We start from the raw sequence: 138,879 nt of genomic DNA on the forward strand, positions 1-138,879 counted from the left end.
TGTCCCTGTGAGGCCTGGCCCTCCTGGGAGTGCGCCCCCTGGTGCTGACACAGGTGTGGCACACAGCTCTGACCACAGCCGAAATCCGGTATTGTGCTGAGACCCCAAACCCCATCAAGACAGGCAGGCAGGGGCCCCTAGGATTTCCCGGCTCCCGCTCGGTTGGGGGGAGTTTCTGGCCTGGTGCTCTTCAGCCAGCGGCTGCTTGGCAGACACTCCACTCTGGGAGGGCAGATGCCACCTCAGCCGGCCCTGCTTCAGGAGCCCAGTCTGAGGATAGCCGGGGCAACAGAAGTGACTAGAAGGGACGGGAAGGGGGCAGCCTGGGGCCTTCTGGTCCAGCCCCGAGCCTGGGGGTGCTGAGGACCCTCAATGAAGGCAGGGGAAGCAGCGAATAGGCAGCCCGGGGCTCCGACTGGGCACAGAGAGGCGGAACCTGGGAGCCAGCCACAGCGGACCCTCGTGGCTCCCGTTTCTTTTGGGTCCCCAGTCCACCCCGAGAGGCTGCACACGCAGGCGTGTTGCACAGTGTTTCTTTAATTGAAAGACAACAACCGACCTCAGAAGCAGCCCCTCCTCAACCTGGGCGTGATCACTTGGAACCCTCACTACCCCAGGGGCTGGAAGGCAACGGGAGGGGAGACCTAGCTGTCGTGGGGGAAAGGGGGGCAGTGAGGAGCGTGCTGGGGACTCTGGCGGGGTGCTGGGTCCCTCCCGGGGGACAGACTCTCAGGGTCTGGCTGAGTCCAATGCTCCCTCTGGGAGCACGTGGCCTGTGCAGCGCGTGGTTGCCGGATCATCCAGGCTTGGGGGCGAGGCCTGGGTGGGGTGGGGGACAGCTGTCCCCCACCGCAGCCCACCTGGGTAGGGGCTGGGCAGAAGCCCAGCGAGACAGAGACCAGACCCAGCCCAAGGATGTGAGAGAGGAGAGGGAAGACGAGGGAGGGACAGACAGAGAGACAGAGAGAGATGGAGAGGACTGATCCAGGGGCCGGTAGAGCAGACAGGCCGGGATGGATGGCCATGAACTCACAGAAGGATGCCAGCAGGCATGGGAGGAGAAGGGTAGCAGGCCAGGCCGAGGAGGGATGTGTGCCCGGCAGGTAGGGTGGGCTCAGCGGGGTCCACTGTCTCCATCCCCGGCCCCCCAGACCCAGGGACCATTTTCCTTGGACTGGAGCCTCAGACAATTTGGTTTTCGGGTGAATGGGAAGAAAGCTTCGTGGGGGCACCTCTGCGTGGTCATGGTGGGGGAGCAGGGGCGGCTCCAAAGCTAAGGGGCGTGTGATGGGGGCCAGGCCTCACGCCTCACCTGCACACTTGGGAGCCAGGGCAAGGAAGTCGGGTGGCGACGAGGGGGGTTGGGGATCAAGGGCGGGGCTGGGTCGGGTGCAGCTGAGCATTGGCTTCGCTCCCTTGCTTTGCTTCCCCCCCTCAGGACATCCGCTGTGCTCCCCAGAGACCCCGCCCAGGCCACCTTGGCGGCTGCCGCCACCTCTACTTTTTGTAGTTGCCGAACTGGATGGCTAGGCGGTCAGTGGCGCAGCGGAAGGTGGCCGGCTGCACCTCCCAGTAGGGCACGGGGTTGCCGAAGAGGCTGATGCCGTTGTAGTAGGCTCGCTTGACCCCGAAGCCCACCGGGCAGAAGTCATTGACGCCCACCTCCGTGATGTTGTTGGTGTGCAGATAGACCACCTGGGGGCGGAGGGGCGTGGCTCAGGCTCAGGGCAGTGGCCCAGTCGCCCCGACCCCCCCTGCCTGCGTCTGTCCTGCCTGGGTAGGCCGAGCGGAGGGCAGAACCCCGAGGGCTGGTGCCCTCCCTCCCGGCTGAGTCCCACCCCACCGCCTCATGGGCCACGTTTCATTGTATTGCATCCACACGGCCCTTTGAGGGCATGGAGGTGATCCTCCCATTGTCTGGAGGAGCAAACTGAGGCTCGGCTATGGTTGTTGGGCGGGTGCCGGCCCGCGTTAAGGCACTGGTGTGTGACTGGGTGCTGGGATGGGGAGCTCGGGGGGGTGGGTGTGAGGTGAGGGGTACGTGGGGCACGAGTGGTGGGGTGGGACTGTCGATGCGGGAAGGATGGCACCTTGGGCTCACATAAAGTCCCTGGCCCTCCCTCTGGGTTCCCTGGGCTCTGGGTCTGCCCCCAGGGAAGCAGCCTCCCAGTCCAGAGCCCCAGGGGCGTGAGAGGAGAAAGAGCCTCCTCCTCCCCCGCTCCCCCAGCTCCCTGAAGCCACATGCTGTGGGACAGGAGGGTCAGGGAGGGAGGACCCAACGACGGCAGGGAGGCGCTCAGACTGCAGCGGCGCCCTCTAGAGGCGGCAAGGACACGGCCGCTAGAGGGCGCGCTCGGCTTGGCCAGGGGGGCGCTGCCGCTGCAGGTGGGCGGTGCCCACGCTGGGCTCAGGCGGGCTCCGGTGTCCTCGGCTCCAACTGGCCAGCCCGCGAGAATGGCGGGTCTCCTGGCACGTGTGAATGGGCTGGAAGCAGCCACTGAGGTCCAGAGCAGGGCCGAGTACGGCCAAGTTCATCCATGTGGCTGACAGCCAAACTGGGGGTAGGGCCCCTGAGAGCGCCCCAGGCCAGGCCCTGTATCCCCTCATCAGCCCACTTCGTGCCCTGGGCTGTCCCTGTCTTGCCACAGATCTGTGTACCCCCGTGCCCAGACTGTTCCCTGACCTCGTGGGCCCGGCCGCACCTTGCAGGTGTTGCATCCACCTGAGAAACCTGCTCTTCCCTCACGACCTCGCTGCCCCGGGCCCGCCCTCTCTGCTGTCCACAGCGGCATCGCCACCCGCCCGTCTTCTCCCTCAGTGCAGGTGATTGGCGCTGAAGGAGGGATCCCTGAGCCTGCTCCTTCGCAGCGAGGTCCCATTCCACTCTGTACCCAGACCCCACCCGTGCTGGGCCTGAGCAAGGAGGGCCATGGGCTGAGGGGCTGCCCACTCCCTGGCTCTCACCTGGAGGAGCTTGAGGTCCGGAAGGCCAGCAGGCACCCTGGACAGCTTGTTATTGTCCAAGTGCAGTTCCCGCAGGGTGGGCAGAAAACTCAGGCTCCCATTCTCAATCATGCGGATCTGGTTGTGGCCCAGGCCCAGCCTGCGAAGGGGCGGATGAGAAAAAGACGGTGTGGTGGGGCCCGCAGGCCGCACGGCACTGTGAGGACTCAGGCCCCCAGCCCCCCCATCCCCCATCCCTCCCAGTCGCCCCAGCGCCCCCAGCCCCCCAGCCCCGCCAGCCCCCCCAGACCCGCAGACCCCCAGCCCCCCCAGCCCACCTGTACAGCTTTGAGTAGCGGAGCAGATCCTCTAGCTCGATTGCCTGGATTTTGTTGTGGTCCAGATGGAGTTCATTCAGGGTCTCGGGGAGGTCTGCCAGGAAAAGAGGATGCTCTGGGCTGAATGCAGGAGGGGAGGCCACGTGTGTGGGCTGATGCTGTGTGTGTGTGTGTGTGTGTGTGTGTGTGTGCACGGTCCCACGCTTGGTGGAGCAGAGACCCTAGCTCTGCCCCAGGTGGGGAGAGGGGCAGCCAAAGCCCTCCCTGAGTTGACTGGGTGCCTCCAGATGGCTCCAGTCCCCCCACCTGTGTCCATGTGTGCTCCGAAGGCCAGGTAGTGTGGGAAGCAAGGGCTGACTTCCTACCTTTGGGGATGCCGGTGAGCTTAGCCTCAGAGATGCGCAGGTAGTTGAGCTTCAGGCCATCGAAAGCTCCAGGTTCAAAGCCACTGTTCTCCAGGGGGTTCCCACCCATCTCTAGGAGAGAGGCCCCCTCAGCCCTGGAGCCAGGGCTGGGCACCTGCCCACATGCCCCCAGAGCCTGTCGGCTGCCTGGCTTGGGCTGGCCTAGTGGGCCCTGCTAATTACCCGCTCCCCCATCTCTCCCTGAAAGCAGTGCCACTAATTTACTAACGCTAATGGACTAAATGCAAACTCCTCGCTGTTCAAGGCCACTAACTCCCAAGGGCACTGGGCCTGGCGTCAGCCTTAGGGGGCAGAGGGAGCATGGAGAAAGGGAGGGGAGACAGGAATCAAGGCCGGGCTCCCCCGCCCGCCCAGCCCCTGGCTGGCTGGCTGGCTGGCTGGCTACACTGGCCCTTTCCCTTCCCCTTCCTTACGGGCCCTGAGTTTCTCTTCACCTTCCCTTGGCAGCTCGGGGGCGTGCTCCTAGACAAGCTTCCAGAAAGTACCGTGAGGCCCAGCCGGCTGGTCCATGGCTGTCCTGGACAGCCCAGCACCCAGCTGCCCTGCCCCCCCCTTTGACCCTCCTCCCCCATCCACTGCCACCGCCGGGGACGGGTGACGACGCCACTGGCGGGATCTCGCTCACCGATGCAGTTCATGTTGCGCAGCCCACTGAACACGCCCTTGGGCACCTTGCGGATGCGGTTGTCATGGATGCGGAGCTCCACCAGGGAGCTGGGCAGGTTGGGAGGGATCTCCACCAGGTGGTTCTTGGAGATGTAGAGCTTCTGCAGTTTCCGCAGGGGGCTGAAGGCCTTCTCATGGATCTTGGAGATCTTGTTGTTCACCAGGACCAGGGCCTGAGGCAGCACGCGTGCTGAGGTGAAGGCCCCGGCCCCCTACCTGCCCGCCTTCTCCTCTCCCCCATCCCCTGCCACCTGAGCTAGCGATTCGCGATTAGCAGTTATCAGGACTTTACAGATGTTTGAGCCCCAGCTCAGCCTCCAGGAGATCCGTCTGTGCTCCTGGGCAGAGTGCAGATCGGGGAGCTGGCGCTCAGGCCCAGCAATACCACTGCGGCTTAGTGCGGCCTGCCGCTTCTCTGCGTCCCAGTTTCCCCACTTGCACCCTGGCTACAATGAAATCTTTTCTCACTGTGTTGCTGGGAGGAGTCAATAAGATGAAAAGTTTTCAGTCAAGAAGGGAATTGGGCTGAGTGATCCTGTCCTGCACTTATGGCTGCTGACACCTGCACATGTGCCCTGTGACCCTGGGCACTCCCACCACAGCCGCCTCCAGACCTCTCTCAGGACTCCCCAGGTCCCCGGTCCCCTCTCGCACTCCACAAGTATGTGCCCACACCCATCTGGACCCAACCCCCCGTGCTGTGGGCCTGCCACCTCCTTGCAGCCCCTTGGAAGGGCCAGGGTGGGCTTACATAGAGATGCTGGAGGCCTTTGAAGTCATCCTTTCGGATCTCGGAGATGTCGTTGTTCTGCAGGTCCAGCAGAGTGGTGTCGGGCGAGATCTCTTTGGGCACAGCCTTCAGACCTGGGGGCCGGCACCACTGTCACCAGTGTGAGCCATGGCCATGACCCCGGAGTGGCGCGGAGCTCAGGGACTCGCGTGCACGCAGGGACTCCGCCGCAAGTGGGCCAGCGCCAGAGTCGGCAGATGGAGGGGCTTCTCGCTCCCTGCTTGCTTGCAAGCAGACCAATGGACACCCTCCCACACTGAAACCAGGATTCCCGAGCTGGCTTGGGGTCACCCCCTACCCACCCTCACGCTTCCATGTCCATCCCACTGGACTGACCCAGGTCGGAGCACTGAACAACCCGCAGGTGGCAGTGGCAGCCGAAAGGGCACATGGCGCTGTAGGTGGGAGGAAGGGAGTCCAGGTCTGGGATGCCCGAGGTCGTGTCGGCGCCTGAAGCCTCCTCGTCGTTCAACATGGGCAGCCCGTCGTCCAGGGTGAAGTCCCAGAAGCCTTTTTGCTCAAAGGGCAGAGCCTGGCTCAGGGCCAGCAGGGCCGCAAGAGGCCACAGGGGCCACATGGTGGGTGTGCCTGCGAGACTGGGGTGAGGAGAGGCCATCAGGAGTGCCCAGCTGGCGCCCACGCCCATCCTCTGGGCCCTTGCCTGGCTACCGTCCCGAGTCCGGGGGGCTGGGGTTCTGCACGTGTTGGCCTCGTGTCCCTCACCCCTCACCCCTCACCGGTGCAGCCAGGCCCTGGGCTGTAGGGGCCGGGAGGGAGGTGTGGGTGGGCAGGAGACTCCGGGCAGGACTTGGCCTCAGTGGGCAGCACTGTGTCTTCCCAGTCGGTGAGTCTGTACCCCTCCAACACGTTCACGCGAGTGCACACACACACTCACGCAAACACACACACACACTCACGCAAGCGCACACACACGCAAACACACACTCACGCAAGCGCACACACACACACGCAAACACAGACTCACGCAAACACACACGCAAGCGCACACACACGCAAGCACACACACACTCACGCAAGCAAACACACACACTCACGCAAACACACACACTCATGCAAGCACACACACAAGCGCACACACACTCACGCAAGTGCACACACACACTCACGCAAGCACGCACTCACGCAAGCACACACACACTCACGCACCAGCCACTGAGTCAGCTGCAGCCTGCCTGGGGGGTCAGTGAGGCTAGTGGAGGAGGCGGAGAGGGAAACCCAGCCATTTGCCGCCCACAGGCTTTGAGGAATTCAGATTTAAAGAAACCACTGTGGCCCGGCCACTCCCACATGCTCAGGGCAGTGTGAGCGCGCTCAGGGCTGACCTAGGTGACCACAAGTCACTTCCTTTCCTGCCTGAGCCCCCCTTGCGGCACACCCACATTTTTCTAAGAGAGTCAAGAGGCCAAGGCACCAGGCTGGGCACGTTGGGTAGAAAGCTGGGCCAGCCCTGGAGGGAAGGTGGAGGAGAGGGGCATTCTCCCAGGCCATGCGTGGAATCCTGGAGATGGAAGGGGTGTCCCTTGCCCCCCCACTGCCTCTGCTCCCCTGGGCTGTGGCTTCCTCCCCTGGCCCATGAGCCTTCCCCTGGCTCGTGAGCCGTCCCCTGGCTCAGCCCGCAGAGCCCCAGGGCTCCCGCCTCTGCTCCCACCCTTCCTTCTGCCCACGGCCCCGGGCCCCTGGAAAGGCCACCAGAGGGGAGCAGGCTGCTGCCAGGGTGGCGGGCAGGTTCAGGCTTGTCCAGAGGCTCCTCTGCTGAAAGACAGTGCCCAGGAGGAGGCTGGAGTCCCTGCCTCTCCTACCACCCCCAACTACCTGCTTTCCTGGGAAAGCCCCAGCCTCATTTTCCCATGTTAAAGAGGAATAAGTCAAAAAAAAAAAAAAAAAAAGAGGAATAAGTGCACCTGCCCTGCTTGTCTCCCGGGTGTGGGGTGTCTGGGGTTGCCCCGGGTGCAGACGTGAAGCAGCCCCACCCCAGGGAGGCCCTCACTTGGGGCCCATCTTGGCCAGGGGAAAGGCTGTTCGGGGCTTGAGTGGGGCTGGGTGAGCCCCCCGAGCCTGATAGCCAGCTGCAAAGGCAGAAGGAGGCCCCCGACAGGCCCGGTTGACCTGGGGCTGGAATGGCTGCCCGGGGTGGGGGGGGGTGGGCACTGCTGACCCGGAGTCCTCCCACCAGCAGGCGGGGGTTGGGAGCTGCGGCCACCTCCAGGCATGGGCGCAGCAGCTCTGCACCTCGGGTTCCCATTGATCCCCATCTTGCCGCCCCTCTCGCACTCCTCAGGCCCCCCACTGAGCTGGGCACGTGGCCTGTCCTGGCTCCCAGCATCCTGAGGACAGAGCTGCAGCGGCCTGCCTGCCCCGGTCACACATCAAAGTGAGCGTCCCTCATGCTGGGGGAGCGCCCAGCCTCCCTGGCTCCTTCAAGCCTTGAGAGCCCATGATGACACTCCAGGTCCCGCCAGCCCCAGGCTGGCCCAGTGGGACCTGGGGAGCCCCTAGAGGGCCTTGGCGAAGAGTTGGGAGAAGGCCCTGGGCTGGCCCCCTGGACCATGAGTCCCTCCTTCTTCCCACGAGGTCGCAAACCCCAGGGCAAAGCAGGGTGGGCCTGGACACCCAGGGCTGCGCGGAGGAGGAGCAGCGGAGAGGACAGGAAGGCGAGGATGATGGCACGAGAGGGAGGGGGCTGCCCCCCGGCCTGGCACTCCTGCCAAAGCCACTGCCTCATGGCGGGGCGGGGGGGGGGGTGTGAGTCAGGGCTGGAACGCCCGGCAGGATCCTTGGGAGGCTCTGGGATCCACCGTCCACCTGGACAAGTGGGGGCAGGGGGCTGGTCTGGCCAGGCCGGGGGGAGGCTTCGGGAGGCGGTGGGCGCAGACAGGGCTCTTCCAGCCTGGTGGGACCGGGAAGGTCTGGGGGCCTCCACGGGGAGCCTCCACCCATATCTGGCCCCTCCACCACGAGGGAGGATGGACAGGCGCTGGGAAGGCCAACCAGGGCAGGACTAGCCACTAGGGCCCCAAGTGGGCTCACGGGACCCTCCGTGGGGGACGGAGGCTCTGGAGGAGGTGAGCCGCTCCGGGCCGCCGTGCCTGATATTCTGATGTTGCTGCATCTGGGGCCCCACAGAGTGGCTGAGAGAGGGGAAGGGCTGGCTCTAGTGCAGGCTCACTCTGGGGGAAGGGAGGCTGAGGACTTGGAGGCCCCACCCCAGGGCCCCGTGACAGCACAGGACAAGGTCTGGCTGGTTTCACCCGGCTCCTGGCTGGGCCCAGGCAGTGGGCAGGCTGGCGCACTTTCCGGCACAGCCCTGCTTTCCCCGCGGAGAGCTGGCAGGAGACTCAGTGGCCAGAACTGTGCAGAGTGGAGGGGGCCGACTGGACACCAAGCCCCCGGGGGCCACAACAGACCCAGAAGGAGCCGGGGGTGATGGAGTTCTCTGGCCAGCCGGCTGAGTGTGGGCAGTGCACAGAGGCTGGGGGAGGAAGCGGAGCTGCAGGGCTGCCTCCCCCCACCTCACACCGGGTCCCTCCCACCGCACACACGTGCAGGAGGGGGGTGGGCCCTCAGCCCCGGAAGCGGGAGCCCCCCACGGACAGGTACTGTGAGACCCATGGCAAGTCCCGCCGGCCCCACCTCCCACACTACCCAGGCCTCTGGGCCTCCTGGGCGTGTCCCCAAGGACTTCAGGCAACCTCGAGCCCCATCAAAGTGCTCTCTGAGCTGGATGGGTCCCTCCTCCTCAGAGCGAAGGAAAGAAGCGGTGATGGCGGTGAGGCCTCACGCCGCGCCCACAGGTTGGAGTGAGGGCCGCCCACCCAATAGGGCTCTCCTTGTCTGGCCCTCTGAAAGCCAGCGCAGTCCTCCAACTGGGACTGCTCCAGGTCACAGCCAAACAAGACACACTGGCAGCCCCTGAGAACACGGAGGGGCCGTGCCAGGCATTCAGGCCAGGCCAAGGGCGGCGGGAGCAGGCCTGAGGTCTGGCAGGCCCTGGGAGCTCGCCTGCAGATGTGCGGCCCGCAGCTGCCAAGTCGCAGATGCCGGACGCCTGACGCTGTTCCGCAGCCTCGGCCCGGGTGTCTGGCCCCTCTGAGCAGCCCGACCTGAACCCGGACGCGCGTGCCGTCTTCCACGCCGCCCCACGGTCCCTGGGACTGCGGGTCGCGCTTCCCCCCTCCCCTCTGTCCGCCAAAGCCTTTGAGGCCCAGCTTCTACTAGCAGGCCAGAGGCAGGGGCGCTGCCCAGAGCTCTGCTCTGCAAGCCGACACCCGGCTGCTCGCCGCCTCCCTCCCGGGCCCCGAGAGAGGAGACGTGCACCATCCGTGGGTCTCCTGAGGCTTACGCGCGTTGGGGTCGTGGCTGCAGGGGTTGGGGTGGGCCCTGAGCCCCGCGCCATCGGTGTCTGCTCGCCAGCCACCCCGAGCCCACTGCCATGGCCTCGGCACGCCTTCCAGCTACGAGGGGAGCAGACATCCAGGCGTGGCTGGCCAGGGCGCTCCTCCCTGCTGGGGTCTTGGCGCTGCTGAGGTGACCGGACAGAGCTGGGTCCTGTGCCCCTGCAGCCTTCAGGGACAGACTTGACTTGGATGTGGGTGTCGGAGGCCAACAGGGAGCCAGCCCGTCTGCTGCAGAGTGCTGGCACCGGGGAAGTGGCTAGGCGGCCGGTGCTGACCAGGCCGGAAGTCTCTCCCCACAGCCTTGAGGACAGCCATCACTTCCACCCCCAGCCTGCTGGGAAACCTCTGGAAGGCCGGCGGTTCCAGTGCCGGCCTTCTGCCGTGCCTGAGTCAGGCGGCAGATGAGCCAGGTCAGCTGGGGGTCCTGGGCTGCTGGGTGCCCTGCCCACCCCGCACCCCCGAAGGCTCGCTGCAGAAACCCTGAGGAAGGGGGAGGGTGTTCTATCCCTTCCCTGGGTGGGACAGGGCACTCAAGGGATTTCTTAGCACAGCCCTCCTGAGGACCAGCAGGAAGTGCCATTTCTACCACTGGATGAATGGGTGAACTGAGGCTCAGAGTCTGCCCGAAACTCTTGCCCAAGGCCACACTGTGAGGAAATGGTAGAGGGGGCACACGTGCCCTGCCCCACCCTCTGCCCCCGCAGACTTTGCTGCAGAGCCCAAAGTCACAGAATCCCAAACTCCCTGGGTTGCACAGGGGGCCGAACCAGCCCCCGGTCCCTGCAGAAGACTCCTTGTATCTCCCCCACTCTGGCTGGGAGGTGACACTGACGAAAAGCAGGGCCCTGCCCTGTGGGTCCTGCGCCCCCTGGCTTGCATCACGAATCCTCTAGAAATGGCGTCTCTCTCTGACTGCCACCATCCATAGCTCCCCTTAGCCCACGGGGCCAGATGCCCCTCCTCGGCCCCAGCGCACCCATCAGGCCAGCCCCAGCCCCTCTGCCTCCGCCTCCAACTGCACAGAAGTGGCCTGGAAAAGCCATCATCCCAGCCTGGCCCGGGAGGTTCCCCCAAGCATTTTAGGTCCCAGCAGGTGCCAGACCCCACAGGGAGATGCTCTCAGCCTGGTTCCCAGAGCCTGAGGTCCTGTCTGCCCTCTGCCCCTCTCCTTCAGGTCCTAGTTTTGTTCCCCAAATCCCTGATCCCATGGCCACTCGGGCCTCTGACTGCCGTGTCCCTCTTGGCCATCTGAGCCACCCAGAGGCAGCTGGTGGGGGAGAAGCAGGGGCCGCTTCAGAGTTGCATGGAGCCTGGGACCACCCCCAGCCCGCTGCCCCTTGTCCTGCAGCTCTGCTCCAGGCTGGGGTTTCTGCCGAGTTTGGCCTTCAGATGCCGTGGATCACGAGAGCTGGCTGTGAGGAGGCCGGGTAGAGCCCCAGTCCCCTAAACCTGAACGATGTGTCACCATAGGGAGGGGCAGTCATGAGTCGTCTGAGTCCCTGGCACCTCCACTGGGCTTGGGAACGTCAGCGATACCAGCCTGCCAATGAGCGCGAGCTGGGCTGCTCTGCGGACTGCTATGGGGGCCGAGCAGCCTCTGGAGGAGCTGAGGCTGGTGGCGTGTGGGCAAGTGGGCAGCTCCCATAGGCACCCAGGAGCTGCCCCACCCCAGAGTAGAGAGGGTGGGGGACAAGCCAAACAGAGTCCCAGAGGGCGTGAAGGAAGGCCTGGGGGACCCTGGGGCTGGGGACTCCAGGTGAGGGGAGGGCTTTCACCCCAGGGGAGTGAACCACAGCCCCAGGGAGCACTGGGAAACTGGTTTTGGAAGCCTGGAGAAGGGCCTGGCTCTAGGGCTACCAGTTAGCCTCTGGCCTGGGGCAGGGCTGAGCAGACTCCCTCTCCGTCCTCCCAGGGCAGGCACCTCTGCCTCTCCCTGCACTGGCTTCCTTGAAGATACGATTCACAGAAAAGGTTTTGTGGGTGATCGGGTGTGGGCCCCAGTATATGAGCAGAGGGGACAGAGGGGGTGGGAGGAGAACTGAGTGCCCCTGGCACCAGCTGACAGGACAAGAGGGGGCAGAGCTGGCAGGGCCCGGGGGTGCCTGCCTCCAGAGGGGGCCCATGTTCACCCCCACCCCATGCTCACAGCAGGGCGCCCCAGGACAGTCACCATCACCCTCTAGCCCCAGGATTTGACCTAAGCCCTTGGGCTGGTGTGTCCCCTCCCACCAGCAGGGCCAACAGGCACAGGGAGGGGTGGGCAGCTCAGGGCAGGGACCAAGCTCTCCAACCCTGGGGAAGAACTTTCTAACAATCCAGGGTGTTGGCAGGGAAGGAGAGGGGCTCCAGACATGCCATTGAAAGGACAAACAGCCCAGTGGCCTAGCAGGTGGGGCTTTGGAGGCCCCGGAGCTGGGACTGGGGCCCTGCCCGGAGGCGAGCCAGACAGCGCCGGGCCCTACTGGGAGTCTGGGAGCTGGGCTGCCGCCCGCAGCTCACGTGCTCCAAGGGTGGTCCTGGGGGCCGGCCACGGCCTCAGGCTGCATCCCCAGGAGGCCAAGGACAAGTGATGGCTGGGACAGGCCTGTCTCCTTGGGGCTTCTCCAGGGAGTGGAGGAGGGGCTGGTGGTGGGTGGGCCTGGGAAGGGGCTCATGACAGATCCCCCCTCTGGGACTCGACGCCGGTGCTGGAAGGGATGCTCTGTGGTCCTGAATGACTAAGGAATGTTGCTAAAGAAAGGAACCGCTTTCTTGTCTTAGGAACACACCCTCTCTTCCGGTCCTTCCCCATTCACGCTCCTCTGATGGGCCAGGGCCACTGATGGGATTGGGGAGAAATTGGGGCCAATGCTTGCATGTCACCCTGCATGACAGTCAGAGGGCCAGCACCCCACATTTCTGGGCCCCTAAAATGAGCTGGTACAGAACTGCCACCAGAACCATTGGTGAAGGGGCTGGGCTGTGGACTCCCCATCGACATAGTGGGGTCCCTGGTCCCTGCTCCAGGGCAGGGCATAAAAGCGGTCAGACGGTTAATGCCCTCTGTGAGCTGGGTCCCGGGACGTGAAGGTGGGCCGGTCGCTGCCTCGCCGTGGGGGCCCTCCCTGCTCCCAGCCTTCTTCCCACCGCCTGGTCTTGGCGGCTCGGAGACAGTGCTATGGCTTCCTTTCGATGCACGCACAGAGAACTGCCCTGAGAGGTTCACCCACGCTGGCCCACGGCAGCCGGACACCGGAAGTTGCACAGAAAGGCGCCTCTGCCGAACCGCCAGCCTTCCCAGGGTGTGGGTGGCGGTGGTGGCCATGCGCTCTCCCTACTCACCATCCCGCAGCCCTGGCTGCGCATTCCTGGGCACCATCTCCAGCCGGTCTCAATCTCAATCAGTCCCTACCTCGTGGAGAGCTGGCCGGCCAGGGAGGGGTGAGTGCACAGAAGCAGGAGCCCCCAGAGGGCAGGACTGGCCACCGAATCGGCAACCTGGGTGGCCCTTACGAAGACTTCAGCTGCGTGAGGACAATCTCCCTGGCCTGAGCGAGGTCTGCCCCGCCCGCCCCACCCAGCACCCTGCCCTGGAGGACCCCGGGCCTTCTGCTGCACTCAGCGGAGCAACTCGGGAAGCTCTCACCACCGGGTGCCCAGGCCCCAGCCCCGCCCCGCCCATGGAGCAGCGAGGTGCTGTTCCCATCCCCCAGCCTTCCAGGATACTCAGTGGCACACCCAGACAGAGGGCTCCGTTCTCCCTTGTTCCTCTCCTGGGTCCCTCGGCACTTCCCTCAGCATGCCAGCCATCTTGAGAGCTTGCGGGACGGGGCCAGTGGGCCTGCCCCCTCTCACTCCAGTCCCCGCGCACTGCACTTGACCATAAGCTATCATCGTCAACATGCAAGTGACTTTGCGGGCTCCCTGGATGCTATGGGGTCAATAGCCTGGATTTGTCAGTCAGGAGCTCTGAGTCCTGGCCCCAGTTCTGCCCCTGACTGGCTGTGCCACTGTGGGCAGGTTCCTGCCCCTCTCTGGGCCTCAGTTGCCCCCTCTGTACAACGGATGGGGTGGGAGCGGGACCAGCAGGGGCCACGGCTCCCCTCCCAAACGGCTCTGGAGGGCAACCTTGTCGCTACACTTTGTTTCAGAACTGGAGTTCTCTCTCCATTCCTGAGATGCCCCCAGGCACCAGTGGGGGGCGGCCTTTGGGGGACAGAGCATCTAGCCTGGGAGCTCTTGAACCTCACCCCTTCCTAAAGGTGCCCATCCTGGGCTGATGGTGTCCTCGCATCTACCCGTGGTCCCCAGAAGCCCTCCGGGGCCACAGGCCAAGCCTGCCTGTGGCTAACACAGCACAGTTGCCTGAGTCTCCTTCTGCACCCCGCTTTGGAACCTCAATCCAAGGGGGCTCTGGGGCAGAGAGGACTGAGCTGTCCAGGCAGCCCCGCCCGGGGACCCCCCAGCCAGGACTCTGTGGACCCACACCTCGCCCGGGAGGAGGTGGAGGCACGGCATTGGCCTGTGGGTAAGCATGGAATATCTGGGCAGGGAGCCTGGGGTGTGCCTGGGAAACCGAGTCTCTGAGCCCACGCCGTGGACTAGCCCCAGGCCGTGGGGACCGCTCCCCAGTGACGAGCTTGGGTGGCCGCCCAGAGGTCCTCCTAACCAGGGCCGAGTGCAAAGTGCACCCGGGACTTGCAGTGAACTAAGGGGGCCATTGGCAGAGTGAGGGTGCCAGCCGCCCAGCCATGCCTGGATGACGCTCTGGGGTAGCGGCCAAGGGGAAGAACCCCGAGGGGGGAGGCAGAGAGGGCAGATGTGGGGCAGAGCTGAGCAAGGTCAGAGGGGTGAACGAAGGGGATGTAGAAGGTGCCTGGAGGACAGCGGGGAGAAGACGCAGAAATGGGACAAGGACCCAGGGGGCCGCAGGGTGGCGACGAAGGGGCGCGGACCAGGAGCCTGCAGCCGTGCAGTGGGAATCCACAAGCAGCCTAGGGGCGGGAGAGGGCGGTGAGGGGGCAGCAGACCCAGGGGTTAGGCAGTGAGAGCAGCTCAGGGCCAGCGTAGGAACAGCGGGGACACTACGGGGCTTGTGGAGGGGGGGACCCTACCTGAGGAGGGGAAGCGGCGGGCACAGGCTGGCTGGTTGGCGGTCTTGAGGGTCGGGCAGTCCGTGCGTCTGTCGGTCCGTCGGGTCGTCGGAGAGCAGCTGCTCACTCCTGGGCAGTTCGTGGAGAGAGGGAGACAGAGGCGGTGGCAGCGGCGGGAGGGAGGCTAAAGGCTGGGCGGGCGGGCCGACGACGGGAGGGGACGGCGGGGAGGGGGCGGGGAGGGAGGAAAGGAGGGAGGGGGCTGGTGGCGTGGAGAGGGAGGGAGAGAGGGAGGGAGGGAGGGAGGGGGCAGGCTTCCCGGCCCCCCTGGCAGCTTCAGAGGGAGTAATTTTCTTGTAGACAGCTGGGCTAGCTGCACCCCTCCCCCTTGCGCCCCCCAGGACTCCCCCCACTCTGCCTGCCCCCCCTCTGCACCCTGGGGCACACAGTGAAGGGACACACAGTCTAACTCACACAAGGACCCTTGGCGGCTCTGGGCAGGCGCAGTCTCAGAGATTCAAACTTTCCACTATCCGGATGGGGCCACTGAGGCCCAGAGAGGGGCGGGAGCTGGCTTGCGGGTGTTAGGGCGGGCGGAAGAGAGGGAGAGGGCAGAAATGGAGGGGAGACCAGGGGCAGGTGGCCTCTGATTGCTAGTCCAGGGACGGGGCCCCGGAATTTGGTCCTGAGCCTTCCTCAGCCTGGAAAGGGATCAGGGTGGCAGCTGTTGTGGATTTCTGGAAGGGCTTGATCTAGGCTCCCGGGCACTCTGGGCACCCCACCTCCCAGCCCACTGCAGCCTCTTTTCCCTAAAAAAGAGGAAGCGGTCCTGTCTGTGTGATCTCAGGATGGGACTCAGCTGGGGGCTGGCAGGACGCAGCACAGATACTGGGGGTCCTCCCCAGCTTGCCTGCCCCGAGCTGAGGCTCAGAGAAGCTGATTCAGAGAGGAGGAGCCAGCGAGTCATCCTTGCTCCATCTGAGCAGGTCCCCTAGGGTGCAGTAACTGTTGGGTGGGGTCCCATTCCTCCCCCGGCCCGTGTACCCAGCCTCGGTCATGGGGAGACTCCTGCAAGAGCAGTTTTGGGGAGACAAACGTGAGGGTTTAGACGGGGCGAGAAACTGAGGCGGGGAGCGACACTGAGATCTGCAAAGGAGAATAGGGAAGAAACGAAGGCAGGCAACATGAGACAGGACAGAACTCCACTGAGAGGAAAAGAAAGATGCATAGAAAGAGAAACAGCTCAACAGGGCAGAGGCCGAGGGCGGGCCAGGGAGAGGGGGGGCCATGAAAGGAAAGCAGGGGTGAGGCCCGAGGGTCCCGCGCACCCGGCCAGCTGTTGTTTAGGCTTTTGGTGCTCAGCTTCAGGCCATCAGGCAGGTAAGGGTCTAGAAAGTTCTGCCAGGGGGAGTGGCTGGGCCCAGACCCCTCTTCTGTTCACCAGCATCAGTTCAGGGACCCCCTGGTCAGACCTGGGACACAATGGTGGCCTGACCAAGCCGCCTGCCTGCAAGAAGCTTCCAGGCTGGGCCACGGCAAAGGGAGAAGTAAGAAAAGCAGGGCCAGGTCGCGAGCTCCGACTCCTTCTTGTTTTCCTGGGTGAGGCAGTTACAGATGGTTGCGAGCAGGAGACTGGAGAGAACACGTGCCCTTCCAGACACGGGGAGTCGGTTTTGCTTGTTTGTTTGTTTTTTACTGTTTATTGGCGACATATTCAAACATCTCTGGGTCGCCCCACTGAGCTTCAGCATCCCCCAACCCACGTATAAAACACTGTGCTCCACGAAAGAAGTTAGTTGAAGACGACCACATATTGCATGATTCTGCATGAAATGTCTAGAACAGGCAAATCTACAGGGACAAAAAGTACATTCGTGGTTTCTTAGGGCCAGGGGGGATGGTGGTGGATAGGGTGGTGACAGCTAAAGGTATGAGTTTTCTTTTGGACGTGATGAAAATGTGCTAAAATCGACTATGATGATGTTGCACCCTCTGTGAATATACTAAATAAAAACCATTGAACTGTACACATTAAATAGGTGAATTGTATGGTATGTAAATTTTATCTCCATAAAGCTGTTTACAAAATTTTCAAATGAAAAGAAATAGGCACAAGGCATGCCCATTGCCCAGGGAGCCAAGTCGCTTACTGAGTAAGGTCCCCTCTGTGAGGAGGGGACTGGGGCACGCCAGGGCCACACACAGCACCAGAGGCTCAGGAAGGCTTCCTGGAGGAGGTGACTTAGAGCAGACAAGTAGGGAAGAGGGACGGTGTTGGTGGAAGGCAGAGCCCAGGGCTAGGTGTGGAGGGCGTGGGGAGCAGGGACGCAGTGAGGTGGGAAGGCCGAGTGGTGGGCCGGCACGTTCCTGGAAGGAGCAACTTGCGGGCGGTGGTGAGGCGACACCCTGCGCCTTGGAGCTCTTTCCCGCAGTTGGGGGGTACGTCTGGGGCAATATGTCTGTAAATACGGTTTTTGTGCCTGGAAGGCTCTTGTGTCTGTGGTTTGCAGTCTGCAATAAGCCATAACTGCACACCCGGCCCAAGGCCTACTGAGTCACTGGGCCTGGCCCTCTAATTTGGGGGCCACTCCCAGACCAGCCGGCCGGCACCTCAGTCCTGGGCCTCCCCCTCCCCCTCCCTCTCCCCAGGCCTCAGCTCTCTCTGTGGCTGCAGTGCGGGAACAACCTGGACCCCAGCTTGAGCGGCACTGAGAACAGCACGTCCCTGCTGGCCAGCGGAGCCGCAGCCTCCTGCCCTCTGGCCTTTCAGGGCTGCGAGGCGGCAGCAGGAGGCAGGGGAGGGCAGGCATGGGGGGCAAGGCAGGAAGGAAGAGCAGGCATTTCCTGAGGCCCCCGGGCTCCTGGAGGAGGCCAGTGCACAGCTGTCTTAGCTCCACAAGAACCAGTGGCAGACAGGGCTGGCCGAGCGATTAGAGGTGGGGCCGGGGGAGGCGGGGGGGGGGGCAGCACCCTCTCCCAGCATGCCCTGCGCCTCTGGGACACTGCTGGACAGGCCCCCAAAGCCCCAGCCTGGACTCTTCCTCCCAGGTACTTCGGAGGGCTGGGTGATCCTGCCGGCACCAGCCCGCTCCTCAGCCCAGAAACCCCAGCAGGCCCCTTGGCAGAAGACCCCTCTGCCAGAAGGAGTGAAGACGCGGCTCTCTTGACCTGAGAAGCAGCCTGGTGGCCGGCTCAGGCTTCCCAGGAAAGCGTCCTGCCCCGGGGCCCCACCCGTGCCCCTGCCCGGGTCCTCAGGCCACACTGCTGTGTCCCGGCGCAGAGCAGCCAGCCCTCACCTAGGCCTTGTTGGGTCATTGCTGCCCCTGCCAACACCCTGGTGCCCAGCCCAGAGCCCCAGAGCCCAGGGCAGGTGCTGAAAGGTAGTGGGGCAGGGGTGCGGGGCAGGCAGAAGCCAGCGGTGGTGGGGAGAGAAACGTGCAGGGCGGAAGGGGGCTGAGAGGAGGGGCGGCAGGGCTGGTGAGCAGCTGTGGGTCCACCCCAGGCAGGGCCATCTAAGCCTGTTGCCGTCCTGTAGGCCTGTGTGTGGAGAAGGACCCGGAGTCAGCTGCAGCCCATCCCCCTGGCTTGCAGCTGTTGGTGCCCTGGCTTCAAAGCGAGAAGGGGAGGCCCAGGACAGAAGCAGGGCACCCAGAGGGCAGGCCTCAAGCCTCTGATCCCCTGTGGGCATGAAACCCTGCCTTTGATGCGGGTCCCTGAAGGGCAGAGCCTGGGAGCCTGGGAGGTGGCCCAGTGGGCAGGGCTTCCAGGGGCTCAGAGGGAGCCCCTATAGAGGTGGCAGCAGCTGACAGAGATCACCCCCAACCCTGGGCTCCAGCCCACCCAGCTGCTCGGCCCATGAGTTTCTGGGCCCGAGAAAGAGCTGCCCGACCCTGACCTTCAGGGGCCCTCTGCCAGACCCCTTCCAGGGTCTTCCTAGCCTCCCTGCCCTGCTATGTCTGGCTGGTGCCCTGCTCGCTCCCCTCTGCCTCTGCTCATCACTCCCCCTGTCTGTCTTGGGCTCCCCACTCCTTTCTCAGGTCTCCCCTCTGCATCGTCTGTCCCTTCCCCGGGCACTGAGCCAATCAGCCTCAACTTCCGCTGGCGCCCTTCACTCTCCTGGAGCACACCGGATGGGGCGCAGGGGGAATTCTGGGAGGCGGCGGCTCTGCAGTGGCGCCCTGGGGCTGCCTTCCGACCCCTCCCTGGAGTGCTCCCACAGGGCTCTTGCGCGGCCAGCCCAGAGCAAGGCGTTGCCCACGGGAGTCCCCTTCCACCTCCAGGACCACTTTCCAGGCAGGGACACATCACACACATACATCAAGGTCACTTCTTGAGCGTGCCACCCTGCCTAGAACTCAGCTGAGATCCTGGAGAGGGCCCTCGAGGCTCCTAGGCGCTGCAGCCCTGGAACCCAAGCTGGCACCCCCGAATTCACGGCCTGCTGGTTTCATCCGCCCCCGATCTCTGCACCCTCAGGGGCTGGGCAGGGGCAGGGCAGGGGCTAGGCCCACAGTCACTAGGGGGCCGCCACTCGCACCTCACTGCTTCCTTGAGGCCAGAGTCATGACACGCTGGAGCCCCAAGAGGCAGCAGGTGTAACGTGTGCTCAGGGGACCCTCTGGATGAGGATACTGCTAACGGGAGCCGAACGGCTGCGGAGCAGGCGAGCCTCCGCTCTCTGGAAGTTTACCAGCGCTGATGGCCGAGGCGTGGCCGGTGAAAGCTGGCACTCTCTATGCCAGAGCTTTTTTTGACCTTCCCCTGAGGACATAATCACACAGCGGCTCTGTATCCCGGGCCGCCAGGGCTGTAATTTCAGGGCTCGAAGGGGGCTCCGTGGAGGCCCGGCCTGTGTCTAGCTATCTTTAGAGAGGCACGCTCTGGGTGTGGCCAGACGAGGGAAGCTGGACCGGGGGCTGTGCCACAGGGAGGCATCTGTGGGCCTCCTGTGAAGCCAGCAAGACGCAGGGACTCTGTGAAGCGCGGGGCCCCGTGGTCTTCCCCTGGGGGAGGCTAGCCCCCAGCAGCAGGGCCAGGAGGCTCTGGTGGGGGCCATGAGGGGGAGCACGTGCAGGGCCGGGGGGCCAGGCGGTTTCTGGACTGGCCCCGCATGCCCGTCATGGTGGCACTGCTCACAGAGAGGGGGCCGGGAGGAGGCCCGGGCCCGGAGTACACCGTGCCTGACACGTCCTTTGCCTCCCTCGCTCTCTTCCGCTCCTCCCTGGGCTTGTTTCTCCTGCAGGCCACGACGTGGGGTATGAGGCGGGAGGAAGGCTTCGAACCGGCTGTGCAGGGAGCCTCTCGAAGGAGTGGGCGGCGGGCCCTTGGGCAGGAGCGCTGGAGGCGAGGAGTAGGCGGGCTGGAGAAGAACTTGGTGGTCAATGGACGGGACTCCGGGATTGTGCCGGGGAGGGGGCCCTCGTTAGCCTCGGTGACCCGCTTCTGGCTCCCACTGTCCCCAGTGTTCTTACCCTCACCCCTACCCCCACGGTCTGAGGACCTCCGTCTCGGTCCAGGGACGGATGAGTGCCTCGCTTTTTGCCACCTGAACCTAGTCACCCCTACCCTGTTGTCACCACCATCACAACTATCACCACAAGGAAGCCTGCAATGCTCAGTGCTTCTGGGTTACTGACTGGGCCGCACCCACCGCTGGACCCTCCGATGGGGCCAGTGCCAGCCCTGAGGAGCACGCCACCACCGCCATGCAGGTACCAGTGGGCAGAGGGGACAGGGTGGGCTTTGTCCCACCACCACGACCAGTCTCGGCTGCGCCGCACCTTCTCCCCTGGCTGGAGGTCTGTCCGGGGATGTCACTGGCTGCACTGCTGACCAGCCCCCCACCCGGGGCATGCTGCCACTGCCACCTCCCCGCTAGGACTGGAGGCGCTGCTGGCACCCCCGGCCCTGACCTCTCGGCCCTCTTGAGGAGTTGTCTGCCCACCTGCCAGCAGCTGCAAGGGCTGAGAGCTCCCCACCTGCAGTGGAATTAACCCAGAGGGCCTGCTCAGTAGGGAAGTGCGAGCGGCGGGGGGTGGGGTCGCCCAGCCTGAGCTTCCTGTGCCTCCCGGTGGGGGCCTGACCCCTGAGTGCAGGGAGGGGGCTGGGGGCTGACTGCCCTGGAGCAGGGGGGGCCCGGGGCCAGGCAGCCATGCTGGGGAGGAGGGGTCGTGGGAGCTGGGAAAGCAGTGGGCCCTCTCCTTCAGGGCCAGTGCCTCAAGGGCTGCTGACCTCTGACCCAGTCCAAACAGGAAGTGCCATATCTGTGGGCCCAGGCCCCGGAGGAGAAGGAATGCAGGGATGAGTCCAAAGCAAACACTCCACCAGCTTCCCAGGCCTCTCCCCGCCCCCTTCCAGAGTCTGGCCTTTTCTCTGCTGAGAACTCACGGAGGGGGGTGGGGGGGGGACTGGCTACAGAATGGGACTGAAGCGAGACTCACGGTTCCCAGGCCCAGACCCCAGCCCAAGGTGCTGGCGGGGCAAGGTCTCGGCAGCGGGCACGTGGGGCCCTGCTTCCTTCACTGCGCCACATCCAGCAGCACTGAAGGCCGGGGCCCATCCTGATCGCCGCATCCTCCACGCCTGTCACTCGGCTGTCTTTCTCACCCCCGTACCACCATCCTTCTCCCTCCCCAGCACTGGGCGCGGTGACAGCTGCCGAGGCTGACACACTGACCACGCCCCGTTCCTGGGGGCCCCTCACACAGGCAGGGCAACTGTTCCAGGGGCCTCAGGGGGCTCCGCAGCTCCTGCGTCCCCACCCAGCACGGTTGATGGGTCCTGTCTTTAGGGCTCAGCAGACAGTCAGCGACTCCAGTCAGGGGGTGGTGACACCCTGTGTGCGTCCACTCCTGGGACAGGGATGCGTCCTGGACAAGAGGGTGGTGACGCTGGGACTTCAGAACCCTGGCCAGGGTGGGTAGGGGTGGGGAGGCTCTCGGAGAAACTTCTAGAACCAGGCCCTCTTAACCCTCTGCTGACAAAGCAGTGTCCAGGATGTGGGCTCTGGGGGCTCCATGCACAACGGAGTGCCAGCGTGCACAGGCGGCTTAGATCCAGGAGGGAGGGAGGCTGGTGGAGGCAAGCGGGCTTGAATGAGATGCATTTATTATGTGCAAGTCCAAACCAGCACCATGCCAGGCTGGGTCATTTACTAAGTTAAGGGGCCTCAGCAGTCAATGGGACATGGGTGCATCTGAAGCAGCAGGGTCTTCTAGATCTTTCTCCCAGTGGTGCAAAGATGCCCCGCCACCCACCCAGTCCCAAAAGAGCAGGGGGTGGGGAAGGCTGGTGGGGCTAGGCGGACTCCCCCTCCCCCTGCTGGGGCTGGAGGACCACGCTGTGGTAGGCCCGGATGCAGGAGAACGTGGTGGGTGGGCTGCGACGCCGGTCTATAAGGTTGTTCTCCAGGTGCGTGGAGATGAGGTTGGAGTCCTGGGCCACGCGTGTGTCACAGATGGAATTCAGGGGCACGTGCCTGTGGAGTGGGGGTAGCAGGGCGGGGCAGAGGAGAAGAGACCCCAGAAAGGAGAGTCAGGCCTCAGGTGAGAGGAGAGAAAGAGGAGCCCGACAGCAAGGGGGTGGTGAGACCAAGGCACAGACACCAGACCCAGGGTGGAGGGTCAGGCGGGTCGCTGCCACCACCTGCCACCTGCCCACTCGGGGCTCGGCCCTTGCTGCTCTGGGCCAGAGCCCTCCCAACCTCCGCCCGCCCACCCCCTGCCCAGATTCTGCTGTCCACCTTGGCTGCCCGGGCCTGCCAGCGGCTACAGCCTCCAGTCACGGCGACCAAGATGGGGAGTTGGGGGCGGTGAAGGATGCCCCCCACAGTCCCGCCCTCAGCCTCTGAGGCCCTTGGGTGACAAGCCCACAGGCCAGAGCACCTGGCCAACCTACCAGGCTGGGCCTCCGGGCCTTAGCCAAGCTTCCTCCTGGGCTGGCGGTAGGGATGCGGGTGGGGTGGGGGGGACAGCAGGATGGCCACAGGCCATCGGCCCTATCTGATCTTGTTGTGGCTCAGGCTCAGCACCTGCAGGGCCCTGAGGCCCAGGAGGCCCTGTGGGACGGCCTGCAGCTGGTTGTGGTCCAGGAGCAGCTCGACCAGGGAGGCTTGCAGGCCCAGGAAGGACACGCCGTGGATGCCGTCCTCACGCGGGCTATTGTGGGAAAGATGCAGGACCTCCAGGCCCGGCTTCATGTGCGCGAACACGTAGCCGGGCGCTCGATGCGGTTGTGGTGCAGTGTCAGGCAGCGGAGGCCCCGGGGCAAGAAGGAGGGCACGTGCACCAGCCGGTTGTACGACAAGTCCAAGGCCTCCAGCTTCCCGCGGGCCCAGGGGTCGGGGTGGGGGTAGCTAGTGGCACCCGGCAGAGACCACAGCCCAAGGGGACAGTGAGGATTTGCCCCCAGATGGCAGCTGCCACCAAGGCTCCCAACAGCTGGCAAGGGCCAGGCCCCGTCTGGCTGCTGTGCTCCCCTCTGTCCGCTGAGGCTGGGAAAAGGGGTCTGAGGGGTCCTACCTAGCTCACCGCAGAAAAATAAGGCTCCGAGGGGTCAGGGCCAGGGAACCCTGAGGGATCGGGGAGGCAGGCAGTGAGCCCAGGTCACTCCCTGGTGGGAAATCAGGAGCAGAGGGTGGTGATGCTTCTAGAACGGGTCCGAGCAAGGAAAGTGACTTCTCTCAGTGATATCCCCCAGCCCCTGTGGGTGGGGTCAGCCCTTTGGCCTTGGGATGGGAGCCATCCTCAGTCCATGGGGGCGGGGGCTCCGGTGCCTCCCAAGCCTGCCGAGCCACCAGCCTGCTCCCCGTCTACCAGCTGGAGAAAAGCTGGGTGGCCGCCAGCCCCCTGCCCAGGCCCCGCGGCGTGAGTGGAACACGGCTGGGCGGCCCCTCCCTAGGCTGTCTGCTTTCCTTTGCCCCCTTGGCAAGAGGCGGAGAGGAAAGAGGAATAATTAAACCCAAACGTCCTGGTAACTTTTTCCTGGAACACGAGGACGCAGGGTGGGAGGCTCCAGTCTCTGGAATGGCAGGTTGGACTGTCAACCCCTGCCTCCCCCCAGTCCCCCACCCCTGCCCTGCCTCGGTGGTCTTCAGATCCCATGGATTGTACTTCCCCAGCCCTTCAGCTGCTCCCGGGGTCACATCCTGACTCCTTAGGCAGTGCCTGTAAGGGCCCTGTCTCCTCCTGGGCCCTTCCTGCCAGCGACCCGACTCAGCAGCCCAAATGAGAACATGGGGACTCATCCTGGACCCTTCTTCCTGTAGTGGGGTGAATAGTGGCCCCCCAAAGATATGTCTACCCAGAACCTGTGAATGTGGCCTTATTTGGCAAAAAGGTCTTTGTAGATGTAAGTGAAGGATCTTGAGATGAAATCATCCTGGTTTAGGACGGGCAATGCAATGATAGGTGTCCTTATAAGAGATGGAAGAGGAGAGACACAGACACAGAGGAGAAGCCACGTGAAGACAAATGCAGAGACTGGAGGGATGTGGCCACAAGCCAAGCGGCACCTGGAGCCCCCAGAAGCTGGAAGAGGCAGGAAGGACCCTCCCCTAGAGCCTGCAGAGGGAGCACGGCCCTGCCACACCTTGATTTTGGACCTCTGACCTCCAGAACTGTGAGACCATAAATCTCTGTTGTTTGAAGCCACCCACTCTGTGGTACTTTGTTATGGCTGCCCTGGGAAACTCACATGCCTTCTTCCCATGGCTGCCATCTCTTCCATGCCCCTTCCTGCCCATGCGACTTCCCACCACCCAGGCTGCCCCTCCATCTGGGCCCACGGCACCTCCAGGCATGGGCAGGGGAGGGGGTTTCTGTGGTCTTGGGGATTCTGTCGGGTGGGAGGGACAGAGGGAAATCTTGGAGGAGCAGGTGTGGCTGAGGGCCCAGGCCACCCTGAGCCCTGGGCAGGGAGGCAGGTGACCCAGGTGACCCACCAGAGACCAGGCCTGAGCAACAGCGCCCTCCCTCAGCCCTCTCGGCCTTCCCTCCTGACTCTCTGCCTCCTTAGGGAGCATCCTCTCTCTCTGGACTCCACAGCTCGGCCCATGGGGGCGGAGCTCGGGCGGTGCCAGGGTGCATGGCAGTGCACTCACGGGAGATCGATCCAAGCACGGGGCGCCAGCCAGTTCAGTGTGCCCTCTGGCACCTCCTCGATGACGTTGGTGCCCAAGTGCAGCTCCTAGGGCCAGGGCTCGGGGTGAGCGCCCCACCCACCACTCGCTGGCAGCCTGGCCGGGTCCCCTGCCCCCTTCCACTGGGTCCCTCCGTCTCTGCCCCTCTCAGGGCCATGGCCAGCTGTGCAAAGGATCCCAGCGACACCCGCAAGCCCTGTCATGACTCTTCAGAGTCCCACAGGACCCAGGCTCAGAGAGTACCGCCAAGCACGGGGGATCATGCGGCCCAGAGAGGCCATGAGCCGTGTGCAGGGACACCCAGCGGGTCCAGGACAGTCCTCGAGGCTCAATTTTGGGCTCCAGGAAGGTCAGGTCAGGTGGAGGAAAGGCCCTTTGGTGCTCAGGCCTTGTGGGTTTATCGTCAAAATTCCCCCCCATGGGCAGCTCTACCCGCCGGCCTGGCTGGCGTGGGCAGACGCTCCAGTCTTTCGGCCACAGCTTTGCCTCTTGTGGCCTCGGGGCTCCCAGCTCACCTGCAGGGAGGCTGGCAGGCCGGGCGGGATGGTCCGCAGCTGGTTCCGGTCCAGCCTCAGGTAGAGCAGGCTGCGTAGGGGTTGGAAGGCCAGGAGGGAGATGTTCCCATCGTGCAGCCGGTTCCCTTCCACCTCCAGTGTGAGCAGCTGGCCGAGCCCTGCGGACGGCGGGTAGAGGGGCAGGTGAGCTGACCGCCGAGCTCAGAAGGCCTGCTGGGAGCTGCCCACCGTAGCTCCAGAGACCCCCCCGGCCCTCGGAGCCGGGGCCGCCTTCCTGGGCTGGCGCTCCCACGTCTGCCCTCCAGCCAGGCTGCCTTGGACAGCCCCTGCCCTTGGCCTCCGTGGCTGCTCAGGCCCAGCCCCTTTGGCCCCTGTCCCCTGGGGCCTGCCGGCACCCCGGAAGCTGCTGCGCTGCAGGCCCTGCAGAAGGTTGTCGTTGAGTTTGATCTTCTGCAGGGAGGCAGGCAAGGCCGGCACCGTGGAGAGTGAGTTCCCATCCAGGTTCAGCCGCTTCAGCAGCGTCAGACTCTAGGGGGTTGGGGGAGAAGAGGGCGCTGGAGACTGGGGTGTTGCTGGCTGGCGCTAGGCCTTCTGGGCATGGCTTTGGGCTCATCCTGCCCAGGGAGCCCCCTATTTGGTTGCACTGTGGCTTCCTGGTTCCCTCTTGGACCAGGCCTGTCTGGGGGTTTCTGGGACTCCCCTAAGATTCTCCCAGGAGTGCTGCTTCCTTGTGGGGCCCAAGGATCTGTGTTGCTCTCCACGCTTATAGCTATGGGCCGCATTACCCCAAATCATCAAAGCCCGCGGCGCTGGGTTTCTGCACAGTTCCCACTCCAGGTAGGGCAGGGGGGGGGCGGGCAGAGGATGCCCAGGGCCTCTTCCCGCGCCACCCCCCAGGACAGCAGGATGAGGGGCTGCCGCGCACCTTGAAGGCATCGGGGTGAAGGCCAAGGGCATCCAGCTTGTTCTTGTCCAAGTCCAGCCACTCCAGGTTGGGCGCTCCCAGGAACGCGTGGGCCGGGATCTCGGCAATTTCATTCTCTGTGCGCACACGGGGCAGCCATTTTCCGGGCCCCTCTGTCCCCCTCCCCTTTGCCACTCTACCTCTCCCACACGGGCCGGAGGCAGCAGTGACACACTCTTTGAAGGAGCTGGCTCTTCTGACTGTCCCAGGTCAGAGGGGAGGTGGGCCGACCCCAGGCGCGGTGGCGTGGCAGCCACAGTGGCCAAGGGACCAAGGTGTATGGCCTTCTCACCCCTGCCACGGGAGTGGGTGCAGGGAAGAGGGGACACCCACCTGCCAGGTAGAGCGTCGTCAGGCTGGGGTCGGACAGGGCAGGGACGTGTTTCATCTTGACGTTGCCACAGGCGATGGCCGCCTGGGCCAGGAGGCAGGAGGCCGGCAGGGAGGGCATGGCCTGCTCCATAGCGCCCAGGTCTGCAAGCCCATGGCCGTGCCCTTGCCTGCTTCCAGGCCTTTTCCGCCCACGACCTGTGGTCTCCGAGTTGCCGCTGCCACCTTGGTCTCGGGTGTGATCTTTCTTTTGACGCCAGCCTCCAGGGCTGGGTTGCTGGGAGGCCCCTGGAGGATGAGAGATGAGGCCCCAGCCTGGCCACATAGAAACAGGGGCCCGCCGAGGGGCAGGGGCTTGCCCGGGGCTCCCTGGACCTGCCGGTGACTTGGCCAGCTGAGCTGGAACAACAGGCCACTGGGCCTCCTTCCCTTGGCACCAAGGGCAAAAGGCCCAGATCGGGGCCCTGAGGCTGGGGGAGGGGACCTGCCCTGGGAGGGTTCCCCAATTGCCCACACACGGGGCCGCTCAGCTTGGGCACGTTGAGAGCGCGGTGGGGTCTCAGTGGCTGGGGACGTTAGTATGATTGGCGGAGGTTGGCTCTTGCCTCGGCCACTTCACCCCCTGCAGGGCCCATATGGGGGCTGCCGGTCCCAGCTGGTCCTCACCTTTGGGGGGCCTCCTAGGCTTTGGGCCCCTTTTCCTGGCTTCCTGGCCCCCTGCCTGCCTGCCCTGGCCCTCCTTGGCAGCCACTGCCCCCTCTTGGGCTCGGGGGGTCCTGGTTGCCTGCAAGGGCCTGAGCTCGGCAGCCTGGGGCCTCGCCGCCCCAGGCCCCGCTGCGGCTGTGGCCTGGAGATGGGACTGCACAGCGCTGGCCCCGTGGTTGTGACCCTGCTCCTGCCCCCAGGCTGCTGGCGGAGTCGCCTTCCTCTGGGCCAGCCTGGGTCTGGCGGGGGCCTTCCAGCGCGAGGCTGGGGGCTGTTTGGGGGCTCTATGGGCTCCCTCCTTGGAGGTGGGCCGCAGCCATGGCCTGTCCAGCTGCCCGTCACTAGGCCTGTCCGGGCCGCCGTTCCCGGGGGTGGGTCGCACTCGACCTGCAGAAGGAGCCGGTGTGGGCTAGGGTGCCTGGACCGCTATGTGGCGGGGAGGCAGCACCTCCTTCCCGAGCGGGGGATCAGCTGTCGGCCGGCCCGCCTCCCTCCTTCTGTCCACCCAGGCCTCACTTCTGCCCTCTTCTTTCCTCAGGGGCTCTCAGCCTTCTGTCACCGACCCCCAAGGCCACCAAGTGTCAGAGATTCCCTGATCTCCTCCCCGATTTTTCATGATCCCAGAGTAGGGGACCCCGAGCGGGAGAGAGGGGGAGCAGAGAGAGCTCAATGTCAAGGGCAGGATGGGTCGCCCTGCCTGCCTCTCAGAACTCCTGGGGACCCTTCAGGCCTGTTGGGACAAGGCAGCGGCAGGTCCTTGACTCATGAGGGTGGGCCCAGGAGAGCTTCAGTAGCCCTAGGCAGAGGGGCTGGGCCTGTTCCTGTGCCCCCACCCCCCGGTTCCCTGTGGGTTCTTCCTGGGCAGGGAGGGGTGGGCAGCCTCTGGGGAGATGAAGGAGTCGCTGGTGGAGGTGACAGCCCCAGTGGCTGCCGCGAGAGCAGGTTGTTAGGGGCCAGGTGAGCCCCGGGGCCACGCTGAGGGGCTTTCAGCCGCTGCAAAGGAGGGGCGGCGGCTCCCCGCCCTGGGCCTCCCCTCCACCGCATGGAGCCCCTCCTTAAGCAGCACTGACCAGGGGCCTGCCGTCTACAGGAGGTGGGGAATTGGGTCCCCCCACCGGCCCCTCCCACCCCACCCCTGGGCGGGGCCCTCACTTCCGGCGCCAGCTGCAGTGGCCCCTCCTAGGGGGCTGTCTCCCCTCCCCCGCCCCCACCCTGGGCAACCAGCGCGAGGGCCTCCCAGAGTCTGCAGTCCCCCCTCGCCCCCCAGGGAGGATTCCCTGAGGCTCATGGGTCCCTCCTGGCCCTGAACCGAACACCCACGGGGGGCACCGCGTGGGCAGCCTCAGGGTGACCCGCTCGCTTTCCCTCTGCCCCCGCCCCGGGGGGTCCCACTAGCGGGGCAGGGTCCCGTCCTGCCAGCCTCCCTGCTGGTGCCCCCTACTCACCGTCGGGGGGCCCAGACGGGCTGGGCAGCAGCGGCCGCAGGGTGGGAAGCCCTGTGGAGGCTGGCTGCAGCACGGGCTCTCTCAGGCCCGGCCCCTGCCTGGTCAGGGCCCCTCCAGGGCAGCAGCCCGCCCAGAGGGCCAGGAAAGGGAGCAGCGCGCTCTGCATGGCCACTGTGCGCAGGCCGCCCGGGCCGGCGGAGGGGATGAAGGGCTGGGAGGGGTGGCAGCGGCGGCCGCGGCAGGATGGGACACCAGGGGGGCGGCAAGTGACAGTCCGGATCCCTGAGCTACAGTGCTGGGAGCCTCCCGGACCCAGCCCGGCCCTTCCCCAGGAAGGCTCCCCCCAACGAACGCCTCCGCAGGCCTGGCCCCCGACTCCCCCCAAGGTCCCCTGCTCCCACCTGAGGAGAAAGAGAGATTGATTTTTTTCTTGGACCCGAGCTCTCTCGCTCCTTTTCTGAGAGGCCTGTGTTCCTTCTCCACTGGCGCCGGCCCAGTGGCCCCCGTGAATGGGGCTTCTGTCTCCACACACAGGGGACCTGTGAGGCCCACCACAGAGCAGGCTGCCCGCCCCAGGCTGCCAGGTCCTTCCTCGGCGGCTGGGAAAGGAGAGGCGCCGGGCCCCGAGAGCAAGCCGCAGGCCCCAGGACCTCCAGGGTCCTCGGGAGAGGGGGCAGGTGCCAGGGCCACCGGGACAATGGCGACTCCGGCCCCTCTGGAGCCGGCCAAGCCTGTGAGCTTCCACCACAGGCACCGGTGCCAAGGCCTTCCAATTCCAGGGGAAACAGAACACGGGGGTAGCAAGCGTAGACCCCAGCCCCTGGGGCCCCAGGGCCCCCCGGCCACAGACCTTGTGCCTCAGACGGGGCTGGAGGACGCAGTTGAGCCCCTGCTCCTTCCACTGGCTCCCTGCCCACCTCTGGGCAGCTTCCCTTCCTCCAGGCGTCCACTTCCTCCTCTGTAAAATGGTGAGCAGGTATACGTCCTGAATGCCACCTCCCATGCTCCCTCCCCCCACAGCGGAGTGTGTGTGGGCCAGGGGCGGCCGGGTTCCTCGGGCACACTTGGCTTGGGGTGGCCTGGCAGTGGCCTGGGTGAGGCCACCTCACCGGTTCCCCCAGACTTCTTGGCTGAGAGTTCCAGGCCTCAGTGTGACGGCTGCCCGAGACGCCCCTATGCCTCATGGGTGCCCTCTCAGGCAGAGGGGTACCTGTGGGTCGGGGTGGGGCCTGAGAACAGGGGCTGTGAGCTGCAGCAAGAGGCAAAGAAGGGGTGTCTGACCGCAGGCCCCCCGGCCCGCCCTCAGAGGGCCCAGCCCCAGGCCCAGCTGTGGGAGCCGAGGGCGGGCGGGGGCTGGCAAAGAGGCCGGGTCTCACCACATGGCTCTTTGGGGCCAGCCTTGAGGAAGCTTTTCCTACAGCTCTGTCCAGCATTGACTTATGTTTGGAAGCGATCTTAAAAAATGAGTTAATTGTGGGCAAGGCTTGGGTGGAGGGGAGAGGGGGAGGGGAGTGAGCAGCAGGGCCAGGAAAGCTCGTGGAGAAAGCGGGTCCCGTGGCCATCTGGGGTTCAAGGCACCGTCAGGGGCCACAGAGGAATGTGTGAGACCCAGGACAGGGCTGGGGGCAGGGCACAGAGTCCCCCGCAAGTGGGTCTTCGTTGGGGTCTTCAGCGTTTGCCCATGTGGGCCCGGGGATCAGCCCGAGTCCCCAGCGCCAGCTGTACTGCGGCCGGGGTGTGGCAGGGACTCACAGGGTCTGCCGGCACCCCCCTCCCCTGTCCTGTCCAGGTCTCTGGTTTCAGGCCTGAATTTGGGGCCGCGCCGCACACAAACCAGAGACAGAGCCCGGCTGGGGATTGTAAGCAAGCACCCTGGGCGCCAGGGATGAAGCCACCGTCTGCCTGCGCGCCCGTGGGTGACACAGGATGTGCTGGACGAGCGAGCACGACCCCCCTCCCCCCTTGCGCAAAAGGAACTGAGGGGGTAGGGCTCGCCCAACTCCGATGCCAGACGCCAGGCCTCCTGCCTCCTGCCTCCTGGTCAGGCATCACTTGAGGAGGTGGTAGGACCCAGCCTGATGCGGGACCCTGTAGATGGACTGTGGCGGGAGCCCTGGCTCTGACCCTCCCCCTGCCTAGGGATGGATTCTGGAATCCTGGCCCCCAACCCATTTCCCCTGTTCGCGCCGCTCCCCAGGCGCTGACTAAACATCCTGCCATCTGGTTCCCATTAGCAGGGCTGGAGGTGGGGGAGGCCTGCTCCCAGGTTTCTCTGGCACAGTGGCCTGGAGGAGGGAGGGACCCCCGCTCCTACCCACCTAGGCAGGAAGGGGCGAGGCCTGGAGCGCTCTCAGTTCCCCAGGTCCTGTGGAGTCCTGTCCTCGCTGCCCTTCCCCCACCAGGGGCCCCGCGGCCACCTGGCCACCTACTCGGTCCAGTGTCAGGGCGCCTGACCATCGTGGGGACCTTGAAAGAACCCGCACAGAGCAAAGCCAGCTTGCAGGGGCTCAGCAGGACCAGAGGTGCCGTCCTGCCCCGCCCCTCCTGCACACAGAGCTTGGTCGTGGACTTGGGCTGAGACAGGCAGGGCCCCTGGCCAACACTAACCCTGAGCTTGGTGTCTGGAGCGCAGGGCGGGAGGGTTGTCAGGATTTTCCAGGAACCAGAGATGCAGCCCGGGTGTTGCTGGAAGGGTTTTGGGCTCCCAGCTCTGCCCTGGACAGCCTGGCCATGTGACGTCAGGAGGAAGCCTCCCTGCTCAGGACCTCAGTTTCCCCATCTCAATGTGGTGGCTATGGGCTGCTTAGAAAGTTCTAGAATCTGAGAACTGGAAGGGGCCTAGAGAAGCTGCATAAGATGATCACGGTTGCTTCTGGCTGCACAATCGCAGGGTTCTGAGGGCTAGGAAGGGACTCCTGCCCCCTCTCCTCCTGTCCTTCCCTTACACGTGGCCCACTGTCCACACACACTTGCCCCCCAAGAACACACATACCCTCACAAGTCAGGACACATTCCCTCACAATTGGCAGCCCGGAGGATGCCAAAGCAACGCCCTTTGTCCCTTAAGCCTCCTGAGAACTGCACAGCGGAAAGCTCCCCTCCTGTCAAGGGAGGATTGGAGAATGGATTCTTTGCTCACAGAACATTCCTGAGCCCCTGTGGTGGGCCAGGCACCGTTCCCCAGCACAGCGTGCAGTACGATGGTGAACTACATGGCCAGCTCCCCTGTGCTCACAGAGCTGGCCGTCTAGTGGGGTGCACGAGGACCCCATCAGAAGGAAACGGCTGGTCAGGGTGACTGCAGGAAGCAACACTTTCGACAGGGGATCAGATGAGGACCGTGAGAAAGTGACATTTGGGTGGAGATGTGAGTGAAAAGGAGATAGCCACGCAAAAAGGGCTCCAGTAAAGAGCCCTCCAAAAAGGAGGGACAGCAGTGCGAAGGCCTTGAGGCAGGCAAGGCTTTGGCCCAGTTTGAGAACCAGCAAAGAGACCAGTGAGGCAGAGCGGGCTAAGTGAGGGGTGAGGGTGGGGAAGGGCAGGAGGGCCAGCTTGATAGGGTATCAAAGGGTGGCGGGTGGACTTTGCCTTTGACCTTGAGGGAAGCAGGGAGCCACTGTGGACTTCTGAGCAGAGGAGTCACACATGATCTGACTCTATAAAAAAATTCGTATTGAAGTCTAGTTGATTTACGATGTTGTGTAAATTTCTGCTGTCCCGCAAAGTGACTCAGATACGTACATATATTCTTTCTTTCTTCAGATTCTTCTCCCTTACGGTTTATCACAGGATATTGAATATAGTTTCCTGTGCTATGCAGTAGGATCGTGTCGTTTATCCATCCTATATGTAATAGTTTGCAGCTGCTAATCCCAAACTCCCAATCCCTCCCTCCCTCCCCTCCCCCCCAGTGGCAACCACAAGTCTGCTCTCTATGTCTGTGAGTCTGTTTCTGTTTCATAGATATGTTCATTTGTGTCGTATTTTAGATTCCACATATAAGTGACATCCTATGGTATTTGTCTTTCTCTGTCTGACTTGCTGCACTTAGTTTGATAACCTCTAGTTACATCCAGGTTACTGCAAATGGCACTATTTCACCCCTTTTTATGGCTGAGTAATATTCCATTGTATATATGTACCACATCTTCTTTATCCATTCCTCTGTCGATGGGCATTTAGGTTGTTTGCATGTCTTGGTTATTGTGAATAGTGCTGCTATGAACATGGGGGTTGCATGTATATTTTCTAATTAGAGTTTTTGTCTTTTCCAGTATATGGCCAGGAGTGGGATTGCTGGATCATATGGTAGTTCTGTTTTTAGTTTTTTAAGGAGCCTCCATACTGTTCTCCATAGTGGCTGCATCAATTTACATTCCCACCAACAGTGTAGGAGGGTTCCCTTTTCTTCACACCCTCTCCAGCATTTACTGTTTGTAGACTTTTTGATGATGGCCATTCTGACTGGTGTGAGGTGGTACCTCATTGCAGTTTTGATTTACTATTCTCTAATAATTAGTGATGATGAGCATCTTTTCATGTGCCTATTGGCAATCTGTATGTCTTCTTTGGAGAACTATCTATTTAGGTCTTCTGCCCATTTTTCGATTGGGTTGTTGGTTTTTTTGGTTATTGAATTATATGAACTGCTTGTATATTTTGGATATTAAGCCCTTGTCGGGCACATCATTTGCAAATATTTTCTCCCAGTCCATAGGTTGTGATCTGACTTATATTGTAAAAGGGTCCCTCGGGCTACAGGGTGGAGCACAGACTTGTTGGGGGCACAAGGGCAGAAAGAGGGAGCCAGTGTGGAGGCAGCTGCACCCTCCACGGGAGAGGTCACCGTGTCTGGCCCAGGGTGGGGCGGGCTGGTGGGAGAAGTGGGTGGAGCCAGAACGCTGTGGGTGGAGTGAGCCTGGGGCAGAAGCTGGGGAGGCCAGCTCCTGACCTCCCAGGTGGGAGGCTGGTGATTAGACAGCCAAGCGGCAACATCTATAAGGCAGTTCCGTGTATGAATCTGGAGCTCAGGGCCAAGGTCTGCGCTGCCAGGCCTGCCCTCCTGCTGTCTGTCATTTGACAAGTTCACTGAGCCCCTCCTATGTACCAGGCCTTCTGCCAGGGCCCAGGGCAGAACAGTGGCTCTGCAGCCAAAGACACACCCTTGGGGTGACCCCCAGAGCAAGGGAACAGGCCTGCTCTTGTGCCTTCCACAATGTGTCCCAGTAACATCAAAGCCTGTGTATGTGTGCGTGTGTGTGTACGGATGTGCAGATGGATGCCAGGTCTACCCACGGGGGGGGGGTATGTGGGAGGGTCCCTCCAGCATGTGTTTGGGCATCTATTGTATATAAATAAAGGTACAGTGGCTTTTTCCCTCTTCAAACTTGGAGAAGAAGAAAGCCAAACTTTCCATGCCCTCTTCCTGTTGCCAGCAGTTGCTTCCTTAGAGAAAACCCATCTTGTTTGAATGTCATTAAAACCTCAGAGGATCTGGTCCCAATTGAACAACTTTTCCTGCAGATGCTTTTGTGAAAACTAAATACATCAGGCGATCCGGACTCATGTGTCATGCTTCCTTGCTTGAGACCTAGCTCTCCTGAGGGAGCAAGCCACGGAGGTGGGGGGCGGGGGGAGACACTGAGGCAGAGACAGAGAAAGAGGGAGGAAAAGGGAACACAGAACCCCAGTGATGGCTGGGGATGCAGTGGTGGGTAGTTAGAAGTCCTGGCGGTCAGCGGAGAGAAGCCGGCACCTTCAGCTGCTGGGCTGTGGGCATCCCTGGGGAGGGTGCCAGTGGAAGGTGGGCCGGAGGAGGTGGAAAGCAGCAAGAGTGGTTTGGGGGCAAAAAGGTCCCAGGTGGCCGATGTGGCTGGGTCGAGGGAGCAGGGCCATGGCTGGGATAGGGGCACGTGAAAGCCACTTTTCCATCCTCCTTCCCGTCTGAAATTCCAGATGGTTCTTGCCAATAACGTGGGCCCTGCTTGACTCCCTGTAGAAGTTGCCTCTGCCCCTCCAGGTGGGCATGGAGGGGCCTCAGACATGGGACAGAGTCTGGGCAGACACTGGGGCTCGAGTGAGGACTGGGGGCGAGGGAGAGGGAAGGCGAGGTCCACCGCCCGCCGCCGGCCCTCCCGAGTGGGCACGTTCACGTTCCAGTCCTGGCGCCCGCGCCTCCAGCTCCAGACGCATGTGACTCAGCCCCGCCGGCCTTGCCAAGCCGTCTAGACCCGAGCGTCTCCCCGTGGAGGGGGCCGTCCCGCCCGCCATTTCCTCCGCCGCCGCCCGGGGGCCGCCGAGCCCCCAGCGCATGTGCAGCCGCGCGTCCCCGCCTCGCCCGCGCCGCGTGCACGCGCCCCGGCTTGTTCACCCTTCGCTGCGCTGGGCGCGTGCGCCTGGATCGCCAGAGACCCTGAGCGCGAGGGCGCGAGCGGGGAGTCCCCAAACCCCCAGAGGCCCAGTCCGCCCCACCCCCCACCCCCCCGCCCCGGTGGCTCACCCCAGGCTCCACCCGGGCCGGGAGCGCCCTGGTGGGGACAGCCTCCCCCACGCAGCCTGGCTGCGTCTGCACCCGCACAAGCGCCTCGGGCCTCCAAGCGGACCCGCAGACCCTCGCAGGCCCTCGGAGTGGGCTGGGATCCGATCCGGGTCCTGGGCATGCGAAACGTGCTCTTGCAGGAGCTTGTGGCCTGGGAGCGGGTGGGGTCCTCTGAGCTCCCAAGGGCCCCTGAGCAGCAGGACATGGGGGTGGGGCCCTAAAGCAGGAGGTCCAGGGTTTGACCTGCTGTGAGGGCAGCCTTGCCTAGGTGTCCCATGGGCAGGGAGCCACCTGCCCCTCCCAAGGGCTGGCTCTTCAGCTGCCCCTACCTTGGGCTGCTGTGGTCCCTGCCCCAGCATAGGGATCAGACGCGACAGGAAGAGGAGGCCAAGGTCCCAGGGCAGCTTCTCCATCCTTTTGTGCTGATAGTCTCTCAATGTGGACACAGGCCTAGAGTGAGAGCGTTCCAGAACTGGCAGTCACCAGGCAGCTCCTAGGTTGACATTCTTATCCACCCAGTGCTAGGACCAGAGACCACTAGACTCCCCCCAAGACTACCCTCGTAGCAGGCCCACGTCTGTCCGGCCCATAGTGGCAGCTCTGGGGCCCTCCAGACTTCTGCCACCCCAGCAGCTTGTGCTTGGCCAGGCCAGTCCCCAGGGCCTCTGGGATGCTGAATGACAGCCACCCGAAGGAAAGTTGGTGTCATTCTTGTTCCTGGAACCCTTTGGGTCTCATTGCTCAGGTCAAAGTTTGGGGTCCCTGCGGCCTTGAGGCTCTTCCCAATCTCGTTTGCAAGCGCCCCCCACTTTCCTGTTCTCTACCCCTCCTCCCATCTGCGTGAAGATGGTTTGTTTTTGAGTGGGCTTCCGGCTGGCACAGATGGCGTGGGCTGGCTGCAAGCCCCAGGCACCTGGGTGGATGGGTGACCAACAGCCCAGCCTGGCGGCTCAGTCTTGAGCAGATGAGAGAGGTTCGGGAAGGGGGAGCGGGGGAGAGCGAGGGGAGAGACAGCCCTCTCACTTTGCCTCTCCTGGAGAACCTTGAACTCAGACCATCCTCAGCCTGGCCTCATTACCCTGTATCATTTCTCCCCCAGATCCAGTGCCAGGCCCTGCCACTTACTTCTCCCATAGAGCTTCTCATCCCATAACTAACAGAATTCTTCCCCTGAAACCTCTCTCCCTCTGTCCCTCTCTCTCTCACACATACGCTCTCCACCTGCCTTTTCTCCAGGAGCCTGCATTTGGTGCTCACCAGAGGATGTGGTGAGGAGTCCTTTAATCTCCTTTTCTTACTGGGGAACCTCAGGGGTGGGGAAAGTGGGGGCTGGAGGGACCCCCCCGTCCCTCAAAAGCTCCCCTTTTTGGGAACAAGGCCTTCAATCCCTGTCAGATGCAGCAGAAGCCAATCCGCCTTCTCTTCCTTGCTGGAGAGGTAACACTTGAACTTCAGCTTTCTTCGACTGGCTGTTGGGGCGTCAGATTCCCCCAGCACCCTGGGGTCTGCTGCTAAAGGCAGCTGGAACGTCGGGGCTGAGATGCTCTAGGGACCCTTCCTCTTGTCCGATGACCTGCGCACCTCTGGCCAACAGCCCACTGCTCCAGGGCAGGGAAGCCATGGGGTGAAGCCACCTGGTTGGCTATACATTCCGGTGCCCGAGGCACAAGGCGAGGTGCGTCACGTGGCTGGCTGCCTCAGCCACCACTGCTTGCTGCCAGCCCATCCCTGACACAGTGAGGCCAGTACCTGTCAACTGGTCTCATTTTCCAACCTGTTTTCCAAGCACTGACACATGGCCAAGTTTCCCCCATGATCAGGAGGTTGGCTCAGTGCTCGGGTCTGCTCAGGGCCCCACAGCCTCTGCTGACATCTGCCCCCCAGCTGCATCCCCTCCCAGGTGGACCTGTCCTTCAGCCCCATTTTCAGCCCCTGGCCGGCCCAGGCCTCCCTCACAGAAGCCAGGGGCTCTGGGCAAGGATGCGCCCTACAGAGCTGTCCACTCCCTGCTCGCCGTAGCAAGCCACCCCACATCCCTCCCTGCCTCCTTGAGCTTGCATACATCCCGAGACAGAGAGCTCCTCCTCTCTTTCCAGGCAGTCAGCTAGTGTTTAGACAGTGCCCTCTGAGAGAAGCACTTCTTTGTATTGAGTTTGAGTCCACATTTCCAGAAGCTTCTACCACTCGGCAGCCCTTTCTTCCCCCTCCTAGAGAGGCCCAGTAGTCTCTGTTCCCATCCCAGCCTCCAGTCTTTCCGGTGGAGGACGCCTGGGAGGCACCACGATTCGGGGCTGGGGAGGCTGCGGCCTGCTGCTGCGCCTTCAGCTGCCATCTCCATGAGCTTAGGGCTGGCCAGCGGGTTCTCCATGCACGGGACGAAGCCCATGACCCTTTAAGATGGTCTTCTCCCGTCAAGGCCCTGACAATCCCTCCACGTCCCACCCTGTGCCATAGACAGAGCTGCTGAGTCGGGGAAGGGCTGTTTAGACTACTGGCTCCGTGGAGCTGGGTGGAGAAGGGGAATTTTCTTCCAGAATACACAGGGGCTGGTTTTTTCCCTATCCTCAGGAGCAGAGGATATGGGGAGGGTGGGGAAGGCCACCACACTGCCATGGTTTCTCCCGCCAAATTCCCTAGTCCTAGGAAAGATCCACAGGAAAACCCACAAGAATTTGAACGTCTGAGCTGGGGCTGTGATGGAAATGAAATTTTTTAAAAAGAAAGAAAAACAAAAACAGAAAAGGGAAAAAAAAAAGATTTAAAAAAACAACCCAAAGACCCCTCCAGCCTTCAGCTGCCAGAAGGGCCCAAGTCAGCAGCCACGTCGGAGCAGACTTGCTTTGTGAGTCTCTGGGTCCCTGGGCCCCTGGGCTGGGGCATCCCTGCAGCTCAAGTCTCTGGGTCCCTGGGCTGGGGCACCCCTGCAGCTCAAGTTCAGAGGCTCTGTGTCCTCAGAATAGCTTGCAATTCCAAACCATTCAGTAGGGAATCAGGCCCTGCCCCGCAAGGCCGGGCTGGGGTCCCTTCCTGTTAGCCCAGACGCCTGCCCATCCCCTTCTCCCAGAACAGGGCTAAGTCCTCTCCTGTCACTCAGAGGACTGCAGTTGCCTCCTGCCAGGTCCCTAGGTCTCCTCGCCTCTAGACCTGCCCCTGATCCCACCCTCCAGGAGATGGCAGGGTGGGGCACAGAGCAGGGACAGACTCTGGAGAGGATCAAGGAGGGCTGGCAGCAGCTGTCTGCTGCTGCTTCCCCACTCCTTGGGCACCAGCCACCCTCCAGCTCCTTCCTACCTCATCTGATCGGCAGGTCCGGGGGATGGGGGCATTCACTGAGCTGGGGGTTTTGGAGGTGTGTGGGGAGGACAGGCTGACAAATGTCATTTCGGACTCATTGAGTTTGAGGGACATGAGAGGTGCAAAGACATTTGTAAGTGGACAGGGCAGGAAGGAGGCACAGAACCTTCCAGAAGGTCGAAGACAGACTGGAGGAAGGGTAGGTGGAAGGGGCAGGGCCCAGCAGAATAATAGTGAACATGTACATAGTGTTTTTTGCATGCCAGGTATTGTTCTAGGTATTTTATAGGAATTATTACCTCATTCCATCCTCATAGCAACCCAAGGAGGTAAGTGGTTTCATTACCCACATTAGGTGAGGGTAAGGAGGCACAGAGAGGTTAGGTAACCCGCCCAAAGTCACACAGCTGGGGCCGGATTCGAACCCATGAAACCTCCCTCTGACTACAGTTGTCAGTGTGGGAAAACGGAGACAGAGCCCCGCGCTGGGAGATGGGGCGCTCAAGTCCCAGTTCTGTCCGGTCACCCAGGCCCCGCTTCGTCCTCCCGCGGAGAAACCGACTAGGGTAGGAGCGCCCTCTCCTGGAAGGCGCTCTCCCGGCCGAGTCCTCCGCCCCGGCCGCGGGCGGGAGGGTGGCGGGAGAGCGGGCTACTGAGCGCCAGCCCCAGCTCCGTCCCCTTCCTTGAGGTCAGCCTCCTGGGCGGAGCCGCGGCCCAGGGGAAAGGCGCAGTGGGGGAGGGGTGGGCCGCTCCCGGCCCCGGTGAAGGCGGGTGGGCGGGAGGAGCACCGGCTGGCGCTTGATTGGCAGCTGGGCCGGCCAGTCAGCCCGGGGCGTGGGGGCGGGGCGCGGCTCCGAGCGCGAAACATGGCCTTGCTGGGTGCTGGCGGCGGCTGCGGAGGCTACGAGGAGGAGGGGGACGACAGCATGTTCGAGGCGGCCGTGGAGGTCTTCGCGAAGCTGAAGGTGCTGCGGGGCCGAGAAGCCGCCCCGGGGCGGCTGGGGCCGGGCGGCGGGGCGGGCAGGGCCTGCTGCGGAAGTCGGCGGCGCCGGGCGCGCCGCCCCAGTCGCCGCTGCAGGCTGCGCCCTGTGTCCTGCTGCGGGGGAAGGCTGGTGGGGCGTCCTTCTCGGCTCCTTGGGCGGCCCCAGGCCTTCATTCTGGTACTGCCTGGTACTTCAGGCAGGCGCCTTGCGCCTACCGCACCTGAGCTTCTGTCGCTGCAAGACCCGGCCGGGCGCGCGGAGTGAGTGCAGGGGCGGGCGGCGGGGATCGGGGGCCACAGGCCCGGCACTCGAGGAGCTCGCGGGGTCCGGGGGAGACAGATGGGCGGGGTCCATGCCTCCCCCTCCGAGTCAGCGGCCAGTGCCCGTGACAGCGGTGGTGAGGAGGCCCGCCCCGCGAGGTCAGGCAGCGGTCCCGGGGCCGCTACCCGCGCGCCCCTCCCCTCTCCCACCCCGTCCCGGCTCTCCCCTCATCCCCTCTCCTCTTCCCCCCGCCCCGCGACACCTCCCTCCCGTCCGCGATCGGCCCCGTCGGCCCTTTCCCTCCCCTTTCCCTTTGCTCCCCCAGCCTGGAGCCGGGATCGGAATCTCTCCGAAGCCCCTAGTTGCTACCACGTCAAACTACCCCTTGCGCTCCGAGGGGGCGTCCGTAAAAGAGGGGGAGTGGCGGACGGCCGGAGCCGCGGACGAGGGGGACTGAACTCTGGGCGCGATCGACAGCGCTGCCAGTGTGCCGGGCGCGCCCGGCGGGGGTGGTGGGGTGTGTGTGACCCGCCTGGTGGGTGCTGGGCGGCCGGGAACGTGCGTGAACGGAGGTGCGCTGAGAGCCTGACTGCAGATGTGCGTTTCAGCCCTTCGCTGATGTTGGCTTTCTAAAGCTTCCTGGCTTTCCCTTTCCTTGCTTAGGACCTCAGCTGCCCCTTCCTCCAGGGTCTTTATATCACAGAACCAAAGACCATTCAGGAACTGCTGTGTAGCCCCTCGAAGTACCGCTTGGAAATCCTGGAGTGGATGTATGCACGGTAACAGCCTGGTTTCTTCCTCCCCCAGCCCTGGGGTACACGGGCACCACTCAACCCGCTGGGGGGAAGATGGGGTTTGTTCTTTGTCTGAGAAGCTGTCCTCCATCCCCCGTCACTGTGAGGGCAGCTGTTTAGATAAGAGGTGAAGCCGTGCTCAGATCTGGGAAGAAAGTGCCCCGCGAAGTGCTTCAGCTCCTGTTTGCCGCCTCACAGAAGCTGAGCTTGGCTTCTGAGCGTTTTTTCTTGCCGTAACTACTAGTTTCAGAGCTGGCAGGGACCTGGGAAATGATGTACTTCAGTCCTTTCATTTTCAGACTGGGAAGCTGAGGGTCAGGCTGGAGTCGGGAACTGTCTCAGGTCTTGCCACCGAGGAGTGGCAGGCAGGGCCAAGACCCCATTTCCAAGTCCTTTGGGTCAAGGTGCAGCTGGGTGTGTGTGCCTGGCACCGTGCAAGGGAAGCAAAGCCTGCCCAGGCGTCTGCATGTCACACATACTCCTATACAGCCTTCAAAGACCCAGCTCACACGTCCTGTCTCCTTTTAAGAAGTCTCCAGTTCCCAGGGCAAAACGTATTCCTCCTTCCTCGGGACACCCACAGCCTTTTGAGTGCACCCCTGCCAGAGCCCTCAGCCTGTTGGCTGGGTCTTGGCCTGCTGTCCTGTCTGGCTCTCCAGAGCACTGGGAGCTGCTGGAGGGCAGGCACCAGGTGGGACCCCCACCCCCGCCATCAGCCCCAGGTCGCAGTGCAGCGTTAAACATATGTAAGACATGCTCCAGGCTGTGGGGTGACAAGTAGGTGCACAGACACATGCTTACCGGGGTTCCATTCCAGGTGCCTCAGACACGGATGGGTGTCCTCAAGGACCTGGGACTTTAGTGGCCACAGAGGCTCAGGCACTGATCCCAGTGTTGGGCGCACCTCTGCAGTCTTGAGTGCTGTGGACCTTGGCAGGGAGGAGGTGGCATTTGATCTGGGAGGGAACGAGACATGGTGGGCACTCGTTTCCACAGGAGCAGGGAGTCAAGGTGTGGGAGGGAGAGCCGGGCGGCAGTGGCCTGAATGGCAGCCCAGGGCAGCTCATGTGGAGCCTTCCAAGCCACGTGAAGGCCTTTGAACTTTACGCTCTGGGCAGGACAGGCACGGGACCAGGGGAGTGACATACTGAAATTGGCATTTTTGGCAGGGTGACTTGGGAGTCCTGTGGTGGATGGATTTGGAGGGGAGAGGCTGGAGGCAGGGAGACCAATAACGGAGGCTGCTGCAAGAGCCCTGGGAAAAGATGGCAGGAGCCTGGCTTGGAATGGCAATGGCTCTCATGACAGGCACTGTTGGCCCTGGAGGTACCAGCGCCTGGTCCAGGGACCTGGGAGGAGAGATAGTAGTGGGGATGGCCTGGGCTAGCTCGGGGGTCTTGAACACGCTTCCAGGAGGAGGGAGGCCAGAGTCAGGTCTTAGAGAGGCTCTCGTGGGAGGCAGCCCAGAGTTGCCTGGCCCATGTGGAAGCTGGGGACTGGGTCCCTCTGCTGGCCATAGGGGGCATGGGTGAGAGCCTCTGGCTGCAGTCCTCAGGTGCTTTCAGTGCTTTTTTAAATACAAGAAACAGAATCCTTTTAAGAAGCAACCAGGGAATGTCCGGTTGCTTTTTTTGATTCCCAAGCCGGCAGAAGTGCCGTAGGCCTTTCGGTGGCCAGAGGATTGCACAGTCCGGTTTCTCCCAGTTTCCTGCTGGCTTCTTTGCACGTGGCTTCACCACTTCAGCCTCCTTTAGGGCCACCTATTCACCCCTGTCTGGGCGGAACCTGGAAACTGCACGCGGCATTGGCTGGGGGGCTGGGCATGGTGGCTCTTGGGGTCCTCTATGCCAAGCTGGCCCTCAGCACAGGCGGGGCAGAGCCGTGGGGCCCCTAGATTGCTGAGGTTAAGGCTCCCGAAGAGCTGTACTTGCGTTCAAGGCTTTGAGCACCGTTAGTTTCTGCCCTGCTCCCTGCTGCTTCAGGAAAATCAACTCTAATGAAAGCCCTTTCTGAGTGAGGTCACTCAGCCTGATGGATCACTGAGCGCTCTCTGCTCTCTGGTGCTCTGTGAGTGGGAAGGTTGCCTAGCAACCAGGCCCAGGGCCAGCCTCCTAGCTTTTCACACAGCGGGGGCTCCTCCTCCCGCCCTTACTCGCCCAGCCCTCTTTGGCAGAAAGGGTGGCTGCCCCGCCCCCTCTTCCCTGCAGTCCTGCAAGGGAGGGGTGGGGGGCGGCTGGTGCCTCAGGTCGGGTCAGGGTGGCTCCACTAGCTTCCAGGGCCCCAGCGTAGTTGGGGCAGGCGTGACCTGGGATGCAGGCGTTTGGAGGCATGGGAAGGAACAGGGAAGACAGGGAAGGAACAGTGAGCCTTTTCCACCGAACACCGACCCTGCCCTCTCCCACCATGACAAGTGAGTCAGCAGGTCCCTGGGGCTGAGGCTTGGTCCCCCGTACTGCCATAGCAGGGCGGGGTCCTGGCCCCAGTCATCCTGGGGCTCCCTGGCAAGCAGCTGGAGCGAAGTTCCCATGGCCTCGGTGCTGTGCCAGGCGTGGAGCTTGGGGCTGGGGACGCGGCGCTCAGACTGCACCCCTCTCATGGAAGAGACCCAGTGGGAGGCCTGTGCTGTGTGTCACTTGTGACGCCTGCCAGTGTATTGCACCCCTTACTGCCTTTGGATGTGCTCTGTGTCTGGAAATGGTCTTGCTCGTCAGCTTGGCATCTTAAGGCAAGATGCTTATAGGTGGCCACCGTCCCGTTTACCTGTGTGGTATCATCAAGGCTGGGGCTCCACCAAGCCAAGGGGGACAGCTGGGATTGCTGTTTCCCCACCTGGGAGGCTGGGACTGTGACCCCAGAGCCCACGCTAGGAGCCCTCGAATGGCTCAAAGCTGTGACCTGGGGTAGCATCATCTCCTGTTAACTTATGTTAGTTTAGAAACATCCCCTCTGTTGAGAGAGCTAAGCATGGGCATTTACTAATGGCAGATTATTCTGTGACATGGGGCTGTGGTCATCCATTCGTTAATGCCCACTGGCCACCATTTCAGTGCTGGCTGCCATGTTAGGGCCTAGAAACACAGAACAGAAAGTCAGCTCCTGGCCTCGGTGAGCCTGAAGTCTGGGCGGTCAGAGCGCAGTGGAAAGACAGCTCCCAGGCCCCGCAGTGATGGAAGGATGCCAAGCTGGCTGCAGGCATGTCCAGCCCGCCCCTGGCTTCCCTGGGGCGGTGATGTCAGCCGTGGGCTTCATGGGATGAGTTGGAGCCAACTCGGTGTGCTTGGCTTGGGCGGGAAGAAAGCGCTGCAGGCGGAGAAGGGCAGACACACACATAGAGGTGCGAGAGGGGGCCCAAGCCAGGCCTGCAAGGACGCCAGAGCAGGGAAGGCCGTTTCGGACATCCTCCAAATAGACCTGCGCCATGATTTCAAGAAAAGCCAGCCCCCGGGTTCCTCCTGATAAAGAGCTCAGTGCTCTGAGGAACTCAGTGTTTTCTCTTGGGCAGTCATTTCACGTCTTTTATTGTGAGATTTTTTTTTTTTTTTTTTTTTTTTTTTTTTTTTTTTGCGGTACGCGGGCCTCTCACTGCTGTGGCCCCTCCCGTTGCGGAGCGCAGGCTCCGGACGCGCAGGCTCAGCGGCCATGGCTCACGGGCCCAGCCGCTCCGCGGCACGTGGGATCGTCCCGGACCGGGGCACGAACCCGCGTCCCCTTCATCGGCAGGCGGACTCTCAACCACTGCGCCACCAGGGAAGCCTTATTGTGAGAATTTTAATTTCGGTATTCACATTCACATTTCTGAGGTAAGCGTTCAGAAATATTTTGGTTTTTTGTTTCTCTGATAATTTACGGAGTTGAGATCACATAAGATTATCCATTTTAAAGTGAGTGTTCCAGTGGTATTTAGCACCTAGGCACAAAGATTCGCTTTTGAGAGCATGTGTAAGGAGGGGTATGAGGGGCCCCTGCAGCCCACTCAGGCCTGACTGGCTTTGCTCTTTCCCTGCAGGGTCTGTCCCTCCTGGCAAGACAGGTTCAGCTCACCTAAGGGGGCCTCAGCCGAGGTGAAGATCCAAGGTGGGTCTCCACTGTGGGAGTCTCGTGTTGAATGGCGGATTCGGGGCCATTCTCACCTGGTGCACGGCCTCCTTAGCAGGTCGCGAATTTCCCATTGGACTGGTGGTTTCTCCTGCATGGTGCGCACTCCGTGGATATTACCAGAGCCTGCTAGGACCCACCCTGCCTTGCACACGTGAAGGAGACCCTGCCAGCCCATCCACGGAGGTGCCGGGGGCAGAGACAGCCATTCTTGCTGACGCCACCAGCGGTCCGTCCACGTTGCACTGGTGTGTGTGTGCACGCGACACGAGGCGTTCCTGGGAGCACGCTGGGCAGCTCTCTGTGGGTCTGTGGGGCCTTATCTTGGAACCGCTTCTTTTTGATCGTTTTTTGGCAGAAACTGTCCTTAACCCAGCAATGAACATTAGGTAAAGGGGAGTGCATTGCAGTCCTCAAGATGGTGGCTGGCTCTTCGCCCACACAACAGTGTTTCCAAAGGTCCATCCTTCCAGGGGCCTGTGTTCCCTCCCCCCACCAGCTCCAGGGTGGGTTAGCTGGACCCCAGATTCCTGACCCGTGCCGCTGCTGGCACTGCCAAATTAGTTATCTGGGGACAGTTGTCCCCGAGGCTGCAGTGGGCCAGAAGAACAGGGGTTGTGTCTTGGAGCCTGCGGGGCTGGCCCGGGGGCCGGCCTGGGCTGCACAGAGGCGCTGCCCTTCTCCCCAGCACTGTCATGTCCAGCACTTTCCTCCTGATGGGACCGTGTCGAGGCCGGGCGAGCCTGGTCATCAGGCCACACCTGAATCCTCTAACACACATGCACACACAGGTGCCAGCCCTGGCCCTTTCCGTTCCCAGTCTCAGTTTCCTCTTCTGTAAAGTGTGGGTGCTCAGCCTTGCCCACCCCGTGGGAGTGCGCTGAGTGGCAGAGCAGGTGGTAGACATGAGTGCTTGTGAAAGAGTATAATTGGGAGAAACCGGGACAGGTAGGGGGATTAGAAGCCACAAATTCACGTGACAGGTGTTTATGGAGCACCCACTGTGCACCCGGCACTGTTTTAGGTGCTGGCGGTGCAGCAGTGAATCGTGCTGCTCTCACGGAGCTCACTTGCTAGCTGGGAGAGACAGCTATGCACAGAAGGCGGCCAAATTCTCAGTGCATCAGATGGTGAGAAGCGCCGTAAACAAGCCAGGTGAAGGCAAGGTGGTGCTCGGGTGGGTTGGGAGGAGGGTGGAGCTGTTGACACAAGGTGGCTGGGGAAGGCCTTTGTTTAAAAAAACAGAGCCATGCAGGAAGGGAGGAAGGGAGCCAGGCAGGTATCAGGAAGGTTAGCGTTCAGGGCAGGAGAACAGCAAGCGCAAGGGGCCTGAGGTAGGCTTGTGTGTGGCTGGCAGCTTGGATGTAGAGTGTAGAGTGAGGACAAGGGGTGGGATGAGGTCAGAGGGGCCGCGGGGCCAGATCAGGCCAGGCCTTGTGGGCCGCGGAAGGATGTTGGCCTTTATTCTGAGGAGGGCTGCAGCCTGCCTTTGGGTCTAACAGGGCACGAGTCTGGCCACGATGAGACTCGGATGTGGGCTAAGTGAGAGGGGGCCAGGGCGTACGCAACGATTTGGGGTGAAGGGATGTGGGCTGAGCGCATGTGCTGGGGGTATAACTGGCATTTGTACCGTGTCTCCAGGATGACTGATGCTTTCACATGGATGCTCTGCTTGCTTCTAGCACCAAACCTTCCAAAGCAGATGTGTGTCCTGCCACTGAGGCATATGAGGGTGGGAGCTGTGAGGGTAAGGGCATTGCTGCAGGGCTGGGGGGAGGGGGTATGGAGCTAGCATTGACCCCAGGCTTTCTGGCTCCAAGTTCTGGCCTTTCTTCGTATACCAGATGGTTACTCAGAAAATGCCCAGGGCTCCCTGGAAGACGTGGCCGAGCATTCCTTGCACCATGCAGGGACTCAGTTTCCCAATCTGTGAGATGAAAGGGTTGCCATCTCCTAGGGTTGCCAGCAAAATGAAGGGACATGCTGGCATGAAAGGTGTGCAGGAGATTGACAAATGTGAGATGGTTCCTTTTGCTTTGGCTTGGCGAGGTCTCTGAAACGGTGACACACAGCATGTTTGGAAGGCTCCCTGGCCTCTGTGGGCTCCTCAGGCAGCCGGCTGGCTTCTGCTAGAAGCAAGAGTTCCCTGTATGGGAGAGCATTGAGTGCAACCTCTTATTTCAGGTGAGGAAACTGGCCCCCAGAAAAGGGCAGTGACTGGGCGTAGGTCACACAGCAAGAGGCAGTCCTGGCACCTGGCGTGTCCTCCACCTGCATCCTTGTATACCTGGGTCTTGCAGGCCCAACCCGGCCTCATGGGCGCTGGGCCTGCTGACGCTACCGCAGGAGCACCCTTACCAGGGAAGCACTCGGCACCCTGCATGGGTGTGTGGTGTCCTTGCCTGTTTGGGTGGGTGTCTGTGGTAACTGGGTCCTTGTGTTCCAACAGAGATGGTGAAACTGGGCCATGAGCTGATGCTGTGTGGGCTGGATGACCACGAGCTCCTGAAGGTAACAGAAGGCCCTCTGTCCCCATGGGCCGGGGGCCTCGGTGACGCTGGGGTGGGCATGGGAGGGCTTTCTTCCCTCAGGCCCAGGAGCTAGCACCCACAGTCCCCGCTCCTTAGCCCCCTGGGGCAGGAACCCATAGGATTCCTTTGGGTAGACCCCAGCCATCCCTAGGGCCGAGAGGGGAGGGTGGCTGAGGAGGCCGAGAAGGATCTTTGGCTTGTGATGACCGAAGGGGCAGAGAGCACATCCTGTCCTTGGTGGATGACTTCATACACACCGACACCGTGGTAAGTACTTTACGTGCCAGTAACTGTCACACCCACACTGGCAGGAGGTACTTGTCTTAGCCCCATCTCATGGGGAAGGTGACAGACAAGTCTCTCAAGGTTACCCAGTGACAGAGCCTGGCCTCAAACCCAGGCTTCTGGCTCCTGAGCCCTTGCACTTTCCCCCATGTGCTGCCCACCCGTGGGCTTCCATGCAGAGGCAGGCCTAATCCACCCCCATAGCAGTCAAAGAAACCCTGCCACCTACCCTTAAAATTTAAAAAGGACATTTGAAAGAATTATTTTCGCATTTTGGCTATTATAAGCAACGCTGTGACTGACTGTTCTTTATACGTTTTTGACAGAAGACGTGTTTTCAGTTCTCTTGGGTATATAGCTAGGAGTGGAATTGTTTTAACTTTTTGAGGAGCCGCCATTTTACAATTGTTTACATCCTCACCAGCAATGTGCGAGGGTTCCAGTTTCTCCGCATCCTCACCAGCACTTGTTCTTGTCCATCTTTTTGACACCAGCCATCCTGGTGGGTGTGAAGGGTTAGCGTTTCCCTGATGACTAATGATGTTGAACATCTTCTCATGTGCTTATTAGCCATTTATATATCTTTTGGAGAAAAGTCTCTATTCGCTTCCGTTGCCCGCTTTTTAATTGGGTTATTTGTCTTTTTATTATTGAGTTGTAAGAATTCTTTATATATCCTGGATATAAGTCACATCAAATATTTGACTTACAAATATTTTCTCCCATTCTGTGGATTGTCTTTTCACTTTCTCGATGTGTCCTTTGGAGCACAAAGGTTTTTAGCATTTGCTGAAATCCAGTTTATCTAGTTTTCTTTGTCGCTTGTGCTTTTGGTTTCATATATAAGACTCTATTGCCAAATCCAGCCATTAAGATTGACACCTGTGTTTTCTTCTAAGAGTTTTATAGTCTTAGCTCTTATATTTAGGTCTTGGACCCATTTTGAGTTAGTTTTATGTGTGGTGTAAGGTATGCATCCAACTTCATTCTTCTGCATGTGGCTATCCAGTTTTCCCAGCACCATTGAAAAGACCTTGGCATCCTTGTGGAAAATCAGTTAACGTAAAAGTGAGGGTTTATTTCTGGATTCTCTATTCTATTCCATTGGTTTATATGTCTGTCCTTATGCCAGTACCACACTGCCTTGATTACTGTAGCTTTGTAGGAAATTGTGACATGTGAATCCTCCAACTTTGCTCTTTTTTAAGGTTGTTTTGGCTGTTAGGGGTCCCTTGAATTTGCATATGAACTTTAGAGTCAGCTTGTCAATTTGTGCAAAAAATCCAGTGGGGATTTTGATGAAGATTGTGTTGAATCTGTGATAACTTTGGCAAGTATTACCATCAACCATATTAACTCTTTCTATCCTTGAGCATGGGCTGTGTTTCCACGTGTTTAGGTTTTCTTTAGTTTTTCTTAGAGATGTTTTGTAGCTTTCAGTGTACAGGCTGTGAGGGGCACTTACCCTTTCCTGGGCTTGGGGGGGGGTCTCCTGGAGCCGGGTCTGTTGAGGAGGGGACGGCACGCAACCCTGGCCACCGGTCAAGGCTTTGTGAGATCCTGAGTGGCACTTGGTCTCATATTTCGGCCCAGGATTTCCTCTTGTCTAGACAGTGTTCCACCTCCCACCTCCTATTCCCAGGCTGCCCCTCAGGTGTATCATTCAGGCTCAGTGCTGTTTGGCCAGGCTGGGAGAATGAGTCAACAAGAGGTAGTGATGAGCAGCTAGTGGCAGGCCGAGGGCAAGGAGATGGAGACGCCAGAAGCTTCCGGAGGCACTGGTCCTGTCAACGTGGCTACACAGCCTAGAGCCAGGCAGCCGCAGCCATGAGACTCGTGAACGGGGAACTGAGCTGCAAACGTGATAGCAGAATGTGGCCCTGTCCCCAGATCTGCTCCCCACACAGGGCTGCCCGGCCTGAGATGCCACCAGGAGCCTCTCAGCCCTCTCCCTCTCAGCCCACTTTATTTATTTATTTATTTTAAACATCTTTATTGGAGTATAATTGCTTTACAATGGTGTGTCAGTTTCTGCTGTATAACAAAGTGAATCAGGTATACGTATACATATATCCCCACATCTCCTCCCTCTTGCGTCTCCCTCCCACCCTCCCCCTCCCACCCCTCTAGGTGGTCACAGAGCACCGAGCTCTCAGCCCACTTTAAATGCAGGTGCTTCTTGGAGGGCTTTATACTGAGTCACCGGTGATGCTGGCTGAGCGCATCATTCTGGTGCGTTCCCCAGAATAGCGGTGTGTCAGGGCAGGCCAGCGAGGAGCTCGAGCGGAAAGCCGGGCCCAACTTACCTCCCAGCATCCTTGCTTATGCAGGGCTCTAGGGAGCAGGCTGGGCCCCTCAGGTTGTATTTACATCATGGGGATCAGCCGTGAGCCTCCTCCCCTTTCTGGAAGGAGGAAGGAGTTGAGCTCCTGGCCGGACAGCTCCCTGCCGGGAGTCCCAGCCGCCTTTGGGGTAGGGGGCTGAGTCAGCTGCCACTTGGGAAGCCTGGCTGTAAGGCCTGGCTGCTTGCCGCCCCTTGGGGACGAGCTCTTGTTCCCCGCAAGGAGTGGGTTCGGCGCAGGCCACAGCCATGGCCTGTCTTGCTGTGCCAGGGGCCCCAGGCCAGTCCACGACGCTGCTGGGTAGGGGCCAGCTGCGGGCTGGGGGCACGTGGCATGCCTGGCCAGTGAGTGCATGTGGCCTTTCCTGCCCAGGGCCGGGCCTGTGCCCAGAAGCAGCTGCGCTTCATGGACCAGCTGCTGGACGTGGTCCGGAGCCTGACTGTTGGAGGCTCCAGCTGTCGCAGGTAAAGGCTCGGGACGGGCCCTCCCTGGAACGGCCGGTGGGCGCCCTTGGTCCTCCGTCTGGAGCTGGAGGGGCTAGGGGCCCAGCCCCGGGCACAGCTCCGGCTGGGGCTCCGCTCCCCGCTCCCGTAGAGGCGGCTGCTCCCTGGCCCAGGAGCTGTGGGCCGCAAGCCTAGGCAGGAAGCCCCACCCCCACCCCGGGGTGCCACCCGAGGTGCCAGGCTGTCGGCATGAAGGTGTGGTGCGGGCCTCGGAGAACACGGGCTGACCCCGGCGGAGGGTGGGCACCCGCGGTGTCTCCGCACGTGGGTGGGCTCTCGGAGACTGGAGGAGATGCCTTCTCCTGGCTTCTCTGCCTGGTCTCATCTGGCCTCTTGGGTCTCTGGCCGGTGATGGCGTGGCCCTGGGGCTGCCTTTGCAGTGTGAAAGAGCACTTCGAGGACACCAGGGAGAAGAATGAGGCGCTGCTGGGGGAGTTCTTCTTGAGCCCCCACCTGCAGATGCTCCTGAGCCCCGAGTGTGATGCGTGGCCCCTGGGTGTGCAGCCACTTCTCGACAAGCAGAGCAATGCCTGGCAGAGGTACACGCCCCGCTCGGTCTGTTACCTGGGACAGAGCCTTCTGTGCGTGGCCCACAGGTGCCCCAGTGCCCGTGATGGCACAGGGCAGAAGTGTCCCCCCTTCTCTCCCTGCAGGGCCAGCCCCTCCATCGAGTCAGGGGACGACAAGGTGGCAGAGCTGGCCCGGCAGCTGCAGGAGAGTGCCTCGAAGCTGCAGTCGCTCAGGGTGGAGGTGAGGCGCCGGCCGTAGGGGCGCAGGGGCCCCACTACGTGTCCTAAGGCGAGGCACGTCGCCCACCCCAGCCTCAGACACCCCGTCTTTACGATGAGTGTGTCGGGAGGCCTAAGCGAGGTGGTGGGTGCCCACCAGTTTCTAGAATGTGATGGGTACTCAGGCTCCGTGAAGGCAGGAGTGGGGAGGCTCTTTGAGGAGTGGACAGGACCGTCCTCGGGTGGGCTTCCGGCGTGTGGCCCTCCCCGCAGCCCTGGACCCAGCCTCATTACTGAGGTCGCGAGGAGGATGTTGAGGCCCATGCAGGCCTCTGGTCTTCTGTCTGTCTCCCAGTTTGGGGAAGCATGGAGTGGGCGGCAGACCCCGCCTCACAAAGTGGGTTAGGGACCTGGTGCCCCGTGACAGGCAGGGCAGCCTCAAGGGACCCTCCGCCTCTGGCTTTGCAGTGCTTTGCGCAGCACAAGCAAGGAGCCGCTGTGGGTGGGGCCGACGCCAGCACCCTAGACCAGAAGCTGCGCCTGGTCATCTCTGACTTCCGGCAGCTCATCGTGGCTTTCCTGCAAGTCTATGACGATGAGCTGGGAGACTGCTGCCAGCGCCCAGGCCCCAACCTCCGCCCGTGCGGCCCCATCATCCAGGCCGTGTACCAGACTCTGACCTCATGCAGCCAAGTAAGCATCACCCTCACCCCTCCCTCTCCCTCCCAGGCGCCACCCTAGCCCCCAGTGAGGGACCTGAGGGCTTGGACAGGCTTGGACTCCCTGCGAGTGGGTGGCGGGTTGGGGCAGGCACTTCTCACGGTGCCATGGAGGGGAGTGCCAACTGAGCCGAGACCCCGGGTGCACGGCCTGCACTGGGTCCTAGCTGAATGTGGGAGACCCTCGTCCCGGCTCCAGCTTCCGTCCCTGTATTGGCCTCACTCTGTCTTCACGAAACACCCAAATGTATCACAGCCTGTTCGTTCTTGTGTGGCCAAGAACTATGCCAGACAGATAGACAGATGTTTGCCTGTCTGTGCCCTTGACCCGGCTCAGACAGATGAGGAAAAGTGGCCTCACGCTGCTGCGCTGACTGCATCAGCATTGACTCAGATCCCCAGAGGCTGGCCTGGAGTGCGAGGCTTGGTTACGATGGCGAGCACGGTTACCATGCGTGGAACTCTGACATGTGCTCAGGGCTTCCATGACGCTGGCCTTGGTTTTTTAACAAAAAAGCTCCTAGACTTCCAAACCTCTGACCAGCTTGTCCTTTGCAGTTCTACCAACAGGCTGAGTTAGGGCACAGTCCTCTCCCGTCAGAAATGCCCTTTTACTTTGGGACAGTGTTTTTCCCACCGTGACCCTGGCTTTGCGTGGCCTCAGTGTGGGATGGGGTCCGTGATAGTGTGGCGTCCCCGCTGGGCCAGGGGGGAGGGAGTTAGGCTGGGGAGCTCTGATGGGTGACTCTCCAGCTGGGAGACCTGCCCTCACCCTGGCCTGGTGGGTGGACGCACATGTTTGGCGTCAACCTGGGTGGGAAGCAGGAGACACCTTCTGTGGGCCAGACCACCAGCATTCAAGCCCACAAGTCCCCTCCCTCCCTCCCTCCCTCCCTTCCTTCCTCCCTCCCTCCCAGCTGTTGAAAGCGGTCGTGGAGGTCACTGACACCTCGGTGAAAGCCGTGCGGATGGCGAAGCAGCAGCAGGGCAAGCAGATCTGTTGGGGCAGCAACAATTCTGTGATGAGTCTAGGTATGTGGTCACCACTTTTCTGTGGCTGTGGCCACCCGTCTGGTGGGCAGGGACAGGGCCTTCACGGTGCACCTCGGCTTAGTGCCTGCCTCCTTCTGTGCTTGACCCGCATTTGGGGACTGGCCCCTCACTTCTCTTCTTCTTTTTCCAATGCTTAAGGTTTTTCTTCCCTTGAAAACTCTTCTGACGGATTATAAAATAAAAACATTAATTGTAGGAAATTGGGATAACGTAAAGACGTGCAGAGGTAAACTAAAAACATTGCGTAATGTGGTGGCCCAGAGATGGTCGGTGTTAATATTTTGGTCTGTTTCCCTCTATTCCGTTTCCTCTCGTCATCTTTTATTTCTTTGTGTAAGGTGAGTAGAATTACAACATGTGTACACTATTGTATCCTTTCCCTTGGATCTCATTTTAAGCGTTTTCCCGTGTTCTTGAAGTCACATTTTAAATCATCAGACACGTCCTTTCAGGCATTTGCTGTAATTTACTTAACATTTTCTACTGCTGACCCTGTAGGTCATTTTTAGTTTTATACCGTTTCACATGATGCTGTCGCAGGATTTACAATAGTGACAAATGGAAACAATCCAAGGTTTTACCCTTGGGTAATGCGTGAGTAAATTCTGGTATATGAATATGGTGGGACGGTATTTGTTGTTTCAAAACTCGATTACAGTGACATGAGCAAATGTGTATCGTGTAATGCTAAAAGGAAAATGCAGGTTAAAAATGAAACATACAGGGGCTTCCCTGGTGGCGCAGCGGTTGGGAGTCCGCCTGCCGATGCAGGGGACACGGGTTCGTGCCCCGGTCCGGGAGGATCCCACGTGCCGCGGAGCGGCTGGGCCCGTGAGCCGTGGCCGTTGAGCCTGCGCGTCCGGAGCCTGTGCTCCGCAACGGGAGAGGCCGCAACAGTGAGAGGCCCGCGTACCGCAAAAAAAAAACACACACAAAAAAGAAATATACAGTATGATTTCACTTATCTAAAGGGAAAAAAATGTAGAAGAATCCCTTCTAGGAGTTCAGCTAGAACATGGACGCTGGTTTGCTCTGTGTTGGAATCAGAGGTGTTTTAGTTCGTTTAGTCTTTCTTTATCCTGCTCTGCAGCCTTCACATATTCCCCAGTGAACATGTATTACACAGAGAATTTCTCCTCTGATTGTCAATGTTTAAAAGAGGTCGCAGTGAACATGTTTTCGACATTTGCGCTTCCATCCCGAGGCGGGGTTCCCGCTGTCTTGTCGGTGAGGCCAGCGGTCTCCATCTTACTGATCCTCGTCAGCGCTGGCTTTGAACCTTCCAACCTTTCTGCTGTTGGATAGGGGCAAAGTTGTATCTGAATTTATAATATATATATGTTGTTCTTTTGTGATAAGAAAAATGGCCTTTTCTCTCTCTGAGTCTTAGAGAGAGAAAAGTGAAAAGTTGGATATTTCCCCTTCAATCCAGTTCCAATGACTTTAAAGCCAGTACTTGTGTAACCACAACCCCGGCTAAGAAATGGAACATGCCTCGCACACTAGAGACTCCCACCACCTCTGCCTGCCCGCGGCCAAGCGCTGTCCCCGCCCGCTGAGAATTCTCTCCCTGCGCGCCCACCGCCCACGTGGGGGTGTGTGATCTGCTGACATTCCTCGGTTCGTAGCTGAGGCCCTTGCACAGTCCCCTCTCTCTCCCGTTCTCCGACCTCTCTTGCCCTTTGGCTTTTGGCGGTCTGATAATAGTGTGTCTTGGTGCGGGTCGCTTTGCGTTTCTCTCATTTGGAGGTTTTTGAGCTCCTTGGGTATATGTAGCTTCGTGTTTCTCATCCACGCTCGGCCAGGTGGCTGACGACTCTTCCTTCCTCCGCACTTCTTGTTGCTCCCACCCTCTTAGAGGCCGAGCAGAGGCACCGGCTCAGGGCCGCCTCAGGTCTCTCCTGGGTGCCCGCACAACCCCGGGCGTGCGCGTGGCCTTCTAGATTCCCAGGACTGTCAGAGCTCTGCAGAGCCCTCGTGGGCACCTCCTTTCCCATCCTCTCCTTCTGCGCCTTCTGGTTGGTCTACTGTTTGCCCCAACTCTTATCCACCGCCTTGGGGGGCTGTCTGCGTGAATTCGCGGGCCTTCTCGCCGCTCTTGGCCTCGTGCACGCACTCACCACATGTATACCTGGGCACCCAGGAGTGTCTCTTTCTGACTGAACTGCAGCAGAAGCCTCCATGTAAACATCCATCCTAACATTTATCCTCATCGCCGCTGTTGCTGTGAGTCTCACCCCTGTGTGTGTAGTCGTTAGAACTGTGCTTGCAGCCCATGCTCTCGTTAGTACATTAGTGACCACGAGTGCTCTCCACGGCGTGCCACCTGCCCCGTGCTCACAGGACAGCGGCAGCCTTCGCCTTTCCCATCTAAGCCGCGTGAACCCCTCCGCTTCCCCCCTGTGTTGTGCCTGCAGAGAAGTGTCTGCTTGCCATGGAATCCAGAGAGTCTAGAGTGCAAGCGCTGCACCAAAGGGGGGAGCGCCCTTTCCCGTTCAGCCCTCCAGCCCAGCAGTGGTCAGTGTCGCTTCCTCGTGTTGTCTGAGACTCGTTCTTGGGCTATAGACACAGCAGAGAAATGACCCCTGGCAACTCCACACCAGGGGCCAGTTGGAAGGGCCTTGGCGTTTCCCTTGTGTCTACCTGAGAGAGTAAGGGCCTTGGTCTCTGCGGCCTCGGGCCCGCCACTGTGGGAGGTCCGTGTGTCTGTGCTACTTCACCTCCCCGTATAAGAAGCTAGGCCACCGATCTGGGTGCCAGTAGCCAGGCTATGTTGGTCGCACGTCCCCACACCTGAAGTGAGGGGCTTGAGTGAGGGGACTGGGTGCGCCTACAGGGCTGGCGCCCAGAGCCGTGGCCTCGAGTTTGTGGGCAGGGCCTTGGCGATGTGGGTGGGCAGCTCGTCCCATCGTCATTCACCCGTCACCGGCTCAACTGGGCGGACCCAAAGCCCCTTCTGCCTCCCAGGCCATCAAAATATCAATGCATTTTGAAAACAAACAGATTTCTGGAAGCAGCAAAATCCATGGAGGCAATTCGATGGATGCAATGGGGGGAAAAAGCTGCAACCAAGAGGACAGCCCCACGGCTGTGTGGCCGGCAGTCCCAGGGAGGGGACAGTGGCAGGTGGGCTGGAAGCAGAGGGCGTAAGCAGAGCAGGTCCGTACAGATTGGCGCTCCCAGGGAGACTAGCCTGCTCTTCTGTGAGGAAAATGATTGACACGCATGGCAAGCTCGGGCTCCTGACACGGCTGGTGGCCAGGTGAAAGCCACCTCTTTCTGGCCTCTGAGGGCCTCCTCTCCCCAGCCTGGACCAACACCACGGAAGGGAGAAGAAAGACCTGGAAAAGTAGGCCTCATGGGTCATTCAGATAACAGAACTTTCCAACCAAGTTGAATTAACATAGTATCTTGTCCAAACATACCTAGGAAACTAGGAAGAACCAACAAGGAGAAGCGCAAGCAGGCAGCCTTAGGAGTTAAGAATGGGGCGGATAAACAAAACGAGGACAAAGAAAAGCAGCACAGAGGCCTGATGCGGAGAAGGGAAGGAAGGAGGAGGGCGGAGGTCGCAGAGCTGAGGGCTGAGTACAGAGCAGGTGGACCCCGAAGACGCATCCCCAGGCCTAGTCTCCTGCAATCTGGAGTAGCAGGGACACAGCAGCAGGGCCCAGGCTTCCAGAGACAACACGACCCAGCCAAGCCCTGAGCCAAGAGAAGGCAAGGCAGGACGAGGGCCCGGAACAAAGGAGAGACGTGTGAGCTGAGGACGCGCCCGGCGTCGGGGGAGCCCCAGGAGCGGAGCGGGGCTGGGGCGTCTAGAGGTTGGGAAAACCTGAGGATTTAGTAAAGGCAAATGACACCCCCAAATCCTATCTGCGGAGAGACGTGACCGTCCCCAGAGGGAGTGTCGATGGTGAGTAGGGAGGGTGGCTGAGGCCCACCGCATGATTCCTGACTTCAGAGTCGCCCTTGGGGTGGGCGCGACCAAATGCCAGTTGCCGACATTGCCGTGTGGGAGGGCAGAGGACGGGTGTGCACCGGTTGCTGGTCTGACTAAAATCCACACAGCATCAAAATCAGAACAGCCCCTTGCTCCTGGGCTCCGGGGACAGGGGTGGGCAGGGACGTGGCCAAGCTAGTGGACCCCGGCCTGGGGCTCGGCTTGGCGCCCACGGGGGCTTCCAGCCGTGCTCACCGGGCCCTGGCTCCCTTCACGGCTCCTGGCTCGGGGGTGGGGGTGGCGGGTGGGGCCTGGGACCTGAGGAAGGCCAGTGGAGAGACGGGCTGGGAAGTGCTGGACTGACTTTGCTGTTTTCTTTTCTCTGCAGCCATCAGAATGGGAGGGGTAACCTGGAAATACAAGGTCTTCAACGATGGCCTGCCCAATGGCCTGCAGTAGCCTGGGAGCAGGGCGCTCTGCCCCGACGAGCCAGGCAGCGGCGAGCCCACGTGCTCCCGGGGCTGCCCTCCACGTGCTCCGTACCTTCAGCGATTGGGGGGGAGGGCGTGACGAGGGCCCGGAGGTGGGGCGGGGCGGTGTGAGCTGGGGACGAAAGAAAGCTCAGGTTCTAAGAAGTTGCCTCCAGCCTACTTTTTTTTTTTTTAAAACATCTTTCTTGAAGTATAATTGCTTTGCGGTGGTGTGTTAGTTCTTGTTGTATCACGAAGTGAATCCTGCCCTCGTCTGTGCGGCCTGGGCTGCTTAGTTGTCTGCCCCATCCTGCCCGTCCCACGAACCACCGCCACTGCCTGTTAAGCTTGGTGATGCCTCGTCACGACCTCTGGCTGAATGCCGCCAGAGCTCCCCGCCCGGCCCCCCGCCCTGTTCCGCTGCCTCCCCTGGGGCCGGCCTTGGGGATGCCCCGTGAGGTCTCCTTGCTGCCCCACGGCCTGGCCGCTGGCGCCTGCTGCGTCTGGGTCGCGGCCAGTGGAGCGTGTGCTTCCTCCTCCTTCCTCCCCAGGTCACCCGGCACTGGCCTGGGGGATTTTTGCCGGTGGCCTGATTGGTTGGCCAGGAAGCTGTTTTCTGTATCTCCCGTGAGCAGGGCGCCGTTCACAGCCACCTCCCTCCCTTCAAGCGCGGGAGCCGGCACCACTGGTGGGGCCCCGCCTCCCTGAGCCCAGCGTCAGGCGGAAGGCCGTGGGGGAGGGGCGTCCCTCGGGCCGCTTGGTCGCCGCCTCGCTTGCGCCCACACTGTCCTGCCCCTGCATCTGCGCCTTCGTTTCCCCAAGGCCCCTGTGGCTGCTGCAGACGAGGAGGCTCCAGGGGCTGGGCGCCGGGCCCCCTCCCACCTGGGCTGCCAGAGCCCCCGGGCCTGGTCCCCTGCCTGCCTGGAGCATACCCTAGATGGCTGCCGTGGGAGGTGGGAGGACGTGCGGGCCCCTGGGCACCACAGTCCAGGTTCACTGACAGCTTTACAGACCAGGGGACTCTGGAGGACCTGCGGCAGGAGACTGGGCCTGTGAGCGCCCACTGCCAAGTGCTGGCATGTCTTGCCCTGGGAGGAGGTCCCGGGGATGAGGTCACCCGCTTCCTGGATCACAGAGGGCCGTCTCATTCCCCTCCTGTTCTGACTGTGCCCTTCACCCTTGCCTGAGCCATTGGGGCTGGGAAGGCCCCGGAGCCTGGGGTCTGGGTGGCTCCGGGCTGCCCCCACCCCCGCTCTCACAGGGCTCGGTGGAGGGCTGCTCCCACCTGCCTCGCTTCCCTTGTTCCTTCCCTGGCAGCCTCTGCTAAAGGCTCCTGAGAAGTTCTGGGTCATTATGTCCGAGAAACAGATACCATCTCCCATTCCTGGTGGAAGATGAGCCACAACAAGGCCTGTCCTTACAGCTCACTTCAGCTTCACGAGGGGCAACTGGCTCACTGGTGACTGGGGGAGCTGTGCCTTGGAGATGCCCCCGTGGGAGATGCCCCAGCCTGGGGCTGGGTGTTGAACCTAAGTCACACTGGGAGGCAGGGTTGAGCGGAGGGCTCGGGCTTCCTCCTCGCGCCTGTGACAACACGTTCCTTTGGCCTGCACTGCGCTGCTCGCTCATCGTTGGGACCCCGCCTGCGGCCCAGGAGCTGGATTTCCGATCTGTAAACACGGGGCATGTGTCCCAGCGGCTGTGGGCGAGCGAGGGGGCTGCGAGCTGGCAGCACAGGTCCTGCAGCCTCAGGCCTCCTGGTTGCCCGACAGGCAGCTGGGGGGAGGGGGGCGCGGCCACAGATTAAAGGCAGCTCGGAGCAGCCTGTGTGGAGACGGGTGCCCAACAGCCCAGGAAGCCAAGCAGTGCCCGCTCCCGGTAAGCCAGCATGGCAGCTGCTGGCGGCCCGGAGACAGGCGGGGGGCCGGGTTGGGGCCAGCACCCGCGTGCCAGGGCACAGGCCAAGCCAGGGAGGCTGGGGATCACCGTGAGGGCTTTCTCAGGTGCCCTCTTGTGTGCGTCCCGGCAGCCGACCCCAGGGGTGTGTACCTGGGGTGCTGTGCTGAGGCTCCTGGCCGCTGTGTGTCAGTGACCATCTTGGGCTGCATCTCCCCAAGTCCCCAGTGACATGGACCTGGCATAGTCTTCCTGTCCGTATACTGGGCCGGGGTCTGGGCACATCAGGCCTTCCTTATGCTGTTTACTAGGTGGTAGAAGTGGGGATGGTCGGGGAGGGACTGAAGGACACAATGGATGGGGTGACAAGCCCCCTAGGACACCTCATCCTGGACAGAAGTAACAGGGCCTGGTCTCTGGGTCCCAGCTTGGGAAGTGGCAGGAAGTGAACCCAGAAGGGTTGGAACCTTGGCCATGGGCACGGCTGTGGGTGGCCAACTCCAGGCATCCCCATCTCTTTGGCCCTCAGGTTTTGTGCCTCTTGTTTGGGCAGCTGTAGGCTTCACTGTCCCTGTGAAAACATCACCATGTCCAAGGGACCCCAGGCTGAGACCTTCGTCTTCTTGGACCTGGAAGCCACCGGGCTCCCCAGTGTGGACCCCAAGATCGCCGAGATCTCCCTGTTTGCCGTCCACCGCTCCTCGCTGGAGAACCCCAAGCGCGGTGAGTCTGACGCCCCGGTGCTGCCCCAGGTCCCGGACGAGCTCACGCTCTGCATGAGCCCGGAGCGCCCGTTCACTGCCAAGGCCAGCGAGATCACCGGCCTGAGCAGCGAGGGCCTGGCCAGGTGCCCGAAGGCCGGCTTTGACGGCGCTGTGGTGCAGACACCTCAGGCCTTCCTGAGCTGCCAGGAGGGCCCCTTGTGCCTCGTGGCGCACAACGGCTTCGATTATGACTTCCCCCTGCTGTGCACGGAGCTGCCTGGGTACTCTGCTGGCGCCGCAGGGCCTGGACCATGCCCACAGCCATGGCACTCGGGCCCAGGGCGGCAAGGGTTACAGCCTGGGCAGCCTCTTCCGCGGCTACGTCCAGGCGGAGCCGAGGGCCACGTGCACACCCGGCTCATGGTTTTTCTGCACCGCGCCGCCGAGCTGCTCGCCTGGGCTGACGAGCATGCCCTTAGCTGGGCCCGTGTCGAGCCCATGTACGTGCCACCCGACGGCCCGAGTCTCAAGGCCTGAGCCAGGGGCTCGGTAACGCTGCTGTCCAGGGTGACGAGGCGCACTCCCTGCAGCAGGGCAGTGCCAGCCTCCGCCGTTCAGCCGGGCCGTGTGGCCTGGAGCTGGACCCGGGCCAGTGCCTTGCTGCCCGTCCTGGCGGGCCTGTGCGCCTGCCAGGCTTTCCCCTGGCCCTGGCCTAACCTGCCCCTCAGCCCTAGAGCCTTCTCCCGGCCCCTCCCCCGGCCCGTGCCCCGGTGGAGGTTGCTGCCGCTGGCGCCCACCCTCCACCTCGTCTTTCAATAAACATTGACAACCGCTCACCAGCTGGCTTTCGCTTGCTCTCCTCCCTACACCCTGCCCGGAGTGGGCCAAGAGGGAGCCAGGCCAGGGGCACGAGCAGAGCACCCCAGGGCTGCCCCCTTGTGGCCTATCTCTGTGGTGAGCCTGGTCGGGGAGCCGTCGGCGTTCGCAGCCTGGTCCAAGGGGCCGACAGGCTGGGGCTGTGGACCTCAAGCCACGGGCCTCTGCCCTGGCTGGTCTCCTACTGTGCCATCGATGATCACCCCTTCCCTGCCTTGTCACCCCAGAGACCTAAGAAATCAGCGAGCAGGACCTAAGGGACATCTGTGTGGCCCGAATCTGTGTCGAGGAGACAGAGGGAAGAGGGAGCTGCAGCCCCGGCCTCCGGGGGCAAAGCCCCACTCCTTCCTTTCCTGGAGACCCTGTCCCAGCTCTGCGAGTGGCAGCGGGTGAAATGATACGGTAGGTCTGGGGGGAGGGCGGAGGTGCTGGGGAAGGGCCTGAAAGGCACACGTCAAGCATGAGGGGTGGGTACCACGGGGGCTCCAGGCTGCCCCGCGCTCCAGGTGACCCAGAGCGTGTAGGAGAGGTGGCTGGCTGGCGCATTGAGGGCGACAGCTTGGAAGGAGCCCGTTCTGGGCCCCGTGTGCCTTGTGGCACAGCCCAAGGAGGGCCGCGAGGCTGCTCTGTGCGAGGTCAGCTTCTCGGCAGCCGCCTCAGCTGGGGAGCCGGCTAACCTGCCTCTGGGGCCCCACCTGTGTCACCAAAGGATGGGGCAAGGCAGGGGCGGGCTGTCCAGGACGCAGAGAGCAGGTGAGAAGGGGCGGGGGTGGGGTGGGACAGCCAAGACCAGGAGTGACTCACACGAGCAAAGCCTTGAGCTTTGAGCCAGCCGGGCTGTTTGGGAACACTGAGTGGGTCAGAATGACTAGAGCCGCTGCAGTGTGGCCAGGACACAGGCTGGCAGGGGTGGGGCGGCTACGCCATAAGGGAAAGAGCCACAGGGAACAGTTTGGGAGTGTGGTTTGTGCACTGCCCCCTGCCCCAGGAGAGCACCCACCCGGGAGAGGGCCAGGGCGGGGCCTTGGTCCAGGAGCCTGTGGCAGGTGGAACCAAGAGAGAGGGGCACCGTGAGGGTGCAGGCGGCCAGGGCCCCTCAGATCCCCTGGTGCCCGGGCAGGGCCCGCTTCCTTTATCTGACCTGGCAGGCTCCCGGCCACCGACTCAATGAGCGGTTGAGGCCAAGAGGGCCTCTCCAGGCCCGAGTGGGCGGGTCGAAGGCCTGATCTGTGGCCACTGCCGCTGTGGTCTCGGGTTTCGTGCCCTCTCACCTTTTGAGGGCCCAGGTGCTACTCCTTCACCAGTCCCCGCTCTCCTGGCCTCAGGTGCCCTCCCCAAGCCCGTGCTCGGACTGGCCAGGCCAAGCCGTGTGCCTTCTGCGCCGAGAAGACAGGCTGGGACCTGCCCCCCTGCTGTCTGAAAGCTGTGATGTGCTGATACATGGTGACAAGTAAACGTAAGCCTATTTATGTGTGTGTGCATGCGTGCGCACGCGTGTGTGGGGTGTATTTATTTCTCTGTCTCTATACACATGTGCACAGATACATCCAGACGTATGTAAGTTTATTATAAACTGTACTGACATAAAGGATGCAAGCACACAGTCTACAAATAAAATCTACAATTTATATAAAATATACAATAAAATATACGATACACTGTTTCTAAATTGCATATGGCCAGTTGAGTCTCACCGAAGCCCCTTCAGTTGACTTGACAAACTGTTGTATTTGTACCTGACCCACGGTTGCAACTGATGGCTGAGTGAGGTTCCCACATGAACACTGGTTGGTATTTTCACTGATCTTACTAAGACAAAACTGAAACAACAAAGGTGTGTGTCAGAACCTCGCATGTTCCTTGGTGACATGAGCAAAATCTCTGCCGAACTGGATAGTAGTTTTTGATATTGGAAGTTTTTCCTTTTTTCTTTTCTTTCTTTCTTTCTTTTCTTTTCTTTTTTTTTTTTTTTGCTATTCACAATGTAGTTACTACAGACTCAAGTCTACACAATCAACTGAACAATAACAGATGAAGCCCTGGTTTGTAGGCTGTGCTGATTCCTGTGGGGTAGATACTCCCACCAGGCCACGTTCAGGCTACTCATGTGACATCATTGAACATGTGGTTGAGAAGAGATTCTGGGTGACGCACTGTGACATGGGTACGAGGGGGGAAATAAGACATGATGAATTTTGAGTTTCTCCTTGGTTTTTTAATACAATTTAAATGAAAGGTTATACAATTTAATTTTTAATCATGGCGGTGTTTAACAATCAACTCTCAAAATTCCCGAACTTTTAACATCTATTGGAATGGCTAAAATACAAAAGACTGGCCATACTGAGTGCTGGTGGGGATGGGAGACGGGACAGACCCTTAAAAGATGTTAAACATGCACCTACCATAATGACCCAATGATTCCACTCCTGGGTATTTATTTACCCAAGAGAAATGAATTCATGCGTCCACACAAAGACTCGTACACCTCTGCTCATGGCAGCTCTAGTCATCGCCACCTTGGGTCCCTGGGCCGGTGAATGGGGGGAGGGACCTCATGTATCCACGCCGCCGAACGTGGCTGTGCAGTAGACTGAGCTCTTGAGACCCAGCGCTTTGAGGGGACTCACAGTGACTACGCTGCACGTCAGGGCCAGACCCAAAGAGTCAACTCCGCTGCTCCAGCTCGCCCTGGCCGGCCACGTGCCCCTCGTCAAGAAGCGTCACTGGCTCACAAGCCACATCCGTGTCTGCCAGTGGGGACGAAGCTGTGATCAGAAGCATACCTGATTGAAAACAGAACTATCCAGGCAGAGGGACAAGGTGACGAGGACAGAATCTGGACCAGGCCATGCAGAAGCCTGGAGCAGCAGCCCGGAGACGTGTTTCCTCGGGGAGCCGCAGGCCGTGAGGCACCGTGCGCGCAGGACTTCAGCTTGTATCTTTATGAATCCCATCTGTGTATCTTCTTTTGGGTCACTTTTGGTTCTTTTTTTCCTAATTTCTTAAGAGAAACACTAACCTCCTTTGTCAGCTTCCATCTTGAATAACTAAGGCACTCAAAGGCTGCAGTTCTGCCCTGAATGAGATTTTCCTGCGTCCCATAGGTTTGCCATTAAATGTTCCTCTTTGCTTTGCATTAGGAGATGCTTTCTAATTTCAGTTTTCATTTCCTCACCCATCTACTGCTTGCATAGTAGAGTTTGTCTTAATTTCCAAGTTGTTGAGACTTTGTGGTCATTTTTATTGTGTATTTCTAATTGTTTTGGATAATGGTCTGAGGGTGTGTTGCTTAAGGTTTTTTGGGGGGGGCTTCATTAGTTTTCTAGGGCAGTTGTAACTAAGTACCACAAATAGGAAAGAAATTTCCCTTTTTTATAAAGGCCCAGTCCTATTGGATTAGGGTCCACCTTACCTCTTCTGTACTTGACCACCTCTGAATCCTGGTCTGCAAAGAAGGTCACATGCTGAGGTCTTGAAAAACAGGGCCAGTAGGACATCTATAGATGTGCGTGTGTGTGTGTGCGTGTGCGTGTGTATGCGCGTGTGTGTGTATGGAATCAGCTTATGCACTTGTGGTCCGAAGGCCACCTGGAGGCAGAATCCCTTCCTCTTTTGTCATAAGGCCTTCAGCTGACTGCACGCAGCCCGCCCACATTACAGAGAGCGATCTGCTTTGTTCAAAGTCTACTGATTTCCCTGTTAATCTCACCTAAAAAAATCCCTTCACAGTGACGTCTAGACGGATGTTTGACTGAACACTGAGAACCGTAGCCTAGCCAGCTTGACACAGAAACCCTCCAGCACAATGACCTCATCCGCGGAGATGGACCCGCACACTTTGCAAAGTGACCGCCCTCCACTGATTCCTTTATCTCCTCTTCTTTCCTGAGGCCTCCGTCCTGTGTGGTGTGCTAGACAGTTTCTGCACCCTCACTCTCTTTTCCCTGCTGGGTGAGTGGCTGTGGCTGGGAACAGGACCCACTGGCTGCAGCGCCCCTGACCTGCACATGTCTCCAGATTCCAGCTTCCAAGTCGTTAACTTGAGATGGCTGGGTTTTGTGATTAGCAGTAATCTTTTGATGTTTGACTGCATGTTTTTTGTTTGTTTGTTTTTTAAAGCAAAACTTCCTGTATATCGTGGCTCCTCCTTTACCTCTTTGGAACAGTTCCTCAGAGCTCTCTGAAGGCCTGTCTCCCGGGCTACAGTCCTCAGTAATGCCCACAAATAAAACATAATTCTCAACTTTTAGGTTGTGGGTTTTTTGTTTTGTTTTTTTTTCAGTCGACAATCCATTTCTGCTGTGGCTGGTTCCTTCTGTTCGGAAGCTTCTAAGAGGTTCTTGTTTTCCTGGGATTTCAGGAATGTTCGCTTGGCAATGCCTGCGCCTCAGGCACCCACTCTGGTTCGGAGCTTGGTGAGCCCACCCACTGTGTAGACGAGGGGTGAGCTGTGACAGTCACCACGGTCCCAGAGAGGCCAGGAGGGGAGGGCGGGGTCCCGCACCTCCGTGGGCCCAGCTCTGCCTGGCGTCGGTCCTTGCCCCAGACCTCAGATCCACATCCTCCCACTTAGGCCCCCTCCCCGTGGACCCTGCCCACCCAGAGTCCTCTCCACGAAAGCGGAAAAGAAAGCAAACAGCTTCACTACTGAATAAGCATTAAACTCAACTGCCTGCCATGCCCATCTCAGGCCGCCGCTCATGAGATCGCAAGGCCAGAAGGAAACCTCAGCCTTTTATCCAGCCAGGCAGTACTTCCTGAGATCGCCCCCTCCTAGCTCAGGGCAAGTTCTCCTGGTAATCAGGGTGGCCCTCAGTGCTGGTGAATTGCCCTTTATCCTCAGGACAATGAAAGCTTTCTCTTGGCCTGGAGGGGAGCTAGGGTACCTTCCTGAAGGTTTGCATTTCAAGGGGGTGGTGCCGGGGCTCTGAAGGAGAGCCTTCCTGGGCTGTAAGGCCAGCAGGAGGCTTATTTAGGTTTACAAAGATTTACATACATCTCAAGTGGTCATTTGAGATGTATGTAAATCATCTCCCTGATTCACAAAGGGGGCGGTGGCTCACCTAAGAGCTCTAAGGAAAGGGAGGTGAGAAAGGTTTCCCCCCAGCAGCTCGGCTGAAGCTTTGCCAGTCTCTCCACTGCCAGTCTCGGCCTGCAGGGCTCCTGCAGCCCTGCGCCGGCCCTCAGGCCCTCGGAGGCCTCCAGCCTGTGGACTCGTTGGGCCGGTGACGGGGGAGCTCCGGCAGAAGGCTGCACAACGTCCCCCCTCGGCCGCCCTGTGGACCCTCAGGTGCTACCCCACCAGACCCGCCTCTCCGGGGACACTGGGGAGTCTGATGAGTTGCGTGGCCTCTCCCTCACAAGGGCAGCTCCCTGCTCGGTGAAGGGCTCGGCGTCCTGAGCACACTCAGCGCGTGGCCTCTCAAAGGCCCACGGTGGATTGTCGCTTCTCACGGTCACCAAGCTTAGCACAACTGGGGCTCTGGGGAAGGGAAGTGCTCTCGGCAAGCCTGCAGTAAGCCTTCCCGGGACGGGATGGGTCGTCTCTAGAAAGGCCTAGCGCGGGGCCGTCACTCAAAGTGGTCAGCGGACCCCATCCGTGTCGGCCGAGGTGTGGGGCGGGGTGGGGGCAGGGCGTGGCTGGTTGTTTTAGCTGCTCCAGGCTGGAAACCACGTGGCGAAGAGCCCGCCTGGAGTGCGGGCACGAGGACCGGGCAGCCCCCGAGGCCCAGACCTGCAGGATGGCTGGTGACGGCGGCTGGGGAGGATGGGCCAGCAGGCCAGGCGGAGGGAGGCAGGAGGAGGCTGGAAAGCTGGAAGCTCTCTGCTCGCTCACTCCTTGACCCTGGCAGCTTGGGTACATGGAGCATCTCACCTGCCCGCCAGGGCACGTCAGGTAGAGAACCTGGAAATCCTGCTCGTGGAGGAAGAGGAGAAAAAGCAAGGAATCAACCTTTCCCCTCACATGTGCCTACCCTGGCCCGGGCCCCACGGTGGTGATGAGAGGGACCCAGCCGTCGGGAGGGAGCCTCGGCTCTTGGTGATGTGAGCAGATTTTGCCGTGGGAGAGCCTGGGTGCTGGGCCCTGCCCCTACCCACCCCGTTCCCCAACTCTGTGACCGGAAGAATTACCTCACAGGTCAACGTCAGTTTCCTCCTCTGTAAAATGGAAACAGTACAGTGGTGCCCGGAGGATGGATCGCACCCAGGGCTGGGCACATAGCAGCTGGGCAGTGAGCGTCAGCTATGATACAGCTCCTGCTACTTGGAACCCCGGCCTAGATGCTTGGCACATCCTCTTCTCGTCATGGCCTCTGACCCTACACGCTGCCCCTGCGCACTGCCCCCCTCCCTCCCCAGCTCCCTGGGCTTCGGAATGTTTCTGTCTCTAAATGGGGGCCTCCATGTCCTAATACCTGGACTCCGTGAATGTGACCTTATTTGGAGAAAGGGTCTCTGCAGACATATGACAAATCTTGAGATGAGGTCCTCCTGGATTAGCTGGGTGGGTCCAAAATCCAATGACAGATATCCTTACAGGAGACAGGAGAGGAGACACAGACACAGAGGAGGAGGCGAAAGATTTGATCGGACACATCGCCCAGGAAGATATGAGTGTGGCTGACAAGGACGCTAAAAGGTGCTCAGCATCATTTGTCATCAGGGAAATGCATGCAAATCAAAACCAACGTGATACCACTTCACGCCCACCAGGAGGCCTAGAATCTAAAAGATGGACAAAAACAAGTGTTGGGGACGACATGGAAAATTGGACCCCTCATACACTGCTGGTGCGAAGGTAGCATGATGCGACTGCTTTGGAAAACAGTTGAACATAGAGTTACCACGTGACCCGGCAATTCCACTCCTAGCCATATACCCAAGAGAAAGGAAAACATCTGTCCACACAAAAACTTGCACACAAATGTTCACAGCAGCTTTATTTGTGAAGGCCAAAACCTGGAAACAACCCAAATGTCCATCAACAGGCATTGTGGTCCATCCACACAATGGAATAGTACTCAGCAATAGAAAACGAAGGATTGATATACACACGACACCCAGGATGAACTTCAAAATCATTATACTAAGAGGCCAGGCAAGAAGAGTGCATAGTGCATGATTCCATTAACACAGAATTCTAGGAAAGGCAAACGAGTGTGTACTGATAGAAAGGGCAGTGGTTGTGGGGACGGGGTTGGGGGGAGGAAGGGGCAGGAAGGAGGGCGCACCCGGGGGACAAGGCAACTCTCCGGGGTGATGGGCGTATGTTTCCCGTCTTCATTGCTGTGATGGTTTTACAGGTGGATACCCGTCAAAACTCATCCAATTGTACAATGTAAATATGTGCAGTTTCTCGTACACCAATTATACGTCTATAAGGCTGTCAAGAAAGATGAAGAAACAGCAACCTTCAAATCCTGGAGGGCCCCTGTGTTGTGAAGTCACGCACACACTGAGGCTAGCGTAAGAGAAAACGATCTAAGTTTTCCAGATATTTCTCATAACTCCCAGGGCAAGTGGGAGTTCCCCAAAGTGCCATTTGAGGCTGCTCATGTCAAAGCATCATGAGTGGTGGGCTGCCGCCATTCATTCCCATGGATGAACACCCAGTGAGCATCAGAGCTGTCTAGGTGACTCTAGTGTGTATACTTGGTGGTCATCCATGTGTAAATTCACACACTCCAGCAGTTACCATCTGCGTCAACTTTTTTCCTCCTTGATCTTAGAATAATTCTTTCATATTAAAAAAAAATGCTCCTCCTCAGGAACCAGCTAGAGACCAAACTTCTTCATCTGGCATCCCTGGCTCTCTGCCCTCCGGTTCTAATGACCTTTTACCCTACGACTGCCCTACAGAAAGCCCTCCGCCCTTCTAGGGTTCCTGAAAGCACCACACGCTCCCTGTGCTTTACTCCAACCCACTGGAAGTCCCTCAACCTCTTCCTGTCCTGAGAGTTCACCTACTACTTAGTCCTACCCTGACCTCCAGAGACGGCGTGTTACCCCTTGCTACCTAACCAGGCGTAGACTTAGCAGCCCCAACTGAAAGCCACTGTGTCCCGCCACTGAGGAAGGGAGTGAAGGGTGGGGGCGGTCCTGGCAGCTTCACAAAGTAGAGCAAGTCTTGCAGGCAATCTAAGCAAAGGTCCTAAGACACCATCCATGCTGTTTCAGGGTGGCTGCCCTTGGCCCCCGTGCAGCTCCACTTCAAGGGGTTCCCACCTTCCCTTTGCAGGGGCCAAGGGGCGCCCAGACATGCTCTCTCGTCTTCCCCCCCACGTCTAGGTCAGCGGCCTTTCCTGAGACCCTTTCACCCAATTGCTAGCCGTTACTTCAAACCACAATAGATGCCGTCTCCACCAGAGGGTGCCGTTCAAGGCCAACACCCAAAGTAAATGAATTCAGGTGGGACAGTTTAACAGTTACGTGAAGATACTGCCACGGCACTTAAACAGCTCTTGAAAAGTGTCCAAAGTTTCAAAGAGCAAATGATGTGCTATGGGCTGGTCCAGCGTCCTGCAAGTTCATCTCTGGAGCGGAAGCCCAGTCCAGAAGTGTGAAGGGGCTGGCATCCAGGGACGTTGTGGTGGTGGTGGTGGTGGGGGCCTGGAAAGCAGACAGGACATCCCCCAAGAGTCTCAGCTTTTATACTCCAGTCGTCGTCAGAAAGCAAGTGTGGGCCACCATCACAGTCCCCCACCCTGCCTGGTGGGAGACCTATTTCAAGGCACTGTAGAGGGAAAAATGCAAGCATCCTCTCCAGACACTCTCTGGCTGATCCCACGCGACACCCGTTCACATCCTGTTGCACATCTGATTGATGACCACATCTAAAAGAAAATGATACTCAGAATTGCATCAGGGGCTTCCCTGGTGGCGCAGTGGTTGAGAGTCCGCCTGCCGATGCAGGGGACACGGGTTCGTGCCCCGGTCTGGGGAGATCCCACATGCCGCGGAGCGGCTGGGCCCGTGAGCCATGGCCGCTGAGCCTGCGTGTCCGGAGCCTGTGCTCCGCAACGGGAGAGGCGGCGGCGGTGAGGGGCCCGCGTACCGCAAAAAACAAAAACAAAACAAACAACAGACCAAAAAAACCAAAAAAAAAACCTGCATCAGAGTAAACATCTAATGATCAGGAGTGAGGTTAGATGCAGAAGGGACAAACCAAAGATGCATTACTATTAGAAATGTCACGTATCCGGGTAAGCATTTGGAGACCTTGGAGCCTTTCAGGGCACTCCGAGACCTGAGTGCAGGTGCCTGGCATCTCTCCCGGCAAGTCCACTTTTTGTTGAAAGCACTGGACATCACGACCCCAGCCCCCAGTATCTAGTCATCTCTGGGTGGGTCCAAGGTGAAACAAAGGCACTCACATTAAAAATCGAGTTAGCTTATCCAGTAGAACCAATGGGATGATGCTATGCTGGGGAGATACAACTCTTGTTTATTAAAAGTTGGTTACTGACTGGCCCATAAGGGCGAAACTGTTCACTTCCTAGAGTGATGGAAATGGGCAGCAGTGCGCACGGATCTATGCTCTTACCGGGGCCTGTCACGTAGCAATTGTTGCCCCTATCCTAAGCAGACCCGGCTGAACAAAAAAGAGACCGGAGCCCAAGCACAAGGCCTCAGGCACCGTCCCCCGCCCTGCGTGGGGGCTGCTTTACTGAAGCCCTGCCGGCTGAGCAAACATTGTGGGCACCTCATATAAACACATGCTTCCCAGCCACCTTACCATGGATTTCAAAGACACCACTCCTAATACTTCTTTTTCTATCGGAAAACCCAAGGTTGCAGATACTTTCCACTGCCGCAAGGTAAGGCTGGAGCCGACTGTGGTCTAGAACCTGAGTTCAATGTGCTAAGGGGGCAACACTCATTTCACAAGTATTTACTAAGTGCCAAGCTCTGGGCTCAAAGAAAACGTGACACGCACAGCACAAGGAGGCTATGAGACAAGAGCAAGTTACAACTCTGGAACTTTCCGTAAGTCACAAGTGTGTACAGTCATTTTAATATATCTATATAAAACTCCTCGATCTCTATCTCTGTCTCTCTCACTTCTGGAGTTGTCCTAGCAGTTGGAGCTCCAAGCAGCATGCGCAGAAGGAGCCCTGTATTTCCAGGCTTTCCCACACCCTCCTGATGGTGTCTGGCCCTCCCCTGTCTGGCAGGGAAAGTGCGCTCTTCGCAAAGGCCCAGTGGGGGGCCTCCATCACATCCACCTGCCCTCGGGCAGCCTGTGGCAGTGGTGAAGGGGGCTGGAAGGAGGCGGCGAGCCAACTGGGATGCTGGGCTGAGAATGGCAAGTGGCAGAGCTCCTGGTCCCAGCTCTGGGGACAGTGTGAGCAGGACAGGGTGGAACCTGCCAGCAGCTGCCCCCCCCCCACCCCCGCCGGCAGCACGAGGTCTCCCTGGAGAGTCTCCCATGGCCTGCAGTAAAGTGCCATTGAAGGGTCCACCGTGTCCCTACGGGGCTAAGGCCGGGGGCGGGGGAGTGAGAAGAGGGGCCTTCTCAGAGAGCTGGGCAGATTCTTATTTAAGGAGTGATTACCTGACACTTCCATATGGCAAAAATCTCTATTTTTGACTTACATTACCCCTGAAGGCAAAAACATTCAAAGCAACCGAACCTCTAATATTTTAAGAAATGTCACATGAAAGAGAGCTGAGGAGAGAGAGCCATCACTGGGCACGCTCTGTGCAAATTCCTAAGCCGGCCGCTTTCCTCCTGATTTGGCGCCAGCCACAAGGGACGGCTGCTGCAGGGGGAGCAGCTAACTTTGGAGCTTTAGGCACTGAGGGTGGAGAGAAGGGGCAGAGAGGCCAGTGCGGCCTCTGCAGGCAGGGTCTGAAGGCAGCAGGTGGGGTGAGCTCCGGGGCTCAGGGTGCGGGGAGGAGACCAAAGGCAGCAGGGCAGCTGGTGGCAGCTGGGAGGGACCAGAGCCAAAGAGCTCCTCTCTTGGGGCGGAGAAGCCGAGAGTCTCCAGGCCTCAGCCTCTCCGCAGGGCCCAGGCCAGCCATCTGGCAGAATCCCCTGAGCTCCCAGAAGATGGGGTCTGGTGCCGCTCCTCCCAGAAGCAAGCTGTCCTGTGCCTTCCTGCAGAGGAGATGCCACTCTCCAGGGGCTGCCGACGCGGGCACGTGCAGTTGCCTGAGTCCTTTTTCAGACCATTTCTTGATGAATTTTAGGTGATGTGATGTCACAGTCCAGCCACAGCCTCGCTGTGGAGCCCACAAATTTTGAATGCCCTCAGGTCCCCCCCACTATTAAGCTATTAAAGGATTAAAGTGCTTTTCGTGTCTTCTACCTGGAAACGCTAACAAGTCTTTGGGTGAAGTGAAGGCCCCCACTCCTCCCTAATTGAAGGCACCCGCTCCCTCCCACCCACAGCACTCAGGCCCCAGGCACGTGGGGCAAGAGCAGTTTCAGCGGCTCCAGGGTGGAATACAAATGTGCGTGCACCTTGGCGGCACACACACGCCCGTGCGCACCGCACAGGAGCTGGCACGGGCACAGGGGCCCGTCTGCCTGCGGCGCACTAGGTGCTTCAATCGCAACATCATCAACGAGCAAAGGGAGGGGGATGAGGTGGGGAACGTGGGCCTCATTTTAAAGCCAGCCCTCCCACGGTGCACCCCGTCAGAAGGAGCTGGGGGCGGTGGCGTGGGCGGAGTCTGGACGGAGTTTCTCGTCTTCGGGGCGGGGCTCCGCAGTGGCTCTCCAGAGGGCCAGGCAGGCCGGCAACTTTTCTGAGTTGCTTCCCTCCGAGAGCTTCCTTCTGCGGTGAGTTTTTGGCTTCCGGCCGAGCTGCGGTTTCCCTTTGGAAGCCTGGCCGCAGTGGCCGCAGGCGCTGGGCCGCAGGCTGCCGTGGGTGCGCCGGTGCTCCAGGAGGACGGAGCCGCTGCGGAACGCCCTCCTGCAGTCTTGACACTTGTAGGGTCTCTCCTCGCTGTGCACCACCTGGTGCTTGAAGAGGTTGGATCGCCGGCTGAAGGTCTTCCCGCACTCGCTGCACTCATAGGGCTTCTCGCCGCTGTGCACCCGCCGGTGCTGGCTGAGGCCCGAGCGCCCCCGGAAGGCCTTCCCACACTCCTTGCACTCGAATGGCTTCTCCCCACTGTGGATGCGCTGGTGGTGAATGAGCTGGGAGATGCCCTTGAAGGCTTTCAGGCACTGGCTGCACGTGTAGGGCTTCTCGCCGCTGTGTGTGCGCTGGTGCTCGATGAGGTTGGAGCTCCTGCTGAAGGCCTTGCTGCACACGCTGCACGTGTAGGGCCGCTCGCCGCTGTGGATGCGCTGGTGCTCCAGGAGCGCGAAGCTGCGCCGGAAGAGTTTCCCGCACTCGCCACACTCGTAGGGCTTCTCACCACTGTGGATGATCTGGTGCTTGATGAGGTTGGAGCTGCGTGTGAAAGTCTTCCCGCACTCGCCGCACACATAGGGCTTCTCACCGCTGTGGATGCGCTGGTGCTCCAGGAGCGCGAAGCTGCGCCGGAAGAGTTTGCCGCACTCGCCGCACTCGTAGGGTTTCTCGCCACTGTGGATGATCCGGTGCTTGATGAGGTTGGAGCTCCGGCTGAAGGATTTTCCACACTGCTGACACAGGAACTGTTTCTCTGCACCTTTGGAACCCTGCTGCCTTAGAACCAAACCCTGTCTACCTCTGCAGCTACTCCTCTGTATCTCTCTTTCCTCACCTGGGGAGCTGCCTTGGCCTTTCTCCCTGGGAGGGTCACCCCTGCTGAAAGCTGCCTGTGGACAATAAGCATGTTTCCGTCTGTGCTCAAGTGTTTCCTCTGACTGCCCGGCTACCTGGCCCTTGTTGCCACCCTGAAGGTCAGCCCCTGCGAGTTCTTCTGAACAATTTTTCTGCTTTGAAATTATCGGTTTGCTCTTCATCCTGTCACCTGTAAAGACAGAGAGCACCAGCCAGTGTCACTCCCTCCCTGGGTCTCCATTTAGGTTAGTTCTTCACCCTCACCCTCACTCCAAGGCTGAGAAGAGCTGAACCAGGAGTTGAGGACAAGGGAGAAGAAGCAAGATAACCGTCAGCAGACAGGAGGGCAAGAGGGGAGGAGATGGCAACGAGCTAGAGATATCAGAGCTGGTGTGAGACAGGGGACTCCATGACAGATTTAAATCTGCCACGAAAGAGAATGTCCCACCCAAAGTGGCCATGCCGCCCTCCATCAGCTGCTGACAAAGTGGCCCTCACCCACCTGCCTGCGTCCCTGTGGTGGTCCCCATCCTGTGGACGTCTGCTACCCAGGGCCCCTCTCCTCGCTCTAGCCGGGCGACCAGGTGAGGCTTGGAGGATGAAAACCCTGTCCATGGAAAGGAAGCAGGTTAGTCACTCCTGGACTCAGTCCAGCATTAATATCTTCAGGAACAGAGAATGAAGAACTCTCTAGAAAGTGCCACTGGGAAGGTCCAGAGAAACGGCAGAGTCCCTCTAAGGAAGCAAGGTGCTCTGAGTGTACAGGGGCCAGGCATGCACGGTGAATCTTAAGTAGGTGGTGATTCAGCCCAAGAGGATAATGATGTTATTATTTGGCCTGCAGGACGGGATGGCCTGCGGGAAATGGGGGATCAGTGTGGAGACCCTGAAGGACAAACAGAGGGTTGGAGCAAGGCCCCAGGGAGTATCAAGAAGCAGACACAGCTGAAGGGCTGCCTGTGTCCCGAAAGCCAAAGCCCCCTGTTTCACCATCAAACACAGCAGATGTCTCTGTTCCTTATGCCAGACTCCACTGAGGAATCCACAGCTTCCCTGGGGAACCCCAGATCTGCCTGATAAGGGTCAAAAACAACCAAGGGGAAGAAGCTAGTCTCCTTCTGTGGGGTTAGACGACTGAGGTGGAATCTGTAGAGTTTAAAAGAAGAAACAGAACAAAAGGATCCCCTGCAACCCCGAAGGCAGGGGCGCAGTGGGGGAGCCTGCCCCAGCTCTTTCCCGATTTCTCCAAGTCCTGGGCCTCTATGTCCTGGGCTCTCTGTGGCTTGATGCAAGGAACAGATGCTTGAAAACCCTAGAACATGAAACGAATGTAAAAGGCAACCTTGGTAAAAATGGAATAAGTATACATTAATGTATATAAATAGTCAAGGCTAATTTGCATCTATCTTTTGGGTAGAAGAGATTTAGTTAACTCGTGATTTTATATCAAAATAAGTTTGACGGGGGCCCACGCATTTACCTGAAACACCTTCAAGCCCAAACCGTTTAGCTAAACACTGTGCTACTGACCTGATGGGGAAATGCATGTATTCTTGGACTCACAGTAACCAACTAGCAAAGAAGCTCAAACATAAACAGTTCAGACACAGGGTGGGAGCCTGGCTGTGTGCGAGGTCCTTACCCAGTGACACCAAGTGGCGGTAGTTCTCCAGCATCACTCGCTTGTAGAGCATCCTTTGTCTGGGATCCAGAAGCTTCCATTCCGTCTTGGTGAAGTACACAGACACGTCCTCAAAAGATACCGGCACCTAAAACAACCCATTGCTGTGGCTTCAGGGGAATTCACCTCCGTGGTCCCCAGGATGAGCTGGTAGCAACTAAACATGGGGTGGGGTGGGGGGGCCCTGGAGAGCTCGGCAATAGCTGTGAGGACGGGACAGGAGGAAGCGGCAGAGAGAGGCTGCTGGGGGAGATGCCGCCCACAGTCAGGGAGCCCCACTCACCTTGCGTCTGGCCATCAGGAGCATGGCTGCCATCGCAGGGGCGCAGAGACACTAATGCGGAGCGAGCCAGGTGTGAGCTGAGCCCATGCGCTGAGTGTGACCTTGTCCAGATAGGGTCCCAATCAGAGCTGCTGGGGGATAGGACTTCAGCATATCTTTTGCGGGGGGAGACACAATTCAATCCATAACACTTTCTCAAACTGAGCTTCTGTCCCCTCTCTTCACCAGACAAGGATTCTGTCTCCTCGTGCTGAGCCTGCCTAGCCAGGCTTTCAAGGGAGTGTGTTTCTTCTTTCCTTCTTCTCATTTCCTTCCTCTCTCAGCCCTCCTCCCACGTGACCAGCACCCCAATCCTGACTTTCTAGCCATCCCTGGAAGCCCCACTGCTGCCCCCTTGCCCCCTGAGGTCAAGGTTCTTAAAGAAAAACTCCAGGGGGAGGGTGATGGTGGTGGGATGAATTGGGAGTTTGGGACTGAGATATATACACTACTGTGTATAGAATAGAGAGCTAATAAGAACCTGTTGTATAAAAAAATTAAATTAAAAAAACAACAAGAAAAACTCCAAACACACATACCTCCTTCATCTGCAAACAGACTTGCTCTCAAGGAAAGAGAAAGACCAAGCTAGTGGGATGCAGGAGGGAGGGCCCCCCCCATCGCTGGGGGAGGGATAGCGTTCAGGCTGAGAGCTGCAGGCTGGGGGTGAATAAAGAGAGTAGCTGGCCAATGGCATGGCCCATACCCGGCCCTGAGAGGGGCCCTAGCTGCGCGGTCATGGTGCTGAAAATTGGAGCGGGGTGAGGGGGTGGGAGGGGCAGAAGGTGAGGCTGCCCGGGGCTCACGCTAAGGCAGGAGGAGCGTGTCACCAACCAAGTGGACAGAACCAGATTTCTCTACACCAGCCCTCAATGCCAGAAGACAGTGGGGCAAAAGAAAGTTTGCTCCAAGGATATGTCCACCCAACCGGCGGCCACAACATGGGAGTCACGGGCGGAGGAGCGGAGGAGACAGGCAGTGGCGGGGGGAGGGCGGAGTGGGCGTCACGGCCTGTTTTTGCCCCAGGAGAGAGGGCAAGGAGATGGGGTCCTCAGAACAAGTTAAATCGCCCCAAATTCCCTTATCACCTGTGATGAGCTGTCAGTTAACACTGGCCCAGAATAAATAAATGAATGCATGTCTGATGGAGAAGTTTATACTAATCAGAGAGAAAGAATCTCTTAAGGTCGAATGGATGCCAAAACCATTAGGCGAAGCCTGAGGGGGAAGGGTCGGCCACATGATGTCTTCCCCGTTTACTGCTGGTCACAAGAGAGGAAGCGAACCTAATGGTGGGACAGAAGTGGGATGTCCCCTTGGTGGGGATGCCCGGGAGGGCTCTTGCCAAAGCTTGACCTGATTCTAATGCAGCCTTGGGACCCAGCATCCAGTTTACAGAGGACCTTGGGGACAGAGAGACCAGTTAAAGGCACCACAAGGGAGGCACCCGATGCAGAAGGTGGGCTGTTCCCTGGCCTCCTCTGCAAATCAGTGTCACGGGGGAAGAGGAGGCTGGGTAGGGAGATCGTTCTGGCTGAAAAGAGAGTTAAGGGGCCAGCAGCCAAGTGCAATGGGAGTCTTTGATGGGACGCTGGCGCGAACAAAAGAGGAGTCAAAGGCATTGCGGATAGCGGAGGGTGAGAGCGGGGCCGCTGCTGCCCGTGTGTTGGATGAATAGTGGCACCAGGTCATGGAAGAAAATGTCCTTTTCAAGAGACACATTCGCACCATTTGGGGAGAAAAGGGCTTGTGAAGTGACTTTAAAGTGCTTCAGCAAATACAAAAGACAGAAGGAAAGAGAGGGAGGGAGGGAGGAAGAGAGAGAGTGAGAGAGCAAAAGAGAGAGAGAGAGAGAGAGAGAGAGAGAGAGAGAAAGGGAGAGAGAGAGAGAGCGCGCGAGGTGGGGGGGACCCAAGCAAATAAGGCAAGCTGGAGCTGGAGGCCACTGCTAACCCTGGGAGGTGGCTACGCGGGCTTGGTTAGACTATTCTCTCTACTCGTCTGTTTGCTTGACAGTGTTCAGAATTAAAAGGGAAAATAGTCTAGTGGTCCTTCAGTAAGTAAACCACTCCCGGGTATGTGCTCAAAAGAATCGAAAACAGTGTTCTCACAAAAATGTCCACCCACGTGAATGAACTGAGGCACAATTCACAATCGCCCAAAGGTGGAAACAACCCAAACGTCCAACAACAGAAGAGTAGATAACAAACCATGGTCTGGACACACGATGGAATACTATTTGGCCCCAAAGAGGGATGAAATACTGATCCACGCTACCATGTGGACGAACCTAGTGTCACGATGCTAAGTGAAAAAAGCCAGACACAGGCACACAAGGCCACATACTGCATGATTCTATTTATATGATGTAATATAATATTTCACAAGGGCTTTCTTGACCTAGTTTTGAAGTTACGACTAGAAACTCTTTCTCCTTGGCCTTCGCAAGCAGCTTGCTGAGCTTGTGAAGTTTCCCACACCACCTACCTCCCGTATCAAAGCCCCTCTCCCTGGGGCCACTAAACCCACGCCCCAAACCCTCCTTATCGGGGTCTCACACTCAGTGGCCAGGTACCAGACAACCAAGGACAGGTCCTACGCACCGGAGCCTGCGAAACCGTTCAAACCGGCCACTGCCCAGGGACCCCAAGGACACTAGCTACCCCTACCCAGGTGCGCCATCCCTCGTGGCAGCCGTCCCTCCTTCTGCCTGTCATCTCTCCAGAGCGCCACTGTCCTGTGGCTCGCTATAAAAAAAACCCTTTAAATCCTATAAAACATATGACATGTCCAGAGAGTCCTAGGTAAATCCAGAGAGTCAGAGAGCAGATCTGAGTGCCAGGGCCTGGGATTGGGTGGGGTGGGGGGGTGACTGCTTCATGAGGACAGGGTTTCTTTTTGGGGTGATACAAATATTTTGGAGGTCGAAGGTGGTGATGGCAGCACAAAGTTGCAAATACACTTAACGTCGCTGTCAAGTGTTCATCCTTTTGTCCGCAGGCCAGACATGTTTCATTGGGACACACCGCCAGTCACAGGGGGACCCGCACCAGCTAAAGGTGTGGGGAGGGAAGAATACTGATAATAGCAAGGGTTTTTAGACTAGCATCAAATTGTTTTGAAACACATCACAAGCTTGTGTTTTCTCTATCACGACTGTACTGCCAGGTCACCATCCATTTTGAAAAATACAGAAAAGCTGAAAAGAAGAGGTGTTATTCTGTAATCCCCCATCCCAAGACACGCTGCCGTGCAAGCCCCCAAGAGAGAAGAAACTTGAGCTGTGACTGCCGAGAGAAACGCCATGGGCAGGGTTCGCCTGTAGACGGAGACCAACGCTCAAGGTCAGCACCACAAGGCGCATCGGTGGCGCCAGCCAGCGAGGTGCTCACACACAGCAGTGTCTATCCTTGAGACCTAACGCCCCAAAGGCAGCGTAATTTCAAATCCTGGAAAGAGACGCGACAAGCCCTGTCCTCACAGACCCTAATGCCCGATCTCCCCCGGGGTGGTAACAGGGAGACACTCCCAAGCAGGAATGGAAGGAAGGAGCTTGTGGAACTGGAGAGTGGCTTCTCCTGAGACCCTTTGACGTCGGTGGGCCTCCAGAGCGGAGGCGAAGCTGAAGGATGATTCTAGGCCCTGACGCTCAGATTTCTCTGAAGTAGGACACCGGGCACGCAGGCGAGGGTCCCTTGCACTTGGGGCAAGAAGCTGGGAAGGCCCCAGGAGCCAGGGTAACTGGGCGCTCCCCCCACGCCGGTCCGCCCCACGGAGGGGAGCAGACTCCCAGGCCGCTCGCTGAGCCTAGCCCAAGTAAAGCCAAGTATACGCGGAGGTGGCGGCGGGAACGGGGAGAGCCTGAAACGACGTGGCCCCCAAAGGGAGAAGCCAGTGGGCTTCAGCGTTGGTGTCTTTGGAAGACCACGAGATGGGGCTATTTCCCCAGAAAAAGAAAACAGAAAACAAACAAACAAACAAACAACAACAGGAAAGGCATCTAGTAATCCCACTGAGGCCGGATCAGGAATTGGGGCCTTCTCGTCTGCGAGGAGGGACAAGCAGGGCCACTAGGGTTGGGCTTCCTCCTTCCTGCTGCAACTTCCTCTGGTGTTTGGTACCTCAAGACCCCAACTGCCTCCTCTCAGCCCCACGCAGCATTCTCTGAGACCTGTGTCACCTGCCACCCACCTGGTGGAAAGGCCGGAGGCCCCAGGCCGTGGGCGGCCCAGCCTCAGCCCGGAGCAGAGATCCAGCCTGGGAGCTGCCCCAGGTCAGCCCAGGGCCATCCCTGCTGCCCGGCCAAGTAAAGCCCTCTGAGGAGCAACTCTGAAACCCGTGTCTCCAGGCCCTGCCCTTCTTGGGGCAGAGGCTGACCCGGACGGAAAGAGGCCACCTGCTACCAGCCCTTCCTGGGGTGTCCATCTCCTGACCTCGCCCTCTTCTGCTCTCCCTGCTCCGGCCACGCACCAGGCCACTCCTGCCTTTGCACTGGCTGTTCCCTCTGCCCAGAATGCTCTCTCACCTCCTTCAAGTTTTTTGGAAATGTTGCCTTCTAACCACACTACTTAAACTCGCAGCCAGACCGCTCACCTCCCTTCCCTTGCTCCATTTTCCCCCCTAACGTACTCTGTAATTCTTAATTTGAAACGTTGACTCTCTTTTTTTTTTGAGGTAAGCGGGCCTCTCACTGTTGTGGCCTCTCCCGTTGCGGAGCACAGGCTCCGGACGCGCAGGCTCAGCGGCCATGGCTCACGGGCCCAGCCGCTCCGCGGCATGTGGGATCTTCCCGGACCGGGGCACGAACCGGTGTCCCCTGCATCGGCAGGCGGACCCTCAACCACTGCGCCACCAGGGAAGCCCCGAAACGTTGACTGTTTATTGCCTGTGTCCTGCCACTAGAATTGGACCCCTGAGCAGGGCTTTGCGGTTTTGCTCCCTGAGGAAGTACCTGCAGTGCCCACAGCCTGGCCCGCAGGCGTGCTTCTCAGCTGTCTGTTGGACGGGAGGGCTGCCACAGCTGGCCCTGCATGGCAGCCCCGCATACTTTCCCGCTCAGCCAGCTCAGCTCTTGCCCTTGCGGTCCTTCCGTCCGGCCCCTGGCTTCCTCTTCTTGTACCTTCCCCTGGCGTGCTCGTCCCCGCCAACACTCCACACCACCAAGGGGCACAAACCCCCAACCCTGAGAGCCGCAGGCGCACGTCCGGGCACCCTCAGGGCCCATGCCTGCGGACGGTTCGCCAGGTGCCCCTGGGCAGGAGTGCTGCGACCTCACGCAGAGGCGCGAAATCCAAACTTACCAGGCAGCCTGGCGTTGGGATGCTCTCCTGCCAGCCCCAGAATCAGCAGCGAACCGCAGTCAGAGGAGAGAAACTGGGAAACACGGGCTGCCCTTCCCCAGCGGGCGAAGGGGGCGGCCCCGAGGGCCGGCCAGCAGCTCTCCGCACTCACGCTCGCCACCTCCTAGGGTGTCCCTCGGCCACCTGCCGAGAGCGGCTCGCGGGCCTCTGGGCTGTCCTTCCTTCCTCCCCCTGCCCCAGCCTCCGGGCAGGCTCGAGGTCAAGGTTGCCACCTCCGAGAAGCCCTCCGGGTCAGCGCCCCCGGGAGGCGGCGGGGCTCCTGGCTGCGTCTCGACCTCGCAGCTGGGCGCCGCTCGGGAGGCGCGTTCTGAGCAGCAGCCCGTCAGTCCAGCGCTGACGAGCGGGGCCGAGGCATGGGCGGGGCCGGGGCGGCGGCGGCGTGGGAACGGGGCGCGGGGGTGGGGTGGGGTGGGGGCACGGAGCATGCGCGGCGTGGCGGGAGGAAGGGACGGCCCCGTGCCGCCCCGGCGCGCCCCGTGGGGGTTCTGGCCTGGCTCACTGCGTACCCCGGGGCACTTCCGCTTTCAGTCTGGGCTGCTTCGAGGGTTCGGGGTCGCAGTGGTCGGTCCACCGCAGTCCCGCAAGGGGACAGGGGAGGGGCAGTGTTGGCTGCGCACCTCCCACGTCTTAGACTCTGGGGCTTTACTTTACGTCCATCTATCCATCCGTCCATCCATCTGGGACCCACGGGATCCCTGCGGGGTAGTCAGCACCATGTGGCCCAGCCATGGCACCCCAATAAGGGACCAGCCCACTTGAGTCAGGAGAGCAAAGATAAGAAAGTGAGGGCAGTGAGAGGGGAGTCGGGGAAGAGCGGTGTGCAGACAGATGGCGAAGGAGTAGTGAAGAGCTACTGGGTGCATTGGTCTTTCCCTTGGTCCCCCCATGTGACCGTCAAACCGGGCCACAGGGTAGGCATTGGGGTCTGCATTTTCCCACAGGACTGGGGTTGAAATCCAGGGCTGACTGTGCACATCCCTACCGTTGACAGTGATGAGTTCCTCCCAAAGTTAGGAATGGGAAAAACACTGTGGACGAAAAGCAGCAAGGAAAAACAGCCGGATGGCGTGTTCTTGTCCGTCCCCGCCCTGGCTGTTGGGAATTGAGCACAAGGTGGGTACCTTTCCTTACACAACCAGAGCTCAGGCATCTTCTTTTCTTCAAATGGGCCCTGACCAGGAGAGCGCAGGCCTGCAGTGAGAATCCCCCCCCCATGCTGATGCTCCCAGGACAGCAGCTGCCCGCCCCTGGCTTATAGCGGAGAAGCTGGGATCCCCACTCAGGGTGCTTCTGGCCTCAGGGAGCAGGGTTCTCAGGGGGCCAAATGCAGCACAGCTTCAGGGGCCCTCCCCTGGAGCAGAGGCAGGGAGGTCCCCTGTGGCCCTTGGTTGTGGGCTCTGATGCCCAATCTTGTCCTCTTGCCAGGAGTCTGGCTAGACAGACCTGGTCCTGGGCTCTAGAGGTATAATGGGGTGAACGATAGCCCCTCAAAAGATACGTGCACGCCCTAACTCCCAGAACCTGTGAATGTGAGTTTTCCGGGAAAAAAACTCTTTGTAGATGTGATGAAATTAAGAATCTCAACATGAGATCATTCTGGATGACCCAGGTGAGCCTTAAATCCAATGACAAGTGTTCTTATAAGAGATAGAAGAGAAGAGACACAGACACAGAGGAGAAGCCACGTGAAGACAAACGCAGAGACTGGAGGGATGTGGCCACAAGCCCAGGGTAAGGCAACTCCTGTGGCTTTGGGCAATTATTAGAGAGCCTTGGCATGCAACCTTCATGGAAGGAGGGAGTGAGGGCCTGAGGCTGGGAGAGGGGGCTCTGGGAGCTCTCCGTGCTACCCTATTTCTGTCCCTAGCCCAAACCTCTCCTCAGAGCCCTTGCCCCTTATATCCAGCTGGCTTCTTGTCATCTCCACTTTGATGTTTCCAACTCATATGTCCAAAATAGAACTCATGATTTTCTATGCTCTTCCTGAGTCCTCAGCCGCAGTGACTGGAGCCCCCACACACCCACGTCACAGGCGCTGCCACTACTGTTGCTCAGGCCGCCATCATCGCTCCCGGGACAACCCCAGCTGCCCCTTGATAGGCTTTCTGCATCCACTCTGTGCCCCGCCCCCCATAATTCTTCCACAAGGAAGCGAGAGAAAACACCTGAAAACACGCGCTCATGTTACACACACACGCACACGAGTGCACTTGCGTCTCTGACTTCAAACTGTTCAGTGTGTTCCTAACTCTTAGGTAAAGACCAACCCCTTCCTGAGGCTCATGAGGCCCACACGGCTCGTTCTCTAGCTTCAGTACGCGGTGTTCTCTCTGTGGCACTCTGTGTGCGTGGCTCTCGCTCTCGCTCTCCCTCCCTCCCTCTCTCTCTCTCTCTCTGCTCCAGCCACACTGGTCTTCTTTCAGTTTGATACTCACTGTGTTCCTTTCAGCCCCAGGACTGAAAATTTACACTCGCGTTTCACTCAGCCGACATCAGTTAGTGTGCCGGCCCCTCTTCTCACTCCCCGCCCCCGGCCTCAGCCCCGTAGGGACACGGTGGACCCTTCAATGGCACTTTACTCAGGCCATGGGAGACTCTCCGGGGAGACCTCGTCCCAGCTGCCATCCTTCAGCTAATTCCCTTTGCACTGCCATTGGCCACAGTGAGGTGTGACGGCTAAAGATTCCAAGTGGTACAAGGGCCTCCCGACGACACGCCTCGAAAGGAGCCCCAGCCCCCAAGCTCCTGCTGGGTGGCTGGGGGCTGGAAGGTCATGGCTAATGCCTGCAGGGCAAGTCTGGGGGAAAGCGGGCGGTCGGGGGGCTTAAGGTGCGGGGCCCTAGGAGAATGGGGTCGGGGGCCAGGTCTTTGCCTCCTGTCTCTTGGAGCTGAGGTGTGAGGGAGAGCCAGTCCGATGGTGAGAGCAGGGCCTGCGGTCTGTGGCCAGAGGCAGGGCACACACCACTGCCCGAGCAGCCCGTCCAGGCCCAGGTGGAGTCGGTGCCTCCTGCCGGCTGGGTGCGCCTGGTCGGCAGCGGAGAGAGGAGCCTGTGAGGAGGGGCGGGGAGGCCCTGGGACCGGGAGTCTCGAGGCACAGCTTCAGTGAGTGTGCGTGTGTGTGTGTGTGTGTGTGTGTGTGGTCCACGTTAATGGTTTATGTGAATATGTGTGAATGTGTGTGTGACTCTGGGGTTTGTGTGAGTGTGTGTGGTTGTATGAACGTGTGAGCGAGCGTGGGAGCACTCAGGCTGAATTACTTTCTCTGACAGGCGTCTGAGACTTCCAGTGGCTTCCCTCTTCCCCATGAACTGGAGGAAGAACACAGCTGACTCCTTCCAACTGAGGGGGCCAAGGAGACTGGTTGGGGGGGCACCCCGTCCCCAGTGTCCTGCCCTGTCTCCATTCCCCAAAGCTTCAGGTGCTGTACTCATGTCCCACATGGAGGGCCAAGAGACGTCTCCACAGGCCTTGACATCCTTTCACATTTCCTTCTCCGTCTCTGGCCCGCAGTCCAAGCCCACGTTGTTCTAGCCCCTCCTGGCCCTGCTGGGACCCGAGGCAGCTGGCGGAGGCCCACAGAGTGGTGCACCCTCCAACCCCTGCCACACCCTTTCCAGCAGACAGGGCTATGTCCATGGCTCTGCAGCCAAGGGATGGCAGCTCACTGTGTGGACGGCTCTCCCTGAAGCCCCAAGCAGACACTGCTGGTGCCCCCTCCAGGCTCCAGTCCCATCTTGGTGCCAGCCCAGTCCCTGTGTGCAGAGGGGGAGGCTGTATTTAGCAAATGGCCGCTGAGATCCCCCCTATGGAGTGGCTGCTTGGGTGGACACCTCGGTGCCTGTCCCTTGGGGGGGCACTGTGGAATTGGCCTTGAGCAGCTCCCCACAGGGGCTTGGTGTGGGAGCTTAAGCCTTGCTCTGCAGACACACTCTACTGGTCACACTGGGCTTTGGGGGACAAGTTCACCAGAGCGGGGCTCCAGGGACTCTGCCGGCAGCCAGGCCCCCCAAGGAGCCAGCAACTTCTGGGTGAGCAGGGATCTGGGCTCAGGTTGGCCTTGAGGGAGCTTGTGAGCCTGCACTCCAGTGGCCGTCTTGCAGACCCCAAAGCCTGGTCTTTTTGAAGACTTTGGGCTGGAGAGGCTGCTTCAATCATTGCCATGTGAGCTGCCAGTCTCTCCATCTGGTGCGTTCCAGACATCTGGTTCATTCCAAGCTCTTGGGGGATCCGAGAACCTTGCCATGGGGGGCTGCATCAGGAACTCGTGCTGGCTGCCAGCACTGCTAAAGGGCGGTGCTGCCCTGCAGGGTCCCCAAGAGGTCAGGCCCCAGAAATTTCCCCTCAGTGATCCTTTCGCCGAGCCCTGCCCTCTGGAGCCCATGGACAAAGGTGCCCTCAGGGCTGGGGGGCTCAGGGACCCAAGGGCGCACGTGTACTTTTAAAGCAGAAGGTGGATGTTTGCAGGTGCACATAGAGGGGCAGCGGGGAGGGGTGGAGGAAGCAGTGAGGCATCCCCAGCTGGGAGACAGCACTTGTCAAGCGTACCGTGTCGCCTGGGGTAAACTGCAACTCATTTTCCCAGAATTCCCTGCTCTTTATGGTCCCAGGTTCGGGTTGACCACAGGCTGCTGGTTCCTTGTTGCCCCTTGCTCCGCTTTGTCCTCCTGGGGTGCCTTGCCGTCCTCATTGCCTTTGCCTTTCAGCAGTAACTTCGGGCCACTTTTTCTTTAACTTCTTCCCAGGGGACTGGGAAGGTCTGCCATCTAATGCCCTGGGTCACGGTTTAAGGAACCACTCAGCCTTGGGATTGCCCAAGACCCCCGACTTTGTCATCAAAGGGCTGGAGCCCACTCGCCACGTCCAGCCATGTTGGGATATCAGACATCTCCTTCTATGCTAGTCTTCAGCTCCCTTGTGAGGCCCCTGAGAGGCAGCCAGCTGAGGGCTGGCTCCCAGCCATGACACATCTCCCAAAGATCTAGTGTGACATGTAACAGACACATTGGATATGACCTCACAAGTATGATGGCTGGCAGAGGGCTGGGCTGGGTGACAGTTCTCACCCATCTTCTTCCGCATAGAGCAGCTCTCAGCTTGGACGGGCTAGGTCTTTCCAGCCTGGGCCCCTCCCCAGTCGACAGCCTGTGAGCTGGCAGAGCTGGGTGCTCTGTGCTCCTGCCTGAATCTTAGCTGCTTGTGAAACATACCGACTTAAGAAAGGAAATTCCTTCAAAGCCTTGGGCTTTCCCCCCCTCCAGTTTAACAGAAAAATGATGGGCTGGCCTGGCTTCAAAGAGGAAATGGCTACAACCCCAGACCACAAATTAGGAAGCTCTCCAACCAAACACTGCTGTGTCTGGACAGGGATAGGGAGCAAGCTGGGCCAGCAATGCATCCTCAGAACTGGAGCAGGAATCAGACTGCCCCAAAGTCCAAGGTTACAGTCCGGAAGATCTGGTTAGATTAATGAAAATTAAAGACACAGAGCACCGGAGCAGCGGAATGTAACTGCGGAGACCCAGGGAGAAGATGTGGACATGTTGGCAAAATCAAGGGCATTCACAGCCCAATATAGGCCCTATACATAAAAGGGAAACAGCAACAATTACAAAAATAATAAGGGGAGGAAAGGAACGGAAGCAAACAGGAAAAGGAAAGCACATCACAAGGGGAATTACATGAATAATACAGGAAGACTCTAGATAAAAACAAAAGAAAACAAATTAAAAAACCCCAAAACTCCATAGATGCAAAAAAGTTTCAGAAAACATGATTGCTCAGAATAAAATTTGAAGAAGAGATGTAGGGATCAAAGAAGAGACTATAGGAAGGCAGAAGGAAATGAAAGGAACGTAGCAGAACTCAGAAAAGAACAAGAAGAGAAAAATAGAAATATTACTGAGATGAAAGCCACACTGAGAGCAATAACGATTCAAGTAAATGTGACCAAGGAGACCTCGTACATAATGGCCACCTGGGGACATAGCAGTTAGGCTTGAAGAAATCACAGAATACAAAATGGGAGAGAGTAGAAGATTGCAGAACAGATGACAATCTGAGAGATAGCAAAGGAGATGCAACACATATATAATTGGTTTCCTAAAAAAGAGAACAATCAAGAGAACAATATCTTCCTGGGAAAAGTCATGCTGGCCTTAGACTTCTCTGAATCAGTTCTCTGTGCCAGAAGCCAGTGGGAAAAGTTTTCCAAACTTCTGAGGAAAAGACAGTTTGTTCCGAGAATGTTCCATTCATCCAACTTGTCCTTCAAGTCTAAAAGCGGAAAGTTAAAATTACCACTGAAAAATAAAGGCTAGCCAAATAAAAGATGAATTGAAGCAAAGAACTTAGGAATGGAAGAACAATCCTGACCACTGAATCCATTTATATGCAGAACTAATATTCCATAACTGTGGAATTATGCATTCATACTTACCCTACTATAGGACAGAACGTAAATCTCAGAAATCTTGACAATGTAAAAGTAATAATCTAACCAAAACCAGAGGTGGAGGACTGAGGGGGCGGCAGGAAGAGTGTGGAATGATTTGTTCATCTGTTAGAGCAGAGAGTCATTGGATACTGTGTTGGAATATATCATTAACATAATACTTCAGGGACTTCCTTGGCGGTCCAGTGGTTAAGACTCTGAGGTCCCAAAGCAGGGGGTATGGGTTTGGTCCCTGGTCAGGGAACTAGGATCCCACGTGCCATGTAAGGCATGACCTAAGACATAAAATAAATAAATAAAGATTAAAGTTTAAAAAAAAACCCAAAACATAATATTTCACTCTTTAACTTTTGTGAGATCTTTTAGGAACTAACACTCCTCGTAAAGAAACATTTAGTACAAGTTCAGGTTTCTTGCAATTTCTTTTTCTTCGTTCCCAATCAAATTAAATGAGTGTAATACAGGCATACATCAGACATGTCTCGGGTTCGGTTCCAGACTACCTCGATAAAGTGAATATTTCAATAAAGCGAGTCCTGCTCAGTTATTTATTTGAGAAGTGTTTACTGTACCCCTCCTGCGTGCATTTGTCAGTCGAGGGAGGACGGGGCCTGGGCTGGAGTCATCGGCAGGGATAATGGAAAGGGGTGGATGGCTGGACCGGGGATCCACCGAGGGGCTGAGAAAACAAGGGTTCGTGATGGACTGGAGAGGGGCATGGGCTTGTGGTTGAGGAAGAAGGAGGAGTCAAGGATGATGGGGAGGTTTTCAGCCTGGGCAACTGGATGGGAGTTACTGGTCAGCAGGTGCGTCCATCAGCGGGCAGGCGACGTGCTCCTAGCCTGGGCTGCTCTCGTGTTGGGAGAGGGAAGGGTACAGGTTGAGGAGGACATCACCCTGCACGCAGCCTCTGCCGGGTCCTCACTCAGTGTGCCCTGCTGGAAACTGCCTCCCCTGCCACGCTGGCATCTGTGCCCACAGGCTGGTAGCATGTATCCTCCAAGGCTTCTTTCTAGGTCAAGGTGGCTTTCATGGCTGGCCTGGGGAGCCAGCTCTGAAAGAAACAGATTCAAGTCCCAACAAGCTACATCTATCGGCCCTTGGCGCAGTGTGTGTGTGTGTGTGTGTGTGTGTGTGTGTGTGTGTGTGTGAGTATGTGGGGGAGCTTCTCATAGATGGAGACAGGCACCCTCTATGGGAAACGGTTGTGTCCCAGAGCCCGGTAGGGGCCTCCCCCAGTGCAACGCCTCCCCAGCTCTGGAGCTGCGTTGGGTGAAAGGGAATGGGCAGGAGGCCAGAAGTATCGAGAAGTATTGCCCCCCTCCCCAGCAGCCTCCCAGTAAGAGATGGGAGAGGGTGCTGCAAGCCCCCTTCACTTCCAAACAGCAGCGGCAGAGGCTTGTCTTGGCTTGAAACTTCCCAGGGTACAGAGGGATGCTAGCGCTACCCCCTTTTCCTTCTGCCTCTGTCTCTCTCCCCACCCCTCTCTCTCCCTCTCTCTGTGTCACACACACAAACACGAAGCCAAGAGGCCCCTGAGGAAAGCCGAGACCTCACTGGGTACAACGTAACCCTGTGCGGCTTCCAGTCAAAGCTAAGAATGATCTAGCCCTTCCTGTTCTCAGAACTGTGCTGTTTCCCAGACAACCAGTTTTGTCTAATCATGGTCAAGGCAACGTACATTTCTGCTCAGAATCAAGGTCACAGTATAATACCAATTCACCACGGCAACAGCAGAGTAGTCATCTGGCACGGGAGATGGGATCTGCAAGGAAAGCCGCGTGCACAGCGCTAGTTCCCTGCCTGCCGAGCTAAGCTTCTTTGTCGCAGGCTCCTGGTTATCCTGCACCGTGAAATAGGCTTCACCCTGGTGGAGTCTGGAACCCATGTCCTTAAGAGGTGCAGAGGCCCTTGTAACTTTGACATAAGCACAACAGGATCGTTCTACCTGACCTGGCTTCAGGGGCTTAGTTCAGTCTGCAAACCCACACGAGTCACCTTGCCCTTTGTAAACAAGCTCCGCGCTGCCCCAAGTCAAGCTCACTGTGGGACCCAGGCAGCCGCCCGCCATTGGTGGGTCTCAGACGGAACAGCTCTGATGAACAGAGGTTCTAGAACAAAACCCTGTAGCTTAAGATTTGATCCTGTTCCTAATTTTTAGGCCCAAGGCCAATTGTCAGTCACCTCCTAGCTCATGGCTCTCATCTCTGGCCCCCTGAAATCAGAGCGAGGAGGCATTGCTCCCTCTGTTTGGGTAAGCGTGGGCCCGGGAGCACCATGCAGTCTGTGAGTCTGAGCTCAGGTCCGGAGCCTTGGAGCCCTGCGGCCCCATGGGCTGAGGTCTTCATGAAGGTGAATGTCACCTCGCACGGTCTGCCCTACCCCCAGCCCCATGGAGGGGACTGGCTGTTGGCCTCGGGGAGAAAAGGGTGGAAAGAGAACACAGGCAGGAAGGAGGGCAAGAGGACCGCCTGGGCATGAGCCTGGCCGTGATCAAGGAGAGCTTGGGAACTGGGGTGGGTGCGCGTATGTGTGGTCCACGTTGGGGGAGCTGGTGTGGGGAGGGGGAGGACTCCACACACTCTTACTGTTGCTGTTGATGTCAGAACTCGGGACAGCAAGTCCGTGTCCCCTCTGCTGTCTATCCCAAGGCGGTGCCAGGTGTTTGAACTGGGGTAATGGGGTCCCACAGCAGTGACATTTTAAAAAAAGGCCACCAGGACAAAAGGAAACATTAGGTGTAACACCAGCTCCCGGGTGGCTTTGCATCCATCCTGGTCAGTGAGAACGCACAGGTAACCATGCTGGGTTAGTGAGTCCTCAAAAATGCACGCTTCTGACAACCCTCGAATGTCATGCGGGCCTCCCCCAACCCTGGTTCAAGTTAGGACGCATGGGCGGGGGCAGCCATTTCTCTGGTGCTGAAAGCAGGACATATTTCTCAAGATGACGTGAAACATACAGGGTGGCAGGCCCGAAGCTGCAGCACCAGGAGAGAGAGACCGTAAGAGGGGCCCCCTCAGCGCTCCTGGGGCCCTGGGTCCTGCCTGAGGCCTTGAAGGCCAGTTTCAAGTCCCCCGCCTAGGTGAGGGCGGGTGATGGGGTCTCTGAGGGGCCCTCGGGAGCAGAGATGTAGTGAGAAGTGCCACTGCCTTCTATTTGTGTCTCTGAGCGCCCCAACCAGAAAGAAGGTGGCACAGAGGAGCCCGCAGGTACATTCTGCTCCTGGCATGCTAGCATCCCTCCCTGGCCGTCCGTGCCCTCTCCTCCCCAGGCAGGGTTGTCTCTCCACATTTGGGACCAGACTCTGAAGCCCGCCCTGCCACAGCACCCTCTCCAGGGGTCTCCTGCCTTGCCTCGGTTACTGCCTGTGACCTCATGGGCCACTTCTGTCTCACCTGCTGGCCTGAGAGCCTCCCTTGGGGACCTCTCAGAGCCCAACTGACCCTCTTCCACCCGAAGGTGCCATTTCCAGAAGCCCCGCCTTGGTGACTTCTCTTTCAGAGCTCTAAGGCCTCGAGGTCGAGAACTGGCCCTCAGTCAGTGAGCACAGCTCCAAGGGCAGGGTCTGGGAGAGTGGCCAGTGCTGACAAGATCTGTCCTCGATCAGCAGCTCAGCTGATGGAAACATGTGTTCTAACTTAGAGAGCTCCATGACTCAGGCCAGGGTCTCCCAGGAAGGGCTGGAGGCACATGAAAGCCCAGAGGACAGACTCAGGGAGGTGGACATTCATGGAAGATCCCACTCCCACATTAGAAAAGAATGGACTGGGAGAAGTGCCCCGAAGTGAACAGACAGGATAGAGGTGAACAGGGGTGGGGTCAGGGAAGGCGATCTGAGCAGGTGACCTCGAATCTGAAACCTGAAGGACAAGCAGTAGGGGGCAGGAGGCTGTTCCATGGAAGTGAGACACACGTGCCAAGGCCTCGTGTGGCACATGTGACCCAAAATGTGGAACACGATGGGAAACTGAGGCTTCCTTTGCCAGAACCATTATGTTATGACCCCACTTCTTTCCTGGCGGGATGACTATTTCCCTTTCATGACCACGAGCTCCGTGAGGGCAGGGAACGTGTGGTTCCCCCAGACACCCCAGCTCCCTGCCCTTTGCCTGCGCACAGCAGGTGTCGTTCTAGGACACTGAAGTTTGTGGAACACCCGCTCTGGCCCGCCTGGGTCAGGAGTTCTGGGCACAGACATGGAACTCAGAGTTTGGTGGGGGAGCGGGACAGCTCCCTGTGGGCCCCACACCCCCACCTAGAGGCCCGAGAGTGGGCCACCAGGGAGCCCCGAGATCCATTTGGAAACCTTGGCTACAGCTGAGCCCACGAGCCTCACCGCCCACTCTTGCTGGTGGGTGCCACGATGCCAGCTCCCTGAGCCTCCTCTCCACCCCCCCGCTCCCTGCACTTCCCTCCACCGTCTCCTCTGTGCCCCTCCCCAGGCCTTCCAGTGTGCCCTCCTCCAGCCCGCACCCCCTCTCCTCCACCTCCTGCTCCAGCTGACTGTGTGTCTCCAGGGGCCACCACCTCACACTCCTCTTGTCTTCCCACCTACAGAGTCACTTCCTGTACCTGCGTTCTTCTGCCTGTGTATACACTCTGGCCCTTCTGGTCAGATGCGTGTCGAGTGTCCCTGTTGCTTGTGCCCCCCTTGGTTCCCTGCTCTGTGGACACACCCTGGGCCTGCCCCCTCCCTGACAGCCGAGCACCTCCTCATTCTGTCCTCCCCCCACTTCTCTCCTCCCCCCTCCCGTGACCTTGATGGGAGACAGCACCAGCCCAGCCCCTTCTGGGCTCCCCTTCTTCACTGCCTGGAATTTCGGGGCTGCCCCTGACCACCTCCTCGGCACCCCTGCCTCCCACGTTGCTGCTCATTCATCCCATTTCTTGAGCACCAACTGTGTGCCTGCCACTCTGCTAGGCACTGAGACAGAGCCGGGAACCCAAATCAGCCAGTTCCCTGCCCTCATGGATGTCACAGTCCAGACACAGGAAAGTCACCTCACAGTTAAAAAACCGCTTACAAATGGTGATAAAGTGCTGTGTAGGAAAACGCCAGGCATCCTGAGAGCCCAAAAGGGGCCAAGCGTAGTCTAGGAGGAAAGGGGGCAGAAAAGAGGCCTCGAGGAAGTGACTTTTATGCTATGATCTCCAGGAAGAGGAGAAGCAGAGTCCCTTCTCTTGGGTGTTAGCCTGCTGCAGCCATGTGTTCAGCCAGGGACCAAATCATGATTGGCAAGTGTATTAGTTAGCTACGGCTGTGTAACAGATTATCACAAACTCAGTGGCCTTCACCAACACCCGCTTATTAGCTCATAGCCCTATTGGTCAGAAGTTCCAGGAATGATATGGCTCGGTCCTCTCTCAGGGTCTCACAGGTTTCACTCAAGGTGTCACCAGGCTGCCTTCTAGTCCGGAGTCTCATCAAGGTCATTGGCCACGTTCAGCTCCTTGTGGCTATAGGAACAAGATCCCCGTTTCCTTGCTGGCTGTCAGCTGGGAGCTGCTCTCAGCTCGCCGAGACTGCCTGCATTCATGCTACATGGCCCCCTCCATCTTCAAAGACAGTAGGAGAATTTCCTTCTCATTGAATCCCTTTCATGCTTTGAATCTCTGACTTCCTGGTCTCTGGCTACTAGACCCAGATTTAAAGGGCTCCTGGGATTAGGTCAGGTCCAATGGGGATAATTTCTCTTTCTTAAAGTCACCTGTGTCCTAGAACATAACCCAGTCATGGGCGTGGCGGCCCGTCAGATTTGCAGGCTGGGGCATCACACAGGAGCTGGGACTTGGGGTATGTCAGAGGAAAATCAAAGCTGAACCCTAGTTAAAGTGGCAAGAACAAATGTTAATCAGTAATATACTATTGCACTGGGGAAAAGAGCCCAGTGTGAACTCAACGCAACTCCAATCCGTACAGAGGGGACTGGGAGTTTTAAGTGGAGCTGGTCCACGTGAAACCTGCATGGCTTCGCTCACTGTTGCTTCTCAAAGTTAGGCTCCTGCCATCCCACAGAGGCTGGGAGATCAGGGCCCATCTTTAGGCGTGGGCTAGAACAAACTACAAGTTCTTTTGGCAGCCTTGAGTTTTCTCAGGCCAGCACTCTAAGGAGGCTAGGGTCATTCTAGGGAGGCAGACTGGAGCTGTCAGAAACTGTGTTAGTGTTTTTTTTTTTTTTAATTTAATTTTATTTAATTAATTAATTTATTTTTTATACAGCAGGTTCTTATTAGTCATCAATTTTATACACATCAGTGTAAACATGTCAATCCCAATCTCCCAATCCATCACACCACCCCCACCCCCCCCCGCCGCTTTCCCGGCTTGGTGTCCATACTTTTGTTCTCTACATCTGTGTCTCTATTTCTGCCCTGAAAACCGGTTCATCTGTACCATTTTTCTAGGTTCCACATACATGCATTAATATACGATATTTGTTTCTCTCTTTCTGACTTCCTTCACTCTGTATGACAGTCTCTAGATCCATCCACATCTCAACAAATGACCCAATTTTCTTCCTTTTTATGGCTGAGTAATATTCCATTGTATATATGTACCACATCTTCTCTATCCATTCGTCTGTCGATGGGCATTTAGGTTGCTTCCATGACCTGTCTATTGTAAATAATGCTGCAATGAACATTGGGGTGCATGTGTCTTTTTGAATTGTGGTTTTCTCCGGATATATGCCCAGTAGTTGGATTGCTGGATCATATGGTAATTCTCTTTTTACTTTTTTAAGGAATTTCCATACTGTTCTCCATAGTGGCTGTATCAATTTACATTCCCATCATGTGTTAGTGTTTTGTTCAAGTCTTTATCAGCCAAGGTTGAGGCCTTGTGGGGAAGAGTGCTCAGAGGAGGAATTCTGCCGACCACAGTGAGCCACTCATGTGGGTCTCATTCCACGTGCCAGTGGGTGCTTTGGCATGGCCACGAGTGCATCCAGGGTTTGTGGGGCCTAAAGCTTACGCAATTTGGGGGCCCTGTTTAAGAAAAACAACATAAAATTACAAATACAATATTGCTAGTGCCCCTCCCAGGACCTGAGAAGGAGCCTATGCTAAGGAGCTTATACAATCGGGGGAGTCAGAAGTCTGAAATCAGTATCACTGGGTCAGAATCGAGGTGTCAGCAAGCCTGTGCTCCCTCTGGAGGCTCTAGGGGAAAATCCGTTTTCTGGTCTTTTCCAGCTTCTAGAGGCACCTGCAATCTTTGGCTGGAGGCCCCTTCGTCCATCTTTGATGCCAGTGGTGCAGCATCTTCTAACTCTCTCTGCTGCCATCACTTTGCCTTCTCACTTCTGCGGCTCAGATCACCCTCTTATAAGGATTCACATGATCGCTTAGGGCACTCACAGATCATCCAGAGTTGTCTCCCGGTCTCAAAATCCTGAACTCGAGCACAGCTGCAAGGTGCCTTTTGTCATATAAAGTCACATTCACAGGTTCCAGGGATTAGAACGTAGACATCTTTCGGGGGCCACCACAAGTCCACTGCCCTTGGCTACAGGGGCTCTCAGCAGTACAGGAGGTGCAGAAGCCTTGGGAGCACAGCCAGGGAAGAGTCTGCGCCCTCTGGAAAATTCTGCTTTCTGCTGGGATTTACAGCACAATCCGAATGGAATGTAAGAACTGGGAAGCCAGCCTAGAAGATTCAATCCCTGTAAGGGCTGTACAAGTCCCTCGTACCTAGAATTCCATTATGCTTACTCAGGAACTGGGAAGGACTGTAAAGGTCCTGGCCCAGCTGGGGTCCAATGAGCTCAGAATCACAGCCCATGGAGAGAAGGGCCACTGCAGTCACCTAAAAGGGACGAGTTGATGACCATAATAAAGGAGGCAGGAATGTACAGTGGAGAAAGGACAGCCTCTTCAATAAGTGGTGCTGGGAAAACTGGACAGCTACATGTAAAAGTATGAGATTAGAGCACTCCCTAACAGCATACACAAAAATAAACTCAAAATGGATTAAAGCCCTAAATGTAAGGCCAGACACTATGAAACTCTTAGAGGAAAATATAGGCAGAACGCTCTATGACATACATCACAGCAAGATCCTTTTTGACCCACCTCCTAGAGGAATGGAAATAAAAACAAAAATAAACAAATGGGACCTAATGAAACTTCAAAGCTTTTGCACAGCAAAGGAAACCATAAACAAGATCAAAAGACAACCCTCAGAATGGGAGAAAATATTTGCAAATGAAGCAACTGACAAAGGATTAATCTCCAAAATATACAAGCAGCTCATGCAGCTCAATATCAAAAAAACAAACAACCCAATCCAAAAATGGGCAGAGACCTAAATAGACATTTCTCCAAAGAAGATATACAGAGAGCCAACAGACACATGAAAGGATGCTCAACATCATTAATCATTAGAGAAATGCAAATCAAAACCACAATGAGATATCATCTCACACCAGTCAGAATGACCATCATCAAAAAATCTAGAAACAATAAATGCTGGAGAGGGTGTGGAGAGAAGGGAACACTCTTGCACTGCTGGTGGGAATGTGAATTGATACAGCCACTCTGGAGAACAGTATGGAGGTTCCCTAAAAAACTAAAAATAGAACTACCATACGACCCAGCCATCCCACTACTGGGCATATACCCTGAGAAAACCATAATTCAAACAGACACATTCACCCGAATGTTCACTGCAGTACTATTTACAATAGCCAGGTCATGGAAGCAACCTAAGTGTCCATCACTGGATGAATGGATAAAGATGTGGCACATATGTACAATGGAATATTACTGAGCCATAAAAGAAACAAAATTGAGCTATTTGTAGTGAGGTGGATGGACCTAGAGTCTGTCATACAGAGTGAAGTAAGTCAGAAAGAGAAAGACAAATACCGTATGCTAACACATATATATGGAATTTAAGGGAAAAAACGTCATGAAGAACCTAGGGGTAAGACAGGAATAAAGACACAGACCTACTAGAGAATGGACTTGAGGATATGGGGAGGGGGAAGGGGAAGCTGTGAAAAAGTGAGAGAGTGGCATGGACAGATATACACTACCAAACGTAAAACAGATACCTAGTGGGAAGCAGCCGCATAGCACAGGGAGCTCAGCTCTGTGCTTTGTGACCACCTAGAGGGGTGGGATAGGGAGGGTGGGAGGGAGGGAGACGCGAGAGGGAAGAGATATGGGAACATATGTATATGTATAACTGATTCACTTTGTTATAAAGCGGAAACTAACACACCATTGTAAAGCAATTATACTCCAGTAAAGACACAGAAAAAAAAAAAGGGACAAGTTGATGGATTGGTCGGTCCATTGGGCACCACCTGATGGTTCAAACAGGTGGGGGGCGGGGGGCACTCGCATACTGCCTGGTTTCCTGCTGTGGTCGCATTTCCCGCTTCCTCTGGGTTATTGAGCATGAAGCAAAGTCTACTATGTGTGAATCCGAGGCCCCTCTTTGGTCTTGAAAGGGCTCTGTCCTTCCTGTCAGCCTCACATTCTCTCGGTCTAGCAGGCTCCAGGCTGAGCTCGCAGGTGCCCTCTGTCCTCTGGACCATGGGGACTGGCCCCTGTGGTTCTCCCGGCCTCCAGGTCGGTCTCCTCCAAACTCTCCTCCACCCAGCAGTAGAGGGGTCCTTGGCAAGTGCCACTCACATCTCGCCCTCACCTGCTTAAAGCCGCTCAGTGGCCCCTTGCTGCCCCCAGCCGAGAGGCCAAGGCCGGCAGCAGAACTGGCCCCATCTCCTCAACGTCCCCCCACCCTTCTGCACACAAAAGTCACCAGAGTGAACACCGCCTCTCGGATGGACACACCCACCCTGCCGAACTCGCCATTCTCTCACGCTCCTCCTTTGTTCAAAGCCTTCCTTTTCCTCAGGATCAAGCCCGATTCAACTCCCATCCCTACTGGACTCTGGATCTCCATTGCATTCTGCCCCGGGCACTACTGCTTGGTGCACTCACAAGGGTATGGGTTTCATGGGGCCGCCATAACAAAGGGCCATGAACTGGGGGGCTTAAAGTAATGGAAATGCATTCTCTCCCAGTTCTGGAGGCAGAAGTCTGAGGTCAGGTGTGGGCAGGGTTTGTTCCCTCTGGAGGCTCTGAGGGAGAATCTGTCCCAGGCCTCTCTTCCAGCTTCTGGTGGTGGCCAGTAATCCTTGGTGTTCCTTGGCTTGTGGCCACATCACTTCAATTTCTGTCCCCATCTTCACGTGGGGCTTCTCCTCTGTGTCTGTATCTTGTCTTCTGTCTCTTATATGGACCCTAGTCATAGGGTTTAGGGTTCACCCTCATCCAGAATGATCACATATTGAGATCCTTCACTTAATCACACCTTTTCCCCAAATAAGCTCACGTTCACAGGTTCCACGTGGGTATGTCTTTTGGGAGGCCACCATTCAACTCTCTACAACAGGTGTGTGTTTTCTATTGCTGCATAACAAATGACCAAAAATTTAGCAACTTTAAACAGCACACATTTTAGTCTCCCAGTCCCTGGGTTAGGTATTTGGGCTTGACTGGTCCTCTGCACAAGATCCTGCCAGGCTGTAATCAAGGTGTTGGCTGGCTGCATTCTCATCTGGAGGTGCAAGGGTCAATGCTCCTGGAAGCAGCCTTCAAACAATGACAGATGAGACTTGGAGGATAAATACCTCAGCTCCCTTGCATCTCAGGCTTGAGATTCACTTGTCCACAGTGGTGACTTGCTTGATAACATACCCAGTGCTGACATCCTTCCTTCCCTGCCTCACTTCCCCATTCTCCCACTGGCCTTCATGGGGTCACTTTTAAAATAAACTACTTTCACTTAAATCCTCATTTCAGGGTCTGCTCTGGGGAATATAATCTAAGATATGAGCCCTTTGTCTGTCTGGGAGAAGAGTGTTCCAGGCAGAGGAAACAGTGCAAAGGCCCTGTGGCAAGAACAGGAAGGAGGTTAGTGAGGCCAGAATGGAGTGAACATGGGGGAGAATGGTAGGAAATAGTGCCTAAAGTAAAACTGGGAGGGTGTAGTGTCACAGAAGCCAAGAGAATAGTTTTTTCAGGAGGAAAAAGTTGCCACTTGTGTTGAATTCTGCTGAGAGGCTGAGTGAAATGAGGACATAAATGTGCCCATTGGATTTAATAACTTGGAGGCCATTGATGACCGGGACAAGAGTTGGGGATGGAAGCCAGATGAGAATAGTTTAGACAGGGAATACTGAACGCCAAGCCAGCATCATGTGTGATGTACGTCCGAAATACGCATCACCTGCATGGGACGGGGGTACTCTCCTGAGTCAAGAGACTAACAAAGCGACTGCCAGACCAGCCAGGCATCAGCCATGCTCAGAACTCCTGTGGGAGAGTATTCCTTCTGAGGATGAACTCACAGACTAAAACCATAAAACACACCAAGAAGCCCAAAGCCCTGCCAGAGAGCCCTCCATCATTTCAGAGAGAAAAGGAAGGACCAGCACCCACAGGACAAGATCAGGATGTCATAAAACAAAGGCAGGAAGATACAGATGAAAAACCAAGGTAAGAGCTTAGAAATTTAAAATGGTCAATGGAAGAAAATCTCACTGGGTGAGTCAAGTAGCAGAGCAGACAGAGTTTGCTGGGGCTGCTGCAACAAAGTACCACAAACTGGGTAGTTTTAAGCAACAGAAACATATTGTCTCCCAGTTGTGGAGGCTGGAAATCCAAGGTCAAGGTGTGGGCAGGGTTGGTTCCTTCTGAGGGCAGGATCTGTTCCAGGCCCCTCTCCTTGGCTTGCTGATGGCTGTCTTCTCCCTGTGTATTCACGTCGTCTTTCCCCTATGTGTATGTCTGTGTTCAAATTTCCCCCTTTTATAGGTGTACCAGTCATTACATTAGGGCCCACCCTAATGACCTTATTTTAATTTGATTACCTCTGTAAAGACCCTGTCTGCAAATAAGGTTACCTTCTGAGGTATTGAGGGTTAGGACTTCAACATAGGAAGTTTGGGGGTGGGAGGGAAACACTTCAGTCCATAACAGAGAGATAGAACAAGGAACTTCTTGCCCCTAAAGCATAGCACAGGGAGACAAAGAGACACGGATGATGATCAGTCAAGACCCTCCAAGATAGAATAGGATATCCAATTAGAAAGAACAGTACGGGGCTTCCCTGGTGGTGCAGTGGTTGGGAGGCCGCCTGCAGATGCAGGGGACGCGGGTTCGTGCCCCGGTCCGGGAGGATCCCACATGCCACGGAGTGGCTGGGCCCGTGAGCCATGGCCGCTGAGCCTGCGCGTCTGGAGCCTGTGTTCCACAATGGGAGAGGCCACAGCAGTGAGAGGCCCGCGTACCGCAAAAAAAAAAAAAAAAGAACAGTATGAGAGATCAAATATTCTAGGAGCTAATGGTTGAAAATTTTCCAGATTTGAATCAAGATACAAGTTCTCAAATTTCAAGAGCTCACCAAGAGCCAAACAAGGTTAAAAAAAAAGACAAAACACATCCTCAACCACATTGTGGTGAAAGTGTAGAACGTCAAAGACAAAGATAAAATCTTCAAATTCATTCAAGAGAAAAGACAGATTGATAGTAAGTATGCATCATACAACAATAAAGGAATTCCAAGTCCTGATGGAAGAAAGCTGTCTACCTAGCATTCTACATCCCCGTGTAGTCTCACTCAAAAGGAAAGGCCAGATGTACCAAGCTTAAGGGATTCTTCTACCCACAGACAAATCTAAAAGAACTACTGTGGCAGCTACTGTTAGTTGCTTACTCAGCAACCTTTGGCTGGAAAGAGTCAGACATGCATATTGGCTCTCCAACTGTCTCCCTTCTTTATGCCAGGAATTTTCACCCCATTCAGGAGGTTCAGAGGCCATCTTCCTACCATGAAGATGTGAGCCACATGCTCAGGAATGACACGAAAAGAAGACAAAAGGAACCTGGGTCCTCGAAAAGTCCTTGAGCAGCGGGGCTAATCTTGGACCGCTGACTTGGGACTCCTTATTACAAGCATCCAAACATAGTCTTTACTTATACAACAACTAAAGGGTGTACTCTTGTAAGAATAAAACTTATCCTGTAAAGAGTTGTATGGAGAAGCAATAGTGAGCAAATAAATTGGCAAAAGATGTTGAAAAATGTAAATTAGTATTGGGGAGGGGTGGTGAAAATTTACACAACACTAAGGATGAAGTAGGGGCAGGGAGGGATATTAAAATGCATGAAAGTTCTCATCTTGATTGGAAAGAGGCTAGAGATGGTGACTGACCTTAATCTTTCTTAAAAAAAAGATATAAATTAAGGCATGTATATTAAAATTAAGGATAATCACTAAAAGAATAGACACAAAATGTATAAATTCCACACTAGTAAAGGAAAATAAAGGGAAAAAGTTAAGTAAACAATCCAGTAGACCACAAGAAAGGAAAAATAAAAACAGCATATGAAATAAGATGTAAACCCCAACTGTTTCAAGAATCACAATAAGGGTAAGTAGGTTAAATAATTGATTAAAATAGAGTCTCAGATTGGATAGATAAAACAGAGATACATCTAACAAAGTGGTTAAGAAAGACTGAGAATAAAGGAAAAGAAAAAGATGAACCAACTCAATACTAACCAAAGGAGAAGAACTATTATAATGTTAATTATCTTACAAAATAGAATTTAAGGCAAATAAGAGGTAGAAGAAGCATTTATATTGATAAACAAAACAATCTACTTTGGACATTAAAAAAATGAATTAACCTATGTGTAACTAATAATAGCAGATACTTACAATTCTAAGTACCTTATACTATTAAATCACTTAGTGCTCACAAAAATCCTATGAGGAAGGTACTACTGTGATCCCCATTTTACAGATGAAGAAAGTGAGGTACAAACATTAAGTCACTCATAGAGAGGATCCAGGATTTGACATTCGTAGTCCAATACAGATTTTATGATTTTTAACTGCTATGCTATCCTTCCTTTTCTAACAATGTAGTCTATCAATCTATCTATCTATCTACCTACCTATCATCTATCTATCTATCTCTAAAAATGATAAAATCAGTCATTGGAGGAAATGGCCAAATCTACAAAAGATAAGAACAATCTAACATAAAAATAAGTATATATTAGACACATGTGAATGTGCACACATACATTCACACAAAAGCTTGTGCCCAACAGAGAAGGCTTTTCAGGCACAAGAGAATATTTGTAAAACTCAACCACACATTAGGCCACAGTCTCCTCAAAAATGTTCTCTGACTACAGTGCAACAAAAATAGAAATCACTAAAAAAAAAAACCCTCTCCCATAGATTTATAAATATTTAAAACACACTTGCAAATAATCCATTAAAGAGGTAATGGAAAATTCTGAACATCATGAAATGAAAATTTTGATATATATCAAAATCTGTGGCGTTCAGCTATGGTAGTTTGTGGAGGAAAGTGCATAGCTTTATAGGCATTTATTTAAAAAGAAGAGATCATGAAACTGAATTAGCAACTGTTCAGCTTAAGCAGCTAGAAAAAGAGCAACAGAACAAAGCCAAAGAAAGATGAGTGAAATAAATAATAAAGATGATAAATGTGAAAACTAATGAAACCACAAACAAATAATGAAATAACAAACAAAGCAGAAACGATGACCACCACCAAAAGCTGATTTTTTGGAAAGACTAATAAAATGTGCAAACTTCAGACAAGAGTGATCAAGAAAAAGAAAAGGCAAACAATAATCTGCATAACAGATTAAAGGAGAAGAATCATATTACCATCTCAATAGACCCAGGAAAGGGATTAGCCATACATAAATCAACACCTGTACCTGATGAAAGTTCTTATCTAACTAAGAATATAAGACAACTTTCTTAACCTAATAAAGGTTAGCTACCACAAAACCTACAGCAGCCACCATACTTAATGGAGAATAAATTCCCTCTGCTTGTTACTACCACCACTGTTCACCTTTGCATCTGAAGTACTAACCAATGCAATAAGAAAAAGAAATGAGCAGGAGGGAGATTAGAAAAAAGGAGGCTAAATTACCAGTATTTGAGGACTGTTGGATTATGGATTCTGTATTACAAAAAGAAGAGAATCAATGAACAACTTACTAAAATTAATAAAAAGTGTAGCAAGGTAGCCAGAAAGAAGGTCAGCATATAGAAAACATTAGTATTCCTATATACTATCCATCACCAAATAGAAGATGAGATAGAGACAAAGGAGATACAATTCACAGAGCTATAACAATGAGAAGGTATCTAGGAGTAAACCTAACAACAAATGTGCAACACCCTTATGGAGATAATTATCAAACTTAAGTGAAGAGTAGAAAAGACTACCTAAGTGAATGGAGAGATATACCACACTCATGAAGGAGAAGGTGTTGCATTGCTAACATGACAATTCTTCTAGAAATTAATCTCTGAATCAAATATAAATCCAATAGGTTTGTAAAAACCCGACAAACAGATCCTAAAATTAACATGGATGAATAAAGACTGTGCAGAATATTTTTAAAAAGAAGAACAAAGAAGAGTACTTGCTTTATCAGATATCAAGACATTTTCAGCTCTGGTAATTAAAGAAGCCTGGTATTGGCTCAGGAATAGACAGATGAATGGAACAGAAAAAGGATGAGACCTTTACATATCTAGTATATGACATCTGGTATATGACATCACGAACCAGTGGGAAAGAAGAGTGTCTTCAATAAATGGTGATTGGAAAATTCAGCGCTCCACATGGACAAAAAGAAAATAGATTCCTACCTTACATTATTCTCAAAAATCATCTCCAGAGGAGTTAAAGATATAAATGTGAAAAACAAAATTCAAATACCATTAAAATAAAATATGAGACAAATGATTTGTAGTAGGAAATTTTCTGAAACCTTCTTAAGTAAGACACAAAAGCACAAAGGCAAATACACATTTTACCACATCGAAATTAAAAACTGTGCTGATAGAAGTCACAATTAACAGGGTTTATAACCAAATGATGGACTGGAATAAGATATTTCCAATGTATAAAACAGACCAGGAATTAATTTCAAGACCTTATAAAAAATTCCTACAGATCAGGAAGAAAATGACAAATCATCCAACAGAAAAATGAGCAAAGATAAAAGCAGAAGATTCACTGAAGAAGAAATAAAAATGGCCAACACATCTATAAAAGATATTAGATATGATTAGATGTCATGGGGATATAAATTAAGATATCAACAAGGTACCGTTTTTATTTATCAAGTTGACCAAAGAAATTTCAAATGCTGGCAAGGGCATAGGGAAAATTATATTCTCTTATGTTTCTGATGGGGGTGTAAATTGATAGATCCATTCTGGAGAACAATTTGACAATAACAAGTGAAATGAGAATGAACACTGTATGACTCAGAAATTTACTCCTGCTGCTATACCCTTGAGAAAATCTTGTCTATGTATACATGAGGACATATACATGGATTTTCGTTGAGGCATTTTTTTAAATAATAGGGCAAAATTGGAAACAATCCTAACATCCATGAGGAAGAGAATAGACATGTTCATAAGACATGTAAATAAGTTTTAAACATATGATCAAATGCTGCACAGTGATTCATTAATTCTGTTATATTCCAGTTAGTGACCAAAATGAAGTCACTGCCCTCATGGAGCTTACACTCGTGAGAGAGGCAGAAAGTAACAACACAAGTATCAGATGATGGTATGTGATAAGAGGTAAGAAAAAGCAGGCAAAGGAGACAACACATATGAGGGAGCAGCAACAAGCAGTAGCTATATATACATGTATATAATTTATCCTTCAATGCAGCAATCCCACTTCTAGGAATCTACTCTCAAGATACACCTTTAGCGATATGAAAATACATATGTACAATGTTACTTATTGCAGCTTTACTAGTAATTGAAAAATATTGGAACATTGGAAACTACCTAAATGTCTAAACATAGGAGAGTGATTGAAGAGACTAGGATATATACACACAAGAGTATTATGCAGCTGCAAAAAAAGAACGAGGAAGAGCTCTGTGCACTGATGTAAAGTGATTTACAGGAGTTATTGTTAGGTGGGAAAAGCAAAGTGCAAAGAGAATATATAGTATGGTGCCTTTTGTACAATAAGGAAGTGAAAATAAGGAAATATACATACACCTGCTAATCGTTATAAAAACAGACAGGAAGGATAACCCAGAAAACAAAGAAGTTGGTTATCTACAAGAGGTGGGGGAAGTGGAGCAGAAGGGGTATGGGAGGGATAGGAAGGGGGGAAAATCCCTAAAACAGAAAACAAACAAACCTGATTGGATGTCAACTGAATATTATAACCACACTGAGGAGGAAATAAAACACTAACTCATAAACACTATTTTAAAAAATTATTTTTTGGGCTTCCTTGGTGGTGCAGTGGTTGAGCGTCCGCCTGCCGATGCAGGGGACGCGGGTTTGTGCCCCGGCCCGGGAAGATCCCACATGCTGCGGAGCGGCTGGGCCCGTGAGCCATGGCCGCTGAGCCTGCGCGTCCGGAGCCTGTGCTCCGCAACAGGAGAGGCCACAGCAGTGAGAGGCCCGCGTACAGCAAAAAAAAAAAAAAAAAAAAAAATATATATATATATATATTTAAGCTTATTTGACTATTTAACCTCAGTATTGGGCAAGGTTGCTGGGCCAAGGGGGACTGCCAAGAGGCCCAAGCTCTTAGTAGGTTTGTTTATGGTAGTGGAAGTGTGAAGCAAGTTTGCTATATTACGGGCTGGGGCAAATGCGTGACTGAATGTGCCATTGTTGGGAGTAAGGGTTCTCACTGGAATAAGCGAGGTACAGATAAGGAACAGAGGAAGACAAATAAGAAGCCCAGGGGGATGAATGTGGAATGAAGGTATACATGTACATGCATGCAAATGTGCACATGAATATGTATGCATGTATGTAAATATGTATGTGTGTATAGTAATAAGTACATGAATATGTTTCTTAGCTCCTTCCAGTGAAAAAAGCCCAGTAGCAACTAATACACTCAACACCCAGATCTCGGTCCCTAATATCGTTCTTTACTAAAAGAAACCAGGGCTCCTCAGAGAAATAGCCGATCTCAGAACTGGGGCAGAAAGTAAGGCAGTGCTCAAATAAGTAAGGAAAGTAATGAATTATAAGACATTGAAAGATGGAAACCTGTGAGTCCACACTCATAATAAAGAGATAAATCGATGGATAAACAAATGGACAGGACTCTTGTTTTTAGTAGCAAAGATAGAAAGAGAGGATGAGAATGATAAGGTAAATGGGGCAAAATGTTAGGAGTAGGTGAATCTGGTTAAAGTGTATATGGGTTGTTTTTATTCTATTCTGGATACTTTTCTGTCAGTTTGAAATGATTTCCAAATAAAAATGGAAAATATTTAATTTATAACAGCATCAAGATTATAAAATATTTTGATGTAGCACAGGTGATGCGTTGTCACTTGCATAACTTTTAAGTATGTACCTTTAAAAGACGGATTCTATTAGCATAACTATAATATCATTATCACACTAAAAATTAACGACAATTCTGTACTATTGTCAAATATCCAGTCTGTGTTCAGATTCTCCATTTTCACATTTTTTCTTTATACGTAGTTTTTTTGTTTGAATTAGGAACCAATTGAGGTCAAGTGGAATGATATGTTTTCAAGTGCCTTTTTTTAATAGTTTTCAGATTTTCTGTGTGTTCAGTTTTTTTTTTTTAATAAATTTATTTATTTATTTATGGCTGCGTTGGGTTTCATTGCTACACGTGGGCTTTCTCTAGTTGTGGCGAGTGGGGGCTACTCTTTGTTGCGGTGCGTGGGCTTCTCATTGTGGTGGCTTCTCTTGTTGCAGAGCACAGGGTCTAGGTGAGTGGGCTTCAGTAGTTGTGGCACACCAGCTCAGTAGTTGTGGTTCGTGGGTTCTAGAGCGTAGGCTCAGTAGTTGTGGCGCATGGGCTTCGTTGCTCCGCGGCATGTGGGATCCTCTCGGACCAGGACTGGAGCCCGTGTCCCCTGCATTGGCAGGCGGATTCTTAACAACTGCACCACCAGGGAAGCCCTGTTTTCAAGTGTCTTTTAAACTGCAGGTTCTTCCTCTAGCTCTTTTGGGGTTTTTTTGCAATTGATTTGTTGAGAAAACTGTGTTGTTTGTACTGTAGAGTTCCCACGGTCTGTATGTTGATGATTGCATCCCTGTGGGGGTAGTTTAACAAGTTCCTCTGAGCTTATTATTTCCTGTAAATTGTTAGTTGGATCTAGAGGGCTGACCAGATTTGGGTTCAAGTTTTTCTTTTTTTTAGCAAGAATAATTCATATGTGGAGCTGGGAGACTTTAACACACTTCTCTCAGTAATTGGCAGCTTTATCTAGTGAACATGTACAGAACACTGCGCCCAACCACAGACTGCACATTGTTTTGCACACACAAGGGAACTTTACAAAAACTGACCACATACTGGAAGTAAAGCAAGTCTTAACATGTTTCAGAGGATCAAAATTATTCATAGCATGATCTCTGACCACAGTGTAATTAAGCTAGAAACCCATGAGAAAGGAAAAAAAGAACAAACCAGCAGCCCCTGCCATTTGTAAGCTGGCCTGGCTCTCATAGCCAGGCCATGCTGTTCTTTGACTGGGTGTAAACCCTCTCATGGAATAGCAAGCTTAGACAAGGTTACTCTGCGACCATGATAAAGTCAGATGAAGCAAGGCTATTTCATGATTTTTTTCTAAGCACAGATAAAACCAAGGTCAATGTGCAACCGGCAGATACCAAACATTTCCCTCTTACCTGACTTTCCCAATCACAGCTTTAGACTCACTGTAGTTGATCTCTCTATAAAGAAGAGTTACTGACATCTTCAGTCACAGAATTGCCCTTGCTTTCTGATTGCATCTAAAGCAAACCCTCAATTCCTTGGACTCTCCCCCAAATCACCCAACTAAAGCCCAAATATTACAGTAGGTTCTTTCTCGTACATACATTCTGAGACACCCCACAGCTCCCCGTGACGTGCATCTCACTCACTACAGAGAGTAATAGGTCCAACTTGTTCATCTACAGTTGTGTTTCTGGGCATATTGACACTCATAACAAAAAGATTACTAGGAAAATCCCCACATGTTTAGAAATGAAGAAATACACATTTAAATAACCCAGCGTTCAAAGACAACAACATGATGGAAATTAGGTAATGTTTCATCGAATGATTAAAAAATACTACTCATCTGAATTGGTCAGTGGCCTGACAGGAAACAGACGGTGCATGCAAACTAAGCAATTTGAGGAGAGTTAAATAAAGGGATTGGAGTGGTTTTGTAATTTGTCATCTTGAGTACCCTGAACTACATTTCCCAGAATTCCCTTTCCTATAGGTTTCAGTTAGGGTGGGCCACATAAGAGATTCTGATGGGAGATTTGGAGAAGAGAAGGGAAACACACATCACTGACAACATTCTCATAGCTAGAAGATAGAAGGAACAAAATAACAAGAAAAAGACAAATAACACAGTATAAAAATGGGCCAAAGTTTTGAACAGACATTTTTTTTCACATTATAAGAAAACCGAATGAATCACAAGCATATGAAAGGTACTCAACTTCATTTGTCATTACAGAACTGTGAGTTATCATTACACACCCACCAGATTGGTGGGAACCAAAAAGTCTGACGATTCTAAGAGTTGGCACACCTGTGGAGCAATGGAAAATTAATTTCATACACTGCTGACGGGAATGTGTGCTGGAAAACAGGCTGGCATTTTGTAAGAAGATTGAAGGCATACTTCTATGAGCCAGCATTTCATTGCCAAGTATACAAACTCCGGGGAAACTTATGTACGTTGGCACCAGGAAACAAGTGTAGGTGGCTGTAATGGGTTCAACAGTAGCCCCCAAGAGATATGGGCACATCCTAACTCCCAGACCCCGTGAATGTGACCTTATTTGGAAAAAGGGTCTTTGCAGGTGTGACGAAGTTAAGGATCTTGAGATAGGATCATCCTGGGTTAGCTGGGTGGGCCCTAAGTGCAATGACAAGTGTCCTTGTAAGAGCAAGGCAGAGGGAGATTTGGATAGACAGAAGAGGAGAAGGTCATGTGATCAGGGGCAGAGGTTGAGTGATTCTCCCCTAGAACCTTCAAAGGGAGCATGGCCCTGCTGACACCTTGATCTTGGATCTCTGGCTTCCAGAACGGTGACACAGTAAATTTCTATTGTAGTAAACCACCAAGTTTGTGGTACTGTTAAGACAGTCACAGGGAACTGAGACAATGGTTCATCATAGCATTTGGGTGCTGAAAACAAATCCACTATCCAGCGAGGATAGAATGGATATTTAAGCTATGGTAAAGTTATACAGAGGAGGGACTTCCCTGGTGGCGCAGTGGTTAAGAATCCACCTGCCAATGCAGGGCACATGGGTTCGATCCCTGGTCTGGGAAGATCCCACATGCCGTGGAGAAACTAAGCCCGTGTGCCATTAGCTTGCACTCTAGAACCTGTGAGCCACAACTACTGAGCCCGCATGCCACAACTACTGAAGCCCTTGTGCCTAGAGCCCATGCTCTGCAACAAGAGAAGCCATTGCAATGAGAAGCCCGTGCACCGCAACGAAGAGAAAGCCCACGTGCAGCAGCTAAGACCCAACGCAGCCAAAAATAAATAAATAAATAAATAAATAAAAAGTTACACAGAGAAATACCCTACCAAAATATGAGAGTAAACTCTATATATACCACAGCATGGGTGAATTTTAAAGACAGTGCTGAGTGAAATAAGCAAGACACAGAAGAATACATAAATTACAATTCTATTTATATAAAGTTTTAAAAGAGGAAAACTTAAAGCACATTTTTTATGGTTGGATGTATGTTCAGGTGGCAAAACTCTGATGAAAAGCAGGGAAATGGTTACCATAGAAGTTAGGGAGGGAGAGGGAGATGATTTCGAGCAGACATGCTGGGGCCAGAGGGTAGGACTCTAAGTTTTTGATCTGGGGATGGTTATAAAAGTATATTCACTTTTTTTTTGTCTGTGCCACACAGCACATGAGATCTTAGTTCCTCAGCCAGGGGTCAAACCCATGCCCCCTGCAGTGGAAGCGCAGAGTCATAACCTCTGGACTGCCAGGGAAGTCCCTAAAAGCATGTTCACTTTATTTAAAGCTCAGGAAATGCATGTAAAACATATGTGATTTACACCATTCTCTGCATCTGTGTTGTACTTCACAATTTGAAAGGTTAAAACATTACAAAACAGAATTGAAATGATGACTATTTGCAGACGATATGCCTCTATATCTGGAAAATCCAAGAGAATCTACTTTAAAATGTTACAAAGAGTTAAGAAGAATGCACTAAGTTGGCTGGGTACAGAATCATTTAGACAAATGACAAACTAGAAGACATAACGAAAGGAAAAACTCCATTTAACAAAAAAGATAAAACATCTAGAAATGAACTTAACAAGAAATATGCAAGACCTATGAAAAGAAACTTTAAAATGTTCCTCTGGGACATAAAAAAAAAGTCCTGACTGAATGCAAAGGTCTACCATGTTCTCAGGCAGGAAAATTTAACTTCAAAAAGATGCAAAATCTCCCTACATCAATCTATAAATTAAAAATGATCTCAAAAATAAGATATAATTTGTTGGAACTTGTCAAGGTGTTCTCATATATTACTATGGAAAGCTAAAGGAGTGAAAATAGCCATCAATATTCTTAAAGGCAGACTAATGAGAGGGGTACTAGTCCTATCAGATATTAAAACATAATAAAGGTACAGTAATTTAAAAAAGTATGGTAATGGTGTATGAAGAGAATGACAGAATAGAAAAAAAAGGAAAGTCTAAAATACACCTGAATAGAAATAAGAATTTAGTATATGATAAAACTGTTATTTCAGTTCAGGGGAAAATGAGTCACTCAATAAATGGTATTGGGACCCCTAAGTGGCCGTCTCGGAAAAATATAAAGTTGACTCCCTACCTCATACAGCAAACTAAATTTCAGATGGATCAGATTTAAAGATTAAAAAAGCAAAATGATAAAACTACTAGAAGAAACAATGGTACATTTAAAATATAATGTTGGAGGAGGGAACAACTTTGAAAGTACAACTTAGACCTCAGAAGCCAAAAAAGAAAAGGGATCCTAATTAAATACATAAAAACAAACAAAAAAATTCTTTAATACAAAAGTTACCGGGCTTCCCTGGTGGCCCAGTGGTTGAGAGTCCGCCTGCCGATGCAGGAGACGCGGGTTCCTGCCCCGGTTCGGGAAGATCCCACATGCCGCGGAGCGGCTGGGCCCGTGAGCCATGGCCGCTGAGCCTGCGTGTCCGGAGCCTGTGCTCCGCAACGGGAGAGGCCAAAACAGTGAGAGGCCCACGTACCGCAAAAAAAAAAAAAAATTACCATTAGCAAAGTCCAAGGAAAGTGCTAAGTAGGGAAAATTATTTGCAACTCCTTTCAGAGACAAGGGGACTAGCTTTCCCATTATGTAAATAGTACCTACAAAATAGTAAGAAAAATGCCAACAACTCAACTCAATAGAAAAATGGGCAAAAGCTATGAATACAGCTCACATGAAAGAGATACAAATGACTTCTAAATAAGAGAAATCAAAATTAAAACTACAGTGAGCTACCTTTTTCCACTTATCAGTTTGGCAGCAGTAGAAAAGTTTGCCTGGCAAATCATTAGAGCTCATATGAGAGCTTTTCACGAGCTCTATCTTCCCAGCAATTAGCAATTAACAAATGTAATATTTTAAAAACTCCTGATCCCAAGAGCAATACAAACTATAAAATTCTTTGGACTAAAAGGTATTAAAATGTGTAAGACAGATGTGAAGGAAAATATAAAATATTTTGTCCTCATAATAGGACATAAAAGCAGGCCTGAATAAATAGTGAGATATACCATGTTTTTGGACAGAAGACTCAACTTTTAAAGATGTTAGTTCCCTTGAAATTAATCTATAACTTCAATGCAACCCCAATAAAAATCCCAAGAGGATTCTAATAGAAACTGATGAGCTGATTCTTAAATTCATTCTGAAGAGAAATGCACAAGATTGGCCTGTAAATTTAAAAGAAAGAACTTATTAGATATCAAAACATACTATGAGGCTATAGTAATTGAAACAGTATAGTACTGATGCAAGAATCAGCATACTAATTGACGGAACAACAGGAATTCCAGAAACACACCCCAGAAAACTTGGCAGTTTAGTATCCATCCATCCATCCATGCATTGAAGCCATTCTTTCATTCAGCTGACAAACAGTGATTGTCTATGATGTGTCAGAGATTCCTGCATGATTAAAAAAATATAAACATAAAAACCAGAACTATAAAAAGTAAAGCTGGGCTTCCCTGGTGGCTCAGTGGTTGAGAGTCCGCCTGCCGATGCAGGGGACATGGGTTCGTGCCCCGGTCTGGGAAGATCCCACGTGCCGCGGAGCGGCTGGGCCCGTGAGCCATGGCCGCTGAGCCTGTGCGTCCGGAGCCTGTGCTCCGCAACGGGAGAGGCCACAACGGTGAGAGGCCCGCGAACCGCAAAAAGAAAAAAAACAACAAAAAAAAACAAATGTAAAACTATAAAAACAGATTTATAAAAAGAAAACTGGACTATATCTTTCTAGTCCTTGGATAAAGATGTTATTAAGCAAATATGCAGACACCACAAAAGGAAAACTCGCTAACATATGATGGCATAAGGATAAAAAATACAACTTCTGCATCACAATAAATGTACTATAAACTAAGTTAAAAATAAATAACTGTGGAAGAAAGCATATGCAACATGTATAACAGATGAAGGGCTAATGTCAAGCAGATAAGAAGAACAAGTCAAAAGGAAAAAAGGAGTACTGTACCTTTATTATGACGCTGAAGCGTCAATGTGAATGGCCCATAAGTATTTGAAAAGGTGTTCAACCTGACTCTATTAGTAATCAGGAAAATGCTAATGATAACAAGGAGATACCATTTTCCCATCAGTGTTGGCAAGGGTGGGGGGAAGTGGGAACTCGTATATACTCTTGATACAGGCTCTTTTGGAGGGAAGTTTGACAGTATCTATTTTTTAAAATGCCCATATCCTTTGAACCCAGTAAATGTCACTTCTGAGTATCTGTGGAGGAGACTGTTCATTGTCCCCACCTGAGGCTGTCTTTCCTGGGTGCTGGGCAGCTCAGCTAGACGGTTTCCCAGTCTCCTATGGGGTTGGTGTGGTGGTCCCTTCACTTCACTGGTGCCCGAGCGCGGGTGTGCCATTGCAGGAGCTGACCCCGCAGTCAAGGCAATGTCCTTGAGCCGAGCTCCTGGGCATGGTCCCTGGACCACTGCTCAGCCACTAGCTGTCTGTTAGTGGTCGATGACGAGGCTAGTACAGACATCAGGAAGAAGTGTTATGAAGCTTTTATAGCAATTCAACATCGCCATGACGTCTTTATTGCATTTTACCAAAGTCTTGGTCTGCTGTGGATTGTGGGGGGGGGGCATATAAACTGGTCTGGAGGAGACAGAATAAACAAGATGCAAGGACCTGGGGTCCCTGAGTGACTGTACGGGGCAGAGCTGCCACATCAACCTGGACCGCTCAGCTCAGACTTCCGTGGGCAAGGAATAATCTTCAGTCTTCCGTAAACCACCACGTTATTGGCGGACTCTTTGTTGAAGCCATCTAGTGCCGCCCTACCTGACTCGGCATCCGTCCTGTCCTGTGTGATGGGGCAAGGCTGCCCATGCAGCGCTGTTTCCAAAACCCTGCAAGACACCTGAATGTGCACCAAGGAGCAGAAGCAGGGAACAAACCATGCTATATCTGTGCTGTGGAATACTGAGCTGTAGTTAGAACCTCTATCCCAGGCATGCTTAACTATATGGGGAGAGTAAGCTGCAGAATGATCATATAGTATGAGAAACTCTCCCATGTATATGTATCTCTATGCATGTAAATGTGCAGAAAATGTCAGGAAGAATCCTTTGGGGGGGATTAGGAGGGGCCTAGAGAGTGGCTAAAAGGGCCTCTATTTTATCCCTATTTGTTTAATATTTTAAAATGAGCTTATATCCATGTTTTGCTTGTGTAATTAAAATAAATTTAAAAGAATATAAAATACAGAACATTTATACATTTTTAAATAGTAATACAATACAGAATAATAATGTCATTCAGTGGTTCGGTGTACCAGCACAGCATTCACTGCACTGAGTGAAAGAACTTTAAGAATGGAATTTAGTACTCAGTTGTTTGATTCCATTTAGGTCATGAATATTTTCAGAAAAAGTCCTACGGGGAATTCTCATTTTGTAAGATTTTCCAGAAGGAAAATCTCCAAAGTTGTATACAACTCTGTCTTTGATAAATCATCTCTGATCCTGAAATAATAAAGAATTGAAGGTATGAAGAAAAGAATCAAGTTTTAGAGAAAAACGAGGCTCTCAAAACGAGGGATGGGGGTTGATGTGTGGGGGGGTGGTAGTTAAAGGGTACAGCGTTTCTTTTTGAGCTGACAAAATGTACTAAAATTAACTGGTGATGGTTTTGAACATCATCATATTGTACACTTCAAATGGGTGAATTGTATCATATGTGAGTCGTATCTCAATAAAGCTGTTAAAGAAAATAAACAGAAGGCTAGAAACAAAACAAAACAAAACAATTTGGTCTCAACTAAAACAAACGTCAAACCAGACTTTACAAAATGCTTAAATTGCTAAAAAATTTCAAGGAAATCTTGTCACAAGAACTGCTATAGATGCCGACAGTTTTCAGTGACTAAAGACAATGGGTTTTTGAGATTTGACCAAACTGTTAATCCTAGGTTCTGTTGACTTAAAAAATGTGCAAAGTGAGAGTTGCGAGTTAAGTTTTATTTGAGGCAAAATGAGGGCTGCAGCCCGGGAGACAGCGTTTCAGATAACTCTGAGAAACTGCTCCAAAGGAGGCGAGGGGAGGAGCCAGGATATATAGGAGTTTTGCAATGAAGAGCAGGTAATTGGGAACATCAAAAAATTATTGTTAAATAAAGAAAACCAGATATCTCAAGGTAAGGAATTTAGTGCTTTTCTATGTCTGGGAAGATGCAAGAGTCTGGGCTCACTGAAATCATTCCTTTGATATGCACCTCAGCTATCTGGGGCCAGTATCCTATATTTTCACATCCCAAGTTTCCTCAGGGCTCACCGCAGGGAGTGGCTGCAGTCTGATGGCTGCTAGATGGCAGGTATTCTTTTCAGCCCTGAGTTTCCTCAGGGCTCACCAGCTCACTTTGGAGGGCTGCAATCGTTGGTGACTGTGACATCCTTTGTTTCTTGATATGGCAGGAAATATTCCATTTATAACCATTCCATTTATCAGTACAAACTTCCTTGTGGAAAACATACTACTGAAACCTTTCTTCTCAAATCCTCGAAAAGCATGAGGTCACGCTGAGGCAAGTGCACAGCACAGGGACCCAATGAACCAGTCACAGGCAACTGAGAGCATGGGTCCTGAAAGTCGGAGGATGAAAGCGTGTAACGAAGTTGGAATAACAGTTACATTTGGAGAAAATTGCAGAATTATTGAATCTCACAAGTTCATTCTCTGATGGCGAGATTTGGGACTTGGCCTTGGCCATCTTCCGTGCCAGCTTGGTGCTGTGAGGCTTCTAGAGGTTCAGGGTCAGCAGTCCCCACCCCCAACAATTCAGCACCTCCCATTCAGCTTCCCAGAGCGCAGGCGTCTCCCGGTCTGGGGGGTGGGGCTTCTGAGTCAAGGCTGAGGCTGCATCCATTCCCATCCTCCGGGCACGTGCCACTCACCCGTCATCTCCAACCAGACTTTGAAGTGGCTGTCCTGGAACGAAGCTGAGTCTGGCCAGGCTTCCTGCTCCCTGACGTGCCTGGGGCTCTGGCACCCACCCCGGCTCCCCCGGGGCCCTCCTTCCCTTCCCGAGGGTTCTGGGCCGCACCTCGCCCCATCTCCCCAGTCTGTAAAGGGGGCCATCGGCGCCCGGCTCCGGGGGTGGGTGCGGGCGGAGGAGGCGCCCCGGGGGGTGGGGCGTAGGGGGTCGCCCTGCCCCCCAGCTCCCCAGGCCCTGTCTGGCGGCCGCCGTCCGCCCGCTGCCCTGCCCCCACCTGCACGCGCCGCAGAATCCTCCGAGCGCACCAGTCCCCCAGCTCCGCGTAGCTGCCCGCCAGCTTGTCGTCGGCCTCCCCGAGCTGCTCCACCAGGCTGAGCAGCATCATGGGCACCGCCATGGACTCCGCGGCCGGGACCCCAGGGAGCTGGGGCCGGCCCAGCCCAGAGGGGTTCTCCCGCACCCGGTGCACGATCTGATCCATCATCTCCACCGCTTCGCTCTGGGGAGGGATGAGGGGAGGCCCAGGCTGAGCTGCATCATGGGCGCCTCCATGGACTCCGAGGCCGGGGCCCCAGACAGGAAGGTCTTTGTGATGTAAAATCAACAGGACCTGAGGCTGGAGGGAGGGTGATTCATTTGCTAATACTATGCGCTTGTGTTTGGCTCTGCAGTGTTTTTTTTTTTAATTTATTTTTTAATTTTTAACCCAAGTGCAACCGGTATCCACTAAACTGCACAAATCCTAGGAGCCCAGCTTTGTGAACTTGGGTCCCATTTGTGGTAGCATTTTGGTTATGGGTCTGTCTTGCTGTAAGTGCTCTGTCCCCGGGGCAGGGGTTACGTCATTCTCTTTTGGACTTGGAAAACAGAAGGTCCCCAATAAATGCTTGTTGAATGATGGTCAGAAAAGGGGTGAGGGGTGAGAGAGCACAGGGTTTTTTCTAAGCTGTCTTGCCTGAAAAAATTTGGGGGCCATATTTTTATTATATATTTTAAAATATTTTAATTAAAGCAGTAATATGTGCTCAGTGGGAAAAAGGTCAAGCAGTTCACCAAAGTATAAGTCAAACTCATAAATGCATGAATCCAAGAAACGCCCAAGTCCCCTCACCTCCATTAATGGTGGGCAGGGCAGCCTTGCCCACGAGTTTCTCTCTTCTTCTTTCTTCTTTCTCTCATCACCAGTGTGACAGTTTCAGTCCAGTCCTGCTGGACCACCTCAGACTCACATCAACGGTGCACTTCAGTGTGAGGCTAGTGGCAGCCCAGCAGTCAGTCTTTTGAATGGAATGCATTTTAGCCCAGTGTTCCGATGATGACCTGGGCCAGCGGGGCTGGCACCCAGCAGATGCTCAGCATCTCTTGGAGGAGCTGGTGAGGGTGGACCTCGATACAGCTCTGGAAGCTTCAGCCTAGTGGGCTAGGAGACTATTGGGAGTATTCCGCATTTTAGCAGAAGTATCCCCTTTCTACTTACATGCTGGCTATGGACTGCATTGTCTGTGTGTCCCCCCCCCCAACTCATACATTGAAATCCTAACCCTCAATGTGATGGGATTAATAGGTGAGGCCTTTAGAGGGCTTTTAGTTCATAAGGATGGAGCCCCATGAATGGAATTAGTGCCCTTATAAAAGAGACCGCAGAAAGCTCCCCCACCCTTTCCACCACAGGAGGACACAGCTAAATGACAGCCATCTATGAATCAGGAAGCAGGTCCTCGCTGGATACTAGCTCTGCCAGCACCACGGTCTTGGACTTCCCATTGTCCAGAACTGTGAGCAATAAATGTCTGTTGTTTAAAAGCTACCCAGTTTATGGTATTTTTGTTATAGCAGCCTGAATGGACTGTGGCCCCTCCCAGGTGGTCTGTGAGCTGGGCAGAAGTGGGCTGGGGCAGAGGGCCGTGGGTGGGAGCCTCCTTAGCAATGAGGGAGGCTCAGACGCTGGCCCATGAGGTGGGGGGTCTGGGGACTGTGAACTCTCAGGTAAGCAAAAGACTTCCGGGGGCCCTCAGAGGAGGGTGGTGTTGAGAGAAGCCCTGGAGGTCCACAAGGCCCCAAGAGAAAAGCCCCAGGCTGTCCCCCCTCCCCTGGGCCCATTATTAGCTATTCAAGTGGACCTGTGGCCTTGACTTTTACACAGGGAAGTTTGCCAGAACAGAGCTTGCACGTGTTTTAAGGAAAACTCGGTGAAACTCTTAGTAGCAAGCACATCATGAAACCGGCAAAGCAAACGAATGGTTCTTTCCAAACTGGGCTGCGGGTGGGGCAGGGCGGCATCACGCCACCTGCTTAGAAGCTGCATTTGGGTAGAAGAATATTTGACAGCGTGGTGAGGATGGGACCACGGGGGAAAGATGACATAGGCCTTGCCTGGGCTCCGCCAGGGAGACTGGGTTGGTGGGTGGAGTCACGCACCTTTCCAAGACGTGGCTTCCTCTTGTTGGAGCACATCGTGGCCCAGAAGGGCCCAACCCAAGCACTTCCTGGAGCCCACTTTACACTTGGCCTTCCAGGATGGGGCAGCTGACTCCATGGCCGATCTCTGTTTGTTTGCATTTGCGAGGGTCAGGAAGCCAGCAGCCTGTCCTTGTCACCTGCCTTTTCTGAGGCTATGGACACTAGAGAGAAGGCCAGCCACTGGCCACCAAGAAGACTGACCTCCCCACTCCCACGCGGCCCAGAGAGGCTGGCCAATTCTCAAGTCCCAGAAGCCACTTCTGTCACCCCATTCCTGATTCCTAGGGGAGAAGCTCAGGGTCAAGCCGGTTTTCTGCTTCCACTTGGAATTCAGACCCAGGGGAGAGCTCCAGCTGGAGTGGAGGGAGGCAACTGGCTGAATGACAGGCCCCTTCTGCCAAGGGAGAGCTTAAACTTCCAGGAAAACCAGCCTTCTCTCTCAGGGCACCCGCTTTCCCCTCTAGGCATCCAACAGGCAGTTGCAGAGGCTGCTGGGGGGGAGGGGGCAAGACAGGGGCGGAACTCCAGAGCGTGGAGAAAAGAGGAAGGGAAGAACTGATAAACCAAGCTTTGACGAAATAAGTCAAGGAAGGCCAATGCCATTGAACATATATTTATTGAAATCTACTCGATGCAAGGCACTGTGCTAGATCTGGAAGGGGAATCAGACATGAAGGGTCACCCCTGTCTTCTAAGAGCTCACAATCTAATGCGTCGGGGAGGGTGGGGAGGGAGAAGCTCTAGTGCAAAGCCGATTATAGTAAGTGCCATAAAATAGACAAGTTAAGGAGGCTGGGGAGGAATGAGAAAACAGTGCCAACAACCAAAATACGAGCTGGGGCAGGACACAGCTGTTCTCAGATCTGCAAGTAATGCTGAAGGCCATTTTTGTTTAAAGAGACCATTTCTACTCTTGAAAATAAACACCCAACTGATGCAAGGAGAACTACACAACGTAAGTATACTAGTCATACAGAAGTTAGCAATTCCCCAATCTGACGGGTTTGCTACAAGTAGCGAGACACTTCCAAAATAAAGAACAGGGTGGGCGGTGACTTAAACTCATTTCCTGGGGCAAACATGGGGTCAGTACAGGAACAGTGCCCAGACAGAAAAGCATTGGTCAAACTCACTGAGACTAGGAGGCATAGATTTGCACCCACCCTAGCAAACAGAATACAGTAGCACATTTAAAACAGGTGTTTACGACAGTCGGGTGGGCCTTGGGCCAGGAACGAGGGCCAGGTAGGACATGAGGAAAGCGAGCCGTGTTATTCTTCTCAGGAAGCAGCCACACGGGACAATGCAATTGCTCTTGACAGACTGCAAAAAGCAGAGACCCACTCAAGCTGGCCTAGGTCAAGGGAGTCTATGGCAGGGACACAAGTGGACCGGTGAGGGCAGTTGCCAGAGATCCCGGAAGGTAACCCAGTCAGGCCTCCCTTGCAGTGCTGGGGTTGAGGCTGCTCTGGGGGTGCCCAGCCGGAGCCCATAGATCTTCAAGCTGGTGCTGCCCATGGGGGCAACTCCTCTAAATCCCAGGTGGCTCCCTCTTTCTTCCAGCACCAGCTAGAAACTTCTCTCTCAGTTTCCTTGTTTGTACTTCCCAGTTGGAGAACCTGAAAGGTCTGGTCCACGTCTCCAGCGCTGTGGACCGGTTGCTGCCTTTGAGTCAGGTGCTCAGTTCTGGTTGAATTAATGTGGCCTAGACGGGGTGGGGGCCACATGGCACACAATGGGGCTGGAGCCCCAGGCACGTGGAATGCAACCCCACGCGAGAGAGACTGACGCCCACCGTAACCGGGTGGGGCTCAGTCTGGAATGACACAACTAATGGGTATGACACAACTAATCCACACGGTTAATCTTATTTAGCAGCAAAAGTGGTAAACAGTTACCAGCAAGTATTCAAAACTCTAATAAAAGCCATGGAGGGTTTCTTTCAGAATATAAGAAAAGGGCCTATTTCGAAGGAGAGCCAGCATTCTGTATAACCCACCTGCTCTCCATTTGCCTTGCAAAAGGAATACGTGTGATTAGAAAGAAAAATGAAATGAGGTAGATACACAAATGCATAGACAAGCACACACGACAGCAAGTCTGATCACGTTTTGCATCTGACGTTAGCAGTAGACCTAGAGAGTCCAAGGAAATCCACCCCCCAGGGACCAGAGGCAAACACTTGAACTCGGTGCAACTACAGGACACACATTAAAGCCACAGAGAGCACGGACTTCACCTGCAAACAGAGTGACGGAAAAGACGTGTTCACTCTGGCAGACGGCCTGTTCAAGAGGAAATCATAGAACCAAGAGTGGAACAAAGGAAAGGAGGGCATGACGGGATGCCAAGATGCCATGCCCTGGCTGGGGACAAGTGCAGCGGTGATGGCGACGCTAAGTTCTGAGTTAATACTGCATCTGGATCCTTCATAAAACCCGGGCAAGACATGGCAAGGTACTTCCAGGTTAAGGTGCCAGACTTGCCCCACCGTGGGCGCCAACACTCCTTTTACCAAATAACAGGTGTAGCAAATACATCATAACAGCTTGAAAAGAGAAAACTCATGAGAGAAGGAAGCAGTGATTGCACACACAGATTCACAACTACTGCAAGAACTGAGGCCCCCAGAGCAGAAAGAATCACTACGCAACAAGTGCTGTCAGCTTCTCTCCAGCCCGGGGGGTCAGGATGGAGACGTCACAGAGAGCCACTGGCGTGGCCTGGGGGCCATTCCAGAGTACCTTCTGGCTAAGGTCACAAGGGTCACTGTGGGACCCTGCTTCCCAGCCTCTACCCCAGGCACAGCTGCTGGGAAGTCACACTACAGCCCCGGTGAGGCCAGCTTCTACCTGTGGGCTCTGCGGGCCACTGGAGGAGCCAGGTTCCTGGCCAGCCCTTGCTGCTGAAAGTGACAGGCCAGCCCCAGGATGACCAACTTCTACTTTTATGCCACGTGGGCCGTCGTCAGAAGGGCATCGTTGCCCTCCAAACCCTTGTTGTACTGCCCCTCCTGGGCAAGGCTGTTACAAGTCACAGCCCAGGCCTGGTGTGGCCATCAGTGGGGCACGGTTCGTCTCCGAGCCTTTGCTCTGTCGCCCCTCTTAGGTGTGGCTGCAGGAGGTGACGTCAGAACACATGGGTGAATTTCCCCCTAGTTGCGAAAAGCAGAAGCCACTAAACCGACCTCTTTCTAGTTCCAGAATCACTCGCTAGGAGGATGCCATCCACGTGACAGTGTCAGTCGGGTAAGTCTTCTTGTGTTTTAGATGTCTCTTGGGTGGATCTGCTGCTCAGGCACTGAATCCACGCTCAGCATGGCCAAGGCTCCCAGGAGCTGGAAGGTTGGCCAGCTGCTGCCAAGACCAAGTTCGGACCACCCCGTTGATCTAGGTGAGGCCCAGCCCTGCTGCCGAAGGTTAGGGCTATACTGAGGAACAGTCAGAGTGTTCTGGCCAATCCGAGATGGAAATTCCTCTCGAGTGCCTGAGTGGCCGGGTTGGATAGTCAAGTACCGCCCACAGACATGCAGAGTCTGCATCTTGGATGAGGAGTGAGCCTGTGTCTCCGGCCCATTTCCATCCAGCCTGCCCACCTGGAGCATCCACCTTTTGGTGGGGCAGGGTTTTCAACTTTTCGTTTGTAATTCAAATTCTAGAAGAAAATGTCATCATCTCTAACTACTGAAGCAATGGAAGTTAAGACTTAACTGACAACAGTGAATGTTTGGATACGTAAAAATCAAAAGCTTGCACAGCAAAAATGTAATAAAACTGCTACAAAGAGCAAAGCAATAAAACTGGAAAAGAGATCATCACAATCGATACAGAAATAACTGCTGTATAAAGTCAATATATCCAAAGGTAACTTGGTAACTGGTCAAAGGAGATGAACGTACTCTGCATGCACGGAAACGGAAACAGTATTTTAAGTCATCACGTGAGAGAAAGAAGATGAGACTAGGAGTCAGGAGGCCTGGGTCCATCCTCAGTTTGGGTACTAATGAGTCACAGAACAACAGCAATAGCCACGGTGATGATGGCAGATGACTTCACTGAGTGTGAACCTCCACGCCAGGCACGGCATCGCAGTCGTTGCGATAACCTTAGGAGGTAGTCCTGTGATCATCCCCATTTTACAGAGGTGGAAACGGAGGATTGGAGAAGTACCATCTAGGCCCCATATGCGAGGCTATCGTTCCCGAAAGGAAGGCGTCACCTTACACACTAGTCTTCAGCTAGTTTTGGATATGCCTGGGAGTCACCAGATTGAATTGGTTTAAGAAAAAAGGACACAAAAGAAATTTAACTCAGATTTAGTACTTCTTCTTAAGAGTATGACCTCACAATGACAAGTCTTCGATGCTTTAAAAAAGCCTTTTAAAGGTCATTAAAAAAAAGGAAAACCTTAAGTGGTTGCATTGTACAGCTACAGAATAAATTAAAAAACGACAGCAATCATTCTAATGTTACATGAACCTGTACTTATGGCTTGGGAGGCGGTTTCTAGTGAGACCCTTGTGCAGGGATTGTCACAGTGCTATGTGGCACATAGCTCGGATGGATGGAAGTCATTGGATGTGTGCTTTGAAAATGATGACTCCAAAGGGCCTCTGAGGTTGGTGAAGACGGTGAGGTTAGAAATGCATACGAGGAATTAGGATAAAATGATCTCATGGAGTGGAGCTAGGGAGAAAAGGAATCTTTTCTAAATTAATATATTATTCTATATGATATGTGATTTACAATATGTATGTAGAACTAAATTAATAAATTAAATATTATAAGACATTTGATTATTCTATTTACAACCCTAGAAATTTACAAATTCAAGTAGGCCAAAAAAGTTTGGGGCGATCGATCTCAGTTTCCTTGAAGGGGGAGCTTGCAGGAGAGGACCAAGCATCCTGAGCTCCACCCCCACGTCCGCGGTTCTCTTCTCTCGTTCTCCAATTCAAGGCCTGTGCATTTAAATACCTCGAAGGTACTCGATTCCAGCTGAACCAGCCAAAACTCAATCAAAATGGTAGAAGCTACTCTCGATAGGCAAGATGGGAAACACAAACACTTATAAATTGCTGGTGGCAGTATAAATTGGTTTCAACCTTTCTGAAGAGAAAATATATAAGCGCTACAAAACTGTTCATCTCCTTTGACTCTGCCCTCCCCCTCTAGGGCCCCGGGCCCCGAGGGAATCCGCTGCCGGCCACGGGGCCGCGGGCCTTCCCTACTCGCGGTGGGTCGGTTGATGCTTCTGCAGCGCTGACCGCCGCTTGAACACGCGGCCACACTCGCTGCCCTCGCAGCGTCTTGCTCCGCTGTGGGTCCTCCGATGGCGACTCAGGCCGGAGCTCCGGCGGAAGGCCTTCCCGCATTTGTCGCACTCGTAGGGTTTCAGTCCGCTGTGGATGCGCCGGTGTTTGATCAGGTCGGAGGGCCCCCGGAAGGCCTTGCCGCAGTCGCCACACGCGTAGGGCCGCTCCCCGGTGTGGATGCGCTGGTGCTCCAGGAGGCTGGAGCTCTGCCGGAAGGCCTTCCCGCACTGGCTGCACTCGTACGGCTTCTCGCCCGTGTGGATCCGCCGATGCTTCGTGAGCTCTGAGCTCCGCCGGAAGAGCTTGCCGCAGTGCGGGCAGCCGTAGGGCTTGGCCCCGCTGTGGATGCGCTGGTGCTCGGCCAGGCCGTTGACCCCTCGGAAGGACTTGCCGCAGTCGTCGCAGTCGAAGGGCAGGTGGCCGGTGTGCATCCGCTGGTGCTTGAGAAACTCCTGGCGATCCAGGAAATCCCTGCTACACGTCTTGCAGGCAAAGGGTTTCTCCGAAGTGTGCTGCTTCTGATGGCGAAAGAGGTGGGTGTTGACTTTGAAGGAGCGGCCGCATTCCTCGCAGTCAAAGGGCTTCTCGCGGCTGTGGACGCGCAGGTGCTGACTGAGGCCCGCGTTCTTCTTGAACCTTTTCCCACATTCTTCACACTCGAAGGGCTTCGCCTCCCTCTCCATTTGCTCCCTCTTCTCCACGGCCTCGTCAAGGGCCCGGCTGGGGCCCGGCCGTGGCTCTGCCGCCACGTGGCTCTTCCGGTGCTCGTTGAACTCAGACACCCCGCGAAAAGCCTGCCCGCAATCGCCGCACGCCCAGCCCTTTTCCTCACTGTGAATTCGCTGGTGCTGCACGAGGAGGACCTTAAGCCGAAAGGCATCCCCACACTCTTTACATGCAAAATGATGTTCTACAGGTAGATTCTGGGGGCTCCCTCCCCTCCCCTCAGAGTCCCCGTTCTGTTTGACCTCAGGGCTGTGCTCGCTGGCCGTCGGGGAGCTCGTGGACGCCATCTCCTGTGACCGGGCGACTTCACCCATCCTCGGCGGCTGGGTCACCCAGATGCTTTCTGAAATGAAAACCACAAGACACTGCACTCTGAGACAGCTGCCGAGCATCGGGCCTGGGGGCCACTGGGGCAGGATGGTGGCTCCCCACCCAGCTGGAAACAAGCGCGGGAGATGGAAGGGGCATAAGGGCCCGATTGCTGGATGCTCCCCGTCAAGGTGACTGAGGGGCAGGCACGCCACTCCCACCCCAAGGGCTCACCTGGGCCTCCCCAGTGATGCCCTGACATTTCTTCAGGTTCCTTTTTTACTCACCTGAATGCTCAGCTCGGCCCACGCGAGGGGATGGGTCTGACTTGCACCAGGTGAGAGACCAAGTCAGGATTCAAAACAGGAACTCCTGCTTGCGGAAAAGGAAACAAGCTATGGCAGCATCCAGAGATGACATCAGGATCGAGTAGGAATGGCTCAGGGCCTTTGAAGGGGAGAGCCTTTCAATCCCCAAAGGCTGGGTTGGCTGTTCCCTTAGGCAAGTCATTCCTCCATTTAAAACGCCTTTCCCAACAGTCGGCTCCTTCCAGGGGCTGTGGATGAAGCAAGCTCTGGGCCCATCTGGGTACCAGTTTGTCTTCCTGAGGAGCTGGTCCTCCCTTTCCCCCATCCGCCCTCCTCAAGGTCTGCACATTGAACTTGGGGTTCTTCCACAACTGTCAAAGCTGACCCCTGGCAGTCTCTCCTCCGAAGAAGCCTCCCCACCTCACCACGTGCAGCCCCTGATGGTGCAAAGGAGCTTGCTACGTCAACCTCTCTCAACGGTAAACTACGGTAAAGTTGCCATGAAATTTATATAACTTGTGGGTTAAAAAAGTATTTAATTAGGTGGCATAGGAAGGGTGGGAGGGAGGGAGATGCAAGAGGGAAGAGATATGGGAACATACGTATATGCATAGCTGATTCACTTTGTTATAAAGCAGAAACTAACACACCATTGTGAAGCAATTATACTCCAATAAAGATGGTAAAAAAAGTATTTAATGATAGCGGCTAGTTTGTTCTAATTTCTTTCCCAATGAAAGGCTGAGGGGGCTTCTTTCCATGCCATTAGGAGTTGGGAGGGACACCTGCTACTTTGAGATGTCGGGTGTAGCAGACCCTCTGTATTTCCTCACAGCCCATTCCCAGGGAGCATAAGCCCCTGGAAGGTGAGCTTGTGTAATGCTATGCCAGGTGCCCCTTATCCTACTCCCAGCTTCGTAGGACCATGAAGCTGGTGGCAAAGCTTGTGGAAGGGCTGGGGGCATCCTTACCCACAGAGGTCACATTCCTTCAATATGCCAGTGTCCTCTGCTCAGGATCTAGCCTCAGCCACTCCCTTTGAGGAGGTACTGTGCCACGTCACCAAATGTCACCGGATCCTGAAAGAATTCCCAGGGATAATCTGTCCTTCCATCCACTCTAGAATGAGGCAAGGGCAGTGCCACTAACCCCAGGGATGAGAGGTGAGAGTCCGAACTGAGCGTGCATTGCTAACATGGAAATATAACTACAGGCCTCAAGAAGTGCTAGAAAGAGAACCTGACCACGTACCAAGAGACCTGGGCCGTGGCCCTGGCTCCCACTGTCCTCCCAAGGGACTTCAGTTCAATCACTTTCCTGGATTGAAACGCAGCTCCCCCATCAGTACGATGGGAATTACAAGCCCAGCAGGCAACCATTCCTTGGCAGACTCCGGGGAGAGAAGCAGAGAGAGGGAGGGAAGGCAGCAGCTGGGGTTCAGGCCCTGCTGTGTGTCATGCTAGGGCAAGAGGCAGAGTCCAAGGCCAGAATCAGGGAGCAGTGACAGATTCCCAAGCCAGGCTGAAGGAAGCACGGCTCACCTGGGCCTCCAGCACCCCAAGGGGGCCTGCCAGGACTTGCTTTCCCAGGAAGCCATCTTGTGGAAGGGCAAGACCCTGTGGGGCAGGCAGAGCTAAGGAAAGTGCAAAGGGCCGCGAGTGACAGCGGCCCTGCCTCTGGGTCCCGTGGGATGGGACCGGTGATTTCCTTTGCCCCTGTTTTAAATTTTCTTGAGTCTTCTCTTGCACAGAGGCTGAATGACAAGCCAGAGCACGGATATACCTAACAAAATGCATCCCAAACAGTGGGGAAAGTAGGCTGGCAGAGAACTGATACAGGCAGGCCAGAGGGAACCCACACAAGACAAATGAATGTTAGCCCAGGCACAGGCAGGAGAAGACAGACTCAGACCAAGAGCCAGTGGCAGGGAGACTGGCTCTCAGAGACAGGTCGGCCACAGGCCTCCTAGCAGTAGGCCTTGTAGAGTTCAATGCTCACACTGCACAGGAAGGAAGCATCCCCAAAAGAACATCAGAAGAAATAACTAGGAAGTGAGAGATCCTTCTCAACTTTGTAGGGGCAACAAAAAACCAGACTGGGCTACTGGAGGGAAGAGACATAACAGAGCAGGAGTCAGGGCTTCCTGACTAGCAGTAAGGTCCTCTAAAGGCCACACTCCACCCCACCGAAACAGTTCACCAGGTGACAGCTTGCAGACAAGAATGTTTCTGTGATATATTTGACAAAATGAAAAGTTGAACAAAATACCTGGAAAAAGACACCTCCAAAAAAAACAAAAGATCTTCAAAGACAAAGTTGCTAAATAAAGGATCTGAACCACATGTGTAAGTTGCCTTTGTCGTTTGGATCCCACCACAGGTGTACATGCATCGCAGGCCTCCCACTTCAGTGAGTTCACAGAAACAGGAACACAGTTTCTATTCTGATGTCAGGTCAATTCGGTTCACAGTTATATGAAAAGGAAGCATTTTTACACTAGCTCAAAGAGTACAGAACCCAGATACTCCAGAAATACTTTTACATAAAATTAGATGTTATATTAAAAGGGTTGGACAGAGACTTCCATTTCTGGCCATGATGGAGTAACAAGGAACAGATTTAATGTCAGGCCATAAATAAGTAGAAAACTGGACAGAATAGATGTGAAACAACAGTGTTTAGATATTGGACAGCAGGCAGCACAGGACCATGATCCTTGAGAGAAGAGAAACAGATGAGGTGAGCTTTATCAGTGGCCCAGACCTCTTCCTGGAGGCAATTTCCAGATTGAGAGTATAGGGAAGGGGACCCTAGGCAGAGCTTCGTGGCTTTATTATCAACACAGACCAGCGTTCAGGGAAGCTGAGGCAGAACAGAGTTCCAGAAAGGAGGGAGCTATACAGAAAAAAAGAGCTCCAAAAAATCTGTACAAGGCTCCCCTTTAGTCTTTCTTAACTACTAAGCCATGCATGCATAGAGGAAACTCCCGAAGACTAGGAAAAGAATGACCAGGAAGCTGTAAGTTCAACAATTCCTAGGGCACACAAAGGTAGGGAGATGTTCAGGGTCTAACCAACCAGAGCAGGGACTCCTCAGTGATCACGTGGGGTAGTCAGTAGAGAATCAGAGGGGCCATACCTTAGTAGTAGGACTGATCTGTTCCCTGGAGCCACAGCTACCCTGGATCTGCTCTAGAAAAACTTGAAAGTAGGCCTTGAAGGGATGAAACTATTCCACAAACAACTACCTCCCAAAACAAAGTCCAACAATTTTCACAGTGAAACAACAAAATCCAGACACTCAACAACATAATCTCTACAATGTTCAACATCCAATAAAAAATTAAGTAAATGTCAAGAAGCAGGAAAATGTGACTCATGGAAAGGAAAATAATGTCAATAGAAACACTCAGAAATGATCACTGACGGAACTCACAGGCAAGGATAACAGCTAGTTTAACAATGTGTAAGTATTTAAAGAAAAACAGGAACACAATGAAAGAAATGGATGATATAAACAAGAACCAAATGGAACTTACTGAGGTAAAAACTGTAATATTTAAAATGAAAATTTCATTGGATGTGCTTAACAGCAGATTAGACACAGCCCTCTCCTCCCTAAAAAATTAGAAAATTTGAAGACACAGCAATGGCAATTATCCCAAATTTAGATCAGAAAGAAAAACATATTTAAAAAACAGAGTCTCAGTGACTTGAGGATAACAGGAAGTGGTCTAACGCATATGTAACTGGAATCTGAGAAGATGAGGAAAAGGAGGAGGGGGATAAAAGTATTATTGAAGAAATAATGGTTAAAATGTATTGTTTTCTAAATTTGATGAAACCTAGATCCAAGAAGCCCAATTACCCCCTAGCAAGTCTAAACAAACAAACAAAAAACAAAACGAAAAAAAACCCCAACAACCCCACACATGTACACTAAGACACATCATAATCATTGCTGAAAACTAGTGATAAAGAGAAAATCTTAAAGCAGCCAGAGGGAAAAAAAGATGTTGTATACAGGGGAGCAAAGATAAGAATAGCTGCTAACTTCTTATGAGAAAATGTGCAAGCCAGAAAACAACTGAATGACATTTTTAAAGTGCTAAAGGAAAAAAAAAACATGTCAACCGAGACTTCTATATTCAGGGAAGTATCCTTCAAAAATAAAGGCAAAATAAAAACTTTTTTAGACAGAGAAAAGCTGAAAGAATCTGTTACCAGCAGACCTGTACTACAAGATATATTAAAGAAAGTTCTTCAGGTGAAGGGAAATGATACCAGATGGAAACTTGGATCACAAAGGAATGAAGAACATCAAGAATGTAAATATGTGCAGAAATATAAACACTTTTACCTCCTCTCATTTTTAAATCTTTAAGAGATAACTGAACATTTAAAGCAAAAATAATAAGGTAGTGCAGGGTTTATAACATATGTAGAAATAAAATGTACAACTGTGTGCTTTACAAAGCCCTCCAAGACTCTGATGCATGCCAGTAGTGGAGATAAAATACAGTTCTAAAAAATAATCCAAAAGAAGAAAGGTAAAAAACACAAAGGAAAAAGAACATATGGGGCAAATGGAAATAAATACCAAGAGGCAAATTTAAACACAACCATATGGATAGTTAAATTAAATATAAATGGACTAAACACACCAGTTAATAGGCAGAGATCATCAGATTGTATTTTTTTTTAAAAAAATGAGACTCAACTATATGCTGTCAACAAGAAACTTTAAATATAAAGAGTTTAAATGTAAAGACAGAGATAGGTTAAAAGTAAAAGGATGGAAAACAATATACTATAACCAACAGGAAGAGTCTCAATAACCCCAACGTCATAAAAACACGAGGGAGACCTTTCTGAAGAATCCTACAACTCAGAGCAGGAAGAAAACTGGAAAGCTTAAGTATAAAATCAATTGGTGGTAAGAGACAAGAAAAAAACCAGAAAACATTTAAAAAGTAAATGAAAATGAAAAAAAAATCAACAGGTGGCCAATGCAGAATGACACATAGCAGATTACAAAAATTTGAATCCTCCTTCAAAGAAGATTATAGACAGACAGTAACTGTTTATTAAAAAAATCCAAAGAGGGTAGGAGAAGGGAAGAGAATGGTATATATTTATGCTTTAGGAGAAAAAAGGAATAAACTGAGGGTGACTCACAGTGAATGAGCACATCGAGACTGCAGTGTGCACCACCCTGGGGTAGAGTCCAGGTCTAGAAAGGTCTTCTGCTTTCTGTTTCTGTAATGAATTGTTAGTAACCAAACTGCATTTCTTTGATAATCAGAAAGGAACAACAATTTAAAAAGATTTCAGTTGACTCTGGATAAGAAAGACGCTCAGCATGTGAGAGGACAGGGCTAATGCCAAGGAGGCAACACGGAACTGCCCCTGAAGCTGGGCAACATCCCGAGGTGCCCACACAGGTAAGGCAGGCACAGAGGACCGGGGCTGGCGGGAATATGTGGGCAGTCCTAGAAAGCTTAGAGGCAGGTCCATGAGGTTGTCACTTCCTGGGATCATCCCCCCAAGCTATCAGAACCATGACAGGTGTGAGCAGAAGGCCTTCTTTGGCCCCAGTGTCCACGGAAACTCTATTTCCATCTTTAAGTAGCTGGCAGCACAGGTGCTCCCCAGTGTGTGAGGGAAGCGCCAGGTGCCCAGCAGCCAAGCCCTCTGTATCCCACTGTCACCTAGGCAGGGCACCCTCGGAGCAGTTGGATTCTTCCTGTTATACATTTGATGTCTGGTTTGACTTTGGCTTCCAATACAAAATGAAATGGTCATAGATTACGTATACAATTCATTCTAAAAAATTCACTTCCAATTGACATTGAGGTTTTGTTGCCGAGTAGAATGGAGAGGAGAGCATCTCACCTTCACCTCCTGAGGAAGATGGTCTGTTACAAGCCTCATCTCACCACCCTCCGGCCAGAGACCTAAGGCCTTAACCCCCTCCAAGTCCCTGGCTGAGCCCACCAGACCCATATCCTGCACCCCATGTCTCAATCATTCCTTCCAGACCCTCGGCCTTCATCCAGTCAGAGACATGCCCAGGCAATATCCCTGAGGGCCTCTGAACCTGCCTCAGGTGGCTCCTGCGAAGAATTCGGGCCTCATTCAAGTGTCACCTCCTCCAAATGACTTCACTCTCCAGCCGCATCACGGTTTACTTATAACACTTTTCACTACCTAAAACGTATCCTCCGAAATTGCTTGTTTTTACCTGATTCTCCCCGGGGGAAACGTCACCTGTGACAGGACAGGGCGCTTCTCTTTCTTGGTCACCCCCGAACCCCCAGCAACTGCAGCAGCTCCTAACACTCAGCGGGCGTGTGAGGACCTGGGGGGGGAGGGGGGTGTCAAATGCATCAGACTTCCATTAACGGAGCACCTACTGCGCGTTTGGCGCTGTGCTTCTCCCTTCACATAATGTAACCATCGCCACCTATAGTCATTCCCGCCTCCATCTGACAGAGAAGGAAGACACGGATCTGAGAGGTGAACTAACTTGCCTGAGGTCTAGCTCCCAAGATTTGAGACATTTCAAACCACACCAGAAAAGAGAGAAGTAATATGCCACCAGGTAATATCTAACACCAGGCCTTATCCAAAGGCCAGGCGGCCACTGAGTGTCCTTGAAGCCTAATGGTGCGTATGGGTTTAGGGGACTGGCTTTAAATCCTCCCATGAACATGCCATCACAGACCCTCCCTGCGCAATAGATACACATGTCATTCTCTCTCTCGCTCACAGTTTTTCCAAGCCACCCATGTTTAATTGAGCAGGTCCTCCCAAAGTGTTCCCATTTAATTGAGCGGATCCCACCAAAGTGTTTTCACTTAATTGGCATGATTAACTGTCGAAGTCCTGGAGCCTCAACCCCCAAGTGAATTGTTAATTATCCTTTAATTCCTGTGTAGCAACAGGACTGGCCCTTCCTGTACCAGGCTTGCCCAGGGGACTTAACCCAAGTGCACTTCAGATCACTACCCACAGTGACAGAACCCATGGACACACAGAGAACATTTCGAAGGTGCTCATAAAAACGGGAGGGAAAAAGTGAGCCCTGCTTTCACAAAAGGAAGCTAAACTCTGCACAATGAACAAGGTATATCGGGTAAAAGCTTTATGAGACGCAAAGGAAGATCATTAAAAAAGATAATACGCATTAATCCCACTGCAGTTAAAAGTAAAATCATCATCAATCCTGAAAACAATCTGATAATTCAGAAGCCGGATTGCCCAACTGCTCCACTTTAAAATGGTGGGACTAATCTGGAAAAGAAACTGCACTGTGACAAAAGTGACACATACAGCTGTCTACTGCCTTCCAAAAGTGGACCTTGGGAGATCAAGGTCAAAGCAATTCCAGGCACAATATGAAAACCACTGTAGTGCACCCGATGGATACAGAGGGTGATCCTGACCTTGAATGTGAGGCACTTTCACTCACCGTGGAAAAGCATGCCCCGAATCTTGTAAGTGCACTTCTTCACCCAACCGGTAGAAAGACTATGGGAAAACCAATCTCTGCCTCTTAATATAAATATTATCTTCCTTCTTTAAGTGGGATCTGAAGTATATAGTCTAACGACTATATGCTCCCAGAGAGTGAAGGCCCTATCAAAGTTGACTGCGGATTCCACTCTGGACCTAGCCAAGTGCCACAGACACTGCAGCTGCTTCACAGACACATTTCTGAAAAATCATGCTTCCTAAAACATGAGAGTTCACGTGAGTGAACAAATGTTCCTGAAATGTGCTTTAGATGGCAATGTAAATTTTAACCAACTTATTTAAATCCAATTTTCCATATTGAATCAGAAACATTGAGAACCAAACCAATCATTTCACTTTGACTTGAAAGAACAGAAGTTAACAGCTGAACCCAGTGGAGACAAAAGCCAACAGTTGTCACAAAAAAATAGTGAATTAGGTGTATTCTGGTCACCTTTGAGCTCGGGACCCCTCCTTAGGATGTCTCGCTACTAGGAAAGTTCACTTCTGAGCCTAAAAGATCAGTGTTAGCCTAATTCCATGGCACAAGTAGCCAAGCAACCTCCTCAGCAGGTGCCATCCTTCCCTGGGCAGCGGGGGCAGGGGAGAGGGAGCAAGGCCACCCAAACGAGATCAATCTGGCAGCTTCCAGAAACTTCAAAGGGGTGCCAGAAACACCTGGACTCCCTGGAGCATCTAGATAAGGACCTGAAACAGAATGTCCTCAGGCCCCAGAAGACAACAGGTGTCTCATGGTGTTCATTTCAGTTCTGGGCCAGAGCAAAAATGCCCTGGAGGGAATCTTTATAGGTCACACGAGAGACTGCACTCTCGATCATCTAATTCAGATGGGTGCCTTCAGCTCCCTCTCCCACCCCTAACCCTAACCCTAAATCATCCTATTAATTACCTAGATTCAAAATTCTCCTTACTGGATATCTGTTCTCTCTTGAGTTGTGTTGTTTAGATCGAGAGAACTATCTCTGGGCAAAGATGGTTCAACGACACTGGCATATATAAAAATATAAGTGCTTCCAGAATCGAAAACAATACTTCTCACCATCTTGCGTCCCCGTGGGGTCTTCTAACAGCATGGCCAGCTTTAAGGCCAGCAGACATGGTCTATAAACATCCAGACTTGCCCCAAAGAGAGATGCAGGGATGGCATCATGTCTCAGAACAATTCTGAGCGATTAGTCAGGCAGGTAAGATCCCACCTGTTGGACTGAAATAATTTGGGGGTGACAGAAGCAGACTTGGGTACTCCTTCCGGGAACATGTCTTTTTGGGTCATGAGTGCTCAACCAAAGGACAGGCTGTGAGACTGAACACACTGCTGAGCCCCCAATCCACCTGAGTCAGGCAAGCCTGGGATCCTAAGCCGAGCCCCTGGGCTGGAGCTGGGCTTAGCCTTCAGCAGCTCTCAACCCGTCCCGCCAGGATGTGGCTGCAAAGGCCCCATTTGGGCCCACCCTGTACTGTGCAAATGCACTGCTACTAGAAGTGAATCCTAAAGGGCCAAAAGAGACTGTGTTTCACCAGGAAAGTCTGTTTCTCTTGGGATGTTTGTGTCTGTGTGTGCCTTTTTCTGTGTGCGTGGGTGGGAGGCATCTGTCTCCGTCTTCCCCGTTTTCCTGTCTCTCTGCCTGGGCACCTGTCTCTCTCTGTTTAGGTTTCCATTTTCTTTGCCTTCTATAAAAAGCCAGAAGGTAGACCAGAAGGGGATTTTGTAGTGTCTGTTGTACTTAATTGAGGGAAGGTTTATGTTCCCATTTCCCCAAGAAGACGCATGCTCTCTTACTGAAAATCAAAATAAATTTTAAGTATAGCTTCGTTTAAGTCACACTGCCCAGGATATGAACGATTCTAAATGGGGGTGGGGGAATGCTGTGCAAATCCCAAGGGGCCCTGGGCAGTTGGGGAGCCCAGGCAGGTCAGGGCCAGGGTTGGATGGGTGGGTTAGAACCCTGGCCTGGGGTTTCCTAAGAACTCAAGGGACAGAGTAGCTGGTGTAGGTGGGGATGAGAAATCTGCATTTTCAACCAGCACTCAGGAAACTGGGATGCTGATCTGTGCCTGGTTAGCACTGGGCCCGTCTAGAATCTGGAGGTTTCCTCACCTCCAGGGCTCATCAGACAGGACTCTGGCCCATGAGCCTCCTGAATGGGATCCCACTCTCTGTGCTGACTGTCAGATTTCTGGGAAGAGAATTCACAGTTTCTAGTGATTTTCTAAGGGGTCTCCTCACCCAAAGAAGGCTGAAAATCACTGTTCGATAGGATTCTAAATGTAGATCCTAAGACATTTGGGGGGAATGGATTGGACTGTGTCAGGCACTGTGCAAGCTGCTTCTACTTAAAGGCCCAGGGCAGGAGGGAGGATGGGGGATGGGGTGAGGCAGCATTAGTACCCAGAGGGGGTGCTGTTCTAGCAATCCCATCTGAAATCCTTTGGTAAAAGAAAAATGTCGGGTCTGAGGTTGAAGAGGAAATATTTCACTGACCAAGGAGACTGAAGGGGGCTGGTGGCCCCCAGCTGGGCCAACGTTGGCTGGAGGGTGTCAGTTGGAACAGGGTGGGACCTCCGGGAAGAGGGCCAGGATTCTGGCGGGGTTGGTGTTTGAAAGGGACCATGGGCTTCGGGCAGCAGGCGGCTGTGTGGGGGGAGGATGGAAAAAGACATGTAATTAATCACCCAAATATAGACTAGAGGAGGCAGCAAAGGAGTTTAAGGCGGGGGGCACTGGAGCGGGTGATGGTGGCCCCAGAAGGGCGACAGAAAAAGCACTGTTCAGATCGAGGGCCTTGAGCTCGTTTTCACCCAGCAAGGGCTGCCCCTCCCCCTCCTTCACAGCATTTGGGCTCTAGGCTGCCCCCCCATCCTCCCCGACAAGCTGACGCTCGACCCCCACCCAAAAGGAAAGGAGAGACTCCTCCAGCAGGAAGTCCCCAGTACACCTACCCCGCGTCTCCGACTGCTGTTCAGCCCCTCCCCCAGACTGGGGAAAAGCCCTTTAACATCCCCCAACGCCCCCTCCCACTTGGCCTCCTCTGCACTTGGGGTGGGGGCCCCCTCTTCCCATAGCGACCGGTTCCCATCCCTTAGCGTCACCCCAAAAGCAGCGTAGGCCTCAGCACGTCCAGCGATTCCCGCCCCTAACCGTCGCCCCCTGTCCGCCGCGGGAAGGCCTTCGGCCTCTTCGTACCCGCCATCCCGGACCCATCTCCCGCTCCACCTGGCCCCAGGGCCGAGCAGCTTCCCGCGGGAACAGAGACGCCCCCCAACAAAGCTTGGCCGACCCCTGCCCCCCCACCGCACACTTTCTGGAACACTCACCCCAGTCCTGCACACTCTCCTGGGCCGTCCCCTGCACATCCTCCCGAGGCCCAAACGATCACCCGGGACCTGCACATTCATCCGCGACTCCCAGCACATCCTCTGGCGGCCCGCGCGCTCATCCCGGCCCCGCACACCCTCCCGGGCTCCGCACACCCTCCCGGGCTCCGCGCACATCCTCTTGTGGCCCGCACGCTCACCTCGGCCCAGCGGCTGCCAACGCGCGGTCCTCGGCGGAGCGGCGCTGGCGCGGCCCAGGCCCGGCGTGGCAGGAAGCGCCACGGAGCCGCCAGCACCCGGCTGAGCCCAGCAGCCCCACGGCGCGTTTCCGGAGCCGCGGGCGCCGCCGTGGGTAGTGGGAGAGCGAGGCCCCACCCTGGCTCCGGCCCCGCCCGGCCCGCCGGTCTCGATTGGCCCAGAGAGGGGGCGGGGGCTGGAAGGGGGCGCGGCCGAGCCCGGGGTGGGTGGGTCAGGCCAGACCCCAGGGGAGCTGCGCGGTGGGGCCAGGTGCTCGGGTGGAGGCGGGAGGAGTAAAATGAATGTACTAATGAATGAATGAATGAACTAGCGAATGAACCAACAAGCCCACGAAGGAGGGAACGAAGGAATAGAGAGGACCCCTCCCCCTTGGGCGCCTTTAGGACGGGAATATGGGTGGGGGGATGAGAACGGAGGGCGACGCAGAGCAAAGCCAGCCCCCACTGGAGGGGTCAAAGCGCCTCGCTCAGTCACGGAAGGTGTGAGCTCTCGCCGTGCCAGGCACTGAGAATACAGCTGTGAGCAAAACCAGGCTGCATCCCTGCCCTCAGGGGGCGCGCATTTGGCGCCCAAGAGCTCCTGTGAGTATGTGTTTGTGTGTGGGTGTGTGTGTGCGCGCGCGCCCGCGTGCTCGGGTAAAGGTGGAGGGGAAAGTCACTTGAGTTAATTTCAAAATGGCAGGTCATACTAAGAAGAGAAAAGAACAGGATTCTTGGATAGGGGGTGCTGCAAGTAGTGACAGCCACTTCCAGAGGAATTTCTGCCAGTCAACAAAGATCTAGGAAGCTGCTGCACCCTGCAGTGTGCTAAGCCCATCGATGCTTTCTTGAAGATTCCTGTTTCGTAAGGAATACAATAATAAACAAGGGTCAACAAACAACACACAAGAATGACAAGAACTGTGAAGAACATCAATTAGGGGGGTGTTTGGGAGTGATGGGTGGGTAATTTCAGTGAGATTATGGTTGATATGAGACTTGGATGACAAGAAGGACTGAGCCGTGTGAAGGTTGTTGATAGGAAGAGCATCCACAGGTAAAAGGAATAGCATGTGCAAATTCCCTGTGGTAGGAACCAACTGGGCATATTCTAGGATCAAAAGGAAAATGCTGGAAAGCAGTAAGCCAAGGGAAAAGGAGCCACACTAGCTGGGCACTGAAATTAAGTCTGAAGGACACGGTCTAACTTTTTTGTTCATTTTTTATTAATATGCATTTATCGTTTTATTAGTGATAATGGTTATAACCAACTTCTTAAATATTCTTGTAACAATTTTATCTGTTAGATGCTACCAACTTTTTTTCTTATTTACCTTCCACATTTTATTATGAAAACTTTGCAACATACAGATCAATTGAAAGATTTGTACGCATATACCCATCACCAATATTCTACAATTAGCATTATGCTACACTTGCTTGATTGCATGGTCATCCTTATTTAACTGATCCATTTCAAAGTATCAGTAAGTTGCAGACATACAAGCACACTTCACCCCTTAACACTTCAGCACGCATAGCATTACCTAGAGATCAATACCTGTTTACTGGGGTGGTTTTTTTGTTGTTTTTGGAGGTAAAATTTACATACAGTGAAATGTGCAAGTCTTAAGTGCCCCATGCAGTGACTTTTGACAAATGCATACACCAAGCTCTTGTCAGGATACTGAACATTATCAACACCCCAGAAATCTCCTTTGTGCCCATTCCCAGTCAGCTCCCACCACAATTCCACACAGAGGCAACCGCTGTTCTAAATTTTTTCCATCTTAGATTACTTTCGCCTATTTGAGAACTTCATATGGATGGAATCATATGGTATGTACTATTTTGTGTCTGGTTTCTTTCATTCAGTATGACGATTTTGAGATTTATCTATGTTGTTTAATGTGTTGCTTCTTTCCTTTAATAACTGAATAGTATTCCATTATCTGGATATATTCCAGTTGGTTTTTATTCATTCACCAGTTTATGATCTGGTCTCTTTTCATTTTGGAGTATTATAAATAAAGCTACTGTGAACATTCGTGTACAAGTTTGTGTAGACATATGCTTTCATTTAGTTGGGTAACTACCTAGAAAGGGAATTGCCACATCATAGTAGAGTTGTTTTATAAGAAACTGCCAGAATATTCTCCGAAGTGGTTGTACAATTTATGTTCCCACAGATATGTATGAGAGTTCCTTTTCTTTCCAACCCTCCTCTGTATTTGGGGTTGTAAGCCTTTATTTTTAGCCATTTAAGTGGGTGCGAAGTGGTAACTCATTGTGATTTTAATTATCATCTCCCTGATGACTAATCATGTTGCGTGTGATGTTTTTATGTGTCTGTTCAAATAGCTTGCCCACATTTATGCTTTATTTGTCTTTTTATTATTTACTTGTAGGTGTATTTTTTTTTAAAAAAACAGCTCTTTTGAGGTATATTTGACAAACAATAACCTGGACATGTTTAAGCTGTACTATCTGATAAGGTTTGACATTATATATATATATGTTCATGAAACCATCACCACAATCAAGGCAATTAAAGATATCCATTACTCTCAAAGTTTCCTTGTGTCCTTTTCTCTTGTCTTTTCTTCTTCCTCTTGTCCTCAAGCAACCACTGATCTGCTTTCTCTCACTATAGGGTAGTTTGCATTTTCTAGAGTTTTATGTAAATGGAATCGTATAATAAGTGTACTTTTGTATCTGGCTCCTTTCACCCAACAAAATTATTTTGAGATTTATCCATATTGTTGTATGTATCAACAGTTCACTCCTTTCTATTGCTGAATAATATTCCATTGCATTAATGTACCATAATGGGTTTATTCATTCATTGGTTGATGGACATTTGGGTAGTTTCCAGTTTGGGGCAACTATAAATAAAGCTTCTATGAACATTTGTGTACAAACCTTTATATGGACATACATTTCCTTTTACCTTGGGTAAATACCAAGGAGCGGTATGGCTAGATAATATAGTAGAGGTATGTTTAACTTTCAAAAAAAACTACGATATCGTTTTCCAAAATGGTTGTACCATTTTACATTCCCACCAACAGTGTAGGAGAGCTCCAGTTGTTTCCTATCCTTGTCAATACTTGGTATAGCCAGTCTTAATTTTAGCCATGCTGATAGGTATGTAGTGTAATCTCATTATGATTTTAATCTGAACTTCCCTGACTAGTGATATTGATGTCAGCCGTCTGTTACTCTTCTTTGGTGAAGTGTCTACTTAAACCTTTTGCCCATTTTACAGTGTTATTATCAGGTTGTTTGTCTTCTTATTAAGTTGCAAACGCTCTTTATATATTCGGAATACAAGTCTTTTGTCAGGTATATGCTTTGCAAACATCTTATCCCGGTCTGTAGCTTGTCCTTTGAAGAGCACAAATTCTAAATTTTGATGAAGTTAAACTTATCAATCTGCTCTTTTATGGATTGTGATTTTGGTGTCATATCTAAGACATCTTTGTCTAACCCAAGGTCACAAAGATCTTGTTTTCTTTTAAAAGTTGTATGGTTCTAGG

At 54.8% G+C, this 138,879-nt stretch overlaps 6 protein-coding genes across 14 annotated transcripts; 2 read left to right on the forward strand and 4 right to left on the reverse strand.

Annotated features, from left to right (window-relative positions):
- Positions 1–508: 508 nt before the first annotated feature.
- On the reverse strand, positions 509–14,817 carry BGN (biglycan). Its single transcript, XM_022565955.3, has 8 exons — positions 14,671–14,817; positions 5,499–5,758; positions 5,124–5,236; positions 4,332–4,545; positions 3,647–3,757; positions 3,282–3,375; positions 2,965–3,103; positions 509–1,695 (listed from the first exon to the last, which is right to left on the reverse strand). Exons 2-8 carry the CDS (start codon positions 5,737–5,739, stop codon positions 1,498–1,500), a joined length of 1,110 nt encoding a protein of 369 aa, XP_022421663.1. The 5' UTR covers positions 5,740–5,758; positions 14,671–14,817; the 3' UTR covers positions 509–1,497.
- Positions 14,818–21,945: 7,128 nt separating this feature from the next.
- On the reverse strand, positions 21,946–28,912 carry LOC111170593 (extracellular matrix protein 2-like). The gene is given in 10 exon segments (XM_089903839.1): positions 21,946–22,124; positions 22,648–22,869; positions 22,872–22,968; positions 24,745–24,834; positions 25,303–25,460; positions 25,698–25,830; positions 26,228–26,343; positions 26,600–26,884; positions 27,263–27,688; positions 28,747–28,912. Coding segments are annotated over 10 exon segments (1,872 nt in total).
- A 10,511-nt stretch (positions 28,913–39,423) lies between these two features.
- On the forward strand, positions 39,424–57,393 carry HAUS7 (HAUS augmin like complex subunit 7). 8 transcript variants are annotated; one of them, XM_089903983.1, is made up of 12 exons: positions 39,428–39,543; positions 40,486–40,601; positions 44,623–44,690; positions 44,767–44,959; positions 45,736–45,866; positions 47,161–47,222; positions 50,242–50,333; positions 50,753–50,911; positions 51,026–51,122; positions 51,569–51,793; positions 52,737–52,851; positions 57,204–57,393. In XM_089903983.1, the coding sequence occupies exons 1-12, from the start codon at positions 39,445–39,447 to the stop codon at positions 57,272–57,274; spliced, it is 1,428 nt and encodes a 475-aa protein (XP_089760109.1). In that variant the 5' UTR covers positions 39,428–39,444; the 3' UTR covers positions 57,275–57,393. The 8 variants fall into 8 exon arrangements, with proteins under 8 accessions (XP_022421624.2, XP_089760109.1, XP_089760113.1 ...); XM_089903987.1 differs by having other exon boundaries at positions 51,665–51,793; XM_089903984.1 differs by having other exon boundaries at positions 44,770–44,959.
- A 154-nt stretch (positions 57,394–57,547) lies between these two features.
- TREX2 (three prime repair exonuclease 2) lies at positions 57,548–60,982 on the forward strand. Its single transcript, XM_030760997.2, is given in 4 exon segments — positions 57,548–59,163; positions 59,711–60,157; positions 60,159–60,286; positions 60,289–60,982. Coding segments are annotated over 3 exon segments (651 nt in total). The 5' UTR covers positions 57,548–59,163; positions 59,711–59,768; the 3' UTR covers positions 60,423–60,982.
- An 11,310-nt stretch (positions 60,983–72,292) lies between these two features.
- Positions 72,293–81,174, reverse strand: ZFP92 (ZFP92 zinc finger protein). The gene is made up of 5 exons (XM_022565950.2): positions 80,790–81,174; positions 75,451–75,605; positions 75,129–75,255; positions 73,989–74,093; positions 72,293–73,676 (listed from the first exon to the last, which is right to left on the reverse strand). The coding sequence occupies exons 2-5, from the start codon at positions 75,481–75,483 to the stop codon at positions 72,409–72,411; spliced, it is 1,533 nt and encodes a 510-aa protein (XP_022421658.1). The 5' UTR covers positions 75,484–75,605; positions 80,790–81,174; the 3' UTR covers positions 72,293–72,408.
- Positions 81,175–118,175: 37,001 nt separating this feature from the next.
- On the reverse strand, positions 118,176–135,444 carry ZNF275 (zinc finger protein 275). 2 transcript variants are annotated; one of them, XM_022565937.3, is made up of 4 exons: positions 135,305–135,444; positions 134,272–134,421; positions 124,231–124,315; positions 118,176–123,977 (listed from the first exon to the last, which is right to left on the reverse strand). In XM_022565937.3, exon 4 carries the CDS (start codon positions 123,946–123,948, stop codon positions 122,821–122,823), a length of 1,128 nt encoding a protein of 375 aa, XP_022421645.1. In that variant the 5' UTR covers positions 123,949–123,977; positions 124,231–124,315; positions 134,272–134,421; positions 135,305–135,444; the 3' UTR covers positions 118,176–122,820. The 2 variants fall into 2 exon arrangements, with proteins under 2 accessions (XP_022421645.1, XP_089760116.1); XM_089903990.1 differs by having other exon boundaries at positions 124,231–134,421.
- Positions 135,445–138,879: the final 3,435 nt, after the last annotated feature.

This window comes from Delphinapterus leucas, chromosome X, assembly GCF_059928025.1.
Source record: "Delphinapterus leucas isolate spDelLeu-1000000601 "Yukka" chromosome X, BTC_Dleu_Yukka2, whole genome shotgun sequence".
Lineage (NCBI taxonomy): Eukaryota > Metazoa > Chordata > Mammalia > Artiodactyla > Monodontidae > Delphinapterus > Delphinapterus leucas.

What these genes read in the sequence shown, in the direction of transcription:
- BGN (XM_022565955.3), bottom strand. Translation starts at nt 5,739, where the DNA reads ATGTGGCCCCTGTGGCCTCTTGCGGCCCTGCTGGCCCTGAGCCAGGCT. An exon ending in GCTCACCGGCATCCCCAAAG is followed by an intron (nt 3,376 to 3,646) that starts GTAGGAAGTCAG and finishes TTTTCCTGGCAG; the next exon opens with ACCTCCCCGAGACCCTGAAT. An exon ending in CGGACCTCAAGCTCCTCCAG is followed by an intron (nt 1,696 to 2,964) that starts GTGAGAGCCAGG and finishes CTCCGCCCCCAG; the next exon opens with GTGGTCTATCTGCACACCAA.
- HAUS7 (XM_089903983.1), top strand. Translation starts at nt 39,445, where the DNA reads ATGGCCTTGCTGGGTGCTGGCGGCGGCTGCGGAGGCTACGAGGAGGAG. An exon ending in AAGCGCCGTAAACAAGCCAG is followed by an intron (nt 45,867 to 47,160) that starts GTGAAGGCAAGG and finishes GTGTTCCAACAG; the next exon opens with AGATGGTGAAACTGGGCCAT. An exon ending in GGAGGCTCCAGCTGTCGCAG is followed by an intron (nt 50,334 to 50,752) that starts GTAAAGGCTCGG and finishes CTGCCTTTGCAG; the next exon opens with TGTGAAAGAGCACTTCGAGG.
- ZFP92 (XM_022565950.2), bottom strand. Translation starts at nt 75,483, where the DNA reads ATGGCAGCCATGCTCCTGATGGCCAGACGCAAG. An exon ending in TCCTGATGGCCAGACGCAAG is followed by an intron (nt 75,256 to 75,450) that starts GTGAGTGGGGCT and finishes GGGTTGTTTTAG; the next exon opens with GTGCCGGTATCTTTTGAGGA. An exon ending in CACCACAGGGACGCAGGCAG is followed by an intron (nt 73,677 to 73,988) that starts GTGGGTGAGGGC and finishes CTGTCTTTACAG; the next exon opens with GTGACAGGATGAAGAGCAAA.
- ZNF275 (XM_022565937.3), bottom strand. Translation starts at nt 123,948, where the DNA reads ATGGGTGAAGTCGCCCGGTCACAGGAGATGGCGTCCACGAGCTCCCCG.